This window comes from Pezoporus flaviventris, unplaced genomic scaffold, assembly GCF_033815535.1.
Source record: "Pezoporus flaviventris isolate CSIRO_AGI_PZ_B2104156 unplaced genomic scaffold, CSIRO_AGI_Pfla_v1 ptg000145l, whole genome shotgun sequence".
NCBI lineage: Eukaryota > Metazoa > Chordata > Aves > Psittaciformes > Psittacidae > Pezoporus > Pezoporus flaviventris.
In genome coordinates, this window is record NW_026892693.1 from 393,170 (window position 1) to 535,460 (window position 142,291).

A 142,291-nucleotide genomic window follows, 5' to 3' on the forward strand; every position below is an offset into this window, starting at 1 on the left:
AACCGGGTCCTTGTCCCCCCCCCAAAATGTGCCTTTTCCCACTATAAAAGCCCCAGTTCTCAAGCCCGAAACCGGGTCCTTGTCCCCCCCAAAAAGTGCCTTTTCCCACTATAAAAGCCCCAGTTCTCAAGCCTGAAACCAGGTCCTTGTGTCCCCTTACAGAGCCTTTTCCCACTATAAAAGCCCCAGTTCTCAAGCCCGAAACCGGGTCTTTGTCCCCCCAAAAAGTGCCTTTTCCCACCCAGTTCTCAAGCCCGAAACCAGGTCCTTGTCCCCCCCAAAATGTGCCTTTCCCCACTATAAAAGCCCCAGTTCTCAAGCCCGAAACCAGGTCCTTGTCCCCCCAAAAATGCCTTTTCCCACCCAGTTCTCAAAGCCGAAACCGGGTCCTTGTCCCCCCAAAAATGCCTTTTCCCACCCAGTTCTCAAGCCCGAAACCAGGTCCTTGTCCCCCCGAAAATGCCTTCTCCCATCCACTTCTCAAGCCCAAAACCGGGTCCTTGTCCCTCCAAAAGGGCCTTTTCCCACTCTAAACCCCCCAGCCCTCAAACCCAACCACAACCCCCCCCAAACCCCCTCTTAGCCCCACACCCCAGCCCCGGGGGGAAGGGCCTCTTGTGTTTTCTTGCCCAGATGTGGCCACAATCGCTCCCGATGCCCCCCGAAATCAGCTACATAACAGTGCAGTATCTAAATGAAGTTACAGTGATGTGACCACAGTTCACCAAACGCAGAGCCCCTGCCAGGCCAGCACTGTGGGGCCATTCTCTCCGGGGCAGATAAAGCACACAATGAGGTTTTGTTTGGCCCCACAACCCAATTCAGAAGGGCAGATTCTCTTAGATATATAAATATATTTTCCCAGCTCTCACAGCTGTGCAGTGACCAATTCTTCTCTAGGGAGGGGAGAGGGACCGAGGTTTGGGGACAGTAATAGGTCTATTATGTCGGGGATGGAGAGAAAGAGCTCAACAGCCCTTTTTTCTTCTCTTTCTCCCCATCTCTTTCCATTAAGACAATTGTTATTCTCTGGTCCCCCACGCCTCTTGTTCCTATGCACACAGACCCACCTCCCCCAGCGCTGGGGACAAGCTGTATGGGAAGGAAGTGGATTTGCTCTTGCTGGCCCCAAATCCAGTCAGTCCCAAGTCAGGCTTTAGGCCTGGGATCGGATGGGGCCCCAGAACTAAATGCTCCTGCTACAGTTCAAGCCCTGACCCTTGGTCCCCCATCCTCCTAACACCCCGTTATCCCTGCTCAGCAAGAGCATCCTGGGTGAAGATGCTGGGAACAGAGATCCCAGCGACCCACAGCCCCGGACACGTGCTTTACACCTGAGGATGCAACCGAAAATGCTCACAGGGGATCCTCCCCCTTTACTCCACTCTGGGGAGACCCCCCTGCAGCCCTGATCCAGCTCTGGGGCAGCAGCACAAGAGGGACCTGGAGCTGTTGGAGCAAAGCCAGACGAGGCCATGGAGATGCTGCGAGGGCTGGAGCAGCTCTGCTCTGGAGCCAGGCTGAGAGAGCTGGGCTGGGGCAGCCTGGACAAGAGAAGGCTCCTGAAGGGGAGACCTGAGAGCAGCTCCAGTGCCTGAAGGGGCTGCAGGAAACCTGGAGAGGGGCTTGGGACAAGGGATGTAGGGACAGGCCAAGGGGAATGGCTTGAACCTGCCCGAGGGGAGACTGAGCTGAGCTCTGAGGCAGAAGCTCTTCCCTGGGAGGGTGCTGAGGCGCTGGCACAGGGTGCCCAGAGAAGCTGTGGCTGCCCCATCCCTGGCAGTGCTCAAGGCCAGGTTGGACACAGGGGCTTGGAGCAAGCTGCTCCAGTGGAAGGGGTTGGGGTTGGAGCTGGAGGAGCTTTAAGCTCCCTTCCAACCCAAACCACTCTGTGAGTCCGTGGCTCTATGGAGGACTTGAGCTCAGTGCTACTGGCACACAGAAAAGGTCCCCCCGCACTTGCTCCTGGCCAGGTCTTGCTTACACAACCTCCTCTGCCCTCCCCACTGGGTCACTGCAGCGTTACCCCCCCATAAGCGCTGCTGTTGTGGCACCAGGCCTCCAAGTGCATCCCCTCCGCGTGTCCCAGCGGCAGCTGATAAATCACAGCAGCGGCAGGCGGGAGCTCAAGCACAATAAAACAACAAGGGAAGGGCAAGGCTATTCTGGGTCACTTCACTGTGCTCAGCAGAGGCAGCACAAGGACCTGTGAAGAGGCCAGGCTGGCGGGTGAACAAGTTCCTGCCTGTTATGGACCTGAAAGCTGGGGCAAAGATGATAGAATCATAGAATGGTTTGGGTTGGAAAGGAGCTTAAGATCATCCAGTTCCAACCCCCTGCCATGGGCAGGGACACCTCACACTGAACCAGGTCAAAGTAACCTCACCTGGAGCATTGTGTGCAGTTCTGGGGTCCTCAACATAAAAAGGACATGGAACTGTTGGAACAAGGCCAGAGGAGGCCACGAGGATGCTCAGGGGCTGGAGCACCTCCTGTATGAAGACAGGCTGAGAAAGTTGGGGCTGTTCAGCCTGGAGAAGAGAAGGCTGCGGGGAGACCTCAGAGCAGCTTCCAGTGTCTGAAGGGAGCTATAGGGATGCTGGGGAGGGACTCTTCATTAGGGACTGCAGTGACAGGACAAGGGGTAACGGGTTCAAACTGAAACAGGGGAAGTTTAGATTGGATATAAGGAAGAAGATCTTCACTGTGAGGGTGCTGAGGCACTGGAATGGGTTGCCCAGGGAGGCTGTGAATGCTCCATCCCTGGCAGTGTTCAAGGCCAGAGCCTTGGGTGCCATGGTTTAGTGTGAGGTGTCCCTGCCCATGGCAGGGGGGTTGGAACTGGATGATCTTAAGCCCCTTTCCCACCCTAACTGTTCTATGATTCTATGATTTAAAGGCAAATAACCCTGGGAGCGATTTGTTTCCCATGTGGAACCGTCTGAACCGACCGCATCAGTCTCTGCTTGGGATCCCCACCAGCCCAGGGGTAAATTCACCCTTCCCACAACACGGCCTGGACCAGCCAGTCCTCCCGGTCACTCACGCCACTAAGGAGACATGAAAACCCCTTCGAGAGCCCCCCACTAGAGTAAAACCCCAGCAAAGCAGAGAAACACCCTAAGAACAGAGCAGGGGGGGGCAGGACGAACACAGCTCTCAGCTCTATTGTCCAAAGGGAGCACAGGAACGGGCAGGGCAACGGGCCAGAAATGATCTCTGGAATAACTCAGTGCCTTTGGGCAACAGCATGAAGGTGTTTGTAGCCAAAATAGAGCCATGCTATCCCAGGCTCAACACCGTTCCACCTGCATGGGACCATTAGCGCAGTCCCATGTACCAAGTTACTGTATGAGTAAGATGAAGAAATCCCACTCCCACTTTGCATGGGGAAGGCAGAGGTCGGAGTGGCCGCTCTCATCCCAACCAAAGCAAGCAGGGTGTGCAAGACAAGCTGTGGCTCCTAACAGTGTGAATGGGGCTACAAGGATGCTGGGGAGGGACTCTTCATCAGGGACTGGAGTGATGGGATGAGGGGTGATGGGTTCCAACTGGAACAGGGGAAGTTCAGGTTGGAGATAAGGAAAAAGCTCTGCACCAACATCACCCCTTCCCAAAGGGGAAAGAGCTGGTCCCTTACAGCAATGAGCTCAGAATGCAGCACTTCAGAGCTGTGCTGTGCAATCCCCAGAGATCACACAGTAATATATATACTATATTAGTGATACACAGATAGAGAGATAATATATATACTGTACACAGAGAGATCTGAACCCACAGAAGTTATTACATCACTTTGAACTATTGCTGCACAGAAGGCAACGGCTGGAAATCCAGCCCCCATCACCATGTGCCATTTGCTTTCCTTTCTGCCATCCCTGCTGCTGTCCCTCCCTACCACTCCACGTCCTCCCCATTTCCCACATCTCTTCCCCTTGGATAGAATCATTGAATAGACTCATGGAATGGTTTGGGCTGGAAAGGAGCTTAAGATCATCCAGTTCCAACCTCTTGCCACAGGCAGGGACCCCTTCCACTGGAGCAGCTTGCTCCAAGCCCCTGTGTCCAACCTGGCCTTGAGCACTGCCAGGGATGGGGCAGCCACAGCTTCTCTGGGCACCCTGTGCCAGCGCCTCAGCATCCTCTTCCTTATCTCCAACCTGGATCCCCCCTGTTTCAGTTGGAACCCATCGCCCCTCGTCCCATCACTCCAGTCCCTGATGAAGAGTCCATCCCCAGCATCCCTGTATCCCCTTCAGTCACTGGAAGCTGCTCTGAGCTCTCCAAGCAGCCCCAGCGTTCCCAGCCTGGCTCCATACGGGAGCTGCTCCAGCCCCTGAGCATCCTCGTGGCTCCTCTGGATATACACAGACGCCTTCATTTCCTCTCTGCCAACTCCCCTGTCCCCATCCCGTGTGCCGGGGCAGGAATGGGGGCCAGCGCTGGATTTCAGCTTCAAACCACCACAAAAAGAATGCATCCAGCAGTTGTGGTCCCTCACCCCATCCCTCCCCGCACCCCAACCCGCACCCAGGCTGCTCAGGCACAGCAGGAAGGCCTTTTACTTCTATCTTCCCTCCTCAGCACCAAGCATGGATCCAGCCTCGGTCCCTGGGCCATGGAACCATCTAACGTGAGGCTCACCTGAGCAGGGCACTTCAGTCAAGAGATGTCCAATGGCTCCTTCTTCACCATGAGGGTGCTGAGGCGCTGGCACAGGGTGCCCAGAGAAGCTGTGGCTGCCCCATCCCTGGCAGTGCTCAAGGCCAGGTTGGACACAGGGGCTTGGAGCAAGCTGCTCCGGTGGAAGGGGTTGGGGTTGGAGCTGGAGGAGCTTTAAGCTCCCTTCATCCCGAACCATTCCATGATGCCATAGGAAAGCAGAGAAACCATAACACCAATCTCCTGTCACTCTTGAAGGCTGCAGGAGGAAGGTGCTATGGGGGTAAATAATATGGAAGAGCCTCATTCCAGCAGGTCCCTCCCTCCGCTCCCACCATCCCCTTCCATGAGCTGGCGAGTCTGGAGTTACCCATAGGTAATGGTCCCTCTGGTTTGTTCCACACTGCAGTGAGGGGCTTTGGAATCTTAGGGTTAATGCAAGGGGGAAACCTGGCAGCCACCCTGTGACACCATCCTGGCTTCCTGACCTGGGGCAGTGTGGGATGGCATAGGTGACATACACAGTACACTGTACTCTACAAGGGTTACCGGGGTTTGGGGTGAGAAAGGGTCTGATGCGTAAAAGACTTCATTTGGGGACGGGTCCATGCAGCCTTGTCCGTGCTCTACACAGAGTCTGACAGGGCTTGAGCCTGTACAGAACTTGTATTCCCCATGGAGAAACTCCTCTCCTTGACCCCACCTGACTTCCCCTGGGAAGAGCCGTTGCTCTGACCTGGTGTGACAATGCTGCTTCGAGCCCAAGCAGTGAACCCAGCAGCACCACAGGAAGACCAAAACCTTCACGAGAAGACTATGGCTTCAGTGAGTGACTCCATCAGAACACAGGCGATGCCAGGAGGCAGCAAGCTGGCAAGGACTCATGGAATGGTTTGGGTGGGAAGGGACCATAAAATCATCCAAGGACCCCTTCCACTGGAGCAGCTTGCTCCAAGCCCCTGTGTCCAACCTGCCCTTGAGCACTGCCAGGGATGGGGCAGCCACAGCTTCTCTGTGCCAGCGCCTCAGCACCCTCATAGTGAAGAATTCCTTCCTTACATCCAGTCTGGATCCCCCCTGTTTCAGTTTGAAGCCATGACCCCTTGTCCTATCACTCCAGCATCCCTGTAGCCCCCTTCAGACGCTGGAAGCTGCTCTGAGGTCTCCACGCAGCTTCTATTCTCCAGGCTAAATGGATGGTGATGGAAGCCTTAGTGCTGCTCTGCTTCTTGTTCCTACGCTTATACCAAAACCCCCCTCTGTTGGAGCTCAGCACCTTCCTCCCGTTCTTGTAACTGGGCTTTGCCTGAGGACACAGAGGCAGACACAAAGGGACCGCTTAGAGGTAACATTAGTGCAGTAAAAGGAGTGTCATTCGCTCCGGGGTCATTGGCCTCATTGGCTGCAGCATCACCAACGCTGTCATCACGGATGTGCGAGCACACCTTGACTGCTCCACTGCTTTGCCAAGGCAGCCTGAACACGGAGATGCTTCCGCTCCCTGCACAGCCTCAGGAGGGCACCCAGAGGGGCTTGGTTCTCCCTCTGTGCCAAGGTGCCCCCTCCATTCCACCAGCACTTCCCTGCGCACACACAGGATCATAGAATCATTGAATAGTTAGGGTTGGAAAGGACCTTAAGATCATCCAGTTCCAACCCTCTGCCATGGGCAGGGACACCTCACACTAAACCATGGCACCCAAGGCTCTGTCCAACCTGGCCTTGAACACTGCCAGGGATGGAGCATTCACAACCTCCCTGGGCAACCCATTCCAGTGCCTCAGCACCCTCACAGGAAAGAATTTCCTCCTTAGATCCAATCTAAACTTCCCCTGTTTCAGTTTGAACCCGTTACCCCTTGTCCTGTCACTGCAGTCCCTAATGAAGAGTCCCTCTCCAGCATCCCTATAGGCCCCCTTCAGATACTGGAAGCTGCTCTGAGGTCTCCCTGCAGCCTTCTCTTCTCCAGGCTGAACAGCCCCAACTTCCTCAGCCTGTCTTCATACAGGAGCTGCTCCAGCCCCTGAGCATCCTCGTGGCCTCCTCTGGACTTGTTCCAACAGTTCCATGTCCTTTTTATGTTGAGGACCCCAGAACTGCACACAATGCTCCAGGTGAGCTCTCACGAGAGCAGAGCAGAGGGGCAGGATCACCTCCTTGGACCTGCTGGTCACGCTGCTTTGGATGCAGCCCAGGACACGGTTGGTTTCTGGGCTGTGAGCGCACACTGAAGCCGGCTCATGTTCATTTTCTCATCAACCAACACCCCCAAGTCCTTCTCCTTGGGCTGCTCTCAATCTCTTCTCTGCCCAACCTGTAGCTGTGCTTGGGATTGCTCTGACCCAGGTGTAGGACCTTGCACTTGGCATGGTTAAACTCCATGAGGTTGCCATCAGCCCAGCTCACAAGCGTGTCGAGGTCCCTCTGGATGGCATTCCTTCCCTCCAGCGTATCAATGAATGCTGTCAACTCTCCCTAATTCCCAACTCTTCCAACTCGTTCTCCCTTGAATTCCTCCTGTAACTGGATTGAGGGAGCCTAAACACAGCCCAGCTGAAGAGCCAGGGCTCATACCAAGTCCAGCCACTTGATTTCTTCCCTTGATTTTGCCCTCAGACAAATATCCCCACCTTAAACACCCTTTCTCCTTACCCTCCCTCCTCCTATGGCCTTACACAGGAACATCCTTCCCTCCGGCGTTCCCTGTGGCAGCCAGCACAGCAACGTGTGAAACCGCAGCAGGCTTCGCTCTCCCCACCACATCCCTGTGGGCCTCTCCTCCAAGCTGCCCCAAAGCTTTCACCTTCGTGCTACAGCATCTCCACGCCTCAAACACCGCTGTGATTGCTCCCTCATCACCAAGCAGGGGTTGTTCTGGGAGCCGCCAGATGTGCAGCACGCAGGAGGCTCAGCACGGCAGCGGTGCAGGCTCCTAAACACAGCGCTGTTTGCTTGGGCTGCCTCCAGCTCGGGATTCAGGGAATTCTTGCCCCTCTCCCTTAGGCACTGGAGCTGCTCTCAGGTCTCCCCTTCAGGAGCCTTCTCTTGTCCGGGCTGAGCCAGCCCAGCTCTCTCACACAACACATCCCACACCTGGATCTTCCAACCACAGCACCCAACGCAGACCCATGGGGCAGGCAGAGCTTCACCAGCCCAAGCCCTGTCCTTGCAGAGCTTCTCTCAGCAGTGGCCTGCTTTGGCTGTGAGTGTCCTTCATCATGAGACTATGGAGAGGGAGAAGAGCAGAGGATCAGCCTGGAGAAGGGAAGGCTGCGGGGAGACCTCAGAGCAGCTTCCAGTGTCTGAAGGGGGCCTATAGGGATGTTCGGAGGGACTCTTCATTAGGGACTGCAGTGACAGGACAAGGGGTAACGGGTTCAAACTGAAACAGGGGAAGTTTAGGTTGGATCTAAGGAGGAAATTCTTTCCTGTGAGGGTGCTGAGGCACTGGAATGGGTTGCCCAGGGAGGTTGTGAATGCTCCATCCCTGGCAGTGTTCAAGGCCAGGTTGGACAGAGCCTTGGGTGCCATGGTTTAGTGTGAGGTGTCCCTGCCCATGGCAGGGGGTCGGAACTGGATGATCCTAAGGTCCTTTCCAACCTGAACTGTTCTATGGTTCTAGGATGCAATCCTGCCCTTCTCCAATGCCCCGAACACACCCCAGGGAGCTCCCACGCTGTGCAGACGGAAGCAGTCTGTTGTGGGCTCAGGCTGTTATCTCCTCTTGGCAAGAGATCTGCACTGGTAAAGCTCTCCCTGGTTATTCATTAACTGCAAGAGGTTCGTTCCCAAGATGGAGAGAATACCAGCATTGATTGAGAAACTGAATAAAGGATGGCCCTTGGCAACGGGCACCAAAAGTGGGGATCCTCTCTATCACTGGCGAGCGGAGGAGTCAGAAGCACAAAGGCTCAGACCAGCACCACTGGGATTCAGAACAACAGGGGCAGAGAGGGAGCACTGCCACAGAAGGATTGGTCCAAACCTTTTGGGGTTGGAAAGGTCATAGTAAATAGAACCATGGAATGGGTTGGGTTGGAAGGGAGCTTAAAGCTCCTCCAGTTCCAACCCCAACCCCTTCCACTGGAGCAGCTTGCTCCAAGCCCCTGTGTCCAACCTGGCCTTGAGCACTGCCAGGGATGGGGCAGCCACAGCTTCTCTGGGCACCCTGTGCCAGCGCCTCAGCACCCTCCCAGGGAAGAGCTTCTGCCTCAGAGCTCATCTCAGTCTCCCCTCGGGCAGGTTCAAGCCATTCCCCTTGGCCTGTCCCTACATCCCTTGTCCCAAGCCCCTCTCCAGGTTTCCTGCAGCCCCTTCAGGCACTGGAGCTGCTCTCAGGTCTCCCCTTCAGGAGCCTTCTCTTGTCCAGGCTGCCCCAGCCCAGCTCTCTCAGCCTGGCTCCAGAGCAGAGCTGCCCCAGCCCTCGCAGCATCTCCATGGCCTCCTCTGGCCTCGCTCCAAGAGCTCCACGTCCCTCTTGTGCTGCTGCCCCAGAGCTGGATCAGGGCTGCAGGGGGGCTCTCCCCATAGCGCAGCAGAGGGGCAGGATCCCCTTCCTGAGCTGCTGCTCACACCCTGCGGATGCAGCCCAGCCCACGGGGGGGTTCTAGGTTGCAAGGGCACAGATGAACCCTTCCAGCAGTGAGATCCCCCCCCTCTCCAAGGCCATTCCCTCACATCTATTATCGTTAGCCCCCCCAGGCCCGCACTTCCCAGCTGCAGAGAAGCAGGCAGCAACACTTCAGTCCCAGGATGCTCAGCTGAGCACTGGGAACTCCACTGATGGGAGCACCCACAGCAGGCAGCGCTGCCAGCACGGGCACAGCACCCTCTGCTGAAGTGTCCTGTACCTGCTATTGCATCTCCCCGCAAGGACATCCCAGGTTCATCGAGCCCCTCTGCTGACTCTGAGAGGAACACAAGCCCACAGAGCTGCTGCTGCCTTCAAGGAAGGTCTGTTAATGGAAGAACAGCAGCGTAAGGCGAGATTGCTGAACAGGAAGGGAAATCCAAGTGCTGTCAGAAGAGCCCGTGGGTCTCGTGTGGCTTCACAATACACACAACACTAATACATGGACTTGCTCTGCACAAGTTGCATCCTTATAGACACTCCAGCTCTGCCATGGTGACCTGTCATAAGCTCTGATCCACACTCTCCCTCTTCTATGCCACTCCATGCCACTCTTCCACCAGTTTCCCAAGTTGTTCCTTACACTGGGGCAGCCTGACCTCACTCCTGATCTCTTTGCACTAATCCGACCTCCTTAAACAAGTGAGCATCACCCTGTATTTGCAAGCAGCACCCCCGACTTCTCTAGTGCACTATTAACTGAAAGCACCAAGTTAACCTGCATCAAGGCACCGAGACAGAGCCACCACCCAGCCGCAAATCCCAGCCTGGTTTGGGTTGAAGGGAGCTTCAAGCTCATCCAGCTCCAACCCCAACCCCTTCCACTGGAGCAGCTTCCAAGCCCCTGTGTCCAACCTGGCCTTGAGCACTGCCAGGGATGGGGCAGCCACAGCCTCTCTGGGCACCCTGTGCCAGCGCCTCAGCACCCTCCCAGGGAAGAGCTTCTGCCTCAGAGCTCATCTCAGTCTCCCCTCGGGCAGGTTCAAGCCATTCCCCTTGGCCTGTCCCTACATCCCTTGTCCCAAGCCCCTCTCCAGGTTTCCTGCAGCCCCTTCAGGCACTGGAGCTGCTCTCAGGTCTCCCCTTCAGGAGCTTTCTCTTGTCCAGGCTGCCCCAGCCCAGCTCTCTCATCAGCCTGGCTCCAGAGCAGGGATTCCACACATACTGCTTCCATTTGCCTTCATCATAGCACTGGTTCCAAGAAGAACCCTTTGTAAGCAAGGTTTCGGGATGTACCTGAGCAGAACATTGCCTCTTCTGAAAAGTACAAGCTAACCAAATGACCTCTCGTAGCATGATTTTCAGATATGCCTCTGCACAATCACCTTCAGGGCGCTGCTTCTCATCCTTTGTCTCTTTTCCTAACTGAAGTCCAACCTAACGGCCCTGAAAAACAACCAAATATGGTTTGTGCAATGCTCGCTTCTATTTACAATGAATGAACAACCAAATCACAGCTGTACTTACACATTTCCGTTAGTTTCCACCCCTGTTCTTTGCTCCCTTGGGAATGTATCACTTCCAGAGCTTAGAAATCACTGCAAACCTTGTTTTCCGGATGCTTTCTGGTCCATGGGTTGATCCCCCTCTCCTCAGTAAGACAGAAATTCCTCCTATGGCCACCAACATCCCAAAGAGCCAGAGAGTTGTCTTGGAAATAGCAACTCCATCCCTAACTACGTTCAGTAGTGAAGGCTTTTAATAGTAAAACAGGGTTTAAAGCAACATCCTCCATGCCTGCTGGGTACACATTCTCCTTAGTAACTGTATTAAAGCAGTCACTCCTAAGCACGGATTACTTTGTGTTTATACAAGGGTTGTATCCAGACTCTTATGCTTTGCTTTCCCCATGAGAGGAAGTGTCTAAAGAAGAGGCAATAGCCTTTTATGAGGCTGATATAGCTATAGGTAGGGTAAAAAGCCACAAACCACAACCAAGAGGCAGCACTTACACATACCAGCCCTTTTTATAGGCATTTTTATGGGAACTCAGTAGTTCTGCCGCCTTTAAGCTCTTAATTCCCTGATAGTACTTCATCTCTTCAGGAGCAACCATAAAAACTACTCCATGCAGCCATTAATAGGATTAACGTTCTTCCAGGCATTCCTTTTCCTGCCCGTGTTGCTCATGGCCTGGCAGAAAGCTCTTGTTCCTCTCCTTACCCTCCTCTGACCAAAGTACTGCTTCCCCTTCCCAGAGTATGAGTTCCTACAGCCTTACTCTGCTGTAAGCAGCACCTACAACTCGTTGTAAAGCAGGATCTCGGTCCTGCTCTGCAGGGTGTGAAGCTCTTCCTCCCCTGTTTGACCTCACCTTCTTTGCCAAAGGATCCCACAGGGCAAACCCTCTTACACTCGTCTTGCTTCACTCCATCCTCTCCCTGCCACTTCCTCGTACCCTTCCAAAGAGCCCCTTGTAATCCAGTGCCTTTGTTTGCTCTGATGTTGGTCTTTTTGTATGGCCGTTGAACTCCATACTTGGTAACTCAATGCCTTCAGTTTCTCCCTTAACTCTTCACTGAAGAAGAAAGATGCTAGAAGAGTCTCCTGCAGTTCCACCCTTGGCTGCACAGGGCATAGAAGTGTGAAGCTCATCCCAAGGAAGAGCTATACCCTATCTCCATCAAAGGCCAAGATCCAGAACAAACAGAGGTAGTGAGGTGACGATCAGCCCCAGCAGCACCTAAATTGCCCCCAAGAGCCTTCCAGGAGCTGTGGCGATGCACCAGCACCATAGTCCTCATGCCTCTGCAACGAGGGAGCCCAGTGCAGCTCCTTCCAACTCTCAAACTCACACTCAAGCCTTGAAGGCACAACCTCAAGCAAACCACAACGAGCATTCTCCAGATTCAGACGTGGGAACAGCCACATACACCAGCCATGCTTCTACATCCATTTTATACACAGTGCCATGTAATATACAGAAACTTTTATATACATAGATCTTTATAGAATATGCTATATTAATCTGTCTCTTTTCTTTACAGCAATATTAGTTTGGATCTTTCATACATAGGTACAAAAAGTCAGTCACATGAGAATGGCACGTGAGGACTGCTTTAGTTTCCTTGTAGTCTTCATGCTGGGGCAGCTCGGAGCAGGGATTCGGAGGGCAGCATTCCCAGGACAGGCAGTAACCTCTTGGATGAGCGTGGGGACACAGGACCCTGTGCTGTCTCCCCCCTTGATTGCATATGCAAGCGCTCTAAGCCCTGCAAGAGGCAGTCAGAGCAGCTCTGAGCTCCCTCGGACTGTTTCTCCCATTGATGCAAAAGGCTTTAGCTAGAAAGAGGCAATTGGGGTTAATTCATAGCTACCCTGAGCTGCCCCAGTACATGACGTGAGAGGTGACAGAAGCAGGCAGAAGGGCTTTGCCAGAGGCACTGGTGTCCACTGACAGCGAGAGAAGTGGGAGGTGAGTTTCTGCGTGCCAGTGCTGCTCCTCTTGCACGAGGCCATCCAGTTGGGCTCTACCCAATGCAGCCAGCACTAAAATGCCCCAAAAAGATGAGAAAATGGAAGAGTTTCCACCAGTTCCTCTGGTCTTGCTGGCTCTGCTTGTTCACAGCTATAAGGGAGGACAGGCCAGACCAGTGGCTGTCCCAGCAGGACACCGGAGCCAAAGGAAAGGGTTGTGCAGGGCAGAGTGCTCCTCTCCTGCTGCCCCATAGACACAGGCAGGGAGCCCATCACAATAACCCCTGTGCTGACATGAGTAACTAAGTTTATTCACTACAATAGGAGTTTGAGACTATTCCCTGGCCATCACCTCTTCAGTCTGCGTGGAGGGAAAGCTGGGAAGCCATAGCCTCCATAGCCACTTTGCCACCAGACAGGGACCATCAGCAAGTGCTGGGATAAAGGAGTTAAGACCCGCAAAGGTGTGTGGCACTAGGAAACACTCAATGGTGTGATCACCTGGCACTAGCAGCATCCCCAAAGCAGTGCATCGAGAGGACAAGACTGGACAGGTACCACCAAGCCAGGCTGAGTGATGGATGCACTGCTTTGGGTTGCTCCTGCCACTGCCACTTGCATCAGTTATCTCCAACTCTGAGCCATCAGAACTGTATAAAGCCCGGGATGGAAAGCAGGGAAGTGGAATCCCAATAAAACCCAAGGCTTGTTCCTGTGCTCTTTGTGTTCAATGAGCTTTGTAGAAGTAAGGAGTCAGACAGAGGTTCCCCTCATACAGGTTGGCGGGGCAGGTAGAGAACTTCAGCGCACGAAAAACAGAGCACAGGATGCTGTGGTGAGGTCCAAGGTGTCCAACACAGCAATGAAAGCAGCAAAGAAAGCCCAAATCTCTAAGAGAGCTCACCTTTGGGAGATGGATGTTGCAGAGCCAGGGAGAGAAACATCACTAAATAAAACCGCAGTGGACAGAGCATGGTAAGTTCAGAACTAAGTCCCTTTCAGCATAAGTTCTGGCAAAAACCAAAAGCAGATCTTGAAGAGGAGGAAGGATTCTACTCATGAACAGACCTAAGAGGAAGCTTTACTCATGAACAGACCTGTAAAACACTGACTGAGGTCACATACACCAGAAGTAAGAAGTGGTAGGAAGTCTTCCCTTCCTTTCATGTGTAAAACACTCACTTTGCACAAGGTTCTAGATTGGAGGGGCTGACCCGATGGTGGTGTGGGCTTGAGGACAGAGCCTGCCTCAGATCAAGCTTTGCTGTTGGCACTTGGATACAACCCAAGGCAGGAATCTGAGGCAGAAAGGGAGAACCTGGCAGGAAAGGCAACTCTGAACCAGTCCTTGGCCACGCTGCATTCCCTTTCACACAGCCAGAGAAGAAACAACATGCAGAAGAAAGGAAGCTGGCAAATGGCCCAAGTCAAAGGAAAGCAAAGGCACAACAGGTATGAAGTCAAGAAAACAAGCAAAGAAGAAACCAATAATAGGAACAGAGACAGCAAAGTGCTTGCAGACAAATGATGCTTTTCAAGACAGCAAGTCCCTGTGGCAAAGGGAGGAATTGCTCTCTCCTGGATGCTATGAATTTCCATATCCTTAAAGCAGATGAAGTTTAGGCTACCAACATCCTCCTGTGCAGAGGGTAACAGCTCTCAGCGAGGTGGTGGATGCAGATACAGGACAGCAGAAGTGTGGCTGTTTGCAGAAGTCCTGCCACACGTGGAATACGCTGCCCTCCACCCAGCAGGAACCTCCTTCCTCAAGTGTTTCTCCACTCTAACAACACAGAGCTCACAAACGAATAGGGTTGAGGTGAAACACTCACCCATCTTAGCAGTGAAGGCCCCGACTCTCTCACCCCAAGGGGCAGTGGCTCCTCCCTTGAAGGGACCAGAGCAGACACAGCCCACTCAGGAGCTGGCAGGGGGGAAGAACATCACTCTATGCAATACATTATTTCACATCTCTCTCACACTTCACCCTAACACCAGTGTGAGCATCTCACCGTGGAGCAAGGAATTCCAGCTCAAGTCCCACCACTCAGCTGCGATCTTTATGTCCCTTTCTTCCCTTAAGCGCCAGGGAAGTTTGCCTCCAGCAGGATGCTCTCTGCCTGCCACACGGAGCATCGCCTCCTCCGCACAGGAGCGCCATGAGAGGGAGCTTTGGCACCAGAGATGCAGCTCTTCCCTAAATCCCAGCTCAGCACTGCACAGGCTCCGAGGAGAATGTGCCAAAAAGCCTGACCCAACCGGTGCTTCCGAGCCAGATATTCCTTCATTCAGGACATCAGAGCAGCCTGTGCTAAAGCACTGCTGGATTTCCAACCCTCCCCTTCCCCAGGCAAGGCTGAAGAGGCACTAGGTTCACTGCAAGCATCTTCTCACTACAGCAACCTGGTCTAGTGTGAGGTGTCCCTGTCCATAGCAGGGGTTGGAACTAGATGATATGAAGGTCCTTTCCAACCCAGTTTGTGATTCTATGATTTCACAGCTAAGAAACAACCACCCATGTTCAACGTCTTGGTTGTTAGACTGAGCTTTCAGATTCAGTGTGTTGGATGTTCAACCCATTTCCCTTTTACCTTACTTCTGGAACTCATTACTTCTGTTGCTACAGAACTCTAATGAGGGAGCACTTATCCAACATGAACCACAGAGCAGTTTGTGTTGGAAAAGACCTTAAAGCTCATCCAGCTCCAACCCCTGCCCCGGGCAGGGACACCTTCCACTAGAGCAGCTTGCTCCAAGCCCCTGTGTCCAACCTGGCCTTGAACACTGCCAGGGATGGGGCAGCCACAGCTTCTCTGGGCACCCTGTGCCAGCGCCTCAGCACCCTCAAAGGGCAGAAAAACCCATTCACCCAAAGCTATTCCAACTAGAAAGAGGATGTCAGAGATTGTCTATAAGCTTCCTAAAGTGCAGAGCAGCTCTGAGAGAGTCTGTTTGCAGCAGCACAATGAAGTAACAGCACTCCACAAAAACCCAGCTTTAGCGGAGTGAATCCAAAGAGAAGGAATGATGAACACTGACAGCATGGAAGGATTGTCAGCAAAAGCCATCTCAGACTTCAGTTGTCTGAGCAGAAAGGAATAAATGTGATGCTATAGATAGGAGGGAAGCTGAAGGAGCTTTTCAGCACACAGCAAAGCTGCTAGGTTGAGAGCTAAAGGTTATTTTAAGTGTCTGCCAGTACTTCTGTTACATTTAATAAGTTATAAACCGCTTTACAAGCAAATGACTCACCTGTGTGGCTTAACGTGCTCTGCAGAGGGTAGCTGCAACCACTATATCTAAGATAACGGTAATCAAATGCTACTCTACCCTTCCTACAAAGCCAGAATCCTCCAAAGGAAGAGAATATCCCAGCAATGGGCACACATAAGGACAAAGTGAACCCAGCCCCAAGCATTGGTCCAGCCCGGTCAGTGCAAAGGGAAACACAGAAAGACTCCTGTCAACCATGGAAATCATAGAATCCAGACTGATGTGAGCTGGAAAGGACCTTAATGTTCATCCAGTTCTAACCCCATGCCAGGGGCAGGGACACCTTCCACTAGAGCAGCTTGCTCCCAAGCCCCATCCAACCTGGCCTTTGAACACAAGAATTGCCTCTGACCCTGCTAAATTGTGGGACTGAGCTCCACACACACTTAGGCAAGAGCATCCCACGTTGCCCTTGAACTCTTCAAGGCTTCAGGATTACATTTCACTACAGTCTGTCGAGAGCATCATGAAGAAGGATGCAGCAGCAAGTGTCAGGTACCCACTTGAATGTAATCTGCTACAGCAGGAGATCATGGAGGGACAGAGAACCCTGCTGGACTCCAGCAAAGCTGTGCTGGTGAAGCAGGTTGCCCTTGCTTCACTTTAAGGTGCATAAAGTCCACTCTCTGCTCTCCGGGAATGCTGTGGCCTCAGCTGTACCACAAAGCTCTTGGAGGGCATTTTAAGACATTTAAGGATGTGCCATGGAGCTGAGGAGCTGCTGCTGCTTAGCTGGGGTTTCAGGCACGAGCAACAGCACTCCCAGCACTGCTGGCTGGAATATCCCATTGAAATTCCATGGGAACACCTAAAGATTCAAAGGCACAAAGCTGAAGAGTAGGAACCAGATGACAAGAGATTAAGAAACGTGAGAATACTTCATGTTTCCAAGGGCAGAGGAAGCAGCCAACCATGTGCAGCGCAAAGGAGGTAGCTACAGGCTTCATGCTTAGCTCCCCAGATACACTCTTCCAGGATGAAACAGGAGATCAGCCTGTCAAATACTCTTTGAGGAAAGGACTGATAAGAAGGAAGACACAGAAAGCCATTTAAAGCAGAAATAATGCCAAGAACATGGATTTACTTGTGATTGGGAACAGATCTGTTTGTCAAGAGAGAACAAAGAAAGCCAGGAATTACACATAATGTGATACAAGACCTTTAACTAAGGCCCTTTTGCACCTTTACTGCCTTGATCTATGGCAAGGCCAGGTCACAAGCATTAGGTGTTTTTCAGGCTTTTCCGTAGGAACCTAACAACCACAGAGCACAAAGCCAAATAATGCAGCATGCCAGGCTGTTTCCTGCTACAGCTGGTGAGGGCAAGGTAAACCCATTCCCTTGGGACACAGTTCCAATGGCACAGAGAAGGAAAGAGTCACACACAAGGACTGTGTCTTCCAGGACATTGTGGATGTATGCCTAAGCTCAGAAGTGACTTTCTAGTGCAATATTATAACCCATTAACTATCCTCAGGTCATCACTGAAACACCAGAGGGAGATAATCCACCTTCCTCACCTTGAGGCATCTCCCCACCATCCTTGGTAGGGCACCAGTAGTTCCACCTAGTCTCAGAGATACCCATCTCCTACCACCTCACTGCTAGGGCCAGAGATGATTCTTTCCTTAGCATTTGTAAAGTGCTTTGCAGATATAAAGCTCTGCCCAAGTGCTAAGTGATTCCTACCCATCTTCTGCCAATGATTAAAGGCAGAGATTAACTCCTTTCCCCTCCTCTTAGCAACGTGGGTGAGCAGTCTGCATCAGGAGGAGAGCCAGCCTGCCAGCCTCAGCCTCCCGATGCTACAATATCCCCTTTCCCCCTCAAAACCACCCCAAGTTTATTGTGTGTCTTCCTGGACACCACCTTTTTAGTGTGCCTTGGGTGTGGGCAGCAAGTCAGCCTTACCCTGTGCTCTGCAAGAGTGGGTGATGTGATGGCACTTACACAGCTGCTCTAGGGGAGCTCCTGAACAAGCTCGCAGCAAAGGGAACAACACTGCTCTTTCCTGAAGGATCTACAAGGAGGAAAAGTAACTTGGTTTTGCTTTTAAAAGCATTTTACTCTTAGAAATTACTTGAAACTCAAAGGGGTTTCTTACTTCTAATTCAAGACAGTAGAGAAAAGGTCACCTTTGGGACCTAAACCCCAGGGACAGTATTTTACTGCCCACTGAACAAAGCCCCTGTGCTTCTGAAGGCCCTGTAATGGGTGAGGATCAGGAACACAGTATCCCAGGCTAAACTGTGGGATTTGGACACAAAGTCCAGTTCATTTCCATGCACTTGAGGTTATAACCAGTGCGCACTGATGGAAATAAAGTGCTCCAGTCCTGACTCGATGGCATTTGATGCCACTCTGTTTGTGTGGTGTCCAGGACAGAACAGCCCTGACCCATGTCTAGTAGTCAAGAGACTACTCAGACAAGAGACAAGACTCAGACCCATGGCTGAGTAGTCAAGAGACTACTCAGTGACCACAGCTAAAGGCTGTGAGATACCAGGATAGGGGTAACAGGAGCCCAGAGGCTTGCCATGAGCCTGGGAAGCACAGCATCCTCCCACAGTGGAAAGATCACGACTAAGGAGGGGGAAGGAGAGCAATGAACATCCCTGTGATTACAAGGAAGTTAAAATGGGACTTTCTCTTCCAGTGAGGGAGGACAGAGCTCCAGTGAGACTGATTGATGACTGCAGAGCTTGAATAGGAAGGTTTTGTGCCAACAAAAGGCCTTTTTACAGGTCACAGTACGTTTAAACTCTCTCAATAGGTAGTTTCTCTCCTGCTCCCATCATTGGCAAGTCCCTGCCTGGAAAGGTCTTGGAGGCTCCTAGAGGCCCTGAGGCTCTGCACAGCAGTGCTCAGGGAGCTCTCCTGGTACCTTGGTCAAGCTTTGCAGTGTGCAATGGAGAGGCAGCCAAGGGAGGGTGGGTGAGGGATGCACAATGCTTCCCCCCAGGCTCTGAGCCACTTGAAAAGCAGAGGACTTGCAATCATTACCTGCCCATCCTCTATCCCCTTGGATCCCAGAGGCAACAGCACAGGAAAGGAGAGGATGAACACGCTTTTAGCTGAGGGAAAGCCTCCCTGTTTGCTTAATAAATACCTTCCAAGAAGCTTAGCAGCTCTGTAAACATACAAGAGATTTCAATCCTCTTGTAATTTTTGTACTGAAAAAGAGTATTTTTGTAATACTCCTGTAATTTTTCAATACTCTTGTAAAAGTCCATCTTTCCCCTGAACTCCCAATGACAGAGGCTGGCACTGCTCTGTGATTATGGCATATGGGTGGTGTGAGGACCCAGCAGAGGCTCCCAGGCTCCACAAGGGCCTGGCACATAACACTGGGTGTTGAGAAGCCTGTTGTTATTTGAAGTAGATCCATCCATGCAGCTCCAAGATGAGGATCCTGTCAGGCCTGCAGGAATGTGGCCAGCTCAGAGTGGTCCAGGGAGCTGAGAAGTGATGGTGGTGACATCCAGAACTGTTTCTGGCAAAGGAGGGACGTGCAGAGGGCTTGGCTCTTCAGAACAGTGTCCTTCCCTCTCAGCAGCAGCCTGATGGTCACTGAACACAGAAGGAGTCAGGGGAGAGAAAGCACAGTGCCAGCCCTGTTCTTGCTGTGCCTGGCCAGGGGAGGGGAGACTGCATGTGGGGAGAATATAGCCCCAATGGCTTTAGAACAGGAGAGTGTCCTACAAAAGCAATGCCTATGGAAGTGGGATGGATTGGATCTTGGGCCAGATCCAACCTGGTAGTGCAATAGGGCCCAAAGTCTCAATCCATTCATTTCCAAACCCACTGACATGGTACCAAGGCGGGGATCTGGCCTGGCTCTCTCAATCTATTCAATCCTTCAGCTTCAGAGAATCCACCCCTTCAGCCCAGAGGATTCCCTGAAGCAGGATATGTCACTCCCAAACTCAGCAGGTGCCCTGAGGCAAGGAATCTGCCTCAGAAATGCCATGAGACAGGCTGGGGTAGGGAACTTCCATCTACCTTTAGAGGCTCAAGCCCTGTAGCAGACCCTGTGAGGCAAAGCTGCTTCTCCCAGCCCATCCTCCAGACACCAACGTGCCACCACTGTGTCACCCCCAGAAAGGAACATTTCCAACTGTCTCCTCTGATCTGAACTGCCCCATGACCACCTCCTCCTCCTCCTCCAAGTACTATCCCAGCACTCAGCCTATGGGATCAGCTCTCAGAGCTGCACCCCTTTTACCCTGCAACTAGAGGGCTGAAATCATGAGGTCGTCCTGCTTGGCAGGGCTGGTTACATGCCCAGAGGGGGTGGAAGTCCGGATTTTCTCAGTGGCCAGGCACTCCTGGCTGCTCACACCTGTAGGAGTGATGTCCATGAGTTCTCCAGATGAACTAAGGGGGAAAGAGGGGGACACAGAGATGCCCGACGAAGGATCTGTTGAGCCTGCAAACAACCTCGGGGGCTTAGGGACTAAGTTGGGTTCATATTGTGCCCTCAACAGGATCTCTTGATCACTGACAGATTTGGGCATCTCTGCAAAGTCACTGGAGCTGTCTGACACCATCATGCAGTAGATGTCCTGGAAGGAGCTGCTTTTGCTATCCAAATTAAAGAGGCTGTCTATGAACTCAGCAAATTCCAGCACTTGGGGACTGGGAACATCAGTGAGACGTCCATTCTGGAGGGACAGCTCCTCACGAGGGGGTAAGGAAACACGGTCCCCCTCGCTGCTGGCTCCCTCCTCACTGCAGCGTCGTTGTGGGGTAGTGCCACCACTGTTGAGCACGTTGTCAGGGGGCTGAGTCTCTTGGGAGTGCTTGGAGAGGCTGTCAGCAGCCAGCAGCTCTGTCCGGGAGCTCAGGGAAGGGTTTTCCTCAGGGATAACAGGGTCTATATAAAAGCAGTGGGTCTCATCCTTCTCCATGACAGCATGGAGGCTGGGAGAGCCCCGGATGCTCCGGAAACCAGAGGAGCGCCTGGAATCAAAGCTGTAGAGGGATTCATTGTCTGAGAGGCTCTCCATGGTGGCAAGAGGGGCACGGCGGTCCTGCAGCTCCACAGACAGACGTTCCTTTGTGTCCAGGAGAAGCAGCTCCACGGGGTCTTTCTGCACAGGGGAAAGTGGCTTCGTCTCATAGAAGCCTTCCAAGCTGATCTCAGAATGGGATTTGCTCCTGCAATGAGAAACAGACAACGTGAGGTTGCATCACACCAGAGAACCAACCACAAGTGGCCACAACAGCCACAGGAACCAAGCACAGAGGTCCTCATACACCCTGGCTGCTCTAACCAGAGCCCTCCACAACTGCAAGAAACCCCTTATGTCTCCATCCTCCCACCTGAAAGTATTAGGTACAGTTTCTCCCTTCTGAAAACTCAGGTTCTTGCCCTTCTCCCTTCTCTCCTGGCCAAAAGTGTTCCCTCTCAAGCACCGTTTTCACTTAGGTTCCACACATGCAAACCCCTCTCTCTGTATTAAGAGAGGACTGGGGCACGAGAGGTTGAAGGATCAGCCTACAATTAACCTATTACTCTTTCTTCTCACACTCTAGAACCATTCCAGTCTCATGCCTTCCCCTCCTGCTCCATGCTGGCAGGCCCTGCTTTGCTACCACCAATGCCAGGAGGCTGTTAGAGCATTACCCATGCCCAATTCAGCTATCATTTCAGGTGGCAGACTTTAAGACAGGTAAAAAAGCAACTTCTTCAGCTTAAGCCAAGTGAAGATCTTTAGAAAGACACCAGTTACACCAAGACTTCAAAGGATCAGGCAGGGCTCCTCCAGAAAGACACCATGTCAAAGACACAGGGAAGGAGTTCCCCACACCAGGCACACACAAAGCTTGAGATGAGCTGTAGCCAAAGCAACAGCCCTTAAAGACAAGAACTTAAGGAAATATCATAGAATTACAGGATAGTTTGGGTTGGGAGAGACCTTAAAGCTCATCCAGTTCCAACCCCCTGCCACGGGCAGGGACACCTTCCACTAGAGCAGCTTGCTCCAAGCTTCCTGGGAAAAGGAAGGAATACCTGGGAAAAGAGCCTGAGCTTGGCAGAGGACTGCTGCACCTGCCAGGAGGACCTGATGGATAGGGAGAAGCTTTTAAGTTAGACCAAGATTTGATCCCTTTAGCTTCAACAGTCATCTAAGAACAGGTTTCCAGAACCCCAGAGAAGGGAGTGTGACGCAGTAAACCGGTTCTAACCTTGGATCAAACACAACCGACCTACAACCATTTCCACTCTGGCACCTCCCTGAAGCCTCTCTGCCCTCTCCCTCATCCCTTTCAGATCCCGGGATTTCCCTTCTGTTTTCACTCATCTCAAAGGGAAGCAGCTATTTGGGTGTGCAGAGAAACCACGGCTCCTCTCCCTGCTTGACCTACTTCATTTTCTCAGGCTTACTGTGGCCTTCACAACATAGGCTGATCCCTTCTCCTACTGTTTCATCTCAGCTGCAGTTCTGCTTCTAAGCTCTCCTTCACTGTTTCTGGCCATTATCACTCTCTCCGAGACAAGAACCTCACCATTTTCATATTATTTGCTGCCTTTAGTTCCTTCTAAGCTTAAACTTCACTCATGTTATCTCAAGGATGCTCAGTACAGACCATCTCACCCTGCCTCTTCCCACACACACACAGAGCTTCTTAGGGTCTCTACCTGTAATCTCCATAGAAGTGATTCCCTTGCAAAGACATAATCTTCTCCCACCCACAATGTTGTCTTTGTATCGACTCACAACCATCATTTCCTATCTGTGACTATGAACTATCTTTCTTCCCCTGTTTTGTCTGCAAATTTGCAATTCAGCGATGGAAATTGTGTTGCAACTTTGAAATAAGCCTTTGCCCAAATTTTTACATTTATTTTCTTTGCTTCTTGCAGATTTGGGGTCCTTCAATGCCTCAAACATCACCTGAAAGTCTGTAAGGAGTCTCTCTGCCATTGGCTCCTACAGGAAAGCTGTTCACACACCACACACACCACCAAGAACAAGTTCTTCCCCCTGTCTATCTTCTAGATGTTCCTCCACCTCTCATTTGCCACAACAAGGATGAAGATGGAGTTTCTTCCACCCATCACACTTCCAGGTTCTCCTCACCTCGCAGCACACAAAGGATTTCCTCCCTCTCAACATGACACAGGACAAGATGAAGCTAAGCAAAGCCCCCCAAAAGGCAGCCCTTGTATCCACCCTTCCCACAAGCATCAGTCACAATACCCCAAGAGAAAGAAAGCCCACAGAGAGCCAACAACCATTCCAAGAAACCAAAGAGATCATTACTTAGTGCTGCTGTTCCTTCTGTCCGCTGTTACGGCTCCAGTTCCGATCTGCACTGAAGGGCCACTGGGCAAGGGCTGACTCTGGAAGATCAGTTCTGGGGTGAGATCCACTTCTGTAGGACTCACCATCACTTTGGCTGCAGAAAGTAAAGCTGTTTTCCCCTTGTTGTAATTCTCCAGGACCTATTCAAGGGAAGCAGAGGAACAGTCAGTGCTTTAGTGGAGACTGTTCTCAGCTCAGGGCTTTCAAACAGCTGGATTTGCCTCTGTTTCTTACCAGGGCCTGCAAGGTAAAAGCCTGTTTCTTACCCTGCAAGCACAGGGTGAGATCTTGAGATAAAGGGTTAGAGCAATACATTCTGATATACTTTATCCTGCCCAAATGCCCTGCTGGGAATTCAGTGCTGGGGAGGCACCTTCACATCAGCAGGGCAGAGGAGACGTGGCTAAAACTCCATGGTAGAGCTGCATGGCTGGGAACTGTAGAGCTTAGGGACAGAGACCCACTCTACAACCATCATACATCAGCTCAGTCACTCGTCAGGCCCTTAGTGACATGGGTCAGTGGTGGCCTTGGCAGTGCTGGGGAACAGTTGGACTTGACGATTCTATGATCCTAATTCTTTGCATTACCTTGTTGAGCCCTTCCATGACCACATATGGGAGGTGTTCGTGCAACATCGCCGGCGAGATGATCACTTCATTGAACGCCTTATTGTCACCCCAGATGGCAAAGTAAGTGGGATCCTCTTGCTCACAGCAACTGGAAGAAGAGTTGGGATGCAAAGAGAGGGAAAGGCAGAGAGCAGCGGATGAAAGAACAGGCCAATATTTTGGCATGCAAAAGAAACAGCAGGTTGCAGAGACGAAAGCAACAGGAGGGGAAACAGAGGGAGAAGATGTTAAAGTACACATGGCACTGCCATTGTTCCAAACTACACTAGCCAACAGTGACATGACCATCTTTGGTTGGACGGGGCTTGGAGCAAGCTGCTCTAGTGGAAGCTGTCCCTGCCCGTGGCAGCGGGTTGGAATTGGATGAGCTTTAAGGTCCCTTCCAACCCAAACCATTCCATGATCTTTTTATTCTGGCAGTACAATCCCTGTCGCTATAAGACAGTATGTGGGGGGGGGCAAAAAATCACCTTCATAGATGGGTTCCTGTCTTGGGAAGTCTTTCCCTAAGGGCAATTTCCACCGCCACTGTGGACTGGTTGTGCTGCTCTGCAGATACTCACCAGCACTGCTCTGCAGGGTGATTGTGCACCACGTGGATGATGCGGCCTGGTGGGTACAGGGGTGTGCTTGCAGACAAGGCAATAGTCAGGTCACTGGGGTGGGTCCAGAGGCGGTTACTCGTGACTGAGTTCTCTTCTGTCTCTTCAGGCAGCTCTGTCTTGGGGATGCACTTTGTGGCCCCCACAATGATGCGCCACTGTCCAACAAGAGAAACGAGGGAGAGCGTTGAGGTGAGAAAAGCAACACAGAAAAGCAGAGTCATCTCAAGACACTACTGGAAGGTTTAAACTGAATACCTGATAGCAGAAAAAACAGGTCTTGCACCCAATTGCTTAAATAACAGACCAAGAGAGAGAGAGAGAGAATCCTGCCTGGAAGAGCTGTTTCTTCCTTTCCCAATTTTAGAAGTGGCAACATCTCAGCCTTCCAGTACCTAAAGGGGCTGCAGGAAAGCTGGAGAGGGGCTTCGGACAAGGGCCTGTAGGGACAGGCCAAGGGGAATGGCTTGAACCTGCCGAAGGGGAGACTTAGATGAGCTCTTAGGCAGAAGCTCTTCCCTGGGAGGGTGCTGAGGCGCTGGCACAGGGTGCCCAGAGAAGCTGTGGCTGCCCCATCCCTGGCAGTGCTCAAGGCCAGGTTGGACACAGGGGCTGAGAGAAACCTGTTCCAGTGGAAGATGTCCCTGCCCATGGCAGGGGGTGGAAATGGATGGGCTTTAAGCTCCCTTCCATGATTCTATAATTCCTTGGTTTTGATGGAGAATTTTGCAGAGTTAGGGATCTAGAGCAAGCACCAACATATCCACCAACTGATAACTTGGTATCTTCCAGGCTAGACACGGTAGAAGGAATCTGAATGTTTAATGTACAAACATAAGCAATAGATTATCCAACACAGGCAAAACAATCTGTTTAGGCCTTTATGCACTAAAAGAAATCCTAAAACCCCCCAAATTCACCATAACCCCCAAAGCCAAAACACAAACCCCATAGAACACTAACATGAAAAACAAATACAACTCGGTTTCCTCCCTCTACAGGTCATTTCTATAATATTTTACCTTTAGTAATCTTAATGCCTTATGGTTTTTTCCACCTCAGCCTAATGATAAAGAAGGCTGGGGAGGAACAACTTCCCACATATCCTATCTTCAAAACATGAACAGACCGCTTATCCTAGAACAGCACCAGCAGTGTCTACACACAGACAACTGTTGTACTCCCTAGCCTGTTACCATTTGTTACTGGCCAAGAACAGCTACAGTTGGAACACAGACTTCAAAACAGGCTTAGAGGAGAAAATATCCTGCTCAGCGTAGACCTGTGATGGTGAACTTGAAATGCATGGAGCAGTCATCCTGCAGCCTGTAAATGAAGCACAGCCCTTTGCCCTGACCCTTCTAGCTGCCTTCAAGCTCTTATCATCACTCCCCTGGTCATGCAAGTAGTGGTCACAGTGGGCTTTTGGAGAAGAAAAGGCTCAGGGGGGACCTGATGGCTGCCTGCAAGTGCCTGACAGGAGGATGGAACCAGGAGGGGCTGGGCTCTGCTCCCAAGGAACAAGGGATGGGACAAGAGGAAACGGCCTCAAGCTGCACCAGGGCAGGTTTAGATGGAGCTGAGGAGCAATTCCTGCCCCAGAAGGTGCTCAGGCATTGGAACAGGCTGCCCAGGGCAGGGCTGCAGGCACCGGCCCCGCAGGTGCTCACACACCATGGAGACAAGGCCTCAGTGCCATGGGTTAGTGGTGGCCTTGGCAGGGCTGGGGAACGGTTGGACTGGATGAGCTTAAAGGGCTTTTCCAACCTGGTTGATTCAGTGATTCTATGACTTAAGGAGAGCTGGAGGGCAGGGGCAGTGTGCAGTATTGCTGTGTGACACTATGAGCTCACCATCACTGCCCAGAGACACTTTGGGTGTTTGCTGATCTTTACTCTTACCTTTGGTTTGTTACTTCTCTGAAGAACATCCAGAAGCTGCCGGCGAAATCCCTCCAGCTGAGAGAGTCCAATTCTGGAAAAGAGGAAGATGTGTCAGGGAACAGGACTATAGGAACACAGAGCACAGAACAAGAAACTGCTACAAAAGCTACTACAAGAATACAACACAGATCATTTCAGAGGAGGGTTGTGGCATCAGCCAGGACCAGTAACCATGGTTAAGAGGCTGCAGGAAACCATCATGACAATAAAGAAGTACAAAATGGAATAGAGTGAGATCAGTGAACAGAGATATGAGAAAGGTCAATGAACAGATAAGGGAGATGATGCAATCACAGGAACAAGTGAGCGAGGACAAGTATAGGATGACACAGAACAGGTAAGTGAAGGTCCCACAGAGTTATGTGGCACCACTAAATTATAGGATGGAAAAGACTTTGTCATACAGGTTACCCAAAGGCATATTCAATACTGTGGAGTACTTTTCCTCCACTGAATTCTGTATGTGTACAGACAAATGTCACCATTTATCCAAGGTCACAGAACAGGGGCAGAAGCAAAAGGAAAACTCAGTTGGTCTGGCTCCTAATCCAATGCCCCATTCAGCAGAACATGTCCCAGGAGGAGAGAGAGGTGAGAGATGCCAAGACACATGAAATGAGGGATCTGATTCAGAGATGTGAAGTGATATGGAATAAGTACTCAGGGACAGACAGTACAAAATGAGATGACAGGACATTTAGTTCAGAGCAGAGTGTAAAGAAGTCCCAAGATAACAACAGCAAGATGGCATTGACATGTCAGATACTGCAATTAGAGGCAGGATATTCACCCTTTTCTTTCATACAGGCAGCTGAGAGATGGCCAGGGATATGCCTATAAAAAGCTGTGTGAAACACCAATATGGATGTCCAGGTGAAAGATGCAGCAATACAAGAAGACAAGGAAGAAGTAACAAGGACGAGGTGAATGAGGAAAGCAGAGACAGATATGACTGAGGTGTTTGTGATAGGAAGGAGGTGACTTGTGTGTAGAACAGATACTCATCAAGACATCGAGACGCTTCTCCACTTGCCTGGGCACTAGATCTTTGCCAAGCACGACTGCAGTCACAAACTCTTTTGAATACTCCATGGCATCCTCACTGGAAGAGAAACAGGACCAAGAAGAAGCAAAGAGTGTTTCACTAGCAGCAAACTGCACTTCATCCCCAAATTTGACACTGGTGTCAGACGAGTTACCGAACAGCCATAAACCCCAAGATGCTCAAGGTTTTGGGGACTTGCATCTTGGTAAAGAAAAGCTGAATTATTCACATCTCATGTCCCAAGTAACATTACTCCGCATATGGCTCTGAATAGACTTGGAAAAGTACTTTAATTTGATGCTTCACGGTCATTTTCCAAGTTTGGGAATGGCCAGGACAGCAGAAAGTAAGAAGATATCCCATCCTCCTGAAACTACTTTACAAAGATGCTGTAGAACTAAGGTGGCCACCTTCTGTAGCAACCTGAGAACTGAGGTAAGAGGGAGTTAAGCCTTCCACTCTATGAGCTGGTTGTGCAATCAGCCACCCTCTTAGAGATGCTCCAAACCACTTCCCACAGGCAGAGGCTGCATCACTGACCTAGAGGTGATCCTGGGCATGAATCACAACCCAACAGAAGTGTGGCAGTTAAAGGCACCCCTGAACCAGTTGAGGTAACACAGCACAGCTTGGCCTGAGGGCTGTCAGGAGTGGAAACTGAGCAAAAAGCCATCAACCCTCAAGAAACATCCTACAGAGCAACTCCTCTGCAGCTGAAGACCAGGGATAACTGTCACAGCAAGGCCAGTATCCAGATACATTAGCAGGATGGAGTAAAACCCTTTGCCTGCTCCTGGAACATGATGCAGTAATTATCACAAGAAGCTTCTGGTAATCCATAGCTGCTTTTAAGTGCCCCCATGAGGTCTGCCACAACTGGAAAGACTTTATGTCACTCCACAGCGACCAAGTGGGATAGTCTGGTTTGGCTGCCACATAAATAACATGATCAGCTGGTCTGTCCCAGTCTACAGTGGGAGGAATTCACCACGCTTCTCTTTAAAGATGTCCATGGCAGCTACCCTAGATCCCTCCTACAGCAAAGGGAGAGAAACAGGCACCCAAGAAACACATGAATCTGACCTATTCTAGGCACTCACTCTAGAATGACAGATATCACCCTCCAGAAGTGCCAAATTCATTGTCAGCTGCAAAAGGAATTCAAACAACTACATCAACTCATGTAGAAATCTACACTTGGTCAGATATCTCCCTTCTTGTACATCTATTCACAGCAGGTGGGGAGAGGAGACACTGGCACTGTGCAGAGAATAAGGAAAACTGAACAATCTGGTGTAGTGGAAGGTGTCCCTGCCCATAGCAAGGGTTGGAACTGGATGAGCTTTAAGGTCCCTTCCAACACAAACCAGTCTGGGGTTCTATGGAAGTGCACCTTGTCCACTCAGTGAGCATTTTCCACTAGTCAGGCTGAAATCAGAGCTATAGCCACAGACAGCTAAGGCCTAAATTGGGATACCTGGGAAACTGGCCATATGCAATCGCAACCTAAACTGTATCACAGAGCAAAAGCTGCCAAGAGCTTTCAGCCTTTCCATTTTCCTGCAAGCTTCTCAGAGCAGAGACTTGTCTTCTACTGCTCCTCAGAGCATCACAAACAGGATCTGATCCAGCTACAACTACACACCCCCCCCCCTCATCAGTCCATCCCAACACCTACCTCAGCAGCCCACCTGGGGGAGAATAGGCAAAGCACTTGAGTGATGGGTACTGCGGACGCAAGAGGAAGGACAGGATGGCAGCTGTGCCAGCCCCTAGGGAATGACCAACCACGATCAGGCCATAGTGTTTTGTTCCTCTCCCCTGGAAACAAAAGCCATAAAACAAGAAATTCAGCTCAGAGCAAAAGGTAAGCCCACAGTCCCCAAATGTGTCCCTTTTCCCCTGCTCTAAGTCTTTCCTATACATGAGTACCCCAGCTCACCAGCTCCTCCATCAACAGGAACTAGTGAGGGTATGTTAGATGTGAAATGGAAGCAGAGTTCTGATTTACACTGCCTAGACTAAGTCACAGTGGCACACTCCTGCCCTGCAGTGTTGCTGAAGGGATGCTAGATTTCATCCTCTTGTTTATTCTCTCCTACATCTCTATCAGGCAGTGTTTGACCTACTGGGTCTTCAATAAAACACAAAAGGAAGTAAGAAAAAGGGAATGTACACAAGTTATTTAGGATTTGATATGAGCCTTCTGATATCTGACTCCAGGCTCCCAGACTGAGGTCTCCAGGTTCTAGAAATGACTTGCTTTCAGGAATTCCAACACTGAATAGCAGGAATCCAAGTAGCACTTTGATAGTAGTCTTCTAAGTCTAGATGCTCCCAACAGCAGGACACTGCTCAAGTAACAAAGAGACAGAAGTATTCCTTAATGTTTTATACTGTTTTTGTTATCCAGCACCTGGGAATACACTGACTTCCTGCATTAGATTACAAAGCACACACAGAACGTAAGACCAACCCACAAGAAGGATCTATCTTTGTGCCATTTTCCTTCTCAAGGCCACCTCCAAGCCACCACCCTGCCTGTTACAGTCAGTAAGGTGAATGCTGGGGGAGATTTAAGACTTTATACACCTCACTTATACTTTATCCCTGAAGATCTGTTGCTGGTAACTGGCACTGCTGGTTTATTGTTAAGGAACAGTGCACTGGGGTAGGTGAACCTTTGGTATGGCCTGGGATGGCATTAATGTTCTGGTCACAGCACTTTGTCAGGTATTGATCACAGTTCAGCTTCAGACAACTCTTAATTTTCCACGCACAAGAAGGTTGCTCCATATTAATCAAACTCTCTCCATCTTTGTGGGTCAGGTCCAGCTCATTACACTATTTCCTCAGTTAGAGGTTGAACCCAATACACAGAAAGCCAGCTTCAAACTGAACAGAATGCGACTGGCCCTGTTCAGCCTAGAGGAGGCTCCAGGGAGACCTCAGAGCAGCTCCAGTGCCTAAAGGGGCTGCAGGAAACCTGGAGAGGGGCTTGGGACAAGGGCCTGTAGGGACAGGCCAAGGGGAATGGCTTGAACCTGCCAGAGGGGAGACTGAGATGAGCTCTTAGGCAGAAGCTCTTCCCTGGGAGGGTGCTGAGGCGCTGGCACAGGGTGCCCAGAGAAGCTGTGGCTGCCCCATCCCTGGCAGTGTTCAAGGCCAGGTTGGACACAGGGGCTTGGAGCAAGCTGCTCTAGTGGAAGGTGTCCCTGCCCGTGGCAGGGGGTGGAACTGGATGGGCTTTAAGCTCCCTTCCAGCACAAACTAGGCTGTGATTCTATGATTCTGACTCAAGTTTAGGGGAACCATTGAGGCTTTTATCCCTCTTTTCATTCTTCCTTTAGCTACTGCTATTTTCCCCATGGGAACTGCTCAGGCCAAGCACTCTTTGGGCATGGGAAGAAGAATGCTGTCTGATATCAAGGAATCAGGCAGTTCAGAAGTTCCCTCCCAAAGAGGGACACGCTGTGCTATTACTGACATATACGCTAAGGGAAGCTGCTTCCTAACACCTCTCTTGGGTCCTCTGCTAGCTGTCTATCCCAAGAAATGTGCACACAGAGGCAGTCAGCGCAGCATCCCATTGCTACCTCCAAAGAGGATCTCCACAGAAATGAGATTTTAGTTCCTGTCGATTTGGTTTTAGTGTTCCCTGTCCTGCATTGCCACCAAATGGGATTTCCGACCTTAGCTTTGCCTGAGAAAAACAAAAACCATCACCAGGAGCTTTGTAGAGTTGGTGGTTTCACAATAAAAAAGCCTTGGGGGAATACTGAATGAGCTCCCTGTGTGGCAATCCAGAGGGTTGGAAAGATTTGGGAAATCAGAACAACATTCAGGGACACTGAGGTTTCCCTAAAACCAGTGTTTTAGGGAAATCGCTTCGGTATAGCCCACAAGGATAAGGGAAAACTAATACTCACTAAGTCTCTTCCAAAAGCTTGAGAAAGCACCATCTCTTGTTCCAGTTTCTTCTTGATGTACTCAGCAGATAGCACCATTCCCTGAGGAAACATGAAAGCAGAACAGAATGTAAATGGTCACATATCAGCTCCCAATCTGAACATTTAGCAGACACTACGCTGCCCCGAAGGCTGGATAAGCTCCAGAATGCCACACAGCATGTGTCAGGCTTGAGGAAGAAGACTGACTCCACTCCATAGTGAGGAATAGACTTCATTAGGCAGATGTCCTCCCTCACTGATTACCAGAGCCACAAACTGCCTGCAAGTAATGACAGCTCTTAAACTAAGGTAATACTCAAAGGCTCAGCCCTGGGCTCACAATGCAAAGTCCAGGAAGAAAATGAATCAACCACAACAAAACAACCCACTGCTTAAACACAAGGTTGTGGCAGGGGGCTGGAACCGGATGAACTTTGAGGTCCCTTCCAACCCAAATCACTCCATGGCGCTATGATTTTATGATTATCACATATTATTAAAGGGTTTTTACTCACTAGAAGCTAAGCACTGCTGGAAGATGTGAAACGAGCCAACAGTCTGGGTCTAAGCATTTATCCTCCCTGCTGATGGCTGCAGCTGAAGAGTGTTTCTCCCTCTGCAATAATTACAGATGCAGCTGATCTGTTACAAACCAGCATTCAGTCCACTGCATAAATAGAACCACAGAATGGTTTGGGTTGGAAGGGAGCTTAAAGCTCATCCAGCTCCAACCCCCTGCCATGGGCAGGGAGACCTTTCACTAGAGAAGGATGCTCCAAGCCCCTGTGTCCAACCTGCCCTTGAGCACTGCCAGGGATGGGGCAGCCACAGCTTCTCTGGGCACCCTGTGCCAGCGCCTCAGCACCCTCACAGGGAAAAACTTCTGCCTAAGAGCTCATCTCAGTTTCCCCTCTGGCAGGTTAACGCCATTGCTTATAACCTGTTCTTGGTTATGTCTTCACTAGAGTTTAATTCAGTACTAGGCAAACGTGAAGTCCAAGGGCTGAATACCAGTCCTGTAGTCCAGGGTGAACATGGGTTAACAGAAATGATCTGCTTGAATATGGGGATTACAGACCTCAAAGAATTCACATTGCCTGGGCTGGTCTAAACCCAGGAAGATCATCTCCTCTGCTATATTGCATTACACCCCTACCTGAAAACAGCTGAAGTACAAAGTGAATGTTACTGAGCACTGGTGAATCTCTGTGACGTAGAATCATAGAATGGTTAGGGTTGGAAAGGACCTTAAGATCGTCCAGTTCCAACCCCCTGCTTTGGGCATTAAGGAACTGATGCCCCTCTCAAAAAGCACAGCAATATGGAGCATTCAAAGCCCTCAATACCGAACACATCATCAAACCCAATGTGAGTCCTGAAGAGAAAGAACAGACCATGGTGATTGCGCTGAGCCTGCAAATGGGACACCTGTAACAGCACCAGCATCATCAAAAGCAGATGCCACCATATTCCATGCCTGTGTTCCCATCTCTCTGCAGCATTCAGAGGAGTCTCCAGTTCCTTCTCTAATGAGAAGTGAATGACAAAACTACTTACATAAAGTCCTAACATGAATTTAGGATGCTATTTTTGAATAGCATGACCTAAATCTGTGGTGATATTAATAATGGGCTGTTAGTCAGGCTGATAGCGATAGGTTTGATAATGATATTCTAATATAGACAGTGATTTTAATAGTATGGAATGAGCCTTTCATCACTGCAGTGTTAAATGTAGGCTTGCTATTTAAATGGACCCTGTTTCCTAAGTTTTCAAGGAATAAATCTATTTGAGTTTAGTTATGGACGCTCATATGTAAATAACCACAGTGGAGATGGAAGGAAAGGGGAATAGTCTATTGTACTGCAGTCTGAAGGCGTTAAACTGCTGAGGGATATTTGAATTGGGGGTAAAAACCCATAAAGGGGGTGTATTGGGTAGAATAAAGAGCTTGAATGGGAAGTTCTTGCTATTACTGAGTGTTCTATGGAAGCAGGAAGAGCTGTCATCATGGCTGAACTTCCTTCTGGCAGCTTCTTGTCATCCCAGCTGGCTCAGCACCACAAATCAACCTCCATAACATCATCATTTTAGTAGTTTTGTTCTATATCAGTTCACCAGAGTTAAGTGTTCATTGATGTTCTCGCCTTATGATTATGTTAAAATGAATTTTGTTACAAAATCAGTGGGTTTTATTTCAAATACTGTGAAGCTGGATTGGTTTTTGTGGTTCATTCCCCTCCACATTCTAAAAATCCCTCTTTTTTTCTGGCATGCTAAGCCCTAAATGTTAGTTCCAGCTGTGAGTTTTGACGCAAAATAGCTCAGAGAGCTCTATAAGAAACCTGGAGAGGGGCTCTGGACAAGGGCCTGCAGGGACAGGACAAGGGGAATGGCTTTAACCTGCCAGAGGGGAGATTGAGATTGAGGCCAGGTTGGACACAGGGGCTTGGAGCAAGCTGCTCTAGTGGAAGGTGTCCCTGCCTGTGGCAGGGGATTGGAGCTGGATGAGCTTTAAGCTCCCTTCCAGCACAAACCAATCTGTTGCCATGCTGTACTAACTGTGGCATCCACAGCGACCCAAGCAGTGAAACACTTTGAGCTGTGGTAGCAGCGGAGCGATAAGGCAGCTCATGTGAACATCAAGAGGTTTAACTAGTGGGATGTGTGATCGGCACCACGTGAAGCCCAGCACCAGGAGAGCTCTGCAGGTGGAGATAAGAGGCCTGTTGGATGTGCAGGACAGAACCAGCAAGAACAAGAACAGACATCAAACAACTCACAGAAAGCTCCCGGACAGCCGAGTCCTTTGCTCCAAATTAAATGTGTTTGCAAAGCACTTCATTTATTTGTATATTCAAGTTGACTTCTGGACATTAAAAATGCATTAGGATGGAGGATTTAAATTCTATTATCTCCATTAGTTTCCCCTCAGGAGTGAGCAGCACATTATAGTCTGAAGATTCATATTGATAATAATTTGAGATAAAGCTATAGCTCTGTATTAGCAACAGTCAAAACAAGAAATAACATAAAGGCCGAATACAACCTCACTATAGAACCAAGGGAATGAGCTGAGAACGTTTCATGTAAGTCACTGGCACATGAATGTTTGCACATGGAGATCAAAAGAAAACCAACTTCTGCAAGGATCCATTAGGAGCTTTTCTGTACACTAGAACAAATTCCCCCTCACTGCCCTTTGCTTTCCTTTCACCTTCCTTTGCATGAGCTGTTGATCACATTGATGGGCAAAGTCACTTTGAGCTAAATGAATTAGCACAAAGCGAAGCAACATCAGCAGCAACAGCAGAGACAACACTCCAGCAATGTCAGATCAATAGCAAAGATTCCCATAGCTAAATAGCAGTTCTGTGACAAAATACTACCTCTTTTTGCTGCTTCCATAACATGCCCTGGGTAATTGCTGGGTTAATTTCCTCATTTTCTAATTCATTTTCTCCTGGGTGCTTGTAGCCCAGAACTCCCCCGTGTGCTGGGCTGATCCCCAGAGCATGAGCAGCAGGTCAAGGGAGGGGATTCTCCCCCTTTGCTGTGCTCTGGGGAGACCCCCCCTGCAGTCCTGATCCAGCTCTGAGGCAGCAGCACAAGAGGGACGTGGAGCTGTTGGAGCAAAGCCAGACGAGGCCACGGAGATGCTGCAAGGCTGGAGCAGCTCTGCTCTGGAGCCAGGCTGAGAGAGCTGGGCTGGGGCAGCCTGGACAAGAGAAGGCTCCTGAAGGGGAGACCTGAGAGCAGCTCCAGTGCCTGAAGGGGCTGCAGGAAACCTGGAGAGGGGCTTGGGACAAGGGCCTGTAGGGACAGGCCAAGGGGAATGGCTTGAACCTGCCCGAGGGGAGACTGAGATGAGCTCTTAGGCAGAAGCTCTTCCCTGGGAGGGTGCTGAGGCGCTGGCACAGGGTGCCCAGAGAAGCTGTGGCTGCCCCATCCCTGGCAGTGTTCAAGGCCAGGTTGGACGCAGGGGCTTGGAGCAAGCTGCTCTAGTGGAAGGGGTTGGGGTTGGAGCTGGAGGAGCTTTAAGCTCCCTTCCAACACAAACCAGGCTGGGATTCTAGGATTTTATGAAAGAAAAAAGATGCCCATTAGCCAAATGGAAGTACACAACACTTTTCAAGACTACCTGCTCTGGGAGACTTGGAGCCTGCAGAGTCCAAACAAGACTTTCTTAGGTGAGCATTTCTTTATCAGACCCATACCCAACTGAGCATTTGAGTATGTAGCTATCAGCTACTATCCTCTACTTCCCAAAGCCAAGCATCAGAGCACATGGAAAAGGTTCATCTTTCAAGCAGAATATCATGAAGGAAGCAGGAGCTCCCACCTCCCTACTCCCATGGAGTTGCAGCATCAATGTCCTGCCCAAAGGGACCCGAAGCAGATGATCAGCAACGTCTCATCTCCTTGAGCAGCAGCAGCATTTCCAGCAACCTCCACATTCCCTCCAACACACACAACCTCCAGTTGGGATTTTTCCTTCCCAATCTGGCCCTGCATCTTGAGAAGCTGCCAAATCCCTGATAAGCTTGAAACTCAGTGTGCACGTCACTATTTTGCTGGACTGGGGCAAAGATCAGCTCTAGAATCAATGGATTTAATCAACCCAGATCTGATCACTAACACAGACCCATAGCATCAGTCTCATTACACAGGCACAAGTCCTGCCAGTTCCCTTGGATGAGGTTCAGTGCCCATCTCATGGCCAGAGAATTCTAAACACATCCTCAGGGTCTGATTGCAAGCTCTGAAAAGGTCATTGGAAGAAGAAGTCCTCTCAATGAATCCAATAATTTTGTTCTAGATCTCCACAGATGCCTTTTACTGCTTGGTTTGCACTAATTATATGGGAGGTTTTAATTACACACATAGTGGGTTTAACAGTTACAACTAAGGATTTTGTATTAACAGCTCCAAGCCATTTCACTGCAATCATGTAACTCCCTTAGAAGTACCTCAAGCAATTCAAACCACTTGTTTTCTCAAGTCAAAACATGAGAAAAGTGTGGGGTTTGGGGTTGGGTTGGTTATTTGGGGGGGGGGGGATTTTGTTTGTTTGGGGTTTTGGGGGGGCTCTTTGTTTGGTTTGGGGTTTTCTTCTTTTACACACCTTGTGGCCCAGCCATGTCCCATGGTGACCCTCAACTGGAAGGCGCTCTGCATCCCCAGTTAGGTCTGTCAGGGCATCCTGGAAGAAAAGCCATTGTTGTCCTTCAGGTAAATCAAGCATGAGCCAGGAAGGCCTGAGACCCCCCCTGAAAGTTTGCCAGGGGAGCAAAGGGGATGCGAGGCACTTACTTTTGGAGACAGAGTTCCTCGGATACTAATGACCACCTTCTTCTTATCATGGTCCACAGCCACATAGAAAGGTGTTTCATAAACCTGGAAAATATCCAGGACTAGCAATCAGGTGAGACATTCCTGTTTAATTATTCCCAGGGAAAAGGAGGCAATGGTGTGACAGATTATGCCTTATGTGTAAGCACTCCTTTCAGCGATGATTTCTGCCTTTAGCAAATATTTCTGTCCAAGTGACAGAACTCCTTGATGAAGAGATAGGATGGGAAGCTCTAAGGTCAGAAAAAAAGGCTTCAAGTTTCCTCCTTTGTTCCACTACACCTGGAATCCCATAAATCCCCTTAGGAAGTGCCTTAGGAGCATAGCCCAAAGGGTTGCAGGTTCTTACCGCATCATGGCACGATGTGTAGACAATATCCACCGAGGTCATGTTCTCATCCAAGAAGTGGCGGCGGATGGCAATGGCGTTGCAGCCACAGCAGTTGTCCTCCTCAATGGTGACACTAGGTGCATAGCGGGGACGTGAAGGACACAGACAGCAACATCTGCAGAAGAGCAATAGCTTTGAGGAAAAGAGGAATGTGGAAGAGATTGGCTTTAGAGCAGAATTCCTAGAGAGAAAGACAGACCCTGCAGTGATGCCCTCCCCTGATAGGAGCTCTTGCACCTAAGAGCACACAACTGATGCTGCAGCATCAAAAAGGAGCGCTGAGAGCCGATGTAGTTTCCTTTCTGAGCACCAGAGAGAGCTGCAGTGCCACCGGTCCCCAAGGACTCGATGCATGGTGGAGCTGGGATCTCTCCTCAAGGGATACTATGCCTCACAGTGCAGTCCTACATTGCTTCAACGCACCAAGCAGCCAGCATGTATTGAGCTCTAGATCTATTTATAACAAGGAGCAGGTCTAGAATCATACTGAGCTCAAGGTCTATTTATAACAAAAACAGAAAACAGGTCTAGAATCATCATCCAAGGCCAAAAACAGAAGCACAGATTTATTTCTCCTTCTTTCCCTTATGAAACACTTCCCAAATAAAAGGAAGGAGATTCCTCCTCATAGGTTCAGCACAGCAGTCAACCTGCTTCAGTGCAAAAAGCTCAACCCCAAAGAGAAGCTGATGCCAGCATTATGGCAGCAGAAAGCAAACCTTTAAACCCAATATATCCTGCACTGAACTACAGCCTTGCTACCATGAGGTGAGCACCACAGAGCACGGCAGGAAGAAAACAATTAGTCACAGAGAACACAGCACAGACTGGCCAAGTCTTGCCAAGGCTTTAATAGAGACCCAAATGTCAACTCCCTGCTTATCTAGGCTTGCTGATACATTTGATTTCTGAGCTCCCAGACAGCTGTTTTGCCTCAATGTGAAAGCAGCCTTGTGCCAGATGAGTTCTCTCTCCTGGCTGTTCATACTGCACAGGACTGGCATGATCCTTAGTGCACCAGAGAGGACAGAGCGTAGGGCAGTCTGGTTTATTTAACAAGGTAAGCAGATAAGCAACTGTAAAGGAAGAGGTTGAGGGGAAAGACATTGGAGTATGAAGGGACAGAGTTGGAGATGGAAAGAAAAAGCATGATAAGGAAGAAAAGAGAAGAGGAAGAAGTAGAGCGGTGATGGAGAGTAAACTGTTGAAGGAAAGGATATATCTAAATCTGGGGAAAACAGAAGGGGAAAGGGGAAAAGGCAGAGCGATAGACAGGATGGCCACTCACGAGCAGGATCTGGCCAGGCGACAGAGTCCACATGTGGGCTTCCTCATCAGGTATATGGGCCAGCCATAGGCAGCCAGGGCAAACAGCATGTAGTAACACACCTCTTTGTACCGCTGCATCTCTTGCTGAAAGAGACAAGAGACTTGCTAAAGGCCATATTCCCTTTTAGACAGTGAGGTTCTCCTACTGGTTCCCTTCTTCCATCATGATTAGACACGTGCACCCTTCTTTCTGAGCACCAACCTGCTCTCTCAGCACCACCAGAGCAGCACTGTCAGCGTTTTGCAGGTGGCTGCACAAGCTGGTGGTGCTGGGAGAGAGGCAACCCCTCCCAAGCACAGCACAGTGCAGCTACTCCTGTTCTCCCTGCATGGAAGGGCCCCCACAGCTCTTTAACAAAAGTAGCAGTTAGTTCTAGAGAAATCTTCCTCTGTGTATCCAACACCTTGCTCAAAGAAAGCCATCCCCTGGGGGCTCTCCTCATAGTTGAGGAGATAAGCTAGTTTAATCAGAGGTCTGCAATACAGGACTGGGCTTGGAGCAACCTGCTCTAGTGGAAGGTATACCTGCCCATGGCAGGGGGTTGGAACTGGATGAGCTTTAAGGTCCCCTTCCAGCCCAAACCAGTTGGGGATTCTGTGGAGTTGCAAGAAGTTGAGCTCTCTAAATATACTTCCACATAGTCACAGGCCATAGGATGCACAGAGAGGGCCATAAAGCCAGTCTGGGGGCTCATACCTCAGCAGGGTCTCCTATGAGCTCTGCTTCCCTCTCTCCCTGCACTCTCCTATTCAGGAGAGACAGGCTGAGCACAGGCAGGGTGTGAGTGTTAAACACAGCAGAGCCACAAGGAGGTTAAATACAGAAGCACTCCATCAGAGATGCTGGGATTGGGTCACTTTTGCAGCCATATCATCTAATCAAGGGGGTGAATACAGTGTGCCCCATGAAGGGCTGCAATAGCAGCATGCCAGAAGAAAACCAAGCTTAATCCACACAGAACAGACAGCTGGCATTCCCATCCTGAGAGCTGCTGACAAGCAGCCACAGGGAGGAAGGCTCCATCCTCACTCCAGGCAGCTCCCTGTCCTTTCCAAGATGGAGCCCTGCCTGGTGGTACTTCCATAGGGAGCTCTGCATGATGCTCCTGGGGGCAGCACTCAGCTCATACCCCTGGTGTTGGACAAACCTCACGCTGCCTTCCCCTAAGTGGGAATCCTACCACCTCCCACCACACAGAAGGCAGAGAGAATGCCTTACAGGTGATGCTTTAAAAGCCTCCAGAGAGCACGTGTTATTACATTGGATGGGGCTTAGATGATCCTGCTCTAGTGGAAGGTGTCCCTCCCCATGGCAGGGGGTTGAACTGGATGAGCTTTAAGGTCCCTTCCAACCCAAACCAGTCTGTTTCTGCTGTACTAATCTTTCATTTCTTTGATTAGTCCAGAAAAGGGCAGAAAGGAGTGAGAGAAGGCACTGAGAAAGAGAAAACAGGCAACACAAGGAAGCAGGATGGGTTTGCAAGTTCACAATGCAGCCACTTACCGCGTTTTTCAGATCCAGGTACTTCGTGTTCCTGGTCACTGGCATCCCAGACAGAAAAGCTAAAATGTCATTGTTTGCCTGTAAGTCACAAACACACAAGAAAGATTCTTCCCTGTGACACCAAAACAAAGCTACACCTGAGAAACAGAGAGTACTGTGCAACCTGGGACAAGATGCTCTCAAGTATCCCAACCAGTCTCCTCTAACTGGGTCCAATTCTGCTGTTCTTGCTCATTGCTGTCTGAACCCCACCTCTGAGAGAAGCTAACCCCATTTTCTACTGGGTTGATGATCCACAAATCTCAATGCCAATAATGGCTTGGAATTTAGGAATTTTGCCCTTAAAGCTCCTCCTGCAGCTTTTCCCAGATGCTGGAATCTTCTCCACATTACTGTGTAGAGGAGGAGTAATCATCCCACTCACTCCCAAGCACCTACCACCTCCTTCAGGCCCTCTTGGGGTTAGACTATAGACTCAATCTGTGTCACCTGCCTAGCAAAGATGATGGATTTCCCAAGCTGGGCCTTTTGGGAGCCTTGGGAAAAGCTGCTCAAGCAGTTAATACCTTTATTTTCCAGCTCAGTGACTGGCAATAGCCCATCACACGCACCACGAAGGAGGTGGGCAGAGTCATGCGGTCTCAGAGAGTGAGTCAAGAGCAGCAGGTTAAGTCAGAGGCCAAGAGGGATGCCCTCTCCACCCACCTCATCCAGCACAGCGTTGCGCTTTGCCCGCTGCCGTTGGCGCAGAAGAACCAGGCCTGCAATGATGTCAGATGGGACGATGTCAAGGTCTCGGAAGAACTCAGCAAAAAGGTAGGCAATTTCTGAATAGGCATCCTGCAAAATCCAGGGAGAGAAGAGTTTAGGAGAAGAAGGAGGAGTTTGGGTATGAGGAGCTTCGAAACAGGCCACGGAACGAGAACCATTGCGGCAGCAATGGCCTCATTTCCATAGCGCACACACCAAACCATCCACGAGATTCCTTTAGGGAACACCATATCTGGCCTGATCAGATGAGGATCCTGTTTATTTTTACATAGTCACACTGAGAGGCTTCAGCTGAGGCCGAGTTTGTACTACACTTGGTGCTGATGTGTGGGCAAACAGAGCACCTCACCATCAAAACAGAGCAGGCAGAAAGGGAGAGAAACGGTCTCATCTCTACACTGCAAATTAAGACAGAGGAAGTATGAGGAGAACCAAGCAAATCCCAACCCAGCATCATCTCAGAGTCATCCTTGCCCCTCAAAAGCAATTTTATTTGAGCAAAGCCTCCTCAGGATGAAAACCCCACTGATTTTGTCCATATTTAACCCAGAGCTCACCACTGCAAGCAGATAAAGGCGACAGCTTTTGAATCCTGCCACTCTGTAGCTGCTCATTGCTCACCATCATCCTCTTTGCTATGTGATTTCAAAGAGTTCATTGCAACAAGCAAGTGTTACAGATGGCAGCCCTTGGTGCTAAAGGAGCAGACCAAGTTATGAGGCTTTTCCAGGTTTATCTTGGACTGCATCCAAGCAAGAGGGCCTGAAAGTGAAAACCTGGATAAAGATCTGAGTCATTAAACGCAGAGTTCCCAGAAGAGAAGGTGGCCAAAAAAAGGAAGACCCCACAGGAGGGACACAAGTGGAAGTGACCCGAGAGGGTCAAGCAAAGCCTCTAAAGCAGAGTGACAAAGGTGGTGTGAGGAAAAAAGTGTTATTTTCCCTTTTGCTCTGCACTACAAAGACAAAAGATGCTAAGTGAGAATGGCCTGGGAGCTGGAGAGGCAATGCTGATGTGGCCATCTCTAAGACCAGCAGGCTCACAGACAAGGGTAACCCTGAGGCTGTACTACATCAATGGTACTGGTATTTTGACTCCTGCCATCAGTAACCTTTCCTGCCAAGGTCTGTCACAGCCTTACCCTGAACTTTTAGCCTGTGTTTTCAGAGCATCCTTTACTCAGCATCAACTGCAGTTTTGTCTGTAGAAAGCCTGAGCTCTGCACTAACAGAAAGGCTCAATTTCAGGCCAGGATCTCTCTCAGTCTCTTCTTTGACTGGGAAGAAAGTAAATCCCTTCTCTCCCAAGCACTCCTGGCAGGGAATGACCTATATTCTTTCATCTCTGATAAACTCCTGGAGTGCCAGATTACTTTCTTTCATTTTTCACTTTTGCCTACAAAAGCAAGTTAAATCACCATTAAGAACAGGGCTTCAGGTGCCTATTGTGCAGGTTTCCACACCAACTGTGCCTTTTGAAGAGCAAATGGACTGGCAGTAACCTCTGTGACATTACAACTGCAGCAGCCTTCAAGTACTGACCCCATAAAGCTTAGCAGATCTCCTATAAGCACACATGAAATGCAGCCTCAAAGTAAAACCACTTATTAACCCAAAGGGGCAGCAACACCCTCTCTGCTCTACTCCCATGAGACCCCACTTGGAGCCCTGTGTGAAGTTCTGCTGTCCTCAACATAAGAAGGCCATGGAGCTGCTGGAGCAAGTCCAGAGGAGGCCACGAGGATGCTCAGGGGCTGGAGCAGCTCCTGTATGGAGCCAGGCTGAGAACATTGGGGCTGTTGAGCCTGGAGAAGAGAAGGCTGTGTGGAGACCTCAGAGCAGCTTCCAGTGTCTGAAGGGGGCTACAAGGATGCTGGAAAGGGACTCTTCATTAGGGACTGGAGTAATAGGACAAGGGGTGATGGGTTCCAACTGAAACAAGAGAAGTTCAGGTTAGATATAAGGAAGCAGCTCTTCCCTGTGAGGGTGCTGAAGCGCTGGCACAGGGTGCCCAGAGGAGCAGTGTTCAAGGCCAGGTTGGACACAGGGGCTTGGAGCAACCTGCTCTAGTGTGAGGTGTCCCTGCTCATGGCAGGGAGTTGGAACTGGATGACCTTAATGTCCCTTCCAACCCAAACCCTTCTACGATTCTATGATTGCTTCCAAAGGATGAGATTTTGCTGGAGCATCTCATATTCTATTGTAGGATTGATTGTAGCCCTGACGATTTGCTTCAGGGGCTGCAGACTTCACTCTTCACTCCAGACCCACATTCATGTCTCAACCACTATGTCCACCCCACAGAACTATTTTCCAGCCCAGAGGATGATGATGATTCTGTATTGGAACATTTTTTTCCATGAAGACTGGGAGAGACAGCAACGGATTCATTTCTCATCCATTACACATGCATTCATTCCACACGCTGTCATGCCAGGACACACAAAGTCAGAGCTTGTTTCTGTGAAGAAAAGAGCCTGGGAATTGCCCAAGCTGAATGCAAAATGGGAACTCAATAGCACAAAGAATTTGAAGATTGTGGTATCTGCTCTTATCCTGAACTAAAGAAAAACATCTAAAGTAGAAACAGTCACTGCAGAATGAGAAGCTTGTTTAAAACAGCTCGATACAGGGAAATATTTCACATTCCTGAATAAAATAGAGCTGTTCAGAAACCAGGACATTCAGAGCTCTGGAGCCTGGCTGCAGCATCCCTGGGACACGGACACACCTCTGGGTACCTGAGTAAGGTGACCTGGCTGTGCTCCCAGGGGGGAATGGAAGGTGCTTGTGCTATGGTAGCAGGGGAGGTGCAGCAAAGAACCCCCAAGGAAATGCTGCTGTTGGAGCTGCCCTGACACAAAAGCTCATTTTGTTTCCCTTTTCCAGATGGCTTTTCCTCAGCAGCTCCAGCAGATGAGCTGTGAGCGCTGCCAGGCCTGGCCTCTGACTCCTCAGTGGGGCAGCAGGCTGGGAACATGGTGGCATTGCATCCAGTGCTGCTGGGAGGATCCATGTGCCAGGACACACTGCTGGATTTCTGCACGAGGGTTATAACAACTCCTGCAGCCATCCACACTTTGGGAATGCACCCTGTGGGTAACTCCACAGCACTTCCTCACACACTCTTTTAATCTAATTCATACTGGTTGCCATCTGTGATGAACAAATGTTCAGGTAGCCTTCACCTGACTCCGTTATACAGCTCTTCATCTTATTCCATCTTCCTTTTTGAGGTTAAAATCCCAATCCCATTTCTCTTCAAAGTCCACATCCCCTCCAATATGCTCCTTTCTCTGCTGCACCTTTGAGGAGACCCAACCCCAGGCTATATTTAGTGAGGACATCACTGATGTGGTTGGTCCCTTGGTGGTTTCCCTGTCATTTGCTATGCCCTTCTACTGATGCTAAATGTTCTTGTGATATTTTGGCCACTGCTGTGCACTGATGTCTTTGACAAAGTGTCCTTGATAACTCCAAGCTCTTCTCCTGAGAGGCTGGAACTAAGTCAGAGCCAGGGTACATGTGCATTCATCACTTGGTCTTTCTTTACAACTACCTCTGATAACAACACCCTGGTTCTGTCTGGTCTTCCAGGAGTTCCCAAATACTCCTAATTCTGACCCATTTAAATATTAGGAGTCTTAATCAGCAAAGTTTTCCCTGTTCCTGCTCACATCTCCAGCAGGTCCTCAGGAATCCTGTTGAACACAACCCCAAGATATAAACCTGCTCCTACTGCTTCCAGGAGAAATGGGCTGCTAACTTCTGGGGAAGCAATAGCAAGCCCCTTACCCTTCCCTGCTGCACAAGAAGGGAAAATCCCAACTGTAGCACATGAAAACTTCAAACCAACGATCTCCATGTGAATCTAGGGATTAAGTAGTGGGGTTTGACTGTTAGGAAATCCAGAAGTAGTCTCTAGCTGCTTGACAGGTTTACATTTTCCTGTTTTCAGAGAGGTCTCTCTCCTCCTCAAGTGTATGAGACTGATGCAAACACCAGGAGAAACTGCCTGAGCAAACTGAAACGGATCACAAAGTCAAATGTTGAGCCCAAACATAGTGAAAACAGGTATTTCTTCCACTGCTGTCTTCACTTATACATTATTATCCCAGTTCACTGCAACAGTGAGGTACAGATCAACTACAGGAGAAGAGTTTAGCACTGACATTGCTTTTCAGTGCTGGCTTTACCTTCAGAGTTCTCTAATACTCAAAACCAGAGGGTTAAGACTAGTCATTTTGATAGCCGCCCTACTCAGTGTTGTTACATCTGCATTTGTTGTTACATCAGCTCCTGCATGGAATACCAGGTCCCCCCTGCAGAAATGCAAGGGCTCCTTCTGGCTACTTGGGCTGTAAGGACAGAAAAGGAATCAGCATGCAGCAAAGCTCCAAGCCTGGTGATCCTGATGCTTCTTGGAAGGGATTCCCAGTCCCTGCATGTACACAAGGCTCCCTGGACTCCTAGTGCCTCTACATCTCACTGTAATGAGACACACTTCATGCAGGCAGGATGCTATCTCCTGCTTGGACAAGAGCTATTTGGTACCTACCGACTGAGAGTCTTTTGTCCTTGTGCAGCAAAGGAAAACCTTGAGTCTGCGTGTCCAGCTGCTGGCTTGTCCTTCTTCCAGGCGGTGTCTGTGAATGAAGGGTAGAGTATGAGCATGAGGAGAGGCAGGAGAACATGTCTGCAAACACATAGTAAGATCCAAAGTCACCCAGTCTACACTATCACTGCTACAACACGTGCTAAACCATGTTGTTCTATGAATCCTGGTCTAGCAGAGGCAAGGAGAGCACATAAAGATTAACAATTCATCTCATTTTATAGGCTAAGGAAGTTGGGCTTGTTCAGCCTGGAGAAGAGAAGCTGCATGGAGAGCTCAGAGCAGCTTCCAGTATCCCAAGGAGGCTACAAGGATGCTGGAGAGGGACTCTTCATCAGGGACTGGAGTGATAGGACAAGGGGTGATGGGTTCCAACTGAAACAGGGGAAGTGCAGGTTAGAGATAAGGCAGAAGCTCTTCCCTGTGAGGGTGCTGAGGCGCTGGCACAGGGTGCCCAGAGAAGCTGTGGCTGCCCCATCCCTGGCAGTGCTCAAGGCCAGGTTGGACACAGGGGCTTGGGGCAAGCTGCTCCAGTGGAAGGTGTCCCTGCCCATGGCAGGGGGATTGGAACTGGATGAGTCCTTTCCAACACAAAACAGTCTATGATGGGAAGGTCAAAAAATCTGTCCTCTGTATTTATATACATGGTGTCCCACTCGAATGAGAAGGGCATAATGAAGCTCCTGCTGTTCTATACATCTGCTGGAGCAAGATGGTCAAGAGCACCCGGTGCTGTGGATGGAAGGAGGATCCACTGGCAACCTGGCAGCTGCATCACGTGCCAGCACATCCCACCACTCAGGAGGAAAACTCTACCTCAGTGCAAGGGGGTGCACAGGATACAAAAGACTGTGGGCACATAGTATGAGAGGAGCTGGGGAGTTTTTCTCCCCAGTAAATTGCTTATTTGGGAAAAATGTATTTATAAAACATAACACAGGCTCAGCACTGAAGAAATTTACACTCTATTCAAGTACAGTGCTTAGCTTTCAGGAGAAAGAAAAGTTAAGTTAGCTCAAGGGCCTCTTTCCATTTAGACAAGGCTAAAACAGGCTGAATAGAGCAGGTTTAGCTCAACCCACATTTGGTTTCTGTGACATTTCAATTCCAGCTTCAAAACGAGCTAATTGGACACCCCTGTTTCAATGAAGCAGAGTGGAGTTGCCTCCACTGTTGTCAGCTTGTCCCAGTTCCTACACTCTGAGGGGTGACAGTCCCTTCTTGTTGACTGGAATACCTGCTAACAGCCCTGAGCTTAGTGGTGTTGAAGTGGGTGTCTGTGCCAGAGTGCAATGCTATCAACAAAGGCCACAGCTCCCCTGAAGCAGGGTCTTTAACGTGGACACAGACTAAGCCAAAACAGGTCAGAGCAATCAAGAGAAAAGACCACTTCTGTATTCCTGGCAGGCTCTCACATGAGCAAAAGCCCAAAGCACAGGAAGTGGGTTGTACCTGGAAGAAAGAGATGCTGATAAAGGAGTATTTGCCTGCATAGGAGGAGCTGATCCCACAGGGCAATCCATCAACCCAGAGCTGAGCATTTGAAAACAACTATGATACAATAACTATCATAAAATCCCAACCTGGTTTGTGTTGGAAGGGAGCTTAAAGCTGGACAGGATGGACACATCTTAACAGCCTTCCTTCACTCATGGCATTGCAGTGGTGGAAGGACAGCGGTGGCCTGGGTTGGACACAGCAAGGACTCAGCAAGTACCAAAGTATCAGCCAAGAACGTTATGGAATGGGTTGGGTTGGAAGGGACCTTAAAGCTCATCCAGCTCCAACCCCAACACCTTCCACTAGAGCAGCTTGCTCCAAGCCCCTGTGTCCAGCCTGCCCTTGAACACTGCCAGGGATGGGGCAGCCACAGCTTCTCTGGGCACCCTGTGCCAGCGCCTCAGCACCCTCACAGGGAAGAGCTTCTGTCTCAGAGCTCATCTCAGTCTCCTCAACCTCGGGCAGGTTCAAGCCATTCCCCTTGGCCTGTCCCTACATCCCTTGTCCCAAGCCCCTCTCCAGGTTTCCTGCAGCCCCTTCAGGCACTGGAGCTGCTCTCAGGTCTCCCCTTCAGGAGCCTTCTCTTGTCCAGGCTGACTCAGCCCAGCTCTCTCAGCTTGGCTCCAGAGCAGAGCTGCTCCAGCCCCTGGGAATGTTCAACTATCCACAACGTCCAAGGAAGACTCTAGAAGAGGAACAGGAATACGATCATCCCAAGGCAGAGCTGGCAGTACTGTGCTCCACCAAATGCCAAAGTACTTGGGCAGCAATGCAAAGAACTTCACAACTTCACCGCGGGGGCTGAACAAGCCAAGTGTGCTCTGAGCTATTTTCACTCCAACTTTTCCCAAATTCTTTCTTCCTAACACTGAACTTCCACATGTTTAGTGGGCTCTGAAGCAAGCAAAGCCTCAGCACAATCAGCTGAGCCTTTTGTTTTGTTGCTTTATTTTCTTAGCTCTGCAAGAACAGAAGTGCCCACACACATCACGATGCCACTGGTGAAGGAAAACCTCTGTGTAAGAGTCCAACACCTACATCAAAGCACCACCAAAGGGAAGGCAGAAGTTAGATATCTCCCTAATGTAATAAATCACGCTTATTCATGAGTCAAGACAGAGGAAATACAGCTCAGGATAAACATAATGCAAAGGTCAAGTTCCTGCTGTACAGCAGAGGCACGTACTGATGCAACCTAAGGGGTTTCAGTAGCAGTTCCTGGCCCTCAACCTCTTTTCTGGATCATGATCCACAAACAGGCAGAGAATTTCACAATGTGCTCTTTGGGAACAATTGCTTTAGTAGTACCATCTTCTGTTTGCCTTTCACATCAGAGCCCCCAGCGTTTTGCTTGTTCACATCTGTTCACGCTCCCCTTGCAGAGTGGGAAGCTGCAAACAGCAGGCACAAGCTGTCCAAAACTGGTACAGGCCTGGAGGGAAAACCTGGCCACGGCCCAAGGGATAAATACCTTCACCTACAGAACATAGAATCAACCAGGTTGGAAATGACCTTGAAGAACACCAAGTCCAACCGTTCCCCAGCCCTGCCAAGGCCACCACTAGCCCATGGCACAGAGGCCTCGTCTCCACGGTGTGTGAGCACTTGCAGGGCCGGTGCCTGCAGCCCTGCCCTGGGCAGCCTGTTCCAATGCCTGAGCACCCTCTGGGGCAGGAATTGTTCCTCAGCTCCATCTAAACCTGCCCTGGGGCAGCTTGAGGCCGTTTCCTCTTGTCCCATCCCTTGTTCCTTGGGAGCAGAGCCCAGCCCCTCCTGGCTCCATCCTCCTCTCAGGCACTTGGAGGCAGCCATCAGGTCCCCCCTGAGCCTTCTCTTCTCCACACTGAACCCCCCAGGTCCCTCAGCCCTTCCCCATCACACCTGGGCTCCAGGCCCTGCACCAGCTCCGTTGCCCTTCTCTGTCCCCACTCCAGCACCTCAAGGTCTCTCTTGCAGTGAGCGGGCCAAAAAACCTTTGCCATCATTGGCACTCAGTTTCCCTTTGGAAAAATAACACCCTGAGCCACACAGCTTTGATGGAGTGTGGGGTACTAGATCCATAGTATCATCAAAGCTTCTTATCCCAGTCCCCCTGGGAACGTCCTGATCATACTGCAGCAGTCACACACATTAGGCTAACAGGGAACCAACTCCAAATAACCAAGTCTAGTGTCACGTAGTGGAGAGGTCAGGAAGAATGTCTTGCATTCCACAATGAAATCCAGGCTCCTTCAAACAAAACTTGCTTGCACAGTCCTTGGAAAAGGCTTTTTCTCCCTCAAAAAGACAACTTGAAGGATCCCATTTCAAGCCAGCGGAAGAGCGCATATTCAAAATGCCCTCTTGGATATACATCCCTCACGAGAAATGCAAGACTTGCAGAGTATTCTTTCAAAGCCTCAGTTTCTAGTGTTCAAAACCCAGTGCCCTCGAGTCCTACAAAGCCACATTCCTTGCTGACAGTTGCATATGTCAAGAGTGCATAAGAAAAACAAAGGCTGTTTGTGTTGTCCCCCTTCTGAAAAATGCTTTGCTTGGTGAAATAAAGCTTTCCTATCCCCATCTGGGCAGCTCCAAGATGTAATCAATTCTTAATTAAAAGATCTGCCTGCCAACATAAAAGAAATTGCTTCTTGGCCACAAGCATAGACAAGAAACCTCAGGGCAAGAGGTTGTATTCTGAAGGCAATACTGAAGGATGAAAGGGGCTTTGGAAGAAGATGCTCTCTCAATCTAAGCAGTATCTAAGCACTGCCTCACTGCTCCCAGGCAAAAGGCTTCTAGGATGGACAAAAGAAGCTGTTGTGGTCAGCATTGGCTCAAGAGGCCCCTAAGGCTTCACAGATGCAGTGACTAACACACAATGCAGGCAGCTACCGCATCACTTAGCCTCCTTTGGATGCAGATGCCCACACACAGCACCTGACAGTCTGAGCTGCATTTTTCCCTCACCAAAGGGAAGCAATGCCTGAAGCTGGATGCTTCCCTGAAGGAGGGATGTTAAGCATGGAGAAAAGCAGGATATCCTTCCGGGAATGCTGCTTTACCTCAAGTTGTACGTCCTCAGGTTGCGCTGTCTCCGCTTCGTGGCACGTAGCTTGACAAAGGTCCGGCCCGTGGGGTCGAAGACGCACAGGACAGTGATGCAGACACTCAGGATGACAACCCAGTTGCACACCACCATTCCTGCAAGGAAAGAAGAGGAATCAGGTGCTCTGCCCCCAAGTCATGGCAGCAACACTTCCTGCTGTTCATCACACATATCAGACCCATCTCTCCATTGCTGCAGGGCAGAGAAAGTCACACCAGTGTCACCCCAGCTGCAGCAAGAGAAATCCTCTATAAAAGCTTCCAAGTTTCCAGCTGGTTTAGGATATTGCCCATGTAAAAGACCATTAAGTACTCACTGAGTAGCTAGAGGGACTGCAACACTAGTATCACCCCTGCCAAGGGACTGCCTGAGACTGAAAAGGAGTTCCAGGAAACCACCAAAGCTATTTGGAACTGAAGAAGGAGAACCAGGCCTTCCAGACTCCCCAGCCAGACCCTTCCATGGGAACATGGATTCTTGCCTCAGCACAGACAGCGCAAACAACTGAATAGAACAACTGTTCTGAGCACTAATGTCTCAGGAAAACAAGCACCACATTTACAGCCACAATCCACTTCCAACAGTCAATCCCCAGATGCAGAAATGAATTAGCTCTCTGAGGCGAGAGGATGTCTGCTCATCCACAGGGATGCACCCAAACCACATTCCAAATACATACCCAAAGTGACACTCTTTGCTGTGATATCATTGCAGGAAGTGTAGTACTGCGTTAGCCAAACGATGCCCACGATAGCATACACAAACTCAATCAGCAGGATAGCTGCAACAAAAGGAACACAATAGAGAGTAGCAGCATCTCCCTAAGGATTAACCACTGCTTCTCCAAAGCTTCTGGAGAGGAAACACAAAGAGTGGCTCTTTAGCAGGATGGCTTCACAGAATTAGTGACTGCAGGATTGGGCCCCACGCTTTGGAAGGTGATATTCCAAAGGTATGAACCAAAAGTGTGATATGGCCTTAAAACTATTGAATGATACAAGGACCACAGGAGTAGAGAGTAATCACCGCGTAGCAGCACCCAGGACTTAACCACCTTGGCCAGCTGGTCTGATTCAAAGATGGGAAATACATAGTAGTGAGTATCCTGGATTAATTCTGCTTACTACACTTAGTAAATGTTCCCAGCACCTCTGCCCTTTGCAGCCTTTCCAGTAACAGTTCCCAGGACACAACCCTTAAGGAGTCATTTACTAGCTCCTCAGTTCTGCATGTTACCCTCTGAGCAACCTGGCCTAGTGGAAGGTGCCCCTGCCCATGCAGGGGGTTGGAACTGGATAAGCTTTAAGGTCCCTTCCAATTCAAACCAGTCTATGAATAAACAGGGAACTGCGGATTCAGGATGGTTCCCTGGAACAAAAAAGTTGGGAAACACTACTCTGAAGTGCCCATCCCCACACTTTCTCTCCACATTACAAGCCCAAAGTGCAGGTGAGCAACCAGATATGGACAGAGTAAATAGCTTGCTTAGTAATGCCTAGCAAGGCTTTGGTGGAGCTGGGACTAAACCCACATTCCAGCCTAGAGCTAACTAACCACCCACCCTCCTTATCTATGTGTTGGCTTGGTGTCTTTCCACAAGTGGCTTACTACAGGCTCTCACCAGCCTGGAAAAACCAGTTCAAAGAGACACAAAGACTTTACAACAGCAGTAGGCAAGGAACCAAAGCTGGACCTGGTTGCTGCTCAGCACGAACTGGGTGCTTAATCTTAGCTAAGGCTTTGCCTACCATGGCTTGTCTGCCCTCCGAGATGACCTGCTGCAGGACAGGAGCATGCATGAGACTTTCCTGGGGTCGTATTGGAGCTCTTTCCCAGATTCCTATGTAATAAACAGCACATGCTTCAACTGGGACAGTCACATGGACCTTGCCCACATGCTGGTCACACTCCCTAATCTATCATCAGAATTCATGAAGCCATTAAGAGTAAAAAGCCCCATGAAACAACCACAAACAAGACCCAAAATACAGTGTAAATACTGATCCACGTAGAGTTTAAGGCAGACAAGGAAGAAAAGTGGGTGTTTCTTGGGCAGGAAAACAGCTTTTTGGATCTTTCTCTATCTCCCTTGCCCCATTTAGTCTGGTTTTAACACAGTGTAACTCGGTGTCAGGCTCCACGTGCTTCCCTAGGGAGACTGCAGTGTGTCTGGGAAAGCAAAGAGAAGGATTTGTTTGCCCTTTGTGTTAATGACTTGCACTTAGCACTCAAAAGGTGGAAATGTCTCTCAGACAGAGCTTTCAAGCAAGGCTAGCCCTCTTTTAGTGACTTCTGCAGGGAAAGGATCCAGCAAAAACAGAGATGCAAAACCCTGAGGTGTTTTATTTGGAATGGGGTTGACTCTGCAGCTCCAAAAGGATTTGTTTCCTCTTAAAAATCTTCACACAGCACAGAAAAAATCTGCTCAAGTTTCTGTACCTGGAAGACAACAGAGCAGAGGAGGGAAACAAGCTAAAAGGGAAGCCTTGAGTAAGAGATCAAGGAACAATCTCTCTTTTCTGATCTACTTTTTGGTGGGTGAGAGAGACAGGAAACGTTTTTAGGAAGACAAATACACACTCAGAGAGAGGATGCAACCAGTGAGCAGGTGGTAAACCTATTTATCTCAATGTGCCTGGAGGGGGAGAATCTAAGGCACTGGATGGAGATGCATCTCCTGTGAGTCAAGAGGTCCAGTACGTCTCAAGGTAGGTGGCTGTAGATGTGTCTTCTATGACAGGCAAGGACATACGCATGCCTTGGGGTCAGACCCTGCATGATTTACACAGACCCATGCCTGCATCCTAGGAAAACATGTGGAAAAAAGATGGGGGAAGAGGTATAGATGCATCTCACTGTGGCAGATCTGCGCTGTGAGACAGAAGGGGAGCACATTTGGTTTGAGGGAAAGGATGTACCTGCATTGCAATGAGCATGGCAAGTTAAAAGGTTTGCTAGAAAGATATTTGGGGCATTGCATGAGAGTCTTACAGCAATGACAGGGTGCTGTCTATGTGATGTATTCAGATGCATAGCACATACAAGTGGCCATCTGGATGTCTTTCAGAAGCTGTGTGTTTGTCAGGGTGTGGGGAGAGAAGTCTTCTGCGCTAGCAGATGGCAGTGTGGAGGCTGAGTCATTAGGAGGCCTCAGGCCTCTGCCTCTTACCCAGTCTGACATAGAGCACATACTGCATGGAGTCCCGAGGCTCTGTGTACAGGATACTGCCTCTCATGCTGAGCCAGATGATTGCCACCTCTGCGATCATGCAGCTGAGCAGGATGCCCAAGTAGCCTCTGCCGTGGTCCACCAGGTTGAGCGAGCAGGCCTCGTTGGGGTTGTACACCAGCCCAAAGAGCACCACAGAGAGGATCACAAACCTGCCAGTCACAAACCAGCTTGTTACCAGCAGGAAGCTGAAGAAAGCTGCATGTAATAACCCACACCAAGCTCCTGAGGCTCCTCAGTCACCCACAGCTACTCTAATTTGGTCTGGAAACCTCCTCCCCACAAGCCATCCAGAGTCCAAACAATTTGACGACCTGTGTCAAGTCCCATTATCCCACTGGGATCTGCTACTCCAATTGTTTAACCTGAGCCCCTGGAAGAAACACAGCCCCAGACTCCAGTGTACAACCTTGGGTAGCGCAGGAGGATGAAAGCAGCTGGTCAGGCTCCCTTTTTGGAACTAGAGCTTAGAATAGAACTTATCCAAAGAAGCTGGGAATACGTTGGTGCCTATGAGAAACGCCCCAAACAAGCCTTCCAGCCGGGAAGAATGACCGCTGCAAGGAATAGGACAACAAAAAGAACTGATGGGAGACTTCTGCCCTTCTCACTTACCAGGTGGTGTGCAGGAGGAAGAGGAAGACTGCTGGCAAAACCAGGTCATCGCTGCCTACAGACCAGCGGCGGCGGAACACGACAATCCCTGGCATGGCTAGTGGGTCTGAGGGGTTTCAGCAGGCACAACACTCACCTCCTGGAAGAGAACAGAGCCAAAACATGCTACTGATCGTCCTCAAGAGAAACCCACACCAGCAGAAGGATGGCACCTGAGCCCCGTTTTCCACCAAAGATGGCAGAGGTTCTTCCTTCCAGCACCAGGGGGCATGGCACGCTCGGGAAGGAGATGCACAAGAGAGTGGAGTTGAAAGAGTGGGAAGCATTAGGTGAAGCCGGTGTGTAACTCACTGAACATAATCACCGCTCCCCCAGCTCCAGTTCATAAGATTACCTGGAATCCTGTTAGGGTTGTGTGTTGGGCAGCAGTCACCGTGGGGTGCTTTGGGCAGGTTATACTGGCCTCAGCTCTGAAGAAAGCCCTGTTCCCATGTTCTTCCAGAGGCACCCCTGCTGCCAGGCTCTTCTCTTGTTGTCCAACACTTCTCTTCCTCTCTCAGCAAGCCAAAATACCCATTAGCAGTTAGCAGCAGTGTCTGGGGAAGCTATTGACCTGCTCTCAACAGCAAGCACTTAGAGCTGAGGGAGCAAGCTCCTAGGAGATCTCTCGCTCCATCATCAGAAGCACCCTGCCAGCTCCACGTCTTTGTGCTCACACTGATGGGCACTAACAATTAAAAGGTCAGAGACTGAGGAGCTGGCTGTTCTTCCCCACATTTTGTTTGTGCTCCTATTTTTAAAGCTTCAGAAACCCTTTAAGAACAGCAACAGCAGTGGTGTAAGTCACGAGACTCCACAGGGCTCCCCAACCGCCTCCTCCCAGCACAGCTCTCCCACACCATTCCAGCTCTGCTGTACACACTCCAGTCTGCTCCAGTCCAAGTCCACTGCATCAGACTGCCTCAGTCCTTTCCTATGTTGTACAACATGCTTTCACCGTGACCCCTGTTTGGTTTCATCAGCCTTTGGTTTCTACGACTGTGTCTATGTGGTCTGCCCACAGCCAGCAGTGATCTCCTGGCTGCAGTGGTCAGTCCTGTCCCTCTTTGCTGTGCCCTAACCCCTGTCACACATCTTTAACTGTACCCTCCTGTGCTACCAGGAGGAGACCAGGGGACACTACACATTGGCCTGTGCCCCTCTGCCCCAAGACACCATCTCACCAGTATGAAGTTCTGCCAGGTTGGATGGGGCTTGGAGCAACCTGGTCTCGTGGAAGGTGTCCCTGCCCATGGCAGGGGGTTGGAACTGGATGATCTTCAGGTCCCTTCCAACCCAAACCATTCTGTGATTCCATGATTCTGCCAACTGATGCATCCCAGCTCAAAATCACAGCATTTCCCATATTCTAATCCCACCAACCTCCCAGTCTTCATGTTCATGCCCTACTGCTGGAGTGCCCCATTCCTGACCTGCAGTGACCACACTGATCCAAAGCTGCATCTCCAAATAAAAGCTCTTTGTACTGATCTGGCAACACGCTATTGTGCTCAGAGGCAAAACTCAAAGTGTTCCTATTTGTTACTTATAATATACTCAGGATTTCCAATAGCATTTCGGAGGGAACATCATCTGCCACACCTCATGCACAGGACAAAACCCAATCAAACCCGTATGTGACTTATCTCATTTAGTGCTCTGGGTAAAAGAGGGCAGGGGGGAGCAACACCATCACATTAAAACTCATCTGAACCTTCAAAGTAACACAAGTGTTGGGTTTGTGACAGACCACTAAGTATCACAGCGCTCACTGTTGCAGGAACAGTACTCAAACCTATTGCCTGGTCAGATGTGGTTACCCCATCACTTACCTGCTGTACAGATCACCTCAAACCAGAGGAGGGACCACTCTTGAACCACCACCCACGGCCACTGGCCTGAACCTTCCCCCCCCATTTCAGTCACTAAGTATTGAAAACCTCCACAAACCTTCCACGCTATCCAGGAGATTCCATGGGTAACAGGCTGACACACTCCCAGTGCATGGAGGGAATGCTCTATTCCACAAACAAAGCACATGTGAAATTCCATCACCAGTTGGATTCACGCTTCCTCAGCACATTACAATCAGAGCACTCAGTACACTGCAGCTTCAAACTGCTCACTCCTTTGGCCATCTGGTGACTTCTTCTAGCCCTGCCCTGACTAACCCACCCACATGAAGCATTTATACCTGGGATATCAGTATCCCTGGCCAGGATTTAGGGATGCACTTTCCATCATGCTCATTCACGCTGCCTCTGGCCACCACAGCTCAGACCTCGATTCCCATCATCCCTCAGCTTACGGCTGCATCCCACCAACGCGTTTCCCACTTTCCCAACAACTCTTCCACCTCTCCACGCACAAGTGGTTGTGCTCTCCCTGCTTTTCCCTGCCAGCTGAAGAGGCAGGGAATGGGCAAGAGCAGCAACCATCCAACACGAATTCCTTTACCCACAGCAACAGATGGGGCTGGAGCAGAGCAGCCTGTCACTCACTGAGGGACTGTCACTCCTGGCTCCGTGCTCATCATGCTCCCAGTGCACTGCAGAAAGAATCACAGCTCCCAAAGCCCATCTATTGAAAACCCAACCCATGAGGGATGGGGCCAGTTTGGAAAGAAGGGAAATGACAGAAGGCCTGAGAATAAAGCTCACAAAGGATAAAAAAAAAGCAAAGCTCTCGGTGTAAGGAACCCTGGCTTCATCCCAGCACATCCCAGGAGTTGCTTCAGATGATGAAGATGTGATTTAGCAGAAGAACCAGGAGGAAAGCACACAACAGCCCTGAGACCACTGACCCAAGTTTTGCAACAGCAAAACCCCCTTTGCACCATCCCTAAAATTGCTGGAAAAGAGTGGGAAAAATTCCCAGGACCTTGAAGCCTGAATCCCAGTACAAGCAGCACCGAGCTCCCAACACTGGAATGAGGGGAAGCACATGCAGGCACCAGCTTTGTGCACACCAAGTCCAAAGCCCTTGACCCTCAGCTCAAAGACCTACGGAAGCAGGAATCTTACCCAGCTGCTGCACATCCTTCTCTCCCATCAGGGTGCTGCAGGAACAGTGCATATCCACGGAGACAGGCATCACGAGTGAAGGAAGGAACAGCAAACTCTTCTTGCAGCCATTGAAAATCCCACTCGGCACAGGGAAGGGCGGCGTGGTGCCTGCCTGCTGACAGAGCTGGGCATCATCTTCAGAGCAACTCCCTCTTCCCAGGCAGGCAGGCAGCAACCTCAGCTCTTCCTCAGGGCTGCCAGGGGTCGTGACTCCCCCCTTCCACACCCCCGGCACCCTCTGGAAGGAAGTGACATCATCCCTATTCTGAGGAGCTTGGATGTGGATTGTGGGAAGGAGGACCGGGAGTGATGCTGTCAGAGCCACACGGAGATGGGAGAGAAGGAAAACCCTCCAGCAGCAGCAAGTGCAGCAGCACAAACCTCCTCCCTTCTTGCTGCCGGACCAGGAGCACTGCGGCAGCGGTTTGGGATCGGGCTGGACTCTGAGCCATGCATCCCATCGGCTGCAGTCCTGGAAGCAGGGCTGGGAAAGGCTCAGGAGCACTGCTCTCTGCTCTGGCATGGACTGAATGGGCAGGGGGAGGGGAATTGGATGGGACACAAAAGGGACACACAGAGGGGGCCACCCTGGTCATAGAAAGGAGAGACTGTTCCAAGAGGAGCAGCCTCTCCCAGGCCTTTCAGCCCTTAATTCCTTGTGACATGCTCTGGGGTATGACAGGATGTGGGGGAAGGGGAGAATTAGCTGTCTGGAAGGGGAAGGCTTAGAGAAAAGAGCAAAGGAGAAAAATGCTCCAGCGAGACAACATTCCAGCTAAACCAAGGAGATTTAGGCTAATCCAGCATCCCATCCCATCTGACATTAGCCTCGGGAGAAGGTATACAAGTAAATACAAGCTGAACACAGCCAGAGCTGGAGGGAAAGGGCTGTGCATGGATCTTGCACCACAGGAGACCACCCACACCATGCTTGTTGCAAGGGAGAGCATCAGCTATTCCCCACCACCCAAAAACCCACAAGCAGCTTAAAGCTCACCCATCACCCAGGCACCTGAAGCACAGTCGCACCCACACAGCCCAGCACACTAAACCCCTACAAACCCTCATCCCTGGGGATCTACAAGGGCTCGAACACTCACTCAGCATCCTCCAAACCCTCCTCCGGGCCCACGCAACCTCCTGGAGTTCAGAACATGCCTTGTTATTGCCCTCAAGCAAACGATGGGGTGCCAAGAAGACACTGAAATTGGATGTGCCAGTACCAAGCTTCTTCCCACTTTGCCAGACCACTGGAGGCACCAGCAGGAGAAAGCTCTGCCAGAACAACTGATCCATCACCCACCTTTCCCCTCAGCCTCAGCTGGTGACCTGCTTCCAACTCCACATGCCCCAGGTATGGAAGAGTGATCCCAACTCACCTGTGGTTCCTATCTGGAAGCACACTTTGAGCCAGTCTCCCCAGATTCTGCCTTGAGGCCTACTGTATGATTCCCCCAAGAGAAACTCCCTCAAAGTAAGTGTTCAAAGCCCAGCGACCAGCCCTTCATCTTCACTGCCTACAGGAAGCCCAAAAGAAAGGGGATGTCTAGGTCTTAGCACTGGAGATGGCTGTGGGAGTCACTGCAGGACAAAGCCACTGGAATCCAGCAACACACTGCTGTGGTACTGAAGGAAATGCCACTGTGTTCCAAGGGAACATCCCAGTTCCAACCTGCTGTGCCACTGAGAAGTCACAGCCTCACAGCTCATCTGCTGGAGGAGATGAAGAAAAATGATGGAGATGGAGAAAAATCCATCTGGAAACAAGCTTGTGTCAGGGCAGCTCCAACAGCAGCATCTCCTTTAGGGTTCTTCTCTGCTCCTCCTGTGCTACCACAGCAGAGGCACCCTCCCTTTTCCCTGAGGTCACTCTGCCCAGGTACCCAGAGGTGCTGGTCCTACAGGCACAGCACTGGTGCTGCAGAGCCCCAGTGGGAGAACAGAAAGCCCCAGGAGTCACCCAAGTAGCCCAGGCAGGCCCTGTACAATGTCTGAACATCACCAGATCAGCTCCATCCTGTTAGCTCCTCTGGAACTGCCTTCTGCTCCCTACCATACAGGATGGCACCTGCAAGTACTCATGCACAGCACAACCCTCCTCATCTCCATCAACAGAAACAGGTTCTGTCCCCTGCTGGTACATTTGCATTTCCTCTTTATCATAGAATCATGGAATGGTTTGTGCTGGAACGGAGCTTAAAGTTCATCCAGCTCCAACCCCAACACCTTCCACTGGAGCAGCTTGCTCCAAGCCCCTGTGTCCAACCTGGCCTTGAACACTGCCAGGGATGGGGCAGCCACAGCTTCTCTGGGCACCCTGTGCCAGCGCCTCAGCACCCTCACCCGGAAGAGCTTCTGCTGAGAGCTCATCTCAGTCTCCCCTCTGGCAGGTTAAACCATTCCCCTTGGCCTGTCCCTGCTTGCTCTTATAAGTCTCTCTCCAGCCAGGGTTGGGCCAACAGTCTGTTCTTGTTACTATCAGCATTCTTGTGACCATCACCATGCACTTCAAGGCTGTATTTCTGCCAGCATGTACAATTTAAGCTGGTGGGACCCATGGGGAAGTTCTTGTCCCCTGGGTTTTGAAGGTCAGCTTCTACTCCGAGATGTATTTTGGGTATGTGTGTCAATGGGCAGTGTTATAGCTTCAGATCTAATCATATAGCTCTGTGATGAGGACACTGTAGTGAGAAGATTGTGGGGCAGGGGCCTTATCCTGGGGGAGCTGCATCTGAAATGTGCCAAGTCACAAGAGGCTGTTTGAACTTTTTTCTTTCTTGAACCTGATGCCTCGGTCCCCAGGCTCTGCCACTGACTCATTTTATCTCCTTCTCCTTGGAAAATGGGATAAATAAAGGAGAATCTTAAAAGCAGGTGTGAAATTGATATTCCAGCATTAAAGACCCCACTGATTTTTGCCATCACCCCCTCCCCATGCTGAGCCACCTTTGGCTTAGTTGTAAGTAAATGTTACACTAACACAGGCAGTATTCTTTGAAGTACAGATCTGTTCCCTTAATCATAGTCATGCCAGAGCTATCCTCACATCCTTCTGGCTGCTGCTGTACCATCTTCCCCCAGGGAAGGAGCTTTCCCCACAATTCCTGTGGGCATTGCTTGCAGCAGATATCCTCTGCCACTTGTAAAAGGCAGCGCTGCCTTGGAAGAGCTCATCTTCCTTTGGTGCTGTCTCATTTGGCCCCACCTTACGTTATGAGCCTCTGGTCCACATTGTGGTGAGTAGGTATCCCTGGGTCCTGCAAGAGGTGCTGGAGGAGAGCTGGGTTTGCATGTGGGCAGACACAGGGAAGCAAGTGCCTCCTATCAGCTTCAGGACACTTTGCATGGAGAACAATTCCCAGATTGTGAGGAACCAGGCTCAAGCAGAAAGAGCTCCATTTCAAGCTCTTAAAAATAGCTGGATGAGAACCGATGAAGTTGGATCCAAGTTCTAATTGAGGATTTCCGTCAAGGACAGTAAGTGCTTATAGAAAGGCTTATTTAATGGGAACAGCAAGGTTCTGTAAGCTGCAGGGACAATGACCCAGGGGTAGAAAGCCCATGTGGAACATCCTGGTGAGGAGAGGAAGGATGGGGGGCTCAGGTAGGGGTGACTTGATGGGGCTTGAACCCCATCCCTGGCAGTGTTCAAGGATGGACAGGGCTTGGAGCAAGCTGCTCTAGTGGAAGGTGTCTCAGCCTGTGGCAGGGGGTTGCAACTGGATGAGCTCTAAGGCCCCTTCCAACTCATTCCATGATCTCCATTTCAGCTTATTCCTCCCTATATTTCTTCACACAGCCCCACTGCCTCAGGCACCATAAGCACATTGAGATGTTTTCTGTGTATATGTGCTCCTTGCTTAAATCCATCCCCTTTGTGCCTTACTCCAAACACCTCTTGCCTTGGCTAGAAATAGGTCCCATGAGTCCCACACTATCTTCAAACACAGGTGTCTCCTACTTGTTCCCTTCTCTAACCTTTCAGCCTTACAACTTACACCCTTGAATTTCAAAAGCCTCTTATCAGGTTTTCCTTAAATGGTCCCTTTTCTCTCCCGAGACAGGAAAAAAACATTCAGCTCTCAAAAACCTTCCTACTAACACAGAAGATTTAGTATCACATTTGCTATTCACTCCAAACTGGTTATTTCCCTGCAGAACAATGCTGTGCACACCACAAAGAGCCCAACGCTGACATACTGCCTGCTCCGGAGCAATAGTATTGGTAATCCCAGGCAGTCTAAGGCATTAATTGAGATGTCAAAATCCACAAGTATTTTTACAATGAGATGCTCCCACTGAAATATTTAAATCAGGGGTTTAGGCTCTGCACACAAAGGGTTCAGGTTTTCAACCGTTTTTTCTGCAATTCTAAGGATTAATACATTTCCCCTGTCTAAAAACCACATGAAAGGGATCATTTCAGAGGAAAACAACCAATATGCCGCAAGTTGGCAACATCCCTTTGCCTCCATTCAGTGGAGACACACACAAGCATAAAATATGCAAAGGGAAACAGCACAAGAGGGACGTGGAGCTGTTGGAGCGAGGCCAGAGGAGGCCATGGAGATGCTGCGAGGGCTGGAGCAGCTCTGCTCTGGAGCCAGGCTCAGAGAGCTGGGCTGGGGCAGCCTGGACAAGAGAAGGCTCCTGAAGGGGAGACCTGAGAGCAGCTCCAGTGCCTGAAGGGGCTGCAGGAAACCTGGAGAGGGGCTTGGGACAAGGGCCTGTAGGGACAGGCCAAGGGGGATGGCTTGAACCTGCCCGAGGGGAGACTGAGATGAGCTCTTAGGCAGAAGCTCTTCCCTGTGAGGGTGCCGAGGCGCTGGCACAGGGTGCCCAGAGAAGCTGTGGCTGCCCCATCCCTGGCAGTGCTCAAGGCCAGGTTGGACACAGGGGCTTGGAGCAAGCTGCTCTGGTGGAAGGTGTCCCTGACCGTGGCAGGGGTTGGAGCTGGAGGAGCTTTAAGCTCCCTTCCAACCCAAACCAGTCTGTGATTCTGTAAGATTCTCACCTTCAGCCTGTGACAGCTCTTTACAAAGCTGAATCCATTTCCTGAGTGATGATTTTCTGTTAGACACCGGAACAACCACTGTATCTGCTTGGCATGGACTTGTCCACAGTGATGAAAAGTCTTTTCTTTCAGGAAAGAAAGCATCATCTTGCAAATCTCCTTGGTTTTAGCGTAAGAGTTAACTGAGAGCCAACCGCTACTATTCACAGCACTTGTTCACAACTTCACAGCCACCAGTGTAAAAACAGGAGAAGGGAGCCACTGAATTAAAAAGAAACTCTCTAGTATGGGATATACCTCCTCTAATCAGCTGGTATCAGTTCAGAGCTTCCTGGGTTTTTTCCAGCTGGAATACCCCACAGGCCGGGATTTTTCCATTGGCAAAAAGCAGCTTGTAAGGATAAGAACAGTCCTTTTAAAACCACTTTCAATTGAGGACATCATGACCATGAACACTGTGAGACACTTCCAGTGCCTAAACTAAAGGAAGAATGATGTTGTGAGGGAGATGAAGGTGCCTCCTCACCCGCCAGCTCCAAGCTTACTAGCACTTTACTCCATGACCTCAACAGGAGCACAATTGAACTCCAAGCTTACTTGTCAGACTAGAGAAAATCCAAAGCCTTCCTGAATAAGTGGATGAGAAACAAGAGGAGTTGAGAGATGAACTTACCTTCAAATGAGCCCCTGGACTGCAAACCTGGGAGCGGAGCAGGAGCACCCTCAAAGTCTACTGACAGTTAAAACCAGCCCCCAGTCGTGGTATCAGTGCAGACATATCTGCAACCACCTACAGCTTGTGCTAGTGAAGCCCACAAGCTGAGCTTTGCTGAAGCCTCCAAGCTTGAGCAAAAATACATGGCCAAGTTGCTAAGGGGAAAAAAGAATGGATTCAGAAGTGAAACTAATTCTGGATTTTAAATAGAACTTGCTGTTCTACTGGGTAATAAGATCTGCTAATGTTTAATAGGCAGTGACAAGGAAAGCTGGGTTTGAATGGGACAGGGGAAGGATGTAGAAAGAGAACATTTGGATGAGTTAAGATACAAAAAGCACCTTGCTTTAAAAATGCATCCTGAGTCTGACTGGCATCAGTACAAACAACCCTGACCAATCCACACTTACATATGCAGTACACTAGGTAATTCCTCCTGGATGCATCCAAGTTCTTTGGTTTTGTTGTAATATCCCATGGCAATATTAAAGATTAGTTAATTCCTAGTTGGAAAGCACACAACCATTCATTTGTCTGAAGTCAAAAGAACAAAAGGCTGGATTAAAGTCAGCCAGGGCAGAATGAAATGGTAAATGGTACTTACGAAAGGAGTATTGCAGCTGTAGCTGAGTGGTGCCAATCTGACAGCCTCATCTCTTTAGGCAAGCTATTTTTCACTGTAATCCTGGCAAAGTCAAATCTGTCACTTTTTCTCCACCCTGGAATGCTTATCAGATCAGCCACCTTGAAAGGAAAAGAGGAAAACCATCAGCAGGAGCATATTGCAAGGGAAAAATCCATCTATTCACTACTGTCTCCCTGCTATAGCTTATCGTGAAGGGACCTGCCTTTAGCAAGAGAGAGGACAACCAGTCACAGTGAAAAGTAATCCCCTCTACACTACCTCAGGCAGGTTCCCTGGCTTCTTCGTTTACACTAGTGGGCAAACAGTTTTCCCAATAACTTGACTCACTGCTTCAGGAATTCCCTAGAGGATGAGTCACAGAGAGGGAAAGCCACCAGTCATTCTCCGGGAGCTAAAGGGACCACCGCTGCCAATACGAGAGGAGCGAAACAAGTGGGAGAACAGCAAGATCAGTGCCAAACTGGAGAAAACTGTGTGGTCAACACCATTCCCTGGCAGAACTTCCCTGTTTCGCTCCCCAAAAACCATGCTGGAGAGCAGCAGCACCCCCGTGCAGGCAGCACAGAGGCAGCCCCAGGCTCCCGAGCAAAGGGAATCGCTGCAGAGTGGTTTCCTCCAGAGGCAACTGCCAGGAGAGAAAGAGGAAATGTGCTGGATCTGCTCACATCCAAGGAGTGTTTGATACAGGAAGGAGTCTCTGGAAGGGAAAGATGCTCTGGAATTAAAAGCAGTGCCTTTCTCCCTCCCCTGCTTGGGGATATCACAGAATCACAGCCTGGTTTGGGCTGGAAAGGAAAGCTCATCCAGTTCCAGCCCCGTGCCATGGGCAGGAACACCTTCCACTAAAGCAGGTTGCTCCAAGCCTCATCCAGCCTGGCCTTGAACACTAAACCCTAATGTACTTTTTACCCACTAAACCTGGCTGCAAACTCTATGAAGCTTCCAGCCTTAACCACATTGGAAATGGGCTTCAAACAGTCTAAACCTTAGCTGGAGATGATCCATCCTCATCTTACTGGTGCTGCCTGCTTATTTCAGTGCTTTCCCTCAATCATGGCCCTGATGATGGAACCCTGGACCAACAGCTCTGTTTCTAGTCAAACATCTGGCTCTCACCTCTTTCCTCTGGTCTCTGATTTCTCCATGTGCACTAAACCCATCTGCTGATCTTTCTGGACTGCTTGTACCTCCACCTGGGTTCAAAGTGCCACTTTTGCTTTGTATTCTTGACTTTAGGCAAGGCCATGCCTGTATCTTCTGTTCCTAGAAATCATAGCTGAAAAGACTGGGTTGTTGAGGTCATACACCCCAAAGACATGCATGTTCCATCATGGGCTCAAGTCATCCAGCATGAGAGCTGAATGTAAAAGCTCTCTCTGGGTTACTGCAAATGCCTTAATTCAGTTCTCACTGTTCTTCTATGTCATCTACCACTAAGGATTGCTTCCTAGAAGTTCAAACTACCCATTTCTGAACATTCTCCACTCCCACAAACAGCCCCATAAATGCAGTCAACATATTTCCCAACTATCTTTCAATTGGTCACTCCGAAACCATCAAGCCATGGAAGTCCATCCAGTCTCCCACAGTCCCCAACCTGTTTCCTTCCAATGTTCACCTGAAACTCCCAGCAGACAGACACCAAAACACTATTCCAGGGGCCCACCTCATCCTGCAGCAGTATTTCAAGTGCTGGGCTGTTTCAGCTTGGAGAAGAGAAGGCTCCTGAAGGGGAGACCTCAGAGCAGCTCCAGTGCCTAAAGGGGCTGCAGGAAACCTGGACAGGGGCTTTGGACAAGGGTCTGTAGGGACAGGCCAAGGGGAATGGCTTGAACCTGCCCGAGGGGAGACTGAGATGAGCTCTGAGGCAGAAGCTCTTCCCTGGGAGGGTGCCGAGGTGCTGGCACAGGGTGCCCAGAGAAGCTGTGGCTGCCCCATCCCTGGCAGTGTTCAAGGGCAGGTTGGACACAGGGGCTTGGAGCAAGCTGCTCCAGTGGAAGGGGTTGGGGTTGGAGCTGGATGAGCTTTAAGCTTCCTTCCAACCCAAACCATTCCATGATTCTATGAATTCCCTGAAAATACCATGTCTGTATTTCATCCCAAGTGCACATCTGCCTTCTCTGATTACCCCCCAAACCTTCCCAGTTTCCCACTTTCCCTTAGCTTATCCCTCCTGAAATCATCAGCCTTGCCCCTTATCAAGCAGAATCCCTTCTATTCCTTGCCCACCACTCTGGATTTCTTGGAGTCTTTACTGAAAATCAAGTTAACAGCAGGATCTACTGCAAGAAGAATCAGTATTTCATAAAACAGAACCTAAAGCAATATTTATGGCATCCTGTTTAGAAACCTAACTCTATATTGCCATCACTGACTCTACTTGCTGTAACCCTGACTACATAGAAAGAATGTCAAAGAAAACCCCTGAATCCTTTTCTTCCCAACAAGACCTGTGTATCTAATAACCTCCTAACACGCACAGGGCTACTGCCTCCAGAGCAGGGCTTCTCCAGGCTCCAATCCAGGCCACGTGTCTGTACCATGGAACAGATCCACTTTCACTTCAAAGTCTCCCCTGGGGCATGAACAACGCAGAGATCAAACACCAAAGTAATGAGCTCTGGTTACTGGGTGTCCATGTGTTGCTCAGCACACGTGAACACACACGAGTGCTGTCACCAAGCCAAGTGCCACCATAGCAGTAACTTACACCCCACACACCATAAACACTGCTGAAACCTTGCAGCATTGTGGATTTTAGCTTGGAAGTTTCCTTAACTGGGATAATACCATGTATGTTATCAAGGAGATCCTGCCCCTCTGCTCTGCTCTCATGAGAGCCCCGTTGCAGCACTGGGTGTAGTTCTGGTGTCCTCACCAGCAGGAGGACATGGAGCTGATGGAGCAAGTCCAGAGAAGGCCACGAGGATGCTCAGGGGATGGAGCAGCTCCCATATGGAGCCAGGCTGGGAGCATTGGGGCTGTTGAGCCTGGAGAAGAGAAGCTGGGTGGAGACCTCAGAGCAGCTTCCAGTGTCTGAAGGGGGCTACAAGGATGCTGCAGAGGGACTCTTCATTAGAGACTGCAGTGATAGGACAAGGGGTGATGGGCTCAAGCTGAAACAGGGAAGTTCAGGTTGGAGATAACGAAGAAGTTCTTTACTGTGAGGATGGTGAGGCACTGGAACAGGTTGTCCAAACAAGTGGGGAAAATGCCCCATCCCTGGCAGTGTTCAAGGCCAGGTTGGACAAGAGCCTCGGGCAGTATGATCTAGTGTAAGGCATCCCTGCCCACGGCAGGGGATTGGAATTGGATATTTAAGGTCCTTTCCAACCCAAGCTATTCCATGATTCCACAATAAACACTGCACAAGGCCTTACAGCATGTGACAGCAGAGCATTGTCACCATGTGTCACAGAGACACAGCTATTACCCCGCTGGAGCTGCACAATGACCCTCTGCTGGTCCCAATCCATCCTGTTGGCTACTCAAAAAGCAGCTTTTCCCATCTGAAAGGAAACAGCTTTTGAAAGTATGCGGCAGGAGAACAGCTCTGTATTGACTAACGTGCTTCTCTCATCTTGGACAAACCCACATTAGTACAGATTATAATCTGCAGTCGGGGTTTTCTATCCCTCCTAAACTCAGAGTGAACATTTCAACTCTGCAGTTTCAGATGGTGGCTTCTGGCTGCTGCAGCTTCAGAAGCAGTGTGGTTCTGTCCCTCCCATCTCGTGGCTTCCACCTCAGCACACGAGAACAGCCCTCGAAATAACACAAATGCTCAGGGTAAGTATTCCCAGGAGACAAAAAAATCCTGCCTGATTCCTGCCTGGAGAAGAGAGTCTTCTAAAGAAAGCTCCTTGCTCTGACCCTGCTCATGTAAAGCTTGGTAATTACAGTGAAATTGTGAACAAGCAAGAGCAGGAGGGAGGAGGGAGAGTGAGATTCCAGCTCTCTGGCTCACACAAATGACAGCTTGAGCAAACTTTTCCTGCCTCAGTGGTTGCTGCTATAAATAACCCCCCTCCAGGGCCGAGTGCTGCAGGAACCCAAATCTTCATCACCTCATTTACCTGGGGGTGCTGATTGATGGAGCTGAGCAGGAGCAGCTTGTGCCCAGGCAGCCAAGAAGCCCCCAGCATCCTGGCCTGCACCAGCACCAGTGCGGCAGCAGGAGCAGGGCAGGGATTGGGCCCCTGTGCTGGGCACTGGGGAGGCTGCACCTCGAATCCTGTGCTCAGCTCTGGGCCCCTCACTGCAAGAGAGACCTTGAGGTGCTGGAGCGGGGCCAGAGAAGGGAACGGAGCTGGAGCAGGGCCTGGAGCCCAAGTGTGATGGGGAAGGGCTGAGGGAGCTGGGGGGTTCAGTGTGGAGAAGAGAAGGCTCAGGGGGGACCTGATGGCTGCCTCCAAGTGCCTGAGAGGAGGATGGAGCCAGGAGGGGCTGGGCTCTGCTCCCAAGGAACAAGGGATGGGACAAGAGGAAACGGCCTCAAGCTGCACCAGGGCAGGTTTAGATGGAGCTGAGGAACAATTCCTGCCCCAGAGGGTGCTCAGGCATTGGAACAGGCTGCCCAGGGCACCGGCCCTGGAAGTGTTCACACACCATGGAGACAAGGCCTCAGTGTCATGGGTTAGTGGTGGCCTTGGCAGTGCTGGGTAGTGGGGACTTTTCCAACCTAGCTGATTCTATGATTCACTGAGACCCTCCCTATAGCCTGTGCTGCTCCATACACAGCTCTGCACATGTCAGTGTGCTTCTCCTCCTCATAGCTCCCTCATATCTCACCCAGACCTGTCGTAACAGCACTGTCCTGCACTAACAACTTGTCTCCACACCTAATCCCTTCCCTTTTACATGTTCCTTCTCTCTCCTCTACAACCCACTCCCCCATTATTCTGTCACTCTCTTCCTCCCTTTTCTTTTTCTCCACATTTTCTGTGCTTTGCAGCTCTCCATCTATTCCTCCACTTATTGTTGCTAAGAGGCCCTGGAGTATCTTGAGACAATCAAAGCTCCTCCTTCCAGCTGCTGACAGCTGTTCTATAGCCCAAAAGGCTTGTCCATTAGGATCCCAGAGGAGCTCACTGAGAAGGAGCACAGCAAGAAGTAAGAATCACCCAACTGCTCAGTGCGTGCAGCAAATGCTCCCTCCTGGCTTAGGAAATTAAGACCCAAATTCAGCCCCAGTGGAAATGAAATCCAGGCAGCTCCCCTGTGACTGATCACTTTGCTTTCCCTTGAGCCACGTTCACCAGCTGGTGCTTCTAATAAAGATGCTGTAACCCCACACGTACAACGCTGCTTCAAGAGGCACAAGCAAACAAACAGAACAGGTCCCATACCTCTGTGTGCAGATCACAGGGACAAGCAGACCACATGCTTCCTCCTCTTCCCACGATTTCTTGACTGGCTGGTGTTTCCCTAATGACACAGCAAGAGGAAACTGAAATCCCAGGCTGATCTTGCCAAGCTGAAGGAGCTGGACTCTTCCTGCATCTCAGATTTGGATGCATGTGATAAAAGGCTGGAATCCTATTTTCATTTTGCTTATGTAAGCAAGGATGAATCAAGCCCAGGTTTCTCTGCTCTTATGTCAGATTTAAGCCTTATGTATATGTATCTTCCTATAACCCAGAGCTAAAAAGCCCTTCCGTTCAGACAGAGCCTCTATTAGCTGCACTCGTCAACACCAGCACACACATCCCTCCTCTGCACCACCCACACACAGCACCTTCTGCACACACAGACAGCAAATATTATGCACCTCTGCTGTGCTGAAACCACCCTGCATCCTGCAGACAGCTCTGGGGCAACAACGCAAGAGGGACATGGAGCTGTTGGAGTGAGGCCAGAGGAGGCCATGGAGATGCTGCGAGGGCTGGAGCAGCTCTGCTCTGGAGCCAGGCTGAGAGAGCTGGGCTGGGGCAGCCTGGACAAGAGAAGGCTCCTGAAGGGGAGACCTGAGAGCAGCTCCAGTGCCTGAAGGGGCTGCAGGAAACCTGGAGAGGGGCTTGGGACAAGGGATGTAGGGACAGGCCAAGGGGAATGGCTTGAACCTGCCCGAGGGGAGACTGAGATGAGCTCTTAGGCAGAAGCTCTTCCCTGGGAGGGTGCTGAGGCGCTGGCACAGGGTGCCCAGAGAAGCTGTGGCTGCCCCATCCCTGGCAGTGTTCAAGGGCAGGTTGGACACAGGGGCTTGGAGCAAGCTGCTCTAGTGGAAGGTGTCCCTGCCCGTGGGAGGGGTTGGAGCTGGATGAGCTTTAAGGTCCTCTTCCAACACAAACCAGGCTGGGATTCTATGATTACTACATACCCCTTCATACAACCACACGTGTTATAGCTCGTAGCTGATTGTATTAGAACTCAATGCAAGCAAAGTGTTTCCAGCCTCTCCCAAGCATTGCCTTGCTATTGTCATGAAGACCCCTGTTGCCACCATCCTCCTTGTTTACTATACTCCTCCCTTTCTCCCATTAGCTGCTGGCAGGAGCTACAAGAGCCTGTCACTGCAGGGACAGCATCTCCCTCCTGCTGCCCATCCAGCCCTGCACCTAGAAGGACTTGAGCAAAGATGGACAAAACTGAGGTGAAAGGAGGTGAGACAGAAGCAAACATTCCACGTGACAAGAGCTGCAGCAGTAGAAATACCCTGGATAAAACATTCCTTGGCTTTAAGCAGCTGTAGAGACACGAACCAAAAAGCACAGCCTGCAACTGTCTGTTTCTATGGCCGACAACTGGGTGTACCGACAGAAAATGAGGAGCAATTCTTCCAAGCTCATGGTGTGCAGAAAGCATGAGCTGGCCACACACAGGAGGCCACCAACTCCAGCACTGCAGACTGCTAGGACTATGGCTGGAGGTACAAGAAAGCAGCAGGAGACTGTTCAGAACATAAATCACAACCATAGTTACTGGAAAGCAAGAGAAGAATCATGCAGAGGAAAGGGATCAGAAAGCACAAAAGAAGGGTTGGGAAAGGAGCTAGGTATCCTCTTCCTGCCAAAGAGAAGTGGGCAAAACCTATGTACAAGGTCTAAGTAACATTACCTTGGTGCCAGTGAGCTGCAAAGGAGCAAGGAAAGAATGTGGAATGGCATAACTTGCTCCTGGAATTGTCACTGGAGTCTGAACGAACAAGGAAAAGGTCATCTTTCCTGAGTATCATCAGCAGGGTCATCCTCAGAGCCATACACAGCCTTGTTACCTGCTCCCAAGTCCAATTCAAAAGCTCCAGGACAGACCTGGTTGCCATACATCCAGGCCAAAAGCCAGATCAGATCCCTACTGAATTCCTTTCCACTGGCAAATTAAGACATCAAGAAGTTAGCAGTGTTTGTAGAAGAAAAGAAAGCCGCTTCACTGCTCCATCAAGAAGATAAGACCAGAAGTTGATTCCAAATCTCATGCAGAGAACCTATTAACAGAGACAGGCTCCTACTCAACCAGTGGATGGGTCACTATTCCTTGGAAAAGAACGGATTTTAAACTGATCTCTATAAGAGAAGTTTTTTTTTCTCTAGCCTAGCAGGAGCCAATTTCAAATGCTGAGTCTTCACACTTGAATTTACAATCTAAACAGGATTATAAAGAGAAAAAGAAGCTGTTTATTCACATATACTCCAGGACAAGAAATTGGCTCTGGGCAGACACACTTTTAAGGCTATTAGAAGAGAAAGTACTTTTCCTTTTATGCTGTAGGCAATGCATCATTATATCCCTGTAATTAAATGTAGTGCCTTTGCAGCAATGTATTCTGCAGGATTTGACCTGCTGGAGACTATTTTCCCTTTCCTTTAATTAAATTACAATTAACCATGAGGTGTCCACTCCTTTCAGGCTTTCCAATTGGGCTTCAGAAGAAACAGTCCTTGGTAAGAATGTTATAATGACAGAATCATAGAATGGTTTGGGTTGGAAAGGACATTAAGGTCACTCAGTTTCAGCCCCTGCTACAGGCAGGGACACCTTCCACTGGAGCAGCTTGCTCCAAGCCCCTGTGTCCAACCTGGCCTTGAGCACTGCCAGGGATGGGGCAGCCACAGCCTCTCTGGGCACCCTGTGCCAGCGCCTCAGCACCCTCACAGGGAAGAGCTTCTGCCTTATATCCAGCCTGAATTACCCCTGTTTCAGTTTGAACCCATCATCCCTCATCCTATCACTCCAGTCCCTGATGCAGAGTCCCTCTCCAGCGTCCTTGTAGGTCCCCTCTAGATACTGGAAGCTGCTCTGAGGTCTCCACGCAGCTTCTCTTCTCCAGGCTGAACAGCCTCAACTTTCTTACCCTGTCTTCATATAGGAGATGCTCCAGCCCCTGATCATCTTGGAAGAGATCCCAAGCACAGGATCTGAGCGCTGGTAACCAGCTCATTCACTGTTGTTGCAAGTGAACTTTGCCAGCCTGCAAACAAAACATGACCTTTTTCACTTCTAGTCCTTGATTCAGAGCCTCATCCTTGATTAGAGCTCAAAGGCCTCAGAGCAATATGATGTTGCAATTAATCCACCCGATTAAAGCACCCAAATACCAGACATAAGCCCAGCCCAGGTCTGACTCTTCTGCATCCTAATCCTGGGCTACTTCTTTCACCCCTGCACCTCAACTTCTTCCCTCAGTCACTTGAATTCTGAACACAGGCACAAACACGGGAGCTGAGGTTTCCTGTACTCATCTACAGGCAAGATGGGAAGATGTTCCCAGCCCTTTGGAAAAGGGATTCTAGGAGTGATGCCTGCATTCTGGCAGAAAGGTTTATACTAGACTGCAAAGACCTTGCAGGCCACCCAGCACAGCCCACAGCACCAGCAAAGTTACCTTCAAATCATAGTCTGAGATCTGGGTGCACAACAGTTTGCAAGGCCAAAAGCTGCAGAAGAGTTGTCAGATGGCTCCAAGTCTTTTCCAAACCATGACTAATCTCTTGGAGAAGGGGATTTCCTTGAGTACTCAATAACAGATCACCAGACAACTGCATTTAAATGCCAGGTAGCTCCTCACATACCTTCACAGCAATCCTGCTGACAGCATCTCTCACACTCCACCTTCTCCAGTGAGAAAAACCCATGCTTCTAACATTGGACAGTCAAATTTTGGTGACGTCAAGAATCCATGCTTAGCCAAGCACCCACCTCCTGCCTCCAGCCTTTCCCTATGCAGGTGTCCATCATTCAGTTCAGTTTTCTCTGTTCATTCATAGAATCCCAGACTGGTTTGGGTTGAAAAGGACCTTTAAAGCTCATCCAGTTCCAACCCCTGCCACAGGCAGGGACACCTTCCACTGGAGCAGCTTCCTCCAAGCCCCTGTGTCCAACCTGGCCTTGAACACTGCCAGGAATGGGGCAGCCACAGCTTCTCTGGGCACCCTGTGCCAGCACCTCAGCACCCTCACAGTAAAGAACTTCTTCCTCATATATAACCTGAACTTCCCCTGTTCCGGTTTGAACCCATCAACCCTTGTCCTATCACTCTAGTCCCTGATGAAGAGTCCCTCTCCAGCATCCTTGTAACCTCCTTCAGATACTGGAAGCTGCTCTGAGCTCTTCATGCAGCTTCTCTTCTCCAGGCTGAACAGCCCCAGTGCTCTCAGCCTGGCTTCATATGGGAACTGCTCCAGCCCCTAAGCATCCTCGTGGCCTCCTCTGCACTTGCTCCGACAGCTCCATGTGCTGATGTTGAGGGCATCAGAACTACACCCAGTACTTGCAGCACTGGGGTGTTTGAAGAGTTGCGCAACAAAAAGTTGCCTGATGAAAGTCCTGCAGCATTTGCACTGCCCAGGGAATTCATGATGAGAACCAGTCAGTGATTAGGTTGCTGCTGGAAGCAAGATAATGAAGAACTCTTATTTATCCCTATTAGTGTTGCTATTATTCACATGAACAACTCATCTTTCTGTGTATCTCCAGCTGCCCAGCAGCCAATACATCATGTGGCAGAAACCACACAGATAATTTATGATCTTCTTTCCACTGTAAAGAGGAGAACAGCAGAGCAGACAAACCCAGAAAGCAGAGTCTACTGCAGCATCCCATCTGAGTAATGACTTGCCCAGCACATGATAAATACCAGCATTCCTTAAACTGGAAAAAATTAATGTCCACAGGCTTCTTCCTTCCTCCTCTGCAGTCCTCAGTCACACGAGAATGATTGTCCAGCAAACAGCACCCGACTTCAACTGAATGAATGATACCAAGAGGTCAAAGTGATCACTGTGGAGTAAAGAAACACTAATACTGGTGGAATGATACTATGAATAATTCACCAGCAGTTCAATGATCTCTCCTGGCACCACTGAAACATTAAAGTTGTTCCAGTTGACAGAATCAAGTTCATCTGGCAAAGGGAAAAGTATCTACAGGACACAAGAATGACCCTACAAGTATGTTTTTGAATTGCGAAACCAGCAGCCTCCTTCCCTCTCTCCCTCCTCCTCTCTCTATGCAATACCCCAAGAAGTGAGAAAGCAGAAAAACACAGCAAAATGGAAAAATTATGCTTCCATCAGGGATAGGCTGGGCATGAAAGGAGAGAGGCAGAGAGATAGTCTGGTCTCTGAAACGCCTCAGGTTATGAGATAAATAGCTCACCTACACACACAGGAGCACAGAGGCACTACAGCAGGCAGAAGAACCCCATTAATCTAGGTGGGGAAGCAGAACCTCTGCTTTAGCTCCTCTCTGGGCTGTCACAGGAGAAAGTGTATCACAGAATAGTTTGTGTTGGAAGGGAGCTTAAAGCTCCTCCAGCTCCAACCCCAACCCCTTCCACTGGAGCAGCTTGCTCCAAACCCCTGTGTCCAACCTGCCCTTGAACACTGCCAGGGATGGGGCAGCCACAGCTTCTCTGGGCACCCTGTGCCAGCGCCTCAGCACCCTCCCAGGGAAGAGCTTCTGCCTAAGAGCTCATCTCAGTCTCCCCTCGGGCAGGTTCAAGCCATTCCCCTCGGCCTGTCCCTACATCCCTTGTCCCAAGCCCCTCTCCAGGTTTCCTGCAGCCCCTTCAGGCACTGGAGCTGCTCTCAGGTCTCCCCTTCAGGAGCCTTCTCTTCTCCAGGCTGCCCCAGCCCAGCTCTCTCAGCCTGGCCCCAGAGCAGAGCTGCTCCATTGCAGCATCTCCATGGCCTCCTCTCGACTCACTCCAACAGCTCCAGGTCCCTCTTGTGTTCATGCCCCACAGCTGGATCAGGACTGCAGGGGGGGGTCTTCCCAAGAGTGCAGCAGAGGGAATCCTTACCCTTAACCTGCTGCTCATGCTCCTTTTGATATATACATACATCCTTGTATATGTTGAGTAGATACGTGGTGGGCCTAGAGGACTTAACATGCTCAGCCTCACTTTTGGCTGGATCTGGGCCACAGCTCACAAGTGGCCTCACCTCTATTTGCCAACCAGGGCTGGCAACGGAACGTACAACTTTCTAACTGAGTCAGTTGGAAATGGTTTCTATAACAAAAGCATCACGAGGATTAGAGTCAAAGAATCCAGCAGCAAAGCATCAAGTAGACAACCAGGAGGGAAGGTGTTAATGACACTGAAGGAGAACAAGCAGAGCCTGGCACTTTAACACCCCTCAGCAGCTGACAGCAGCCAGGCATCCTGTTCCTCCTCCAGGCTGCCAACCAGGGCTGCAGTGACCTTTATGATCTCCATCTCTGGAGGACACAGAACCACAGACCACAGCACACAGCTAACAGGCAGTTTGCCTTCAAGCCCCTACCTACAGCTTTGCTACATACCCATTTTAGGGAAATCACATAAAATGTTGGGGTTTTTGCAGTAAAGAACAGCAGTTGAACCCCCCCCCCCCCCCCATTTCTAAGGTAGGTTCCCCCCTTCTCTGTGAGGAAGCTGAAATCATGTTCCCTAAATAGCTGCAGGTCTTCAGTAAGCACCTCAGTGTAAAGGCTACAAGGAAGGCTAAGCTGTTCTTCAACTGAAGTACTTCCTTTCCTGCACACCTAATGATCTTAATTCAAATCCCATTCTACAATGTAGGTAACACATAAGTACTACAAAGAAATGGTATTATTCACCCTAAGCACCATGCAGTTTAAGTAGCAGGTATCAGGTTTAATGGTCAGCTAGGAATTAATTGAAAACCCATTGATTTGGGACATATAACTGACAGTTATCCCCCTTATAATACAGTAAGAGACTGTAACCTCCAGGCAGGACACCCCAGATGTGCTGACCACAACCCAGGGCAGAAGCAGCTCTGGCAGCTCCCAAAGGGATGAGCTCCACCATGCACAACTGCTTCAGTCAGGACCCTAACACCAAAACAGTACTTACCACAGCACTGCCAGAGCATCCCTGCAGTCAACCACCACACCAACTGCTCAGGTGATCAGCAGATACTGGTTTTACTCACTGGCTGCATTGGGTTGACCTTGCAACAGTCAAAGAACCAGGATGTGCAGCTAAAATATTATGTATATAGAAGAACATTAAAGAATATTAAAAGGAGCTTTTTCTAAGAGGTAAGTGCAACTTGTACTCACCAACAAGGTCCATTTTCAGCCCAACATTCCTTGTTCCCTCAGCCTTTAGCTACTGTGACAAGCCGCCAAAGCCACCAGCTTTCTTCTTTTCTCTAACAGAACAAAAGCTCTTGCTGGTGACCAGGAAGTGCACCCATCCAAGCACCACCCCTGGGCAGGTGCTTGCTTTCCATTGAATTTAGCTGGAAACAAGACACTCACTGTTAAAATCCTCAGCTTCTTCATTCATCAAGCTCCTTTTTGCCATTTCCTTTTCAGTTTTCAGATGGAGCAACCTAACTTTGGGACTGAAATTCCTCTTGGATCTTATCATGCTGCTGCTTTCCTTCCTCTACCAGGAATCTTATACCACACAACCTTTCTGAACAGGGAGAACCTACTTACAGCGTGTTGGCTGATCTTCCCAGGAAGAGCTTAAGCAGGGCTGGGCAAAGTCCCACCTTTGGTAGGAACTGCTTTAACAACAGGCTGCAGCTCAGGGTGGTTGAAACAAACCCGGATGTCTCTGCCTTCAAAATCTCATCTGCTTTAAATGGGGTGGTAAAAGTGGATTCAGAAGGAGTTTAGTCTGGAGCATTCACTCAGACTGGGTTACTGACCCTGCTCCACAAGCACCACTGCTCAGTGGGACGGAGCTGTGTTTGCATTCTCATCCAGCATGACATGGAGCTGCTGGAGCGAGGCCAGGGGAGGCCACGAGGATGCTCAGGGCCTGGAGCAGCTCCCATATGGAGCCAGGCTGGGAACATTGGGGCTGTTCAGCCTGGAGAAGAGAAGCTGCGTGGAGACCTCAGAGCAGCTTCCAGTGTCTGAAGGGGGCTACAAGGATTCTGGAGAGGACTCTTCATCAGGGACTGGAGCGATAGGACAAGGGGTGATGGGTTCAAAGAAACAGGTTGGATATAAAGAAATTCTTTACTGTGAGGGTGCTGAGGTGCTGGCACAGGGTGCCCAAAGAAGTGGTATTCACACTCCCATCCCTGGCAGTGTTCAAGGGCAGGTTGGACACAGGGGCTTGGAGCAAGCTGCTCTAGTGGAAGGGGTCCCTGCCCATGGCAGGGGTTGGAACTGGATGAGCTTTAAAAGCTCCCTTCCAACCCAAACCACTCCATGATTCTGTATGTACAGCCTTTTTGCTGCCCCTCACCACACAAAAAGCTGAGTCAGCAAAAGAGCAGCAGGGTGGATTCAGGCATCTCATTGTCCAACTTGGAATTAAGCCCATGACCAGGCTCAGGGAAGCAGCCTCAAAGACACTGCACAAGCTTCTGCCTCCTCTTCAGTATCGTTGAAGATGCTGCACAAAACTCCGTCTCCTCTTCAGCAGAAAAAGAACTCGCAGCTGGGAGCCCATCAAGGGAAAAATGAATATTAGTTTCCCACTCAAATCAGAAATTAAATCCTTTTCCCACCTTTCTTGACAAATTCCCTGAGAGTTGAGAATTCAAGGCCTTGCAGCTCCTATCTGTTCCCATAGGAACGTAAGAGCCACAACTGCTTCCAACCCCATTGCCTTTTCCAATAGCAGAAATCTCTGATGAAGCCTCAGTAGCCTTGCTCCTGTGCAGGAGGCACGCTCTGCATATTTGAAGAGAAGATAAAGATAACGCTTTCTCATCTCCTACTCCTGCTCCCTACAAAGAGGCAGCAGCAGCCACACAGTCCTGAGGGCCACCAAGCTTTGGATAATCCTATTTTCCTCCCTTTTCTCTCCCCTCCTTGGCATCTGTCACTTTTTCCTCTTCAAAAACCTCGAGTTTAAACAAAAACTCCATTATGAAACACAAACTCCTGGAGAACTCCTACACAGAGGCAGCAGCGAGGTGCAAAGCTGTTGAGCAAACACCAACATGTTCAGCTAAAGCACAAGGAAACAAATGGACCTGCCTTTCTGGAAGCAGGATCTCCTGCTTCTCCAGGCTGGGACAACCAGGAGTTCTGGTATCCCACCCTCTGGCACTGGTACAGGGAAGGTTTGTGCCTCCAGATGCAAAGGCAGAAGAGCAACCTATAGTTCATAGTGTCAACGCAAAAGCTGCAAGCCCAGACACACTGGAATGATTGAAGTAGCCCAGAACAGGAAGAGAAAAGGGGGTTCACACACCTCAAGCCAAAGGACTTACTCAAATATTCTCACTAAATGAAGCGTGCTACTGCTGAAAGAACTGAAAGTTCAACTTACTCTTTCTTCAGAAGCCTTTAGCCCTCGTGGTCTAGACCAGTGGCTCAAGAGCTGTAATGTTCACATGCTTGTCAAGAGGGAGTGGTCTGGCATAGCACCAGGTACCTTCCAGTCCAATGGTTTGCAAAACAAATCTATGTTAACACTGAGATCTGCATTTCATAAATCAGGTAATTTGAAGTGAAAAGGTTCTGATGGCTTTAACCGCACCCTTTCATGCCTTTGCACTCAAAAGGATTTCATTCCATGGCCATGATTATGCAGAGCAGTGACACCAAATGCCAAACACCTGCAGCTACGGCAACAGGAACCAGTGTGATTCCCTCCTTCCAGCCCAGAACCCCAGCCCATGTGTTGGGCTGCACGCCCAGAGCATGAGCAGCAGTACAGGGAAGGGATCCTGCCCCTCTGCTGCGCTATGGGGGGATCCCCCTGCAGCCCTGATCCAGCTCTGGGGCAGCAGCACAAGAGGGATGTGGAGCTGTTGGAGCGAGGCCAGAGGAGGCCATGGAGATGCTGCGAGGGCTGGAGCAGCTCTGCTCTGGAGCCAGGCTGAGAGAGCTGGGCTGGGGCAGCCTGGGGAAGAGAAGGCTCCTGAAGGGGAGACCTGAGAGCAGCTCCAGTGCCTGAAGGGGCTGCAGGAAACCTGGAGAGGGGCTTGGGACAAGGGCCTGTAGGGACAGGCCAAGGGGAATGGCTTGAACCTGCCTGAGGGGAGACTGAGATGAGCTCTTAGGCAGAAGCTCTTCCCTGGGAGGGTGCTGAGGCGCTGGCACAGGGTGCCCAGAGAAGCTGTGGCTGCCCCATCGCTGGCAGTGCTCAAGGCCAGGTTGGACACAGGGGCTTGGAGCAAACTGCTCCAGTGGAAGGGGTCGGGGTTGGAGCTGGATGAGCTTTAAGGTCTCTTCCAACTCAAACCATTCCATGATTCTGTGATTCCCTTCCAGGTTAATGTTACTACTTTCCAAAAACCATTCCTCCTCATCCAGTGCTGTGATCACAGGAACAAAAGGTCTCGTTTCTTATGAAGACATTTCTGAGGGAAGCAAGACTAGCGCTTTGTTTCTGGCTGTCCTCTGTTCAATCAAAGGCATTTTACCACTTTCAAGTCTTTCCATAACAAATTAGAAGTTCACTAGAACAGAAAGATGAGCGGAGCAGTTGGTAAACCAGTTCTTCACAGGATAAACACAACAGCGCTGGGGACATGAAGGATATTGACTGGTCCATTGCACAAAACTGCAATGTTTCAAGAGAATCATCAACTCAGGTGGCTCAGGGAGGCACAATCCAGGATAATCAGTGCTGGAGAGACTTTCACATTCCCTTTGGCAACTCCATGCTCTTCCTCAGCCTCCCCAGGCAGCTCAAAGGGGGTAACAAAAGCACCCTATACACCCAGGAGTAGCTGTCACGTCAGCTTAAAAAGTAACCCAGCACTTATTAGCATGCATGCTCACTTGACAGAGTGAACACAGGGAATTTCCTTCCACTCTCATGGCTCAAGAAGTATTTGTGAGAGTTTGGAGGCAGTAAAAGCAGCCTCCACACAGATCTGCTTTAACCTCCCCAGCTTTTACAGCTCAACCTCAAACTGCAGAACAGCAGCAAGACCTTACTGGCTTTTCAATTCACATTGTGCCACAAGATCAACTCCAGCAAAGGCTCATTTCCTTTTCTTGTGCTCCATGCTGGACACTTCCTTCATCGTGTCTCTGGTAACGCCTCCAGTCTTGAAAGCTCTTTCTATAGCCTCACCCAGCCACCCCCAGCTCCTCCATCAGCAGGCCCAGACACACACAGGAGGAAAACACGGATGTGTTCTGGGCAAAGAACAGCACAGAGCAGTGGGCTGAGTTCCTCTGCTCTTTACCACTCCCAGAAGAAAATCACTATTTCTGGGGTGATATCATCTCCATGAGGAGCTGGTGATGGCAACTCATCACAAAATAAGCATTAGACGTCTCAAAGAACGAATGCTGAGTTCAATGTATCTCGCAGTTCCCAAGCAGAGGGTTTCAAGCCATTCCAGGGAACAACTCATAGAACTGTAGAACAGTTAGGGTAGGAAAGGACCTTAAGATCATCCAGTTCCAATCCCCCTGCCATGGGCAGGGACACCTCACACTAAACCAGGTCACCCAAGGCTCTGTCCTTGAACACTGTCAGGCATGGAGCATTCACAACCTCCCTGGGCAACCCACTCCAGTGCCTCCTCACCACCTTTACAGTAAAGAACTTCTCCCTTACATCCAATCTAAACTTCCCCTGTTTTAATTTTGAACCCATTACCCTTTGTCCTATCACTACAGTCCCTAATGAATAGTCCATCCCCAGCATCCTTATAGCCCCCCTTCAGATGCTGGAAGGCTGCTATGAGGTCTAAAATACCTGAGGACTCAGTAAAACTAAGTGTAGAAGTAGATTCCTCATGCTATGAAGGGCACTGGTGGAGCTGCTCTCCACTGTGCATGTCTCATCACTCAGAAGCATGTGGCCCGGACACAGACAAATAGGTGTCCTCCCAACTGGCACACCAGATTATAAAGTAATTTCATCTCTCTTTCTTCTCCCCAAATCCCTACTCTCCACCTTACAGTGGATTTTCAGGCTTTGAACCCACTCCTCCCTGAACAAACTTACACACACACACACACACCCCTTCACCGGGGCAAATCAAACACTCTTGATGCTTCTGGGCTTGCATCATACAAAACTCATGCACTGCACACTCCAAACTCTAAATATTAGCAGCAGGCTCCCATGAGGCACTGAGATGGATGCACCACACTTACTCAGCTACCCGTTCACAGCAGAACAACATTTTCTGCAGCATCCTACGTGGTTCCCACCTCCAGACCCGCCTGTACTAATCCCTCCACCCTCAGGCAAGAGAAAGACAAAGTCAGACCAAGGCCTTGGAGAATAGATAAATTGTCTTTCATAGAATGGTTTGGGTTGGAAAGGAGCTTAAAGCTCATCCAGTTCCTACCCCTGCCATGGGCAGGGACACCTTCCACTGGAGCAGCTTGCTCCAAGCCCCTGTGTCCAACCTGGCCTTGAACACTGCCAGGGATGGGGCAGCCACAGCTTCTCTGGGCACCCTGTGCCAGCGCCTCAGCACCCTCCCAGGGAAGAGCTTCTGCCTAAGAGCTCATCTTAGTCTCCCCTCGGGCAGGTTCAAGCCATTCCCCTTGGCCTGTCCCTACAGTCCCCTTGTCCCTCTCCACGTTTCCTTCAGCCCCTTCAGGCACTGGAGCTGCTCTAAGGTCTCCCCTTAAGGAGCCTTCTCTTGTCCAGGCTGCCCCAGCCCAGCTCCCTCACCCTGGCTCCAGAGCAGAGCTGGGCTCCTATGAAAGAAGGTAAATAATAGCTACATGCACCTGAAGTTCTTTATCTCAGTCTCTTCCAGGCCAGTAACATTCAGAACAATCCAGGACAACATCTCATTTGTGGATGTCCCCTTTCCCTATCAAGTTAAATTCAATGATGGCCCCCGAGGTGCTCAAAAGGTCTGGACGAAAACACAGTCCTTTTTTGCTCAGAAAAGAATCAATGAGGATAAAAGATTTGTTTTCTAAAAGCAAGATATTGAACCAGGAATAGGCTTGAAACTTAGAGGGGAAAGGGCTCCTGGAGAAAAGTGGCTTCCTGGAGAATGAAGCTGAACACAATTCCACATTTTGTCTTCTCCTGTCACTTTAGCTCAAGGAAAGCTTCTACTCCTTCCAGTTTTAGAACACACACGTAACATCTCAGGAAAGGCATCTCTGGCTTCCTGTGTGCTTCATTATTCATGCGCCAAATCATTTTAGCCCCTTATTAACCTCGGAAGAAAGACTTGAAAAGAAAGAGCAGCCTCTTTCTCTGCTGGAAAATCAGTGGAAATGACAAAGGTGAAGGGAAGAGCAATGCCACAGCACACAGTCTCTCAAAGAAGTGTGTTATTACTCTCCATTCTATTCAGGGAAGAAAGACAGCATCCACTGCAACAGGAACTTAAGAGACAAGCTGCAAATTGCTGCTGCTTCTTTTTCTTTAAGCATGTAACTTATCCACCATTCAGCAGAGCAAAAGGGAACGGTTTTGCTTCCTCTGACAGGATCACAGGCACATGTTTCCCCTCCAAGCAAATACGGAGAGGTTCCTATCTGAATACTCTCATTTAGTGAAGTGGCTGTCCTTGGGTACCATGGAGATGGTGACAAACAACTGAATCAGACACAAAGCCAGTCACAGAAAGGTTTAAAAGGTTAAATCTGGCTGAGAGGTGAAGCACTCACACAGGACTCTGAAAGGGAAGGACACAGCCTCTTCACAGGGATATTCTGGAACCAAAGAGAGGCCATTGGGCTGGAAAACCTGACCGTTCCAGAGGGTCTGAGGCTGAAGTCCTTGAAGACTGGCTGGTGCCCTTTCACAAGGGGGCTTGTCTGGAGTTCAACAGCAGACAAGCAGCAAAATGGTCCAGAAACATTTAGCAATGGAGATCCACACCGAGTTCACTTCATTTACTACTTCTCACAGCTGAATTTCCAAACACTGAAATCTGAGTTTGCTCCCAAAGGAAAACACATTTTGGACAAAGCCAAGCCGTACAAAAAGGGAAGTTACAGACAGCGCTAGGTTTAATTTCCATGAAGAACTCTTTTAAGGGATCCTGATATGCCCCAAGAACTATTGTATGCACAAGACAACACAAGAGGGTTGAACTCACTGTATTCAGGGCAGTCCTAGGCTGGCGGAGATGCTGCAAACTCACAAGCAGCTTCTGACTTGTCTTTATTTCCTGGGAGCTGAAATGATTAATTCCCCATGAGAGAAACCAGGATCATTCGGCAGATCCCATGGGGAACAGACAAACCTCCAGAAGCTCACACTTTGGAGCTGGAATCTATATTCCAAAAATACATCAAGGCTTTATCTATGGCTGTAAACACCAGCAAGCACATCACACAGCTCTGTGCTGAGAAGACAAGCCATGACATAACATCCAATTTCACTCTTCTTTCCAAAAGGTGCAAAGCTCTTTAAACTCCAACCTCTAACAAGGAGCAACACAACAGATCTGAATGGAAACCTTTCAGGGGAGAAAGGAACCAGAGGGGTTTTTGTCCTACCATTTCTATTGTACTTACTGCAATGAAACCACAATAGCAGGGCCTGAATTTCCCCGTTTCTTCCTATTATCCAGCTCAGTTTTATTTAAGGTGGTCTGAGGGATTCACCATATTATTTGCATATTTGCTTCAGAACAGAGTAAAGACTCAGTCTAGAAGCCTGCCTGGATCTAAGCTCAGGATCTCTCAGGTCTGTGCTGATAATCGTATCTCTGGACCAACAAATCACAAAGAAACATGTTACAGAGGAAAACAGACATGCAAAACAAAGGCTTAGAGGACCTATTCATTTTTAAGGCAGCCTTCTCATATTTAGCCATTAGCTAATTACTCACAGTAACCAGAAATGCTGTTTAAAATTGTCTTACCATGCCTTCACAAGAGAAAAACCTCACACAGTTTCAGTACCAGCAAGTCTCTGCTCTCATTCAGCACGAAGCTACAAGCTCTTCAGTAATATAACACATCATTTAGAAGCTACACATAAATCTTCCCATCTCCCATGTCACAGAGCACCAAAGAAGCTATCCCACAGATCCTGAAGAGGATCTTCAGTGCTTACTCACCCCTAAAGATGCCAGTGCCTGACAGAGAGGAGCATGGTGATGAAGACAGACTCACCCAGACACCCTCCAGGACAGCTTTCTCAGCGAGTTCCCCCTCAGGGCACAAGGACGTTCTCACCCTGAGGAAGACTCAGGGCAAATGGGAGTGGAGCAGCACAAACCTCTACGTGGATGAAGGAGCTCACAAAACTTCTTACGAAACAGCAGGCATTTAGAAAATACTCCACCCCAACAGTCTTCTCTAAGATTCCCATAATAACCACTGGTAGGAGAGGGCTCTTCAGCACCAGGTTCCTGCCAATGCAGCCATGTAGATCTGCGCATAAGGTCATGGAAATGAGCTCAAACAACTCAGGGAGAATTTAGCATAATATGAGATTCCTAGAAATCAGTTCCACTGGGGTTTGTATCCTTGCCTGCTGAACAGCAGCTTTGCATGAGGAAAAGGCAAGTGAAATACAAGGAAACTTAGAATTTGAAAGACCTTAGAGTGTATCTTGTATCCTGTTCTCAGGGAGGAATTTTTATTGAGGTCAAAGACATCACTGAGGAATCCTCTGGTTGTTTTAATTTCACACAAAGGGAATGTGCAGGAACCAAAAGCAGGCGGGCTGCTGATGAACAGAACCGAGAGGGCTGGAGCAGCTCTGCTCTGGAGCCAGGCTCAGAGAGCTGGGCTGAGGCAGCCTGGACAAGAGAAGGCTCCTGAAGGGGAGACCTGAGAGCAGCTCCAGTGCCTGAAGGGGCTGCAGGAAACCTGGAGAGGGGCTTGGGACAAGGGCCTGTAGGGACAGGCCAAGGGGAATGGCTTGAACCTGCCCGAGGGGAGACTGAGATGAGCTCTTAGGCAGAAGCTCTTCCCTGGGAGGGTCCTGAGGCGCTGGCACAGGGTGCCCAGAGAAGCTGTGGCTGCCCCATCCCTGGCAGTGTTCAAGGCCAGGTTGGACACAGGGGCTTGGAGCAAGCTGCTCCAGTGGAAGGGGCTGGGGCTGGAACTGGATGAACTTTAAGGTCTCTTCCAACTCAAACCATTCCATGATTCTATGATTCCAAGAGCCATGAATTCACAGTTCCAGACATCCATAGCCAGCCTGAAGGAGACCATAAGGCCAGGTCTCCTGCAAGAGACACAGAAGCTCCAGTGGAGGGGGTAGGAATGGGAATTCCAGGGGCCTGCACAAGTCTGCAGGAGCATGAGCCCAGTTAAAGAAGCATCAATGTAAAGGCACAGACTGGAAGCTTGGGGTTAAGAGCCCATGACAAAACTATTCCTTGCCTAAGCAGGCTCTGCTTGCAGTGCCGATTTTTCTGCTCTTGCTGCAAGAAAGAGGAAAATATTCAACAACCTTTTTATTCCATCTTTTAGCTTGACACCTTTTCAAAGAAATCCAGTGTATGAGGTAAGGGACCCACAGCCCTTTCACTGGGAGGAGAAAAAAGGGGTAAAAAGGAGGAAGGAAAAGAACAGAAATAAGAAAGGACTGAAGACAGAGAGCACGTTCTTCCCCAAGCTCAGCAGGAATTCTATTTTGTATATGAAATCATCACCAAGCTACAGCACTGAAACCCCAAATTTTGGAAGCATTTTATAGTAGAATATTCCCCTTTATGTTGCTTTCTAATAAACCCAGCCCTTTTCACATTATCATTTGTTAAAGCTTGTTGTGATGCTTCAGAGTTCATATTCCACAGTATTTTAGACTTTAACAGATCAGTTGGGTATGCTCTTACAGTGTGATAATGAACTTAGGATCAACACGCCAAGTACCACGACTTAAACTCATGCACCCAAGCAAGCAGACTAAGAGCCTTAGCATCTAGCACAGTAGAATTAAAAGTAGAGTGATTGCTGCTGTAGGGGACAAGAAATATATTGCATTATTGGAAAGCAGAGGGAGATCTAGTGAGCAGGATCAACATACCATGGTTGCACTAAGGGAGCAGACTCTAGAGTCTTATTTCTGTGCCCTGTGAGTAACTATCAGCTCCCAGCTAGTCGTGCTCTTAAAATACACAGTAATTTTAGGGTTTCAGTAGGCAAAATTTTCCATTTCTTATCAAAAGCAGAGAGATCATTTCAGTTTCTTCTCTCACAGGAGTTCAAAGCTGCACAGATAATGCACCCACCACATTTGCAAGATGTTTTTCCTCTGATTTCTCTTCGGAAATACACAAAACGAAGTGTTGGCTTGAAACGGAAGGAATGTAGTTCTAAGTAGAAGCATCACAAGGATTCCCACCGCCGTGAACCATGTGCCATGTGTGTTTGTTCTGGCAGATATACACTTAAATTAACAGTATCATGTGAGTACAGAGCAGATAAAGAAGGTATCAGAACAAACGAACGTCGAGTAAAGTCTGATTGACTCCAAAGAATCTATTCCAGTAGGAACAAACATCCTAAAGCTAACCCCAGATCCCCAGAGTCCATTTGTCACGCTCCTGATAGCACAAAGGCCACTTTCATAAATTCCTTTCCCCCAGCTCTCTCAAAACTCCAGCCCTGAAGCGCTCTCAAAGCAGCTGAAAAGAGTTTGCACTCATCCAAACATCTCAATAGCTGTCTCTTTAAATGGAACTTCCTCAAACTCCAGTGCTGAATCCGGCTCAGGATGTACTTATTCATCTGCTGGATCACTGTCAGAATCAGCTAGCTTTAAATCAGTATTATTTGCTGCTGCTACCTAGGTGGCAAGCTGAGAAAGGGAGCATGCTGCTTTCTCAGAGGAAAAGCAGGGTGGAAGCAGGCTCCCCAGAGTAAAAGCCTCTTGCTCTAGGGTAAACACATTCTGCTGCCCAAGGAAGAGCTCTCAAACATCCTTTCCCTGCCTGAAGACAACAGAACGACTGCTGTTTAATGCAAGAAAGCTTAATTGTAGGCAGGCCTCTAAATCATAGAATTATGGAACGGTTTTGGGTTTTGGGAAGGGTCCTTAAAGCTCAGCCAGTTCCAACTCCCTGCCATGGGCAGGGACACCTTCCACTAGAACCCACTGCTCCAAGCCCCATCCTTTAACACTGCCAGGGATGGAGCAGATGACAACTCAAAGCCTCACAGGCTCTTGGCTGTCCAAAGCTGAGCAGTGTCCCAAGCCTGTATTTCCTACAAGCCTCCAGCTTGGAGGTTCTTGCCTGGAAGCGGTGCACAAACCCAAAAAGACTGGTATCTGTGTTGCTTTAAGGAGAGTTTTCAAAGTCACAGAGCCTTGGAAGCAGCAGATCAATCTATTTTTCGCAAATGCATACAATTATATCCCAGCTCAGAAATCAAAGTGACCTATTTTGAGGAGCTAACTCAAAATTAATGAATTTCTAAGAAGAGGCTGCACTGCAGACACCCATCTGCCTGGTTTTAGTCTTGGCACCTTTAAACATCTGTACCTTCAGGGCCCCAGGATTAAAGATCACCTCACAGATAGAGCCACAACTTGAACTTCGCATGGGTTACAGTGACAATCCACAGCTCCTGCACTCAGATCCATCAGGAATGCCAAACCTTTTGGGGCTTGTTTTTCCTTAAAAGGGAAGCACAGACAGGTGGGACTGATAAAAACATGGAAATCAAACGGATTTTCCAAAGGGCAACCAAGGGGTTTGCAAGTTTACGCCTCCAGTTCCTAGTTAAGATGCACACAGTGTTTAAGGGGTACATAAAAGTCTCTTCATAGAGCAAACAGAGGCAGACCCAGCACAAGCAATGTGATTTCTATTCCCATACAAAGTCCAACAGCACGTCCATACAAAGCAGATATTTTGGGTCATAACTATGTTGTCCATTTTGACAGTTCCCTGAGAAGTTAAACTCTGCCAGAGTTTAGTAGAAGACAAACACAGAGCTGCTGCTGAAGGAAAGTCTTAACATTACTGAACAGGCTGATATCGACATTCTTTTTTCCTTTTTAATGGAAGGTATTTTGCTTTACCCCATTTCTCTATTTTTTTTAATGCAACGTTTTGGCATTGGAGGATTTTCATCCTTCCCACTTTTCCCCCTGGAGCAGCACGTTTCTCAATTTCAACCACTCAGACCATACCTTGTTGCACAACTGCTCCTTTCTAGGGCTCTAGAAAAGGAACAGGGGGCACAGCACAGTGAAGTCTGACTTTCTCAGCACCCACATCCTAACAGCAATTGAACTGTCAGGGGCTTAAAGCAACCCCTGTTTCTGTGTGACTTCTGATTTTGCAGCTAGCAGGCAAAGGACCTTAAGTTAAAATGGAATTCGGATCAAATCTGGTTTTTACAGGTCAGTGCTACCAAAATCTATACATAATCCATACCCTCACGTCATTTTGACTCTTAGCACGTTATAGAAGGAGTGAAATTTGTGTAAACCAGTTGGTAACTCCCAAATCTCTTCTTTAAATGCAGATTTAAAGAGGACTGTTTCTCCTACTCCTTTCTGAGGAGCTTCAGTTACAGAAGTTCCAGGCGACATACATTATTTACCACGTAGCAGATGCTGCTCAAGTTTCTCGTCCCCATTAGCTGTCCCTGGCCTGCCTGTCCGCTGCAGCCTGACACACACATTGAGGGCTGAGCAGTAACTTCAGCAGCACCTCTAAGAACCCCACGTAACTTTCATGACACAGAAAGCTAACACCTGGGCCAACAAATAACTTCACCCTGATAACGTTGCCTATTTAGAGAAGCTCTCCACTTCCGCCCACTGGAGATACATGTTTCAACGTAACAAACCCAAGCCATTAAAGACTTTGCCTTTCCAAAAGCCACTTCCTGCAATTTCATTATCTCCCAACCACGACTATGTTAAAAACACTCTGCCTGACCGCACAAAGCGCAGCCTCTTCCTCCTGTCCATCCAGAACGCAGCAGGGCGGAAGGACAGCCGGCAGCACGAAGTTTTACCCTGGCAGGCAAGAATCAAGCCTTCCCCACCTTGGCCCAGGTTATACTTACCCTCAGAACCTTTTAACCCACCCCACCGAGATGTGCTGCTTCCAGCACACGGCGCTGCAACACTCCAGCATCTCAGAAGCTGTCCAGAGCACCTCTGGTGATCACAGTGCTGTTTCCCACCTGGAGCTGGGGTTGTAAGAGCCATTGGGACCTGCAGACTCAGCAACCACCATTCCCCCGTCCATCCAGAACACAGCAGGGCGGAAGGACAGCGGGCAGGACAAAGTTTTGCCCTGGCAGGCAAGAATCAAGCCTTTCCCACCTTGGCCCAGGTTATACTTACCCTCAGAACCTTGCCTCTAACACGCCGTTTAACCCACCCCACCGAGATGCGCTGCTTCCAGCACACAGCGCTGCAACACTCCAGCATCCCAGGAGCCGTACAGAGCACCGCTGGCGATCACGGTGCTGTTTCCCACCTGGAGCTGGGGCTGTTAAGAGCCATCGGGACCCGCAGACTCAGCAACCACTATTCCAAGCGGCAACTGAAGCCTGTCCCAAGCACAGCGGCAGGTAGCGGTGCCCAGACCGGGCACAGGGCTGAACAGCCTGGCAACACCCCAGCTGCACGCTCTCAGGGCGATGTATCCTTTACTTCCATAAGCATGCGGCTCACTGCGACCCTAAACGAGGGCTCCTACACCCAGGGCGCGGTAAACCCGCATCACTGGAGCACCTTCAGCCCCCGCTAACTGCGGGAGCCCGCGGGGCCGCCCCGAGCACTGACCGACTCCGTGGGTCACACCCACCCCTCCGCACAGCGGCGGCCGCTCGCGGTGCCGCCAGCCCGCAGCGCCCATCCCATCTCCCGTGGCAGCCAAACCCACCTCGGGCCGGGGGCTCGGGCCTCCGTTCCGGGGAGGGAAACCGCCTCGTCCACCGGGCGCAGGCCACGCAGCCCCGGCGGGGGAAGCCTGCGGCTCCCGCTCGCCCCAGCCCGCAGGCTCCCCCCGCCGGGGCTGCGTGAAGCGGGGCACCCCCAGCCCGCACCCCCGCCCCTCGGCACCTGCCGCGGCCGCCTCATTGCCTCACGGCCCGCGGGGCCCTGCCCTCCCGCCGCCGCCATCCCGCCTCGCCTCACCTCAGCCGCCGCCGCCGCCGCCGCCGCCCGCGACGTAGGCCCAAGGCCGCCGCCGCCTCCATGCCGGGGGCCTGGCGGCCCCCCGATTCTCTAACACCGCCTCCGCCCGTGCAGGGGCCGCCCCCGCCCGTGCCGGGCCGCCCACTGCGTCAGCTTCGTAAGGACCGCTACGCACCCAGCGGTCACCATGGCGACGGCTGGGGAGGTGGGAGGGAAGAAAGCGCGCGTGGGTAAGGGGGGCGGCGGCGCCCCCTGGCGGGCCTGCGGCGGCGGTGCGGGCGGGACGCGGGGAGCGGCTGCCGGTAACGGGGATCGAGCCCTGGTCCTGCCGCTGGCCCCCGGGGCCCCCACACCAGCAGCATCCTGCTGGGCACCAGGGCCACAACCCCCTTGAGGGCGCCGGCTCCCTCCCCACTGCCAGCGCAGCCCCACAGCCAGAGCTCCACTTAACCCCACTCCAAGCATGAAGCAGCTTCGTGCCCCCCAACACATCACTGACGGACAGAAACCAAACACACCTGGCTCTCCCAGCATCCCTTCCCCGATTAGAACACCGTGGAAGCCTCTTCATGGACCCTCCCAGACTCGCATATTCACTTACCAACTAAATCCTCATTAGGATGGACACATCTTAACAGCCTTCCCTCACTCGTGGCATTGCAGTGGTGGAAGGACAGCGGTGGCCTGGGGTGGACACAGCAAGGACTCAGCAAGTACCAAAGTATCAGCCAAGAACGTTATGGAATGGGTTGGGTTGGGTTGGAAGGGACCTTAAAGCTCATCCAGCTCCAACCCCAACCCCTTCCACTGGAGCAGCTTGCTCCAAGCCCCTGTGTCCAACCTGCCCTTGAGCACTGCCAGGGATGGGGCAGCCACAGCTTCTCTGGGCACCCTGTGCCAGCGCCTCAGCACCCTCCCAGGGAAGAGCTTCTGCCTCAGAGCTCATCTCAGTCTCCCCTCGGGCAGGTTCAAGCCATTCCCCTTGGCCTGTCCCTACAGGCCCTTGTCCCAAGCCCCTCTCCAGGTTTCCTGCAGCCCCTTCAGGCACTGGAGCTGCTCTCAGGTCTCCCCTTGAGGAGCCTTCTCTTCCCCAGGCTGCCCCAGCCCAGCTCTCTCAGCCTGGCTCCAGAGCAGAGCTGCTCCAGCCCTCCCAGCATCTCCGTGGCCTCCTCTGGCCTCACTCAACAGCTCCACATCTAGAGCTGCCCAAGGCTGAACTCAATCCTCCAGGTCATATTTTAGATGCTGCTATTGCACAAGACCAGAAAAGCAGCAAAAAGAGCCTCCTGTGGGCAGAAACGCGTGTCCCAGAAAACAGTTCAGCTCATCCAGCAGGGAATAGCAGCACATACCCATCTGTCCATTCCTCCTTAAAGCAAGTAGAGCAGCCTTCAAACGGTCTGCTCGCTGAAATCACCGTACCTTGAAAATAAAATAGCCTGACAGTGCTCTAGGTGGTAGAAAAACATCCAGCAAAGGCTTTGAAGCCCCGGGATTCGTTTCTCCTGAGGGCTTTGTGTACTGTTCAGGCATCAAAACCACACTCACACTCATTTTAAGTCCCTTTATCTCTCCAGACAGGTGCAAAGTGGCTCAGGTTTAGATGAAAAGCTGGTGCCAAATATAGTATTTAGCCAAAACCATTTTATCCTTCCAAGGTCTTCCCCTCCAGCGTGAGCCATTGTCAGCAGAGCCAGCGCCATCCCGGTGCGCAGACATTCCTGGAACCTGGAGCAGACAGGAGCAGGAACGTCAGGAAAACCATAAGCAACTGCTTAACTGATGAAAATATAATCAGTAGGGGCTTTATTCCCAGTGCTTCCCAGTACATTCCAGCCTGGATGCTGCCAATTGATGTATCCAAGCTATTAAACCGGTGCAGCTCAGGCTTTCTGCTTGCGATGCTCAGATGTCCGTATCTAACTCAGCTCCACGAGAGCTGCTGCTTATCAAAGGCCAGCCTGTATTTAGAGCACAGCCCTATCCATGGAGCACATCCCAGCCAGGAGCAGCTCTTCATTCCACACTCCTCTATGGCAGGGACACAACTTACACCCCAATGTGGGCTTTGCTTCGTGTTGACCTGTTTCCTTAGCGCTCCCTCAGGACTTCACACCCCTCAACGAAGGGCACTGCCCTCTCATTGCACGCAATGGGAGAAGGGGGCAGAGCCCTCACAGTAATAACTCCTCACCAGCACCAAAGCTACACAAGGCATCCATTTGTGTGCATCACAGGAGAGGTGGGATGCTCGCTAAGCCCCAGTGAACCTGGTCCCCACTTACATCCTCCGCAGCACGAACATCAACTCGGGAGCATCCCAACCTGGGGAGAACGAAAGATTTGGGGTTTGAGTGCCCAGGGCAACGGCACAGAGGTGTCAGCGATAAGTCCTACACCTTAAGAGGGACCTAGGAGAGCAGAGACATCCATCAGCGGGGTTATCATAGCGGCTACCTCGGATACATGCCTATTACGGCACGCTTAACCCAGCTTGCTTTATTGCCTCTCCATCAGGACATCACCTCCGCTGACACCGCACCGTGAGTTTCACTATAAAACCCTCAGCACCAGCACTGCCTTAATAAATTGCTGGCCCTCATCATCCCTGCTCGCTCTTCGATTGCTCTGCAGCCAAGCTGGACTGAAGAATAAGCCAGGAACGTGAAGGAAGGGGACATTCTGTGTTGTTCTTTAAGCCGGAGTACATCATACTTCAACCCGACAGACAGGTACAGAGCTGCTGTCACCGCAGCCTTGGAACTGCCGATATCGGCTCTCCAGGACAAGAACTTGGATCATTGCAAGCAGCCTTGGCAAAGCTCCGGGGATCTTTAGCATCCCAGCAATGCACAGGGAGGATGCGGTCCACAGCAAAGGCATCCGGCTCTGCCCTGTGACAAAATTGAGGGTGAGCTTGCAGCCCAGAAACCAACCATGTCCTGGGCTGCATCAATGGCAGCGTGACCAGCAGGTCCAAGGAGGTGATCCTGCCCCTCTGCTCTGCTCTCGTGAGACCTCACCTGGAGCATTGTGTGCAGTTCTGGGGTCCTCAACATAAAAAGGACATGGAACTGTTGGAACAAGTCCAGAGGAGGCCACGAGGATGCTCAGGGGCTGGAGCAGCTCCTGTATGAAGACAGGCTGAGGAAGTTGGGGCTGTTCAGCCTGGAGAAGAGAAGGCTGCGGGGAGACCTCAGAGCAGCTTCCAGTGTCTGAAGGGGGCCTATAGGGATGCTGGGGAGGGACTCTTCATTAGGGACTGCAGTGACAGGACAAGGGGTAACGGGTTCAAACTGAAACAGGGGAAGTTTAGATTGGATATAAGGAGGAAATTCTTTCCTGTGAGGGTGGTGAGGCACTGGAATGGGTTGCCCAGGGAGGTTGTGAATGCTCCATCCCTGGCAGTGTTCAAGGCCACATTGGACAGAGCCTTGGGTGACCTGGTTTAGTGTGAGGTGTCCCTGCCCATGGCAGGGGGGTTGGAACCGGATGCTCTTAAGGTCCTTTCCCACCCTAACTGTTCTATGATTCAATGATTCCAGGATCAAGGATCACATTCTCCTAAGCCTAAAAGCAACACAAAGCCCTCTGTAGGAAATTTGGGAAAGTAACAAGGCTCCCAAAGGCACAAACCCCGGAGCCATCAGCTGCCCAAGCTAGCTGTGGGCATGGGGAGCTTTGGAGTGTTGGTGTCGTTCAGTTTGGTTTCGTTCCTGCCACCCCCAAGCACAGCACATCCAATCCCACCGCTCTCCCATCCCGCTCCTGCTCGCTTCCCAGTTGGAAGCAGACAGCTCAGTCCTGCTGTTGTAGCGAGCCCTGCTCCTCCTCGAGCTCCATGCTGCCAGATTCCCAAAGCTGCTCCATGAGGATTACAATCAAATCATATGGAAATACATTAACAAGCCTCTATGGGCTCATCTGGGAGCACGGCAGCCTCCTTGACACAGGGATTCAAACACCAGGGGTACCCAACCGCCTTCTGTCTCCTGTTCAAGCACTGCTAAGCACCAGACCACGGTGGTCCCCATCACCCCTACAGGCACTGCAGGTGTTGTGGCAGCTTCATTTCTCCTTCCTTGCAGGCTAAAACTGCCTTGAGATCCCCTTTTGTACAGCACAAACTCTCACCATCAAGAGATCATCCCACAGCTTCTTCCACTGCACACAGAGAGGCTTTGGACAAGGGAAATAGGGGATGGTTTTAAACTGAAAGACAGGGGACTGAGATGAGCTCTGAGGCAGAAGCTCTTCCCTGGGAGGGTGCTGAGGCACTGGCACAGGGTGCCCAGAGAAGCTGTGGCTGCCCCATCCCTGGCAGTGCTCAAGGCCAGGTTGGACACAGGGGCTTGGAGCAAGCTGCTCCAGTGGAAGGGGTTGGGGTTGGAGCTGGAGGAGCTTTAAGCTCCCTTCCAACCCAACCCATTCCAGGATTAAGCTCCCCATCCCCACCATCTCTCCGGGTCCTTCATTGCCCGCTATCGCATCTCCCCAGCAGCCTGCTCTGCCTCAACAGCCACAGAAGCAGCTGTAATCCCCACACAAAGCCACCCCCACCTCCCACACTGGCCCCTCTGCCTCTTCCCTGGCACCAGAGCCCAGTGTTAATGCCCTACAGCAGGACCAGCTGCTGCAGCGCTGCAGATAAACTGCATTACTCAGATCCTGCCTAACAGGCATTGTCCTGACAAAGGTGTTTCTCCTGTGCTCAGCATGTCTTATGCTAAAATGTTCCTCAAGATGAGTCAGGGCCTTCTCCAGGCACCAGGACATGCTTTGGAGGACACAGCATACATCACGCTATGTCCCTGCTCCCATGTCCCCACATCACATTCAGGGCTCTGCATCCAGCCTCCGCTCCTGTTAAAGTGATGCTCAGTGGCATGCGACAACCAAGCAACCAGCTGTGGTACCCAAGTGAAGCCCAGGCAGTTGCACAAAGCAAAACAGGGATGCTGTCAAGTCAAACTCCACAGGGCACCCCAGGAGAGGTTTGATTCCTGCTGAGGGCAAACACAAGCTCCCACTCGATGCAAGCTGGGTGCATTGTCCCCTTTTGTGCCTTCCAAAAGACAAGAGGCTGGGTTAACCTGGAGCAGCCCAGGGGGCTGGATCTGCTCCTGTGTGCATGGGCACCTAAACCAAGTTCATCCCTGCTGTAAGCCAAGGCTCGTTTCAGAGATGGAATGACCCAGGGAGAGATGCTCTGGAGATGAGCTGAAGCGGTTGCTCCATTCCTGGAAGTATCCAAGGGCAGGCTGGATGGGGCTTGGAGCAAGCTGCTCTAGTGGAAGGTGTCCCTGCCCATGGCACGGGGTTGAAACTGGATGAGCTTTAAGGTCCTTTCCAACACAACGCATTCCATGAGCCTATCTAAGTGACACATGAAGAGACCATTACAGAGCTGTGGGGCATCCCTCAATTCCCACCACAGGTGAGCAGGGCAGAGCATCGCTGGCCTGTTCCCAGCTCCTTCCCTTGGGCACAGCCCTTTCACCCCCGCAGACACCACCCTGCTCAGCTGCCCCTTTTGCCCACCCAGCTCTGCCCTGGAGGTGAAGCCACCTTCCCAGCCACAGAGCTGCTTCCTTGGGCTCGCTTCGCACGATCCCTGCTTCCTACAGCTCACCTCCCCGCAGGGCCCTCCATGCCTTTACCCTGCTGTGAGTTTGCCTTTGCCACGTAGCAGATGCATACACGTGCACCACGGATTGGCTTTAATAGACAGCCTAGAAACCATTCCCCCCCCACCCCAGGTTGCATTCAGTAACTCAGCACAGCCCTCGCTGCTAATGATTCCAAGCACAAGCTCATCCTCCAGCTGCTTTGCTATATTTGTGCCAGATCTAACTATGGAAGCCAAGCCTCAAAGACTTGCTCTACATCCCGCCAGCACTTTCTCCCCCCCCCCCTCCCTTCCCAAGGACATTATCCAACATTAGCCAAGCTGTGGCTCTTCAGCCCAGAGATTCCTCACTGGTAAATGGCCATCTCCGCTGCAGAGGAGCATTAAATAACCCTCCATTGGGCTTCTCACCACTGCTGGGGCTGCTCAGCAAAGCCCAGGGCCTTTTTCCTGCTCAGCAGCTGCAGGTGGCCTCTCCATCACACAGCAGCAGCGCTCAGGGCTCTTGGTGCATTTGCCATCATCCTCCAGCTCTGTCACACGTCTCCTCTTGGATGAACCCCTCGTTTCCTCACAAGCCATGGGCTGGAGTTTGCTTTTCCAGCCTCGTGGCTCTGCAGAGAAAGGCAAACCAAGGAGAGAAATGAGCTCGAAAGGCTCAGAGGGGACTAAAATACAAACCCACAAGCTCCTGATCCCGAGGACCTGACTCATGGTGTTGTGCTTGCAGTGCTGGCAGCTCAGCAGAGCATCCGGAGCATCCTATCTCCATCCCAGCATCAGTTCAGGTGCGATAACACATCATATTCCTTATCTGCTTGACCCCACACCCCCCCCCCAAATTCCTACATGCTCTTATTCCTCCTCACCACCCACCTCTCAAATGCCCTTGGCTCCATCCTCCTTGCTAAAGCCTCGCTTGGAAGGAGAGCTCCAGCCCAGAAATGAATCAGGAGTTTTAACAGGAGCCTTAAGGATGTGGGATGCATTCACCCCCACACGCAGGAGGGCTGGCCCTATCCCAGGGCTCAGGTGGCATTAACACCACTTCCCTGCGGGGGGATGCTGCCTGAGATAGCAAACCAGGAGACTTTACCCTAAGGGCTGACCAGGCTGCTTCCTGCTTGTCAGACGCTTGCTAACCCCCTGTGACAGGGATGGCTGCAAGCAGGATAGGGAAGTTTATGGTTCAGCTGTGTTGTGCCTGTCAGCGCTGGAGAGAAGCACTTGCAAGAGAGCACCAAGTCTGCCTCTTCCTCACCAAGCAGCACCTGCAGCCTCCCAGGCTCTCTAGGAAGCAAGAGGGGCCAGGAATACCAGGAATACACTGTTGGATGCGGGCAGAGCACAGAGGATGTGGATGATGCAAGGAGGATGCCGACCCTCCCTACTTGCCGTGTCTCTGGACATCAGACAGATGCAATTAGAAGCAGCAGCTGGAGCCAGAGCACTTGGATAACTTCATTAGGCCAAATCCCTTCTCTGCACACTCAGGAACCGGTGCTTGCTTCCAAGGGTGATTCTTAGCAGGGCTGAAGCATCTGGACCAAACCAGAAGGGTTCACATTAAGGATTCCTCTCTCTGGCTCTGCTCCGGGCTCCTTGCCCACTGCTCACACCTCCTGCAGAGCCATCCCTCAGTTCTCCAGGACCTCAAAGACCTTTCTAACCCACTTGGCTTTAGCCCAGCTCAGAACCGCCCAATGGGGAGGGCTCTGCTCTAGCCTGGGGATGGAGCATCCCATTGCGATCCTAATCCTCTTCACAGTACACAGCTCCCCCAGCAAAAAGTGCACAGAGGTGTTGGGATCTCAGCCCATCAGGCAGGTGGGAGAGGGACCTAGGAGCAAAGCAGAGGTTGCTATGAAGACCAGTATTCCTGGAATAGTTATCCCATGGAGAATTCCCAGTTTTCCCTTGCAGAGCATTGCATCCTCCCTCGCTTGAATGCAGCTTGTTCAATACTTACAGCATCAACTGAGGTGTTATCACAGGGCTCGAGTCTCCATGATGGCCTTGGTTTGGCAGAGGGCATCCTTCCTCCCAGTGGGTTTCTCCTCCAGGACCTTTCTGGCAGAGCCCTGCTGGGCCACAGTGAGAGATGCGTGGCAGGGTTTGGGATGCGCCAACACCCTTATCCTTGCTCCAGGAGCACAAAACGAGCCCAGCTGAGGTAGTGCATCCAGGTGGCCTCTTGGAGCTGCCCTCACCACCCAGAACCTGTTTATGATGGGAGAAGAGGAGCAAACCCCAGGCTGATTCTTCCTGGTGCACCTTTGGGTCAAACAACAGCATGGAGAAAGAGCAAGGAGGAGCTGGAGCCAGGGCGCTGGATCCCTCTGCGAGGAGCAGAAACAGCACAAGGCAGGTCAGATGTGAGCAGGCAACGCTGGAAAGGAGATTGCTCAGCTCTGTTGGCCATGCCCAGAGATGATGGGTGGGCAAGTGTTGAGAGATGAGGCGGGGGGGGAGCATTCCCCTCAGTTTAAGTCACAGCTCTGTTATTGTGGCAGTTGGTAGCTCGGTACCTCCATCACCAAACTAACACGTGGCACAGCTCCGGATCCAAAGGCTCTTCCCCTGCATCCCAACGAGTCAGAGCCCAGATGTGCCACGGAAATAGCGCCGGTGCCTGCTCCATCCTCGAAAGCACGACACAAGCAGCACATGGATCAGGATGAGGTGAAGGAACTGGAGAAGATCAGGCTGGAAAGGAAGAGCCAGCAGGGAAGCCAGAGCCTGCTCAGAACGTGAGCAAACAGAGCCCATCCAAACATGCCTATGGCTGCATCCCCTGCGTGGGAAGGCATCGTGTTCCCAGGGAAAGAGCCTGTGACACGGTGACAGGCAAGAGGCATGATCCAGAGAGGCAAAAAGGGAAACAAGAGAGGGGCTGACAGTCAGGATCTGCTTCAGATCCTTAATGAAGGAGACAAGGACGGATGGTTGCTAGGGGAAATGGGACAGATGGCTGGCACGGGGAACTTGCTGACTCCTAAAACTCTTTTAAGGGGAGGGGGGGGGGTTGATGGAGGGGAGCAGGCGCTCACACAGCGGTGAGGCTGAGATGATGACCACGTCCTCCTGCCCCACCACCTCCGAGTGTCAGCGTGGATCATCTCAGAACGGAAAAGGTCACGCTGGCAGCAGGAGACAAGAGGCATTTGTGCTTCTGCTCATCAGGAGCTCTGCCCCCCTTCCCCTCGCCAGCCCTTCATCCCGCTCCTCTTCGCCACAGGCCACAGCCACCAGCATCATTCCCCGTGCTGGGCGCTCCACAGGCAAGCCCCAGCATGGCCACGCAGCAGCACCCAGGTGAAGTCACAGCTCCGAGAGAGGAGAGAGCCACGGGGATGCTGGCTCTGGAGACCAGGCTGTCTGTAAAATACCATCGCTCCTGGACACGCTGTCTCTGAGATGCATTTACACCTCTCCCTGACATTTAAAACCATCTGAGCCTTTTGGCTTCTGCTGCTGTCATCCCTGTGCCAGGTCTTTTCTGGCTCTGGAAGTCTCCAACTTGATTTCCCTGCAAAGACAAGGCTCCCAACAGGTCTCAAACCGCCGCGGCAGGGCAAGGGGAAAGCAGGCGGGAGCTGCCGCTACCGCGGCGTTTGCTGGGCTGGGAGGGTGCCAAGAGCCTGTCAAATCCTGACGGCCATAAACAAGGCTCTGAAGGAAAGAGCTGGAAAGAAAACCCCATCCCAAAGCTTGGCAGCCGAGGCAGCAGAGCTCGGAATGAGGCACGCACGGAACAGAGCAGCTCTGTGCTGGGGTTGGAGGGGTGCGAGTCCCATAGGGAACGCTGTTGGTTTGGGGAACCTCTGCATCCGTCAGGCTGGACCAGGCTGCTTCCAGTCAACAGCCACAGGGTGTAAAAGAGGGACCTGTTCCCCATCCAAACTCCCATCACAGGCACCTCCTGGACCTGAAATCAACCCCAGAAGGTCCATGAGGAGCTGCAGATCTCAGTAAGCACCCACATGGGACCTGCACCAAGCACTTGTTCCCCGTGAACCCACGTCTGTGCGCATGGACTAGACAGACACACGCAATCTGTGCACACAGAACAGACACAGACACACACAGCCTCAAGGAGGATCAAGCAGATCAAGTCACTTCAGAGGGCCAAGCAAAGGAGGAAGACTTTGGGTTGAAAGGGACCTTAAAGCTCATCCAATTCCATGGGCAGGGACATCTTCTATTAGAGCCTGGCTTTGAACACTGCCAGGGATGGGGCAGCCCTGAGCAACCAGAGTCCCACCACCCTCCTAGTGAAGATGAATTGGGAAGATCAGACATTAGTGACATGGATCTTCCTAATATCCATGGCAGGAGGCACACGGACGTGCCCGTTGCAGGAGCATCAGCAGGCAGCGCTATGGAAAACATCCTTGGATGTTTTCCAGGATACAGGCCACGCCACCATCACCTTCTACCTTTGCTAGGAGATAGCTTTGGGCCCCCATAGACTCTGAGGGGAAGGAAGAAGCTGAGGCGTGATGCGAGTGCCAGCTCCGAGCTGCTCACCCAAGCCCGTTCAGCTGCCTGTGTAGGCAGCTCCATCTTGGAGCTCTGCTCAAAGACGCTGCAGAGAGCAGCAGCTCCCATCCTGGTGCCAACCTGCCAGGGCTGCTGTTGAGAGAAACCCACACAAACAAACAGATGCTCGGGCAAGCCGGGATGATGCTAGAGCAGCACAGCTCGCGTGGTACCCACTGCCTCCAGACCCGCTGCTCTCCAGCTTGTCCCCTGCTGTGGGGAGGAGAAGCCATCAGCACCCCTTGTCCGTGGGCATCCGAGTGGGGTTGCCAAGGGCAAACACAGCCCCCTCATTGCCAGCAGCTTCAGTTGAAGCTGGGAGTGGGAATGTTGGGGTGATGGAGCTCGGAGAGCAGCACCCAGGCCAGGGGGCTCAGTGTTGGCAGGCAAAGCACCCTCACCCTGGGACACTGACACAGCATCTCCCAGTGGTACAAAACGGCCATAAAAGCAAGTAAATGCTTCAGGAGAGCCTGGAAGAGCCCGTGCATCAGGTCACTTGAACACAGACTCAAGTGTTTTCTTCCTAAATCCTCTCTCCTCACCCTACAACTGTTGGATGTAGGGGGATGTAGGATGTAGATACCAAAGGGCATGGAAAAACATAAATGCAGAGGGTAAAATAAAAGGATGCTGGCTAAAGCCTTCTTGCACCCCAGAGCCATTCTCCCCTGTATCCACAAGGACTTTGATGTCATGGAATGGTTTGTGTTGGAAGGGAGCTTAAAGCTCATCCAGTTCCAACCCCAACACCTTCCACTGGAGCAGCTTGCTCCAAGCCCCTGTGTCCAACCTGCCCTGGAGCACTGCCAGGGATGGGGCAGCCACAGCTTCTCTGGGCACCCTGTGCCAGCGCCTCAGCACCCTCCCAGGGAAGAGCTTCTGCCTAAGAGCTCAGCTCAGTCTCCCCTCGGGCAGGTTCAAGCCATTCCCCTTGGCCTGTCCCTACAGGCCCCTCTCCATCCCTTCTTCCTGGGTGCTAATGGGAACACAGCTTCCCCTTTCCATCCTTCACAGGCAGCAAACCCTCCTCTTTCAGGGCAGAGGATGTGCAGCCCTGCTCTGTCCACCTCTGGCAGGCACAGGGCCAAGGATGCGCGGGTACCACGCTGCCTGGATGCTGTCCCAGCAGCTCCCGCCTGTCCTGCAGATGAGCTTGGCACCACATGAAGAGCCTGATTGTCACAATTAGGCTGATGTAATTACTCATCCTCAAAGCACCGGCCTCAGCTGCTCACACTGACACCAATTACACACCCAGCACTGCACCGCCGCTGCCTGCTGCTGCTCACCGGAGGATGCTGCTACTACAGCCATTCACAAGGCACGGAGCCCAGCACCGCCTTATAGCACGGTGCTGGTGCTTCCCAAAGCCCCCTCAACAAAGTTTTAATGCCACCATCAAGAGCCAGCAACTCCTCCTCAGCAGAGGCTGGTGTCCCCTTCACAGCCACAAGCACCCAGAGTTCTCCCAGAGCCAGGAATGGGATCCTGCTGACGGGAAGGACGCAACTTGTGCATCACAGTGATGTGACAGCAGGGCTCAACGAACCCAGCCACGATGTGGGGTTCAGCCACTAAAAAGCAGCACTAAAGGAGAGCAAGCAAAGGCTTCATGGCTGCACAGCCGAGGTTTAACCCCCAACAGCCAGGCTATAACCTATGTGTTATCAGAGCAGCCTTCTGGCATCTGAAGGGGGCTACAAGGATGCTGGGAAGGGACTCTTCATCAGGGACCGGAGTGATGGGACAAGGGGTGATGGGTTCCAACTGAAACAGGGGAAGTTCAGGTTGCAGATAAGGAAGTTCTTTACCGTGAGGGTGCTGAGGCGCTGGCACAGGGTGCCCAGAGAAGCTGTGGCTGCCCCATCCCTGGCAGTGCTCAAGGCCAGGTTGGACACAGGGGCTTGGAGCAAGCTGCTCCAGTGGAAGGGGTTGGGGTTGGACCTGGAGGAGCTTTAAGGTCCCTTCCAACCCCTTCCATTCTATTCTATGACCCTAAAGCAGCTCAAGCAGAAAGGGCTGCCTTCACCCCCAGGGCAGGGCAAATCACAGCCGGCTAAAGGAGAAGGAGCCATTTGGAAGGAAGGTGGGGGGAAACTCCTGGTCCATGTGCTCTGCACAGGCTTCAGGTCCTAACTCACCTTCCTGCGATGCACCCTCAGCAGCACACCTCATCTCAGCCCTCCCTGCAGACACAGCACAGAGCGTCAGGCCGTGCTGCCGTCTTCCCAAGGAGCCCCTGCCTCCCTCGGTTGCTCTTTTATCCCTCATCTGCTGCAGGTGTGATGCTGATGGACAGCCCTTGGGAGACCTGGGAAGGCAGCTGAGGCTCAGTCTTGCCTCTAGTGCTGTGCTGCAAGCAGGAAAAGCATTCCAAGGGCAGGGAAGCCCTAAGGCAAGGGTGATATGAGGATGCTGGCACCCACACTCCTCTGTCTGCCCATCCATCCATCCATCCATCCATCCATCCATCCATCCATCCATCCGTCCGTCCATCCATCCATCCATCCCTGTCAACGCCGTGCCTTCCTCCTCCTCAACCTGCCACCCTGACATTAGCTCCTCACCTTTCATCTTGCTCCAGTCTCCCTGGCTAACGGGTGCATCCGCCTTTCCCTCCCACTCAGGGCTTCCCAAATCCCCTCCTTGTCAGGGCAGAGCCTGATTTGCACATCCCAGCCCCGTGTAGGTGCAATGCAGAGACAGAGGGAATTAATGAGGGAGCTCATTTGGCTGCTCACATCAGTGACCTAGATATGCCAGCGTGCTCGGCTCCCCTACTCTGGCACCTCTGTAATCCAGGGGGAAAAGGGATATCTTCATGGGGAAAGGAAAAGAGCAGCCCCTCTCCATCCTGGGCTGGACCTGCAGTATCCCACATCCCTCTCCCTGCTTGCCATGGGGTTGCTCCTGCTCCCTGTGGTTCTCTCTGCCATCACAGCAGCCCATGGGAAGGGGTTTCCAGGCTCTGCTCCTGCCCACATCCATTATTCCCTTTGGGATATAGAATAGTTTGGGATGGAAAGGCAATCTGCTCCACCCCCCTGTACACCTTCCTTTATGTCATGCTGCCCAGAACCAAATCCAGCCTATAGGGTAGCCTATAGGATATCCTCAATAGGGGTTGGGACTGCTGGAAACCACCTTATCCCTCCCCCCAGTCCAGTTTGGGAAGGGGACAAGATCATTGGGGGCCAGCTTAACATCCCTGTGAGGAACAGGGGCTTGGAGCAACAAGGAGCAAAGGAAGGGGTGGCTGGGGTGGAATATTCCAGCACGGCCAACGTCAGCTCCTTGTCTTGGGCTGGTGCTTTTCCAAGCCCGTTTCCCTTGGGATAACGCAGCCAATTTAGCCATTGGTCGGTGTCCCTGGGTCAGCACGGAGGAAGGATGCAAATGGGACAGCTTGCTATAAAAAGCAGCTCGCAGCTGCCTCCTTTTTGCAGCCAGGTATTGATTTTTCCTTGGGTTCTCTGGAGCTGGAGGGTGCAGAGTAAAGGGGGGAGCAGCTCTGCCCGTGCAGGAACCGGCCCCCCATTCCCATGGGAGCTGGTGGCAGAGCCGGGTGTGAGCCCATCCTCTTTGTGCCAGCTGGAAAAGGGGGATGAGCGAAGTCCCAGCACCTAAAACGACTCCAAGTCCTATCAGTTCCTGTCCCCATGCTGCCAGGCCCCGCTCCCTCCATGGGGGATTGGCAGAGGGGGATTCCTGCAGCTGATGCTGGCAATGTGCAGTTTGAGTGCATGCAGAGGCAGCAACCTGCTGGGGTGGGGACACAAAGTCCATACAGGCAGGGAAAGGGGCACAGAGCTCTGGAATTCATAGAATCCCAGCCTGGTTTGGGTTGGAAGGGAGCTTAAAGCTCATCCAGCTCCAACCCCAACCCCTTCCACTGGAGCAGCTTGCTCCAAGCCCCTGTGTCCAACCTGCCCTTGAGCACTGCCAGGGATGGGGCAGCCACAGCTTCTCTGGGCACCCTGTGCCAGCGCCTCAGCACCCTCACAGGGAAGAGCTTCTGCCTCAGAGCTCATCTCAGTCTCCCCTCGGGCAGGTTCAAGCCATTCCCCTTGGCCTGTCCCTACATCCCTTGTCCCAAGCCCCTCTCCAGGTTTCCTTCAGCCCCTTCAGGCACTGGAGCTGCTCTCAGGTCTCCCCTTCAGGAGCCTTCTCTTGTCCAGGCTGCCCCAGCCCAGCTCTCTCAGCCTGGCCCCAGAGCAGAGCTGCTCCAGCCCTTGCAGCATCTCCATGGCCTCCTCTGGCCTCACTCCAACAGCTCACTCACTCCTTGTGCTGTTGCCCCAGAGCTGGATGCAGGATGCAGGGGGATTCTCCCCAGAGCACTGCCCTGCAGCTCCTGGTTGTTCCCATTCCTCTTTTCTCCCTCTTATTTAAATACCTTTGCCAGCAAGGGGAAAAGCAGAAACTGCTGCTGGCAGCAGAAGTGATTTTCCACCTGCAGCATCCCCACACTCATTCCCAGCCTGAAATCCTGTTTCATGGATTAACTTAATGCTTCCTGGGAGCCAGCAGAAATCCTGCACGGGGCTCACACTGGTGGGGTGCCCTCGGGAAGGGCGCCGGGATGCTCATCCCATCCCAGCATCCCCAGGGACATCCCTGCCCCATCCCCGCATCCCCATCACCCCCCGTTTCCCGGGATGTGGCTGTGCCCCCATGGGATGGGAGGGATGCACCGGGTTGTGCCCCACTTCCCGGCTCGCTCCTCGGCCTGGGGCCGTGCCCCGGGGCTCTCCCGCCGGCGCTGCCGGTGCCCGGTAGTTCTCCGCGGGAGCCACGAGGAGGAGCTTTCAGACCGCACCGGCACCCGGTGCTCCCGGTGCGTCCCGGTGCGTCCCGGGGCTCCCGCTGTGCACAGGGCTCCTGCTGCTCCCAGCGCAGCCCTGTGCTCTCAGAGCATCCCTGTGCTCGCAGGGATCCCGATGCCCCCAATGCATCCCTGTGCTCACAGGGATCCCGATGCTCCCACTGCATCCCTGTGCTCGCAGGGATCCCGATGCTCCCACTGCATCCCTGTGCTCACAGGGATCCCGATGCTCCCACTGCATCCCTGTGCTCGCAGGGATCCCGATGCTCCCAATGCATCCCTGTGCTCACAGGGATCCCGATGCTCCCACTGCATCCCTGTTCTCACAGGGATCCCGATGCTCCCAGTGCATCCCTGTGCTCACAGGGATCCCGATGCTCCCAGTGCATCCCTGTGCTCGCAGGGATTCCGATGCCCCCAATGCATCCCTGTGCTTGCAGGGATCCCGATGTTCCCAATGCATCCCTGTGCTCACAGGGATCCCGATGCTCCCACTGCATCCCTGGGCTCTCAGAGCATCCCAGTGCTCCCTCTGTTCCCAGTGCTCTCAGAGCATCCCTGTGCTCACAGGGATCCCGATGCTCCCAATGCATCCCTATGCTCGCAGGGATCCTGATGCTCCCAGTGCATCCCGATGCTCCCAGTGTTCTTGGTGCTTCCTCTGTTCCCAGTGCATCCCGGTGCTCCAAGAGTATCCCTGTGCTCCCTCTGTTCCCAGGGCTCCCAGTGCTCCCAGAGCATCCTCATTCTCCTGTTGCTTCCAGCGCATCCTAGGTTTCCTCTGGTGTTCCTCATGTGGCCATCACATCCTGGTGCTCCCAGTGCATCCCAGTGCATCCCAGTGCTCCCTTTGTTCCCAGGGCTCCCAATGCTCCCAGAGCATCGCAGTGCTCCCAGCGATCCCAATGCTCCCTGAACACCCCAGTGCACCCCAGTGCTCCTCATGCTCCCTCTGTTCCCAAGGCTCCCAGTGCTCCTGGCACATCCCTGCGCTCCCAGGGGTCCCGATGCCCTCAGTAGGGTTCCTCCTGGTGTTCCTCGTGCTCCCATCACATCCCAGTGCTCCCAGTTCTCCTCAGCCCTTCACACTGGTCCCCAGGGCTGTACCCAGAGATGCTGGAACAGGGTCCAGGTTGCAGCAACCCGGGGCTGCCAGGAGCCGAGCTCTGTCCTCATGTCCCACGTGTCCCCCCTTGCCATCCCGCAGGAAAGGCTGGATCCAGGCTGGGGCTTTCCCAAAGTCCCTGGGAGCTGCTCAGGCTCCTGCATCCCTCCTGCATGGTGGGACAGCAGTGAGACATGGGGCATCACTGCTGAGAGCCCATGAGGGATGCAGGAGCAGCATCCACCCTCCCATCCCCGTCCTCCCTGTGTGCTGGGAATTGAAGTCCAGCGTTGTTCCACTGGGAAAGGGCTGTGTGGAGGTTTGGAATTTCAACGCTGGATGGGCTTTTCCCTACTACTGGAATTACAGCAGCTTCCCACCCGCCTCGCTGCAGCTCCTCCCAGTGAGGAGGCCAGAGGAGCTTGGAACACCCCATCCCAGGGCTCAGTGACCACCTGCATCCCTATGGATGGGGGGGGGGGATGTCCTCCCCACGGCACCCCACACATAGGGATCCACCCTTCCGCACCTTCCTGTGTGGAATACGACGGCAGCTCCCACATGGGGGTGTCTGATTCCTGCCTGGAAACCCCTTGGAAACCTTTCCAAATGTGGCTCCTGGTGCTGGGGGTGGCAGGATTTGCGTCACTGGGTGACACTCAGCTGTGGAGCGGGATTCCAGCAGGGAAGCAGCAGTGCCTGAGTCAGAAGTTCCCCATCCAAGGGGTGGGAGACACCCGGGAGATCCCCCCCCCCCCATGCATCCCAGTGTGTGTGGAGAGGAGGAAGATGGGAGGAAGGAGGAGAGGAGCCTTTGCCAGCTCCTGCCTGGAGCCCTCCCCTGCCCAGGGCTGGAGAGATCCCAGGGTGCCAGGAGGGATGAGGTGTCCCCCCCGCACTGCCCAGTGGGAATAGCCCATCCCAAGGGTGTTAATGCTGCCATAAGGGAGCAGGGGCAGCACCCTGAAACATCGGTGATGGATGGAGGCACCCTGCTTGGATGCTGCTTGAGGGGCACTTGAGCCATCCCATATCATCCCCATCCCATATCATCCCAGTCCCATCCCATATCATCCCCATCCAACCTTTCCTATCTCATATCATCCCCATTCCTTCCCATCCCACCCCACTCCATCCCATCCAACCCTTCCCATCTCACCCCCTCTTCCACCCCAATCCTTCCCATCACATCACACCTGTACCATCTCATCCTTTCCCATCCCATATCATCCCCATTCCTTCCCATATCATCCCCATCCCATATCATCCCAGTCCCATCCCATATCATCCCAGTCCCATCCCATATCATCCCCATTCCTTCCCATATCATCCCCATCCCATATCATCCCAGTCCCACCCCATATCATCCCCATCCAACCTTTCCTATCCCATATCATCCCCATTCCTTCCCATCCCACCCCACTCCACTTCATTCAACCCTTCCCATCTCACCCCCCCTTCCATCCTAATCCTTCCCATCACATCTCACCTTTTCCATCCCAATCTTTCCTTCCATTCCCATCCCTTCTCTTCTGACCCCATATCATCCTCATTCCATCCCTTCCCTTCCTATCTCATATCCTCATCCTCATCCCTTCTCTTCCTATTCCATACCATCCTCATCCCTTATCTTCCCATCCCATTTTATCCTCATCCTCGTCCCTTGCCTTCCTACCCCGTATCATCCTCATCTTCATCCCTTCCTACTCTTCCCATCCTGTATCACCCTCATCCTCATCCCTTCCCTTCTCTTCCTATTCCATACCATCCTCATCCCTTATCTTCCCATCCCATTTTACCCTCATCCTCATCCCTTCCCTTCCCAGGACCCCCCTGCTGCTCCGACTCTGCCGATCCCTGTTCAGACAATTGAGTGTTCCCAAGCATCCCGGCTTGGGAATTCCTTGGGAATTGCGGCACCTGTGCCACGGAGCAGATCCTGCACCATCCACATGGGAATAACAAGCTCGGTCAAACCATGCGGGGCCAGGAGGTGCCAGGAGCGCGTTCGTCCTCCCATCGCTCCCTGCTGCACTGGGAATTGCTTCCCTGTGCTGGAGCTCACTGGCTGCCCATCTGGTGCTCTCCACACCGGCTGAGCCCTGGGATAAGGGAGCACGCGGCGTATTCCAAAGGGATCCAGTGCTGGCCATCTGCTGCCAGCCTCGGGGCCCACGGAGGCAGGAGGGGATGGTGCCAGGCAGTGGTGAGTGCTGCTGGAACCCGCAGGATGCTGGAGGCATGCAGGGTGTTAACAGCGGCAGCATCTGCCAGCGCAGGCATGGATGCTGGCACGGCACTGGAGCTGCCGTGAGCCTTCCAAACCCACGCCCTCGTGTTCCTGGGATGGCTTTGGATGAGGGCCGAACACCAGGAACTGGTGCACGGCGGAACCACCCCGTGCTAAGGACACCCCTCCAGCATCCCATGCACAGGACGCAAATCCTCCCCCTGCACAAGATCAGGTGCCAGAGGATGGTGTCAGGGAGGAATGAGATGGGATCAGGGATGCTCTCCTGCTCTCTGCTGCTGTAACCCATATGGAGATGATGGGGTGAAGCCTCTATCCCCTGCTAAGTTGGGGAGCAGCTAAGGATGGGGAGCAGTGGTCCAGGGATGCAGGGAGCTGGAGACCTTGGGGGGCTGTGGGACACTGGTACAGCAACCTGGGGTCTGTCACAGGCAGGACAGAGTCATCCCAAGCCAGCTCTGCAAGGCTGATGGATGCTCTGGGTCTCCGAGGGATGAGTGAGGCTCAAGGTGCTGCAAAGGCTCCTATGGGTCCCTGGGTATGGAACCACCAGCTCCTTGCCTGGACACTGTCTCAATGGCCCCATGACCAGTGGCACGGCTGGGACAAGAAGTTTCTGCTTCCCCCCATTGCCCTGAGCATGGCCATTGCCTTTAATAGCTCTTAAAGATCCCACTCTGGGCTGCTGGCATCCCCATGGCCTCCGGGCAGAGGGATCCCGCGGGCTGGTGCCTGCGGTAGCATCTTCAGCTGCTTGGGAAGGAGCCAGGTCTTAACCATAGAATCAGAATCCCAGCCTGGTTTGGGATGAAGGGACCTTAAAGCTCCTCCAGCTCCAACCCCAACCCCTTCCACTGCAGCAGCTCGCTCCAAGCCCCTGTGTCCAACCTGCCCTTGAGCACTGCCAGGGATGGGGCAGCCACAGCTTCTCTGGGCACCCTGTGCCAGCGCCTCAGCACCCTCCCAGGGAAGAGCTTCTGCCTCAGAGCTCATCTCAGTCTCCCCTCGGGCAGGTTCAAGCCATTCCCCTTGGCCTGTCCCTACATCCCTTGTCCCAAGCCCCTCTCCAGGTTTCCTGCAGCCCCTTTAGGCACTGGAGCTGCTCTAAGGTCTCCCCTTCACACAGCAGAGGGGCAGGACCCCTTTCCTGAGCTGCTCACGCCCTGGGGGTGCAGCCCAGCACACGGGAGGGGGGTTCTGCTCTGCAAGTGCACCCCGATGGGTCATGGAGAGCTTCTCCTTCTCCTTGGGGCTGCCTTCACATCGACAGCAGCCCCTTCCCCTTTACCGTGAGCACTGTGGCCCTGCAGTGAGCCAGCTGGGAGGTGCAGAGCTGCTCCTGCATCTCCATCCCTGCCTGCACTGAAGGAGGCTGATGGAGAGGGCTTGGCACAACCTGTCCTCAGTAACCCCATGTTGCTCCCGGGCTATTAAAACCCTTCCTCCTAAAAGCCTGCATTAGCGAGCCCGCTCCTGCGCTGCTCCCTGCCACGATGGGATGGAGAGTTCAGCTCCCACCTTTGCTCTTCCCGCAGCTGGGACCTCCCCTTCTTCCCAGTTCCCTGCTCCTCCCCAGCACTGGTTTCCTGGATCCATCCTGGGGGTTTTCCTGCTGGACCTGCTCCAGTCCTCACGGGGATACGAACTCCCCTGGACTTTGCTCCGACGCCTGCAGTGGAGCAGAGATGTTTGGATTAGAGGCGGATGTGGCAGCGCTCAGCCGTGCATCACCACCCTGCCCTGCACCATCGCCTTTCCACCCTCCTCCACACCACATCCCTGCTTGCCCTGCGAGTTTTCCTTTTGGGATCAGCCCTCCCCATCCCGCCCCTGTGGCTCTGGTCTTTTCAGAGCACTCTTCTCCAGTCTGCTTCTGCCCCACTACTGCTGCGTTGCGGGGAGGTTTCTTTAATGCCAGGGTGAAACAAGGGTTCATGGGTGCTGCTGGAGCATCTCATGGGGCTGGGGAGGGAGATCTCCCCCCAAAGTTCAGCTCCTGAAGGGGAGACCTTAGAACAGCTCCGGTGCCTAAAGGGGCTGCAGGAAAGCTGGAGAGGGGCTTGGGACAAGGGCCTGTAGGGACAGGCCAAGGGGAATGGCTTGAACCTGCCCGAGGGGAGACTGAGATGAGCTCTGAGGCAGAAGCTCTTCCCTGGGAGGCTGCTGAGGCGCTGGCACAGGGTGCCCAGAGAAGCTGTGGCTGCCCCATCCCTGGCAGTGCTCAAGGGCAGGTTGGACACAGGGGTTTGGAGCAAGCTGCTCTGGTGGAAGATGTCCCTGAATAACGGACATTGGAACTGGATGAGCCTTAAGCTCCCTTCCAACCCAAACCATTCCATGACTCCATGAGGGAGCAAGTCCATAGTGGCTGCACAGGGATGCCCATACATTGGATAGAGCCAGGGGTCTGCTGCTAGTCCGGGTGCTGAATGTAACAGCAGTTTCTCCCTCCATCCCCTTGTGTATCCCTGCCTGACCTTCAGGCACATCCTTCCTTTTCCATCTCTATCCAACTTTGCCATCACAGACGCCATTCCCACACGACCTCGCTCGCATCCCTTCCATCCCACCGCACCCCCAGCCATCCCCACGGCTCCCATCCATCAGCAGCTGCAGCCACAGGGCTGATTTAGCCCTAATTGTACAGTTACTCGGCAGAACCTCGCTGCAACGTCCTTTAGGAACCCCTGATGAGACTAATAGCATGACTAATAGAGGTCACTGCTCGTGATGGAGCCGGGTACCGCAAACGATCCAAGCATCAGGACACGGAGAGCTTTTGTTTCGGAGGCAGGGCGAGCTCTCAGGCCCACGTCGGCATCTCAGGAGCACTTTAGGAAGGGCAGTGGTTGCAGAGCAGCCCCAGCCAGCCTGCCCAAGGGCAGCATCTTCTTCCAGCACTGCCTTTCCCAGGCATCGACCGCCAACGCCTTCCAGCACTCATGAAATAAAGATGACCCGAGGCCAGTGCTGAAGGGCTCTGAAAGCAATGGGAGGGAGGATGGGGCTTCGGCAGGCTTCGGATGGGGGATAGAGGGAAGAGCAGGGCCTGACGGGGCTGCAAACTGGTCCCAGTGTCTGTACCCTGCAAGCTTCTCCCCTGGAAGTGCCTGGCAAAGCAGAGCAGGGCCCCTGCGGCCACCCCTGTGGTGCTGCGCTGCCACCATTCCCAGCTCCTTGGGGACAGCATCCCAGCCACTGGGAGCACATCCCGATCCCAAACCCTTTGCAGGGGTCCCAGCGGGTCAGCACCCAAAGGCCCAGCGCCCATCCCTGGGGAGTCGGGGCATGACCACGATGCCCAGTGCTGCCGGGCAATGGCGACCTGCTGAGTCAGGGCAGCGGGGCTGGAGCAGGCGCTTCATCATCGATCGAAACCTGATTCCAAAGGCAGGGATGAGGAGGTGAAAACTCTCCTCAGGGAATGGCTGCTGATGGCCGCCGCATTGCTCCTTGCATCCCAGGCCCTGCGTGGATGCTGGCATCGCTGCTCCTTGTGTCCTCAGACCCCGGTGGATGCTGGCATCAGGCAGGGTCTTACAGCAGCCTTGGGTACAGGGATAAGAGGTGATGGGTGACCACGCGTCCTTCCTTTCAGGCTGAGTGCTCCAGCACTTGTCTATCCCTTTATTTAATGGCGTATCAAATGAGAGGAGACACAGGGTACAGGGAGGAGGGGAAATGGGCCATCTAGAGAGAAGGACCCTGGCACAGCCCCACTTTTGGCTCTGTGCTGCCAGGAAGGACAAACATCAATTCAAGGTGGCTGCTCTGAACCAGCCACCTCCTCTATATGGTTTTGGAGGGCAGGACCCGGCCCAAACCCCACTGCAGCAGCTCCTGGAGCATCACTGCCTCTAGAGGGTCTCCCTGCATCCCACGGCTCCGGGTGGATGGGGAGGAACGAGCCCATGGTTCAGCCTCGGCACCCATCTCACCTGCAGAGCAGCTGCTCCCGATGCCACGGGCAAAGTCCGAGCTGTGACCTTCAGCCTCCATCTGCTGCCTTTCCCTGCCTTCCTCTGGGCTTTCATCCACCCTGGCGATGCCGATGGGCTGAGAACCCTCCTGCCTGCACCAGCAGCAGCCAGGGTGGCCATCCCCATGGTGTCAAGCACCGTTCCAGCTCCTTACATCACCACAGTGGGGTCCTGGCATAGCCCCACATAACCACATACCCCAGCATGTAGCTTAGGGAAACCTCATGTTTCAAGCCCACCTGAGCCCCCCTATCTTGGTTTTGGACACCCCTGCTAAGACCAGGAAGGCAGTGAGCTGTAGGGAAAGGAGAGCTTATCCAGGAGTGTCTCTAGCCAGAATTGCTCCCGAATGGACAAGAAGTGCTGGATACCTGGGAAAAAACGAGGTATTAAACACCTTGAATGGAACCATGTGGCAGCAAAGAGGGGGAATGGGGTGGCAGGAGGAAAGGGGGAGATGTGGCATCCCGCAGGCAGCACGGGACAGCCCCTCACCAAGAAGGGAGCTGGTACCAAGGGATGCTCGGGATAAGTGCAGGAGGGAGACCAGCAGGGATTCAGAAGCCGAAGGGGCTTTGGGGAAGGGCGTTGGGGATAGTCTGGGGTGGGGAACTGGAGAGGGGCTCAGGGTCCGTGAGGCTGCAGGGAATGGTACCGTGGGCACCCTGGCGTGGCTCCAGCCATGCCACCACCTACCTGCAGCCCTGCACCAGCTCTGGGGCAGCAGCACAAGAGGGACGTGGAGCTGTTGGAGTGAGGCCAGAGGAGGCCACGGAGATGCTGCAAGGGCTGGAGCAGCTCTGCTCTGGAGCCAGGCTGAGAGAGCTGGGCTGGGGCAGCCTGGGGAAGAGAAGGCTCCTGAAGGGGAGACCTGAGAGCAGCTCCAGTGCCTAAAGGGGCTGCAGGAAACCTGGAGAGGGGCTTGGGACAAGGGATGTAGGGACAGGCCAAGGGGAATGGCTTGAACCTGCCCGAGGGGAGACTGAGATGAGCTCTTAGGCAGAAGCTCTTCCCTAGGAGGGTGCTGAGGCGCTGGCACAGGGTGCCCAGAGAAGCTGTGGCTGCCCCATCCCTGGCAGTGCTCAAGGGCAGGTTGGACACAGGGGCTTGGAGCAAGCTGCTCCAGTGGAAGGGGTTGGGGTTGGAACTGGAGGAGCTTTAAGCTCCCTTCCAACCCAAACTAGGCTGGGAGTCTGAAATCCCCCCCCAAGCCCCAAGCAAAGAGCACTGAGCAGCTGCTCCACAGCAGCAGCACAAAGGATGCTCTCTCTGTAATTAAAACACGCACCAAGGGATTCACTCACCACCGAGCCCATTATCCCCATGCAGCCTCCCACTGTGCCCTGTCACCAAGGGGACACTGGCCCTGGAATAGGATAAGCAGGTCTGCTGTGGTCCCTATGCACGGGTTTCCTGTTGCCTTCCCTGTGGAGCCACAGCCCGTGTTCGAGGGCCTTTACTCACGCACAGACCCTCAAGCTTGTCAATCAGCACCACTTACACGCTGCAAGAGCTCACCAAAGGGATGAGCATCCTCTTGGATCCACCCCGCTGCTTGTGCGAGCTCAGCCCCTGCTCCCGCTTCCCCCCCATCCAGAGGACCAGGATGAGCAGAGAGAAGGAAGACAGAGCAATGGCAGAGTCCCAGTGCCGCTGCTGCTTCATTAACATCTTTATTAGCTGGAACAAGTGCCGGGTCACAGCCTGCTCGTGTTCGAGCTGTGAAGGAGTTTGCTTTCTAACCCCCTGTAATTACTGCTGTTAGGCTCGGGGAAAAGTCACCATTGGAGATGAAATTTCCCCAGGCTTGGCCTCAGCCCCGGCTTTAATTTGTATAAAAGGCTCGTGTGAGGAGGGAAGAAAAGCTTCCCCCTTCGGTGGGAGGGGAGAATGAGAAATGCCCATTTTCTCCCCATCCACAGAAGCAAAGGAGGGTAATGACTCCTTTCGGAGCAGCGGGGAAGCCGAAGCGCCTGGGAACTGAGCACTGCAATTTGGCAGCAGAACCTGCCCTCTCCCAGGAGCCCCGTGTGGAACATGCACAAAGCAATGTGGGTTGAGGTGGTGGAGCTCTGGCCGTATGGGGGATGCGGCTCAGGACCAAGGAGCTCCCTGTCCCCGGTGCTGCAGGAAGGATCCGGGAAGGATGCTCCAGGCTGGAGCTGTGGTTTCCCCAGTGAGGTTGGGAGCCAATGTTGGGAGATGGAGCCAAAACCTGAGCCAAGCCTTGGGGGACACCCATGGTCCCCATGGTGCTGTCCCAGTACAGCCCAGTACCATGCTGGAGGCATGGGAGCATCCCCAGTACAGCCCAGTACCATGCAGGAGGCATGGGAGCATCCCTTTGCCCTGTGGTCAGGATGGAGGGGGTCACGCTGGGCTGGGCTCAGGATGCCCAGGGCTTTGGGGTACCCAGGGGGTTGGGGAAGCAGGAGCTGCAGTTACCATGGGGTTCAGGACACCCAGGGGTTTGGGATGGAAAGGACTCCAGTTAGCCAGGTGGTTGGGATAGGAAGGGCTGAGGTTGCCCAGAGCTTCGGGATGGCAAGGATCCAGTTGCAAGGGATTTGGGATACCCAGAGGGTTGGGGTGGTAGATGCTGCAGTTACCCAGGGGTTCAGGGTACACAGCAGTTTGGGATGGCAAGGGCTGAGGTTGCCCATGGGGTTGGAACGGCAGGGACCCAGTTGTCCAGGGATTTGAGATACCCAGAGTGTTGGGATAAGCAGGAGCTGAGGTTGTCCAGGGGGTTGGGATGGCAGGTATTGTGTTACCCAGGGATTTGGGATACCCAGAGGGTTGGGATAAGCAGGAGCTGAGGTTGTCCAGGGGGTTGGGAGGGCAAGCTGCTTTGGGATGGCAAGGGGCTGAGTTGCCCAGAGGTTTTAGGGGTAGAGGTTTGTGGGTGCAGGGGTTTGCAGGGTCTGGTGTTGGGACAGGACTGGGGCCAGCTCCTGTCTCCACCACAGGGAGGCAGGGAGTGATGGGTGACAGCAGGGCGAGTGCGATTTGGGTCTCACCTCCCGCACACCCACCCCACCAACCCCGGCTGAGCTGGGGCCGACTCTCTCCCTCCCTCCACAAGGACCTGGCAAGGCCGGGATGAGCACCCCTGGGAGCCGACGCCAAGGCAGGAGCCCGTCTGGTGTCAGAGGCTCACGTGTGGCACCCGTTGAGGCACCGGAGCCGGCTCCGCCGTGAGTCAGCAGCGATTCACACCCACTTGGCCCCCGGTGGAAGCGAGCGGCTGTGTGGGAGCGGGAGGTTACGGTGCTGCTGCTGCCGGGATGCCTGAGCGTGCGGGGACCGGGAGCTTGGAGCTCGCTGAAGTGTGTGTGGGAAGCGAGCGGAGAGAAGCGGAGTGAAAGCAAGGGTTTGTGCCAAGGGTTTAATGAGAAGGTTCCCACCAAAAGGAGGGAGGGGAGGGGGGAAGGAACAGAGGAAATCAAAGTCAAGCTCTGGAGAAGGGAAGGGCAGAGGGATGCTGCCTCCTTCCCAGCCCATCCGCAGCCTCCTGGTGCCGGGAGCAGGCTGGTGGCTGGTCCCACTCGCTGGAAGAGCTTCTCCCCGGGTGCCTGTGCAGAAGTTTGCCTGGCACATGGCTCCCCAGCGAGCCACATCGGCTGCCAGCACCCGCTTTCCTGGCACTCAGCCCCAAGATGGGTTGTGGCTGGCCCAGCTCCGAGGGGCTGGGAGAAGTCCCCGGTCCCCCGTGGTGGGTGACGTGCCAGAACAGGCTATGAGGAGCCTGCAGAGTGAGTCAGGCGCACGAGACTGGGTCCCTTATCACCCACGCGGCCTCGCTGCAACAGGCAGCAGCCAGTGCTGGCACCCCACCGACAAGGGAGCCAATGGTGCCGGGTCACGCTCCCCTCCAGCTCAGCCCCATGCCTAAAACCAGTCCCTGATGGTTCAGGTTTGCCTCTTCAGGCCTTAAACATCATTATAAGGAGATATTCCCCGCTTAGCTCCCTGCTCAAAACCCAGCCTGGGGGCATGGAAAGTCGAGGTGTGGTCCCAAGAGCCACCATGGTGGTGGTTTTCTGGCTCTTCCCAGCACAGTATCGCTCCAGAGAGCTTCCACCTGATCCCCTCTATCCCGCAAGGCCACTCTGGGTTCTGCTCCTTGAGGTTTGCACAAGCGTCCCAGCCCCATTGCCCTGTGCTGGGGTGGGTCTCTGACCTCCTCACCCCAGCAGAAGGGGTAAAGCGGGTGCAGCCCCCAGTCCTCACCCACCAGCATCCTCCCCTGCCTCACTGCATCCCTCCAGGGGCACCTCCTGTATCAGATCTCGGGGTCTCTCTTGCACCAGGGAACCCCCAGGCCAGCAGGGCTGGAGGTGGAGGCGCACACCCCTGAGCAGCTCTCCCGTTTGTTTGCCTCTCTAACAGCAAACGTTGAGCAAGCAATAAACGCCCGGGCACAAATTGCCTTTGCGTGCTGGGAGGGGGAGAGAACGGGAGCCAGCTCACGGCTCGCACCCGCTCCAGGACTCCAGGCCGGGTTTTCCGCCGCCCGCAGTGCCCGCCGCGCCGGCAGTGCCCCAGCAGCGGCCGCCGCGCCCCGGCACCGGGAAGACCCGGCCTGGATCAGAGCGGAGCGGAGCAAAGGAGAGCCGGCGGGGGTGGCTCGGGACGCGGTGGCAGTGGGGGGGACGGGGACACGGGACGCTCTGCTTGGACCTCCCTGGTGTGGAGGTCCCGTGTGCCGCGCTCCGTGCTGCCATGTGCGTGTGCAAGACCGCGTGTGCCCGCGGCCGTGCGTGTGCGAGGTGTGGGAGTCTGTGTCCGTGTGTGCGTGAGTGGAGCCCATCTGTGCTCACGGGTGCGTGTGTGCGGGGCTGCGGGTGTGTCCCCGCGGGTGGCACCCCCTCCGTGGTCAGTGCAGGGCTCCGTGAGCGCGTGTCCTTAATCCGTGGCCAGTGGCCACGCATGGGGCCATAGCGGGGCCGTGTTCCCCCTTCTCCTTGAGCGGTAACGATGTCTCCTCCTTACATCCATCCATCCACCCATCCATCCATCCATCCATCCATCCATCCATCCATCCATCCATCCATCCATCCATCCATCTATTTACCCCTCCATCTCTCCATCCATCCAACCCTCCATCCATCCCTCCATCCACCCCTCCATCTCTCCATCCATCCATCCCTCCATCCATCACTCACTCCCTCCCTCCATCCATTGATCCCTCCATCCCTCCATCCATCCCTCTTTCCATCCATCCATCCATCCATCCATCCATCCATCCATCCATCCATCCATCCCTCCATCCTTCCCTCCATCCATCCATCCATCCCTCTCCACCCGTCCATCCCTCCACACCCCCTTCCATCCATCCCTCCATCCCTCTCCTTCTCTCCATCCCTCCCTCTCCCCATCCCTCCACCCCTCCCTCCCTCCATCCCCCCTCATTCCCCCATCCCTCCCTCCCTCCCTCCCTCCCCGGCGGCTGCAGTTTCCTCTCCCGCCAGCAGCGAGCAGCAAGTGGATGCTCGATCGGGGCGCACACGCACACACACACACACACACACACCACACACACCCGCACACACCCCGCAGGCAGGCAGGCAGGCAGCGGGCGGGCAGCACGGGCTTCGCGGGGCTACCGGGCCGCCCCCCCCGCCGCATGCGGGTCCCCGCCGCCCCGCCGCCGCCTCCCGCGGCCCCCGCGCCCGCCCCGCTGCCGCCGCCCGCCGCCGCCGCCGCCGTCTGATGAGCCGCGGCCCCGCCGAACCGGGCAGCCGCCGCCCCGCCGCCCGCCGCCATGTACCTGCACCCGGAGGCTGCCCCCGCAGGTGAGCCCGTGGTGCGCAGCGCCGAGCACCGCGCAGCGGGAGAAGGGGATGGGGCCGCTCACGCACGCACCGGGGCTCGCCTCCCGCTGCCTCCCTGCCCCGGCTCCGCCGCTGGGACCGGTCCCCGCTGCCCGGCTTCCCCCCCCCCATACCCCACCCCACCCCTCCTCGCCTCCCCGGTTGCGGCTCTGCCGGAGTGACCGGTCGGGAGTTACGGTAGTTTAGGGACAAAGTCACTGTGGGATGAATCACCGCCCTGCAGAGCCCATGGAGACCCGGTGGCACCGGACACCACCACCCCGCATCCCGGGGACACCCCCCACCGGGCCAGCTCCCCGCTTTACAGGGCAGCCCCCAGCCCTGGGGCAAGCGCCTGGTGAGCCCCCAGCACCCGGACAAGCATCCAGTGCTCACCCCGCTCCTCCTCCTTCACCCCCTGCATCGCTGTGCGGGTCCCCCAGCCTCATCCCGCTGCATCTCCTCCGCTTGCCGGGGTGGGCAACTGGGGAAGGGGCTTTGGCCGGTGCGGTTTTGCTGAGCTCATGCTCCGAAGGCATCGGTCGGCCCCGTACCGGGGAATCTGGGACGCTACCGGGAAGGTTTCGGGGCTGCCGGCGCCGGCGGCAGCCGGTGCGGAGGGGAAGGGATGCTGCTACCGGTGCGGTGCGGCTCACCGGGGCCTGGCAGCCCTCACCTGCGGTGTCCCGGGGCTCGAGGAGCAGAAGGACACGGTGTCCTGCGGTGGCGTGGGGACGTGCCGGCGCGGCAGCGGGCGAGCACGGATGCAGGGAGAGCGGCTGGAGCGAGCTGCAGGTGCTCGGCAGAGCCAGGCCTGCGGGAGATGCCACGTTTGGGCAGCGTTGGGGACAGCCACACGTTGTCACCCGTGGCCGGTGGCGCTGGCACTGCTGCCCCGGGACCCGGCGGCTCCACACGAGCTGCCTTCGAGGGGAAGTTTCCTCCTGCCCGCAGGCTGAGCATCCCTTCCCATCCCTTCCCATCCCTTCCCATTGCAGCCCGGTCCTGGGATACCCCATCCCTAGGAGCCCGCAGGGATGCCCAGCAAGCCGGGCACGGCTTGGCCCAAGGTCACCGGGTGGGTTGGTGGCACAGTGGGGACAGCGGCTTGTTCCCAGCAGCAGCACTGTGGCAGAGCTGCCCTTCCCTGCCAGAGCTGAGGTTTGCACTGGTGTTATTCCCCCTCCAAACTTATCTGCCCCCTTGTCCCTGCCCCATGTCCCTTGGTGCTCTGTGAGCACCACCGGCTGCCTGTGCCACTGCTGCCCTTAAGGTTAAAAGGCAGAGCCTGAGCTGCTGGGGCTTTTGGGGGGTGCAGACCCCCTTGTCCCCCATTCCCAATCCCCCCCATTCCCGGCTGCCGGGTCTCCCATCACGTGGGAGTTTTCCCACGTCAGCGCCCGCGGCTGTGCCGTGGTGCCTGCAGCCGTGGGGTGCTGTGGTGGGGCCCGGCTGGTGCTGGGACACCATCTGCTCCCTTCCCTATTTCCCTCCTTGCTCCTGCTTTTCCTCCTGTGCTGCTGCTCGGCCACAATGCTTGTGGGTGCCGGGTCTGTCTCCCAGTGATGGAGCTGGGGGGGTGATCCTGGGGGCTCACCCCCCCACACACACTGGGCATGGTAAGAGCCACGGTGCAGCCTTGGGTGAAGCATTGCCTGTGCCCCCAGCACAGCTCCTTCAGCTGGACGTGGCACCAGCCTCGTCCCCTGCTCTGTGTCACTGTGGTCCTCAGCCCTGGGTGCTTTTTTGGGGGGGAGAACATGCCATAGGGGGAAATTTGGGACACTTGAATGCCATCTGCACTGGGCTTTGTGATGGGGATTCAGGGGTGAGGTAGAGCTTGGAGGTGATGCTGGTGATGGCAGGTCCAGTTCTGGGGTGGGAGATGCCTGAGGGAGCCTTGGTTAGGGAGAGGTGTTGGGGTTTGGGATGGAGCCGAGGTGCTTCCCAAAGCAGCTCCCTCCAGCTGGGGGCTGTGCTGCCGACGGGGCCATCATCCCCTGATGGGCCGAGTGCAGAGCAGAGATTGGGTTTGAAGACAAAGGTGCCCTCTGTGCCACAGGGACAACGTCCCCCGCGCCAGCTCCGGGGACACCAGGCATCACTCTCCTCCTCCCTTCTTCAATGCAAGACACCCCCCCCTCCATCCATGTCCCTCTCCATGGAGGTGGTTGCACCCCAGCTGCTTCAGAGAGGTTCGGGGGGGGGGGGGGGGGCTGGCTTCCCGCTGCCCCACATCCCCGTGTCCCAGGCTCCATTCCTGCCGGAGCAGAGCCGTGCTGCTGCCGGTGGTGAATCAATAACCAGGCTGCTGCCTGTTTTCCCCCCCGCGCTGTCTCGGGGTGAGCGATGGAGAGGGCTGTGCCATGGGAGCACGTCCCCAGGGCTGGGACAGGAGCCGAGAGCCGGGTTGGAAACGAGCTGGAATGCCCTGAAGAGCGAGACGGGGGGCCGGGATGTGCGGGGAGACGTTGGGAGCATGGGGAGGGGGGGAAGCGCGGCAGCAGCGGAGGCAGACAAAGAGCCGAGGGCTGGGAGCCAGGCACCTGCTGCAGCCACACGTCCCGAACGGTGCAGGCTCAGCGCTGCTGCCTCCAGTTCTCCCCCCCCCCCACCTCCTTGGTACCCGCATCCTGCATGGGGTTGGGGTTCTCCTCCCTCCCAGCCTCTCCGCAGCACCTCGAGCCTAAGGGATGCTCCTGCCTGCATCCCCAGAGCATCCCCACGGCCTCACCGTGTCCCTTTGTCCCCCAGCGCTCATATTCCCCCCCCCCGTGACGGCTCCATCACATCCTGTACGGCAGTGGGGTGTCCATATAGAGCCCCCTTTTGGGTCTTCTTCCCCTTCTCCCTCCCAGGGGTCCTTGCCTTGTGTCTCCCCCTAATCCATTCATTAGGGGGGGTGACCCCCAAGCAGACATGTGTCACGCGTGGGGCGGCCGATGCACAGTGCATGTCCCATAGCCCCGTGTATGACTTGGGGACTGCAGGGACAAGGTTGGGGGGTGTCCACAAGCAGGCAGGGGGTCTGCTTGATCCCCCCCCCCCCAATCCCCATCCCCATCACACCAAGGAGCAGGATTGGAGCTGGAGGCGGCTTCCCACCGCCACATCTCGCGGCTTTTCGGGCTGGCAGGGAAGGGCGGGGGAGCAGGGAATGAAGACAGATGCAGATAATATCACTGCCACCCCCCCCCCCCCCAGCCCCTGGGGGCTCAGCTACAATATCTATTATAGATGCATTCAGCAGGGGAAGGGCTTCGGAGAGCAGCCGCCAGCCACCGTGCGTGTGCGAAGGCAAAGCAGCACCCAAAGCGTGGAGCAGGGGCCGGGCTCCCTGCGTTACAACTTGGGGGGCTCAGGGAAGGGGGTGTGGGGGGGTGTGGGGTTGGAGGTGGGCGCAGGGAGCAGTGGGGCAGGCTGAGCTGGAGCAGCACATCCCGCTGTGGGTGTGAGCGGGGTGGTGCAGGGGTGCTGGGTGCCCGCCTTGGGGTGCGCGCTGAGCACCCCATCCCCTCCTGTCCTCTGCTGCTGCAGGAGGGAGAGGGGTCACCTTGGGGGGAGTTAATGAGGTTTGAAAGGGAAGCGGGCGGTGGTGGTGACGGGGATGGAGCCAGGGTGGTGCCAGAGGGACAGGAGCCTTCTCCCGAGGCGGGGGGGGACACGACACACAGCTCTCTGGGGGGGGGGGGGGGGGGGGGCTCTGGGCCCCCTATAATGGGGTGCACTCAGTCCATGGGATGCTGGTGGCATTGGGGCGGTGATGGGTGGCTGTCCCCACACCTCCATGTGTGTCCATGCCCGCTGCCCCGGGGGCTCGGTGTGTGTCACTGGAGGATGCAGCCCCGGGAGCAGGGTCTGCAGGAGGGTTTCCAGCAGCCCCCATGTCCCCCAGGCACCTGCCCACACCTCTGTGTCCATCTGGAGCCTTCCTCTGCCCTTTATTCCCCTCCTCTGCCTCCTCTCTCCTCCCCTCCGAGCTGCGTTTCTCCATCTTCCCATGTGCTCTGCTCCCTCCCACCCTCCTCTTCCTCCCTCATCACCCCCCCCCCCCCCCCCCTTATTTTGGGTGCTGCTGCCGGTCCTGAGCTCCCTATGGGGCTCTTCTCCCCCTCATGGTGACCTTCTTGGCCGCAGCATCAAGTGGGGAAGCAAACAGGGGCCAACGGGGCTGGGTATGGCCGTGCGGAGCCTGCTCATTCCCATCCCTCGGGAGCCTCTGGCTTTGTGCTTCCCTCTCTCCCGCTGTCACCCGAAGTGCCCGGCAATGATGGAGGACCCTGGGGCTAGAGGCTAAGTGGTGGTGGCGGCGCGGCGGCGCTCGGGCTGGCAGCGCTGCTGGCTACGAGAGCCCAGCCCCGCTCCTCCGAGCCTGCTGCCGCCGAGCGCGGCCGTTCCCTGCCTGCGGGAGGTGAGGCTCAGGGCTCAGGGCTTAGGGCAGAGATGACCCGGAGCAAGGCTGAGCAGGAGCCGAAGGGGTGCGGAGCATCGTGAGGCTTGAAACAGGGAGGGTGATGGATGCAGATCCGATGGGGTTTGGACATGAGGGCAGGAAGTCCTTGGGGGAATGGGGGGGGGGGGGGGGGGTGAGGAAGGAGGGATGCGGAGGGGACCACGGAGAGGAGAAAGCAGCCACACGTCTCTCCGGAAATCCTCAGCCAAAAATAGCTCGGCACCGGGGGAAGGAGCTGCCTTCGCTTGCCAAATCCTCCCTCCACCGCCAGCTCCTGCTTGTGGCTGCCGTGGGGTCTGCTCTGCCGTGGGGCCGTGTGCCGGGAGCTGCCGGAAGGCCGGGACAGCGCAGGGAGTGGGGATGCTGGCGGGCAGCATTGGGGCTTGGTGATGGATGTGGCCTCAGCATCCTCTCTCCGTGACCGGGCGGTGATGAGAGCACACACTGGATGCTGGGCCCTCTGGATTGGCTCTCCATAGGGAATCATAGGCTGAGCCCATCCTGATGGGCATGTCCCATTGGCAAGAGGGTGAGCCACGTTGCATTGGTGCCTGGCGGCCTTGGGGAGGCTGATGCACAGCCCTGCATCGTATCCAAACCATAAGTGGGGGGCTTGCTCCGTGAAGGCAGCGTGAAATGGAACCTGACTGCATGAGGGACCTGATGGCTTTGGTGGCAAATCACCCATCCCATCCTCCACCATAGACCATGGAATGGTTTGGGATGGAGGGACCTTAAAGCTCATCCAGTTCCAATGTCCATCAGTCAGGGGCACCTTCCACTGCAGCAGCTTGCTCCAAGCCCCTGTGTCCAACCTGGCCTTGAACACTGCCAGGGATGGGGCAGCCACAGCTTCTCTGGGCACCCTGTGCCAGCGCCTCAGCACCCTCACAGGGAAGAGCTTCTGCCTTACATCAAAACTGGTTTCTCACTGTGCCCCTCACCGTGGCGCCAGGGCCATGTCCATGCATGGCAACAGGTTGGATAGGAGCTAGGTGGTGTATGGGAGATGTCCTCCCTGGCAGCCCACATGGTGCCCATGGGCACAGTCACCCTGTCCCCACCATGATGCTTCTGCTGGGTCCTGGTGTCTTGGCATCACCACAGCCCCAGGCACTGGGAGAGGTGCTGGGGATGCCCACACAGGGTGGCACCATCTGGCCCATCCATGGTGTCCCCGGTAAAGGAGGCAGCACCATGGCGGGGGTCCAGAGGCAAAGCCCCCCAGGGCAGGCAGCATTGTGTGGAGGAGGCAGAGACAGACAGATTGACAGCTCCGGGGGACGGACAGATGGCTGGATGGAGAAGCAGATGTGTACGAGGGATGGATGGATGGATGGATGGATGGATGGATGGATGGATGGATGGATGGATGGATGGATGGATGGATGTGTTGGAGAGGAGGACGCACGGATAGACAGACAGAGGCGTAGAACAGACGCCTGCTCCCCCTTGGACATGCCTGGGGTGCTGAGCTGCATCACTGCGCTGGGCCTCTCCTCTGAGGCTTGTCCAACAGCGGGACACTGGCCAGGACCCTGGGACAGCCAGCATCCTTCATTGAGCACCTTATGGCCACACAGCCCCTGGCATCCCCACAACCACCTCATCCCTCCAGCCCTGTGGCCACCAACTCTGCCTCGTGGCACATCCAAAATGCCCATCATGGTGTTTCCATGGATGCTGGTGAGGGCTCAGCCCCCCTCGGAGCTTTTGCATCCTGGCAGCACCTCCATGCCCGGTCCTTGTCCCTCTGCCTGCACTGAGCACCTGGGTCTCTCCTGCTCCACCGTGGTCCTGCCCGGCTCCCACCCGCATTGCACCCGGGCTCCTGCACCGGAGCGAAAGCTGCAAATTCACAGCTTTTCAGCTGCAACCTAAAAATAAGAGGTTTGGGAAATATCGAGCAAATGAGTGGGAGGAGGAGAAGAGGAGGAATTAATGGCCTGGCGCCAGGCAAACAGCATCTGGGAAGCCCCGGAGTGGCAACGTGGTCGCCTCGCTCCCCGCCCCGCGGCCATCCACCGCAGCAGCACGTGGAGATGTGTTGATGCCACGCAGGGCAGGATCAGCCCCGTTCCCATGGCATCGTGGAATGGGTTGGAAGGGAGCTTCAAGCTCATCCAGCTCCAACCCCTGCCACGGGCAGGGACCCCTTCCACCGGAGCAGCTTGCTCCAAGCCCCTGTGTCCAACCTGGCCTTGAACACTGCCACGGATGGGGCAGCCACAGCTTCTCTGGGCACCCTGTGCCAGCGCCTCAGCGCCCTCATAGTGAAGAATTCCTTCCTTACATCCAAGCCGGATGCCCCCTGTTTCAGTCTGAACCCATCACCCCTTGTCCTATCGCTCCAGTCCCTAATGAAGAGTCCCTCTCCAGCATCCTTGTAGCCCCCTTCAGACACTGCTCTGAGCTCTCCACGCAGCTTCTCTTCTCCAGGCTGAACAACCCCAATGTTCCCAGCCTGGCTCCATACGGGAGCTGCTCCAGCCCCGCTCCATCCCTTCCTCAGCACCATCGTCCCAACTTGTGCTCCACGTCACATCCCACCCCAGCTCCACGGCTCGCAGCATGACGATGTGGTGGGATTGCACCGCTCCCTTGGCACCTTCTCCCATTCCCTCTCCATGCACACACGTGTTTCCGCTGCCGGCGCGGGCTGGCACGCTCGGTGGTGGCGGCGGCAGGCGGGCTGGCACGCGGTGCCGTGTCTCTGCATGGAGCTCTGACGTGCTGGCTGTGGGGATGAGCTTTGATCTGCACTTCCAAAGAGTGGCTGGGGCTGGAGGGGGGTCCGTCCGCTTTGATTTCTGCCTCCGGGTACTGGGTATTGATGGGGTTTTGATGGAGATGGAAAGAGGAGGGGAGGATGCTCGGGGAGATGGGGATACCGAGCGGCAGCAGGGGGATGCCATGCTCAACACAGGTATTTTGGGCTCTGCACCCAACAATATGGCCCTGAGAGCATGGCCAGCACCATCCTCACTATGGAGAGGTCAGTCTCAGAGATGGTGCTGGCAGATGCTGGCAGCTTGTGCCCACCACTCATCCAAAGCCCTTGGCCATTTGCCACTCCGTGGAAGAGATTTCCAGCCTCTTTATCCCATCCAAGTGCCTTTTGAGCTGGATGCCCCTCACAAGTGCTTTGTCCTCCCAGTGCTGCCACATGCCATGGTGGGAAGTGCTGCTCCAGGACCATGGCCTTTGGTGCAGGTCCATGGTGAGGAACTGGGAGCGATGGGGGAGCTGTTGATTGAGTCTGAGCGCAGGGATGGACCCAGGGATACAGCATCCATGCCATGGGGAAGGGAATCAGGGGGAACTGAGCACCAAGGTCTCACTGTGCTGGACTTGAGGGATGCCCATCCCTGAGAGCTCAGTGTACACAGGGCTACCAAGATGCTCAAAACCCCTGTGATGCAAAGCCAGCGGGCTGCACAAAGCCACGAGATGCCCCAAACCCCACAAGGACATGCAAATCCCTCTCGGATTTCCGCACCTCTCCCTTGCGCTGAGGTCAGGTTTTGAAGTGTTTTCTCCTCAGCCACAAAGGCCACAGCTCGGCCGTGCTCCGGAGGCAGCTAATTCCACGCCTGCAGGAGCGGCGGCTTAGGGGGGATAAGCACCGGTGGCACGATGCCATCGATGCCACCACCAGCCTCATCTCCCAACGCACTCCTATGGGTGCTGCGGGGTGTCCTGCTCGTCCAAGGGCATGGGTCCTCCATGCTGAGGGGCACTTTGTCCATGCAGACCCTCTCCCTGTGTGCAGGGATGCTGTTTCCAGGTGCAGGAGCCCTGTCCCTGTGGCAGCACCACACAAACCCCACGCTGCAGAGCTGTGGATCTAACGAGGCAGGTAATCCCCTCATCAATAACCGGCTGTAAAAGTGGAATTATAGCCCGTCAAGTGGCATTGAATACTGATGACAGAGCTGCAGGGCTGTGCTGGCTCCTTCCCCAGCCTCCACTGCCAGCCTGGGGAGACCTTGATGTCCTCCAAGGGGGAGGATGTGGGGTCTCTGGCTCATGGAGCAGCTCCTCTTTTGGGATGGGGCAGGATCAGTGAAGGGGGGGTGTGATGGGGGTGGGATGCAGGGACCCCAGAACAAGGCTGTGGACCCTCCAGTGCACAGAGCTGAGGTCCCACAGCCACCCGCCCCATGGCATCCTTATGCCAAGCATCCCAGGCACAGAGCTAGCATGGGGACCCCATGCAGCGTACCAGGCCAGCCCCCAAGGCTGGGGCCAAACCAGGAGCTCTGCTCCACTCAGCTTCTCTAATGAACCAGTGTTAATCGCCTGGAAAATGAGTCCTTTCAATGGTGCTGAGGGCAGCAGAGCCTGGGGGTCAGCATCTGTCCCCCAGCGCTGGGGACAGGGCCAGCACAGGGACCTGTTTCCCTGCTGGGGAGGGGTAGGAGCCTCCATACATAGGGACCAGTGTGGATGAACCTGGAGGTCACTGGGGCCGTGGAGCCCACCGGGCAGGTCCCCATCATCAGGTTCACTGGGTGCTGCCAGGCTTGGGGCTGTGGTGACAACTCAGTTTAGGCCGGGGGCAGGTACCAGCATAGGAACCAGCACGAGCATCCCTCCCCAAGCCCCTTGGTCCTGGATTTCTCCCTCCCAAGCAGGGTAATCCCTCCTTTGCACCATGGCAGCACCTCTGTCCTTTCCTCTTTGATGTAAGGCAGATGTTGTTCCCTGTGAGGGTGCTGAGGCGCTGGCACAGGGTGCCCAGAGAAGCTGTGGCTGCCCCATCCCTGGCAGTGTTCAAGGCCACAGGGGCTTGGAGCAAGCTGCTCCAGTGGAAGGTGCCCCTGACTGATGGACATTGGAACTGGATGAGCTTTAAGCTCCCCTCATCCCAAACCATTCCATGGTTCTATGATTCCACAATTTCCCTCATGCCTGATTAAATTGAGGATGAGCTTGACCCTACATCTCTCACCTCTTGCACAGCAGCCAAGCAGGTCACCCTGCTCTCCACATACCACATTGTCCCCAAGCAGGCATCGGGGCTGTGGGGAGACACATTTGGTGTCAGAGGGGGGCTCACCCTAAATCTTAACCACACCAGGCTGCCCATTTAGCCCATGGGCTGCACTGCTTGGGTTCTCTCACCACCACGACCCAAGTATCCTGGGGGGGGGGGGGGGGCTGTACCCCAATGGCTGCTTTACCCCCTCCCCAAGCAGCTGATGTAGCTGGGCTTTATAAATGTTTGAAATTAAGGGCTGGTCCCAAATTCCCTCCTAGGCAACAGTTGCTAAGCGAGCTTTATACACAGGCTCCTCGTGACCCAGGAGGGATGGAGGGGCCCCGCGCTGGGTTTGGATGCAGGGAGCACGTGTACCAGTGATGGAGCGCTGGAGTGGTCCAGGACCCCCAAGCCCATTCACCGCCCTCTAACCCCTTCACCCCACTCAGCAGCACCCGTGTGGCTGCTGAAGGTGCTGTTATAAAGCTCCATCCCCTTTATTGCCTCCATCCCCTTTGCTCCCTATGGAATAGAGGCAGGACCCCACCACGTGCCCAGGGGATGCCTGAGCCCCGATCGCGGCTGCTCTGACTCACGGCAGCCTCTGAGCCGTTGGCAAATCTCATTACAATAACAAGGGCTGCGGGTGAATTAATTATTAACAATCAGTGTTTAATATTTAGAGGGTAGCACCGCTTCCCACCGCTCGAGCAATGGGCTTCCCCATCCCGGGATGCTGAGCTGCACGGGGGGATGCCATACAGGGGGTCTTGCATGGGAAAAGGGCTATGGTGGGATGGGGGATGCGCTGGACCCCCCCCCCCCCCCCAAGGCACCTTAGGTCCATGTTCATCCTCTTAGGGTGCCAGGGCCACCCCCCTTGCTGGCAGCATGATGATGGGGGCACCCAGTAGTGGGGGTGGTTGGGTGCAGGACAGGGTGGATGGGAGATACCTGCATTAACCCGTACCCACCCACAGCACTCAAAGGGGGTGATGCTGGCGCAGCAGAAGGATCCATCCCCACTTTTGGGGTCCTCAAGGGTGGCCCCAAGGCCAGGCTGGGTCAGGCAGCAGCTCCTGCCCCTGCCAAGTGCCCGCAGTGCACAGTTTGGGGTGAATCTATGGGGTTTGGTTGATCCAAAGAGGGAACCCCCTTGGTGGGGTGGCTGCGGGGCTCTGATGGAAAGGGAATGGGTGCTGCAAGGAAAGTGGGGATGGCTTGTCTGGAGGGGATGGGAAAGGGAAAGAGGTGAGGAATGGGAAGGAAAAGGGGAAGAGGATGAAGGAGGTAAAAGGATGGGGATTTGGATGGGGAAGGGATGAGCGTTAGGAAGGCAAAGAGGAAAAGGAAAGGTAAAGGGATGGGCAAGGGGAAACATTCATCATTAGGAAGGGGAAGGAGCAGAGAAAGGGAAAGGAGAGAGGGGAAAAGAGGAGGGGAAGGGTGGGGAAGAAGATTGAGAAGGTGAAGGGATGGGGATGGGGAAGGGATGGACATAAGGAAGGGAAAGAGGAATGGAAAGGGGAAAGGAAATAGGGAAGGGATGGGCAAATGGAAGAGTTGGTGATTAGGAAGGAGAAGGGGGTGGGAAAGGGGAAAGGGAAGAAGAGGTGGGGAAAAGGAAGGAAAATGGGAAGAGGATGGAGGTGAAAGGATGGGGAAGGGATGAGCATTAGGAAGAGAAAGAGGAAAGGGGAAGAGAGAGGGCAAGGAGAAGAGACGGTGATTGTGAAGGGGAAGAGGAATCAACACAAGAGCCGCGGTGCTGCGGGAGGCACGTGTGATGCTGTGACCTTTACTGGACACACTGGTGCTGCCAGGGGGGGGCCAGCAGGGATTAAAGCCTTTGCTCTGCTCCAACCTGAGCTCCTGGAGCTCTGCCCCACTGCACGCACACCATTGGGAACCTGGAGCCCATGGATGCGGCCACGGTGCCGGTGTCTCCTGAGGGGGTTGGAGCCCATGGACCACATTCCCCGTGTTCCCCCTCCCTGCTCTTGTGCAGCTCCCCTTGGGGGCTGCGTGCCCACACTGGGGACACCCCTGGGTGCCCACCCGCATCCCCTATCCCCCCACTAAGCTCTGGCTTTGCTTTGCTTCCCCATAGGGGCTCCCTCCCGCGATGTCCTCCTCGTCTCAGCCATCATCACCGTCAGCCTTAGCGTCACCATCGTCCTCTGCGGGATCTGCCAGTGGTGCCAGCGCAAACTGGTGAGCGTCCCATGATGGCCTGGGGTGGGGGGGGGACACCCCTTCTCCTCGCCCTGGGTATGGGGGTCCCACTGGATGGGGGGCGATGCCCACTGATGCCGGCAGACAAAGGCAAGACGCCGAGAGCGCTTTGTGTCGGGCGCTGGCTGCAGCTTCTCTTGTGCTCTTTAGGGGATGGGATAATTTAATGTTTGGGCAAAACTGTTTGTGCAGCATAAAGGGAAGTTTCCAAATACATAGATAGAGATATAGATATATTTGGGATGAGCAGGAAGCTGGCCCCTGTCCTGCTGGGCACGCTCCTGCCTGGAAGAGCCCCATGGGAAGGTGGCCAGCCCGTGTCTGGCAGTGCTGGGTGCCATAAGGCAGCTCTGCCATTGCTGTGCCCCATACATCAGCTCTACAACACTCACAGGGCACCCCACTTCAAGCCCCGCTGTGGCTAAAGGGGGGTTTGGCTTGAGCTAGAGCTTCCTCCTCCTCTCCATCCTTCCTCCTCCTCTCCATGGACCAGGATCTGGTTCTTGGCCATGTTTCCTTCACCATCAGATTCAAATCTGGGTGAAGAGCTGCGGTGGTGGCAGCTTTTGAGATGCCCACCCTGGCAATGCCATAACGAGCGGGAAGGCAGAGATCCCTTGGGAATGGGAGATGGGGTTTGGCTGTGGGTGTGGGAGCAGTGGGGAGTGGATGGGAAGGAGCTTGCGAGCCTGGCTGGTACCACCCAGAGAGGGATGTGATGGAGGGTTGAGGAGCAGGAGGAGAAGGACCGGTTGTACCGAAGGATGAAGCTGGCAGAGGAACAAAGAAGGATAAATTGGCCGGGAAGACGTTCAGGCTGGGAATGGAGAGGCCCTCGATGGAGCTGGAATGGCTGCTTGGGAACCACGGCCAAACCCGCTGAGTGACTGGCCCCAGTTGGCTTGTGCTGGGAGAGCAGGGGCCAGCAGCCGTGTCCCCATGAGCCCTGGGCTGTGCCCGGCTGGGGACAATGCTCAGCATAGCGCTGGCTCCTTCCAAGATGGTCCATGGGCATCCAAGGAGGTCCCACATCCCCGCAGATCCCACCAGGATTCACCCATGGGCATCCAAAGAGATTGCAGATCCATGATGATCCAGGTGGGATTAGCCCATAGGCATCCAAGGAGGTCCAATATCCCTGCAGATCCAGGCAGGGTTAGCCCATAGGCATCCAAGAAAGTTGGGCTACCCTGAAGATCCAGGCAGGATTAGCCCATGGGGATCCAAGGAGATCCCACATCCCTGCAGATCCAGGCAGGATTAGCCCATGGGGATCCAAGGAGATCCCACATCCCTGCAGATCCAGGCAGGATTAGCCCATGGGGATCCAAGGAGATCCCACATCCCTGCAGATCCAGGCAGGATTAGCTCATAGTCATCCAAGGAGGTCCAAGATCCCTGTAGATCCCAGCAGAAACAGCCCATGGTCATAGAAGGAGGCTGGGTATCCATGCAGATCCCTGCAGAATTAGCTCATGGGTATCCAAGGAGGTCCGATATCCCTGCAGATCCAAGCAGGACTGGCCCATAGGCATCCAGGGAGACCCAACACCCCTGCAGCTCCATGCACTGGCTCCTGCAGGAAGGATGCTCCCAGGCCACAACCCCCTCCTGCTCCAGCAGCTGCTCCCATCCCACTCCTCACTGTTTGCTAACTGGCACTGACTGTGCTCCTGCCCTCCCTGGATGGGAGCTTGTGCTCAGCCTGCATTGGAGACCACAGCAAAGCGCCCTGATTTCAAGCCCCAGGTGGGAGCGAGCTCCAGCTCCGTTATCATGTCTCAGCTCTTCCCTAGCGCTCGAGAAGGTGAAACTCAATTAATTCAGGGTCATTAGGGCTAAAATTGCCCCCTGGTGGGGCCATGGAAGGGTGCTGCTGCTCCCCTGTGCCCTTAGGGACAGTGACCAGGAGACAGGGGGTCGTGGTTTAGAGCCAGGCGGTAACTCAGCATCACACTGGGATGGGGGGGAGAATCAAAGGATGAATCAAATCAATCCCATGGGTTGAGATAAGAAGATATTAATAACTGAAGTATAATATAACGCTGCTAATAACAATGATAAGGGAAATAACACTAAAACTAAAAGGAGAAAGGAAAGAAACCAAAAACGCAAGTGATGTCCAATACAATTGCTCAGCACCCACTGATTGATACCCAGCCTGACCCAAGCAGAGATCAGTCCCTTCTGGGTGACTCCCCCCAGTTTCTATTCCGGGCATGATGTATGGAATGGTATGGAATACCCCTCTGGATGTAGGTCATGGGTGCTGTCTCTGCTCCATCCTGGCTTCTTGTGGCCTTCCTCACTGGCTGAGCGTGAGACTAAGCAGTCCTTGGTCAGGATAAGTGCTACTGAGCAACAGCTAAAGCATCAGTGTGTTATCAGCATCATTCTCACACTAAACCCAGCACTGCACCAGATACTAGGAATGAGAATAAATGTTACAGCTGAAACCAGGCCACCAGGTCAGCAGCTCCCTGGTGCCTTTGTTGGCTCCTATGGACCAAGGGATGAAGCTATCAGGAGTTTTCCTGCCTGGATCGATGAGATGGAGCCCAGCGACTGGGGAGCTGTAAGGGGAAAGGGGGAAATCAAACTCGCCCCAGCACAGGAGGGACCTGGAGCTGTTGGAGAGAGGCCAGAGGAGGCCACGGAGATGCTGGGAGGGCTGGAGCAGCTCTGCTCTGGAGCCAGGCTGAGAGAGCTGGGCTGGGGCAGCCTGGACAAGAGAAGGATCCTGAAGGGGAGACCTGAGAGCAGCTCCAGTGCCTGAAGGGGCTGAAGGAAACCTGGAGAGGGGCTTGGGACAAGGGATGTAGGGACAGGCCAAGGGGAATGGCTTGAACCTGCCCGAGGGGAGACTGAGATGAGCTCTTAGGCAGAAGCTCTTCCCTGGGAGGGTGCTGAGGCGCTGGCACAGGGTGCCCAGAGAAGCTGTGGCTGCCCCATCCCTGGCAGTGCTCAAGGGCAGGTTGGACACAGGGGCTTGGAGCAAGCTGCTCCAGTGGAAGGGGTTGGGGTTGGAGCTGGATGAGCTTAAAGCTCCCTTCAACCCAAACCTTCTGTGATTCAACCCCTCCAGGTGATGGAGCTGCAGCCCTGGTCACTCCCATCCCCATCCTCTGCTGCAGGGGGGTCTCCCTTCCACCCCTGACCCCCCAATCCTCTCCTGTCCGCAGGGTAAGCGTTACAAGACTTCCCTGGAGACTGTGGGGACTCCGGACTCCAGCCGAGGCCGCAGTGAGAAGAAAACCATCAAGTAGGTTCCAGGGGCAGGGGGGAAGAGGGGCCTCTGTGCCCATGGGACTGGCACCGCCGCAGCCCATGCCAGCCCCCCCGTCATCCCGTGCCGGATGGGTGCCATCCCCATTGGAAGCAGGAAAGTCCCTCTTTGGGGTCAGAGGTGGCTGTCCCTCTGCTCCCAGACAGGATGGTCCATGCCCAGCTCTTTGGCAGAGTGAGGGATGCCGGGGAGATTGAGCAATGGGTGATGCCCATGGTGCTGCCAAAGCATCGCCGGTCCCTGCTCCTCCTGTGGCTGCTGCAGGATGGGATCATCCCCCTGGATGGGGCAGGAGTGTTCCCATATCTCCCAGTCTTAATGGGAGAAAGGGTGTGGGAGAGCTGATGGGTGTCTCCAGCACCCTCCGGAACCCCTTTTGGTTCACCCCCCAAGCTATGGGCATGACCGGATGGAGCCATGGGGACCTCAGTATGGGTGTCCCTAAGGATGCTCCAGGTCACACTGATGGAGCCCTCCCTGTGTGCGTGGTTGGCACAGCTCTGTAGACCACAGGCAACAGGGATGTGGTTGGGAAAGGTGATGGGAGATGAGGCATCTCATAGCACTGCATATGGAGTGAGGTGGGGTGTTGGCAGCCAAGGGGGGCTCTCCCAAGCACCCCAGCTCCAGCTCTGCCCCCTGAACACCTCTGGTATCCTGCAGGGCTCTTGGGAAGAGCCGGGGATGGACAACCAGAAGGAAATAGCCTGTGACTGCAGTAAGGCTGCTGCAAACCCCCTCCCTTGGCTGGCCTGGCCTGCCCAGGGTGTTATTGGGGTGCAAGCATCTGGGGCTACTTTGGGCACCTCTCCATTGGGCACAGCCTGGTCAGGGGCTTCTGGCCACAGTGGGGACTGGAGGAGGACACACGTCCCCTCCTGATGCCATGGCACATGGGGCTCTCCATCCCCAGCTCCAATGGGTTCCATCAACCCAGAGCCACTGTTGGACATCAATGAGGGCTGGGCAAGACTCCACATCAGTGAGGAGCTGCTGGGCTCCACAGCCCCCAGCACACAGCTATAGTGGGATGCTGTGGGTCACTTGCTGGAGCCAGGAGGTTCAGGCTTGGTGCTGGCAATGGTCTGGTTTGGAAGGAGGGGACCCGGAGGGGTCTCCAGCATGCAGCAGCAGCATGGTTAACCAAGCAGTGTGAGCTTCCAGGACCTGGCTGCTGAGGAGGCGAGGACACACAGACACGTGTGATGGGGACACAGACACGTGTGATGGGGAGACACAGACATGTGTGATAGGGACACACAGACACGTGTGATGGGGACACGCAGACACGTGTGATGGGGACACACAGACACGTGTGATGGGGACATACAGACACGTGTGATGGGGACATACAGACACATGTGATGGGGACACACAGACATGTGTGATAGGGACACACAGACACGTGTGATGGGGACACGCAGACACGTGTGATGGGGACACACAGACACGTGTGATGGGGACATACAGACACGTGTGATGGGGACACAGACACGTGTGATGGGGACACACAGACACGTGTGATGGGGACATACAGACATGTGTGATGGGGACACAGACACGTGTGATGGGGACACACAGACACGTGTGATGGGGACACAGACACGTGTGATGGGGACATACAGACATGTGTGATGGGGACATACAGACACGTGTGATGGGGACACACAGACACGTGTGATGGGGACATACAGACATGTGTGATGGGGACATACAGACACATGTGATGGGGGGACACAGACACGTGTGATGGGGGGACACGTGGTGTGAATACATAGACATGCATTATGAGGACACATAGACCCATGTACCAAGGACACAAAGACACATGTACCAAGGACACACAGATATGTGTGATGGAGACACACGGACACACATGATGAGGACACACAGACACATGTGATAAGAACACATAGACATGCATGACGAGGACACATAGACACATGTACCAAGGACACACAGACATGGGTGATGGAAACACACAGACACATGTGATGAGAACACATAGACACGCATGACAAGGACACATTAGACACATGTACCAAGGACAGGCAGACATGTGATGGAGACACACAGACACGTGATGAGAACACATAGACACACATGACGAGGACCTATAGACACATGTACCCAGGACACGCAGACACATTTACCCAGGACACACAGACACATGTACCCAGGACACGCAGACGCATGTACCAGGACACGCAGACACATGTACCGAGGACACACAGACACATGTAGTGAGGACACACAGACACATGTAGTGAGGACACACAAACACATGTACCCAGGACATGCAGACACATGTACCCAGGACACGCAGACACATGTACCCAGGACACAGACACATGTAGTGAGGACACACAGACACATGTACCCAGGACACACAGACACATGTAGTGAGGACACACAGATACATGTACCCAGGACACACAGACACATGTAGTGAGGACACACAGATACATGTACCCAGGACACACAGACACATGTAGTGAGGACACACAGACACGTGTAGTGAGGACACACAGACACATGTACCAAGGACACACAGACACATGTACCCAGGACACGCAGACACATGTAGTGAGGACACACAGACACATGCACCCAGGACATGCAGACACATGTAGTGAGGACACACAGACACATGTACCGAGGACACACAGACACATGTACCCAGGACACACAGACACATGTAGTGAGGACACACAGACACATGTAGTGAGGACACGCAGACACATGTACCCAGGACACACAGACACATGTACCGAGGACACGCAGACATATGTACCCAGGACACACAGACACATGTACCCAGGACACACAGACACATGTACCCAGGACAGGCAGACACATGTACCCAGGACACACAGACACATGTACCCAGGACATGCAGACACATGTACCCAGGACACACAGACACATGTACCAGGACACACAGACACATGTACCCAGGACACACAGACACATGTACCGAGGACACACAGACACATGTACCAGGACACACAGACACATGTACCAGGACACGCAGACACATGTACCCAGGACATGCAGACACACGTACCCAGGACACACAGACACATGTACCCAGGACACACAGACACATGTACCAGGACACACAGACACATGTACCGAGGGCACACAGACACATGTAGTGAGGACACACAGACACATGTACCCAGGACACACAGACAAATGTACCAGGACACACAGACACATGTACCGAGGGCACACAGACACATGTAGTGAGGACACACAGACACATGTACCCAGGACACACAGACACATGTACCAGGACACACAGACACATGTACCCAGGACACACAGACACATGTACCAGGACACACAGACAAATGTACCAGGACACACAGACACATGTACCGAGGACACACAGACACATGTACCGAGGACACGCAGACACATGTACCCAGGACATGCAGACACATGTAGTGAGGACACACAGACACATGTACCAGGACACACAGACACATGTACCAGGACACACAGACACATGTACCAGGACACACAGACACATGTACCCAGGACACACAGACACATGTACCCAGGACACACAGACACATGTACCAGGACACACAGACACATGTACCCAGGACACACAGACACATGTAGTGAGGACACACAGACACATGTACCCAGGACACACAGACACATGTAGTGAGGACACACAGACACATGTACTGAGTACACGCAGACACATGTACCCAGGACACACAGACACATGTACCAGGACACACAGACACATGTACCGAGGACACACAGACACATGTACCGAGGACACGCAGACACATGTAGTGAGGACACACAGATACATGTACCCAGGACACACAGACACATGTAGTGAGGACACACAGACACATGTACCCAGGACACACAGACACATGTACCGAGGACACACAGACACATGTACCCAGGACACACAGACACATGTACCGAGGACACACAGACACATGTACCAGGACACACAGACACATGTACCCAGGACACACAGACACATGTACCAGGACACACAGACACATGTACCCAGGACACACAGACACATGTACCAGGACACACAGACAAATGTACCAGGACACACAGACACATGTACCGAGGACACACAGACACATGTACCGAGGACACGCAGACACATGTACCCAGGACATGCAGACACATGTAGTGAGGACACACAGACACATGTACCAGGACACACAGACACATGTACCAGGACACACAGACACATGTACCAGGACACACAGACACATGTACCCAGGACACACAGACACATGTACCCAGGACACACAGACACATGTACCAGGACACACAGACACATGTACCCAGGACACACAGACACATGTAGTGAGGACACACAGACACATGTACCCAGGACACACAGACACATGTAGTGAGGACACACAGACACATGTACTGAGTACACGCAGACACATGTACCCAGGACACACAGACACATGTACCAGGACACACAGACACATGTACCGAGGACACACAGACACATGTACCGAGGACACGCAGACACATGTAGTGAGGACACACAGATACATGTACCCAGGACACACAGACACATGTAGTGAGGACACACAGACACATGTACCCAGGACACACAGACACATGTACCGAGGACACACAGACACATGTACCCAGGACACACAGACACATGTACCGAGGACACACAGACACATGTACCAGGACACACAGACACATGTACCCAGGACACACAGACACATGTACCCAGGACATGCAGATACATGTACCCAGGACACACAGACACATGTACCAGGACACACAGACACATGCACCCAGGACATGCAGACACATGTACCCAGGACACACAGACACATGTACCCAGGACATGCAGACACATGTACCCAGGACACACAGACACATGTACCCAGGACACACAGACACATGTAGTGAGGACACACAGATACATGTACCCAGGACACACAGACACATGTACCCAGGACACACAGACACATGTACCCAGGACACACAGACACATGTACCCAGGACACACAGACAAATGTACCAGGACACACAGACACATGTACCGAGGACACACAGACACATGTAGTGAGGACACACAGACACATGTACCCAGGACACACAGACACATGTACCGAGGACACACAGACACATGTACCCAGGACACACAGACACATGTACCCAGGACACACAGACACATGTACCGAGGACACGCAGACACATGTACCGAGGACACACAGACACATGTACCGAGGACACGCAGACACATGTACCGAGGACACACAGACACATGTACCCAGGACACACAGACACATGTAGTGAGGACACACAGACACATGTACCGAGGACACGCAGACACATGTACCCAGGACACACAGACACATGTACCAGGACACACAGACACATGTACCCAGGACACACAGACACATGTACCAGGACACACAGACACATGTACCCAGGACACGCAGACACATGTACCAGGACACACAGACACATGTACCCAGGACACGCAGACACATGTACCAGGACACACAGACACATGTACCCAGGACATGCAGACACGTGCCGGGCACAGTGCGCTCACCAGCACCTCTCTAACCCCGCACCATCCTTCTCTCCCCCCCCAGCCAATGGAGCCGCCCGCTCCCTGTCTCTCCACAGCTCTTCCCTGCTCCATGCCTCCATCCATCCATCTCTCCTCCTGTGAGCGTGTGCGTGTTGATGGCCGAGGAGTGGGCAGCCCCGTGTCTCTCCGCAGGATCCCGGCGCTCCGGGGCTTGAGGGCTGCTTTTCCTTCCCTCTCACAGGAATTCAGCTTCTTTCTCTTGTATTTCCCTTTTTTCTCTCCGCCCTGGTCTCCGGCCGCTGTAGCGATCTAGACAGAGACTTTTGGAATAACAATGACAACACAGTGCAGCAGAAATGGAGCTCCTACCCTCCCAAGGAGTTTATACTAAACATTTCACCTTACGCCCCGTACGGTGACCCGCGCCTTTCCCTCAAGTGAGTCTCTCCTTACCTGGTTTGCTCCGTGTAGTGAGTATATGGGCAGCACCCACTCGCCTTCCTCCTCCTCTTCCTCCTTCCTTCCTTCCTTCCTTCCTCCTCCTCCTCCCGGGCTACCCCGCACGCCACCCATGGGCCGCCCCATGGAGACGAGCAACCCCTTCCTTCCCGCTGGGTCCCCCCCGTCCTCTCCACGGCGGCACAGGATGGGGTTGCGCGTTGGGGGGCACCCCCTCGGTGGTGGGGACGGGTCCCCCCCCGCCCCGGGGTTGGGCTGCCGGCGAGCGGGACCCTCACCCCGAGCCCTCCCCTTGCCCCTGTACGTTGGATGGTTCTGCCGCTCACCCCCCCCCCCCCCCCCCCAAAGCCAGGACCCCTTTTCTTTTGCAGTGCTGATGTCTCTCTTTCTCTCTCTGTCTGTCTGTCCGTCTCTTGTCCGTCTGTCCCCCCCTTTTCCGGCTCTCTCCCTTGTAACCCCCTTGCTCCCTATCGAACGGCTCCTTCTTTTTCTTACGTCCATCCGTCTGGCTTCCTTCCTTGTCTGTCCTGGGGGGGTCTGGCCGCCGGCCCGGCCCAGTGGCTCTCTGTTATCAGGGGCCAAGCTGACGGCATCGGCCGCGGCGGGGTTGGCTGGGGACCGCGACGGCCGCCCTGGGGACAAGCAGCGGCTCGGCGAGGACGGCCTGAGGAGCAGCATCTCTGCCCACAGCGAGCCCGGCGCGGGGAAGGCAGCGCGAGGCCGCTGGCACACGGTGCAGAGCCACTTGGCCGCAGGGAAGCTCAGCCTGTCCAAGTGAGTGAGCACCACCGACAGCGTGCTTGGATGGGGGGCACCGGGAGCCACCGCAGTTTGAGGAGCTGCCCCTGCCCCTCCATGGGCTTTGGCTGCAGGAGAAGCGCCTTCGGGTGCTGTTCCCGGTGTGTTTCCAGCGCCGAGGGTGGCTTTGTTCGGTGCCGCTCGGTGTCCCCGGTGAGGCTCCCTGGAGCATCATCGTGGTGTCGGCCCAAAGGCAGGAGCTGCAATCCCATCTCCCCATCCCTAGGATGTGGCCATCACCAGCCTCTTCCCTGACCCATGAGACCCGGTGCCGGCATCTCATTTGCGGCTCCACATCCTGATACTGGCAGATAATTTGGGAATATGGTGGTTTATCAGGTTGAGGGGGAAACCAGAGCTTTGGCAGTGGCAAACCTGGGTGAGGGTCTTGGTGAGACCCTCCAATGCTGGCAGTGACCATAGGTGGATGATCTGGCTGTGGGCTCCATCCTGCGTTCTGTCTCTGCGCTGGTTCCCTTGTTCCGATGCTCCTGGTGGGTCCCAGCACCCTCAGAGAGCTCAGTGGTGATGGCAAAGGCACTGCTGTTCCTCATTCCCAATGGCTTCTTCCAGCCTTGTTGGTAGAGAGAAAACCTTTTCAAAGGGGAAAGGCAACTCCTGATGTCTTGGTCAAACCCCAACCGCCTCCTGGAGCCCCAGAGGTTGGTGTACCCCGCTGTTGGGAGCTGCAGTACCTGTTTGGAGTGATGCTGGTGTGGGGATGGGCTCTGTTCTCCTGGCTCCAGAGCCTGGAGGGGTTGGCAGCTGGACAGATGGATGCTGGATGGACGATGCTGTAGCTCACAGGGCTGGCACAGGCAGCAAGGGCAGAGCTAAGGGGGAATGGAAGCCACCAGAGAAGCATCCTCCTGCCTTTCAGCATCTCTTTTGTGCAGAGCTTTTGGGTTTAGGGGTGTTCATGGGGGGTCAGCTGCTGTGGCCCTCCTCTGGTACCGGAGACACCCGGATGGGTGCAGAAGGGTGTGCAGGCAGAGTAGAGGCAGGGCAGGCAGGGGATGCGAGCAGGGGGTACAGGCAGAGGGTACAGGCAGGGGACACAGGCAGGGCATGAAGGGTGCAGGCAGGGCATGAAGGGTACAGGCAGGGTGCAGGCAGGCTGTACAGACAGGGTATGCAGGGTACAGGCAGGGTGTACAGAATACAGGCAGGGTGTGAAGGGTACAGGCAGGATGCAGGCAGGTTGTACAGGTAGGGTGTGCAGGGTGCAGGCGTGGTAAAGGCAGGATAAAGGCAGCTTGCATAGGGTGCAGGCAGGGTGTGCAGGGTGCAGGCAGGATGTGCAGCATGCAGGCAGGATATGCAGCGTGCAGGCAAGGTATGCAGGGTAAAGGCAGGTTGTACAGAGTACCTGCAGTGTGTGCAGGGAGCAGGCAGGATGTGCAGGGTGCAGGCAGGGTGTGCAGGGTACAAGCTGGATGTTCATCATGCAGGCAGGGTATGCAGGGTACAAGCAGGGTGTGCAGGGTACCTGCAGTGTGTGCAGGGTACAGGCAGGACGTGCAGCATGCAGGCAGGGTATGCAGGGTGCAGGCAGGATGTGCAGCGTGCAGGCAGGATGTTCAGTGTGCAGGCAGGGTATGCAGGGTACAAGCAGGGCGTGCAGGGTGTAGAGGGTACCTGCAGTGTGTGCAGGGTGCAGGCAGGATGTGCAGGGTGCAGGCAGTGGGTGCAGGGTGCAGGCAGGATGTGAAGCGTGCAGGCAAGGTATGCAGAGTACTAAGCGGGGTGCAGGCAGGTTGTAAAGAGTGCAGGCAGGGTATGCAGGGTACAAGCAGGGTGTGCAGGGTACCTGCAGTGTGTGCAGGGTGCAGGCAGGATGTGCAGCGTGTAGGCAGGGTACGCAGGGCACAAGCAGGGTGTAGAGGGTACCTGCAGTGTGTGCAGGGTGCAGGCAGGTTGAGGGGATGCAGGCAGGGTGTGCAGCATGTAGGCAGGGTATGCAGGGTACAAGCAGGGTGTACAGGGTACCTGCAGTGTGTGCAGAGTGCAGGCAGGTTGAGGGGATGCAGGCAGGGTGCAGGCAGGGTGTGCAGCATGTAGGCAGGGTATGCAGGGTACAAGCAGGGTGTACAGGGTACCTGCAGTGTGTGCAGAGTGCAGGCAGGTTGAGGGGATGCAGGCAGGGTGCAGGCAGGGTGTGCAGCATGTAGGCAGGGTATGCAGGGTACAAGCAGGGTGTGCAGGGTACCTGCAGTGTGTGCAGGGTGCAGGCAGGTTGAGGGGATGCAGGCAGGGTGCAGGCAGGGTGTGCAGCATGTAGGCAGGGTATGCAGGGTACAAGCAGGGTGTGCAGGGTACAAGCAGGGTGTACAGGGTACCTGCAGTGTGTGCAGGGTGCAGGCAGGTTGTACAGGGTGCAGGCAGGGTGCAGGCAGGGTGTGCTGCCGCCTGGCACGGTGCTGGCAGGAGCTCGCACCTCCGGCTGGCTCGGGGCCGAGAGGAGCCAGATTTAGTTTCCTGTGAGTGAGAGGTTGTAAATGGAACTAATTTGGGACTGGGGAGGAAAGCAAAAGGAGGTCGGCGGCAGGCACAGGGGGGGGGAGACGCACGGAGCAGCGCCCGGGCACTGCCCAGCTGCCTTCAGCCCTTCCATGGGGCTGGATCCATCCCAGCTCT

General features: G+C 53.2%; 2 protein-coding genes across 10 annotated transcripts in view; one reads left to right on the forward strand and one right to left on the reverse strand.

Annotated features, from left to right (window-relative positions):
* Positions 1-19,034: 19,034 nt before the first annotated feature.
* Positions 19,035-89,893, reverse strand: DAGLA (diacylglycerol lipase alpha). Of its 5 annotated transcripts, none has more exons than XR_009747731.1 (22): positions 89,720-89,892; positions 63,301-63,440; positions 53,864-54,002; positions 53,189-53,400; positions 50,699-50,800; positions 49,976-50,114; positions 45,372-45,459; positions 40,749-40,883; positions 40,044-40,121; positions 38,499-38,623; positions 37,169-37,325; positions 36,781-36,864; positions 36,593-36,670; positions 31,447-31,527; positions 29,196-29,338; positions 27,506-27,574; positions 26,431-26,503; positions 24,491-24,687; positions 23,886-24,015; positions 23,254-23,435; positions 19,200-21,142; positions 19,035-19,138 (listed from the first exon to the last, which is right to left on the reverse strand). XR_009747731.1 is itself a non-coding variant. In XM_061479304.1 (22 exons), the coding sequence occupies exons 4-22, from the start codon at positions 53,956-53,958 to the stop codon at positions 20,215-20,217; spliced, it is 3,096 nt and encodes a 1,031-aa protein (XP_061335288.1). In that variant the 5' UTR covers positions 53,959-54,002; positions 56,926-57,079; positions 63,301-63,440; positions 89,720-89,893; the 3' UTR covers positions 19,035-20,214. The 5 variants fall into 5 exon arrangements, 4 of the variants coding, with proteins under 4 accessions (XP_061335288.1, XP_061335285.1, XP_061335286.1 ...); XM_061479304.1 differs by adding an exon at positions 56,926-57,079 and having other exon boundaries at positions 19,035-21,142; positions 89,720-89,893; XM_061479301.1 differs by having other exon boundaries at positions 19,035-21,142.
* Positions 89,894-117,804: 27,911 nt separating this feature from the next.
* Positions 117,805-142,291, forward strand: part of SYT7 (synaptotagmin 7) — a 39,552-nt gene continuing 15,065 nt past the window's right edge. For 4 of the 5 annotated variants that reach the window (XM_061479220.1, XM_061479222.1, XM_061479223.1 and 1 more), the window contains exons 1-5: positions 117,805-117,852; positions 129,418-129,521; positions 132,725-132,804; positions 138,703-138,834; positions 139,415-139,630. In XM_061479220.1, coding sequence (XP_061335204.1) covers positions 117,822-117,852; positions 129,418-129,521; positions 132,725-132,804; positions 138,703-138,834; positions 139,415-139,630 — 563 coding nt within the window. In that variant the 5' untranslated portion in view covers positions 117,805-117,821. The remainder of the gene's footprint in view (positions 117,853-129,417; positions 129,522-132,724; positions 132,805-138,702; positions 138,835-139,414; positions 139,631-142,291) is intronic. The other variant, XM_061479225.1, reaches the window with a different exon arrangement.

Coding starts and splice junctions, on each gene's coding strand:
- DAGLA (XM_061479304.1), bottom strand. CDS start 53,958: ATGCCAGGGATTGTCGTGTTCCGCCGCCGCTGGTCTGTAGGCAGCGAT. Junction 36,865..37,168: donor ACACATCGTGCCATGATGCG/GTAAGAACCTGC, acceptor GATATTTTCCAG/GTTTATGAAACACCTTTCTA. Junction 24,016..24,490: donor CACCCTGCAGAGCAGTGCTG/GTGAGTATCTGC, acceptor CTCTTCTTCCAG/TTGCTGTGAGCAAGAGGATC.